The sequence below is a fragment of the Talpa europaea genome, assembly GCF_964194135.1.
Source record: "Talpa europaea genome assembly, chromosome: 6".
NCBI classification, from domain to species: Eukaryota; Metazoa; Chordata; class Mammalia; order Eulipotyphla; family Talpidae; genus Talpa; species Talpa europaea.
This window is the reverse complement of record NC_140072.1, coordinates 75288167-75422360: the sequence shown is the minus strand read 5'-3', so window position 1 is coordinate 75422360 and position 134194 is coordinate 75288167. Positions and strand designations below refer to the sequence as shown.

Below are 134194 nucleotides of genomic sequence, written 5' to 3'. Positions count from 1 at the left end.
TGGATCTTGAGATGATTATACTAAGTGAAAAAGTTAAAGACACCAGATTGTCCTCTCTTGCAGAATATAAATAACCAAAGAGAACTGGCAAAACAACAATAATAATTCTTAGATTCTATGAATAATAGAGAATGGGAGTGAGGGAGAGAAATGGTAAGGTTGTGGCACTGAAGAAATGGTGGAAGGTGAGTGAGGCACATTCACATGTGGATATGTGAAGTTGAAATTCCAAAATTATATACTCAGGTAAACTGGTGGCAAATTAGCATGAATATAGAAAAAGGGCACAAAAAAAAAAATGTTTAAGAAATAGGACTGAAAACATCCCAAATCTAATAAAAAGGCATGAATATACTCATACAAGAAGCTCAATAAACTATAAGCAGGAGCTAAAACTATAAAACTGTTAGAAGAAAATATAGGGGATAGGGTAAGACATTGGATTTGGCAACAACTTCTTTAGATACAACACCAAAACATAGGCAAAAAAGACAAAATTAAGGCCTCCGCCAGTGGCACAGACGGTTGAGCGCTGCGCTGTGAAGCTGTCCGCAGCCTTTGCAGTGTCGGTTCCATCCCAGCCGGCCAGCGTGGATCCCACATGGCGCCGCAGACCTCTCCTGTCGCGCCCACTGCTCCCCTCAGCAGTGTATCGTCAGCCTGCCTGTTCTGTTCCTCGCTCTGTCTCTGGTGAATTCTCTCACCCTCCCGCGCATCTGTACCCTGGTTCATGTATAAATAAATAAGTAAATAAATAAATAAATCTTTTTAAAAAAGACAAAATTAATAAATTGATCTTCATCAAAATAAAAATATTTTGTTTATTAAAATAAACTTAAGAGAGAGAAAAACACAAAGTGGGAGAAAATATTCACAAATCATATATCTGATAAGACTTAATATACAAAATATATAAAGCTCTCCTACAACTTGACAACAAAAAACAAACAACCAGATTAAAAAATAGGCACAGGATTGGAAAAAAAATTTCTCCAAAGAAGGCATACAAATGATAACCAAATAAAAAAGATGCTTAATATTATTAGCCACTAGATGAACATGAATAAAATCAATTTACACCCTCTAGTTGGCTATTTAAAATATATAAAATACAAATTTTGGTGAGGATGTAAAGAGACTTGGATGAAAAACATGGATGAAAAAAAAAATTATTTTCTTACATCATTGTTCATTTTTGTACAATATTTGACTTTCCCCCTAAGGTGTAGTAGTCCCCATAGCTCTCCCACCACCATAGCACCCATTGACCCTTGTGCTCTTCCCTCCCCTGTTTTGACTCCTCTTCTCCCCCCACCCCTGCTACATGTCTCAGATCTATGCCAAGTATCTTCTCTGACCATAAAGACAACAAACTAAAATCAACTACAAAAAGAAAACGAGGAACTTCTCTAATACATGGAGACTGAACAATATACTACTAAAAGACCACTGGGTTAATGAAGTTATCAAAATAAGAAATCAAAAAGTACCTAGAGATAAATGACAATAAGGACACAACCTTCTAGAACATGGGACACAGGAAAAGCGTACTAAGTGGGAAGTATATAGCAATACAAGACCACATCAAGAACCAAGAAAGAGCCCAAATTAACCTTATCTCACATCTCAAGTAACTTGAAAAGAGTACAAAAATGTTCAGTCAGTAGAAATCAGTAGGAGAAAAGTCAGTAGAAGAAAAGAAATGATAAAAAATCAGAGATGAAACAAATTTAAAAAAAGAGTTCGAAAGATTACTAAAACCAAAGCTGGATCTTTCAAAAACTGAACAAAATAGATAAACCTTTAGATAAGCTAATTAAGAAAAAGAGGGAGAAAACTCAAATACATAGAATCAAAAAAGAATGAAATTACAAAAGACTTCAAAAATTCAGAGGATAATCAGAGATGACTGTGAACATTCGTGGGCAAATAAATCTGACAACCTAGATGAAATGGAGATTTTTAGAATCATACAATCATCAAAGCTGAATAGGGAAGAAATAGAAATCCAAACCAACCAAGCACAAGCAAGGAAATTGAAGTATTAATCAAAACTCTCCCAACAAAAGTCTAGGACCAGATGGCTTCACAAGCAAGTTCTACCAAACTTTCAATGATTAACTAGTTCCTATCATATTCATACTTTCAAAAAATTCATAAAGGAGTACTTGCAAATACATTTAATGAGGCCAACATTATAACCCTCTCTCTGTGGTGTATTATTCCCCTGTAGGACACATGTGGCAGTCCTTGCTGCTGTAGGTGTGGCTTCTGCTGGATATGGCTCCACATCCTGACCTGGACTGTGGTCCTCATCAATGGGCATCTGCCACTCCCATGCTGAGCTGGATGTCCAGGCTCCTTACCTGTGGGTCTGCTGGGTCTAGGGGTTTATAGCACCTGGACAGGGCACTGGGGCCTAATCTGCAGGTCTCTGCTGCCTTCCTCACGCTGGGCCAGTGTCTGGGTTCCTTACCTGCTGGATTGGAGTTTGCTGGCACCCCAGTGGGGCTGAAGGCCTGATCTGCCAGCTTGAGTTGCTTCCCACACATTGGGCCAGGAACATGCCCATTTTTCTTACGTTATGTTCACCAATGAACCTTCAGGTAATCTGGTTCCAAATTATCTGCTAACAGGGAGTAATATTCTGGTCAGGCAAAGCTTTTGGCTATGGTGTGAATTTGATGTGGGCCTTTTCATATTTATATATTAAGACTCCTATTACTAAGCAATGGGGTCCTCTATTCATTGTTCAGAGATCAGATTAGAACATTAGGTATTTGAGACAAGAAATCAGGTTTACTTGTGAATCAACTTGCAAGGAGAATAAATTCAAATCTATGTCAACAATTAAATAAAATTTATTTAATTTTTAATTTTTAATGAATTAATTGTTTAATGAAGTACCTTTTGCTAACATCCTTGTTAATTTTCGACAGTATATGATTTCTCCCCTCAGGTATGGTCAGTATAGTTCTCCCGCTACCAAAGCATGCATAGTCCATCATCATAGTCCATTGTGTTTCTCTACCAGCTCCACCCGCTCTGTTGTTTTCACCAGTGCCCCTCACCCCTCCCCTCCCATCCCCCTCCTGAATGCCTCAGATCTATGGTCAGCTTTCAAGGTTTATCTCTGACCCTTTGTTTGGTTTCTCTAAATTCCACATATAAATAAAACCATCTGGTGTTTATCTTTCTCCTTCTGACTTAAAGGAAAATAAAATTATACATGTTTTGGGAATTGGAGTTAAGCACAAAGGAGTTATATTTTATATTCTAAAAAAGCAGGTTAGAGGCAAAGAAATGTGGATTTGGCTGAATTTTATTGACTAGTGTAGGGTAAAGAAAATATCAGGCTTTTCTGCCCTTCCGCCATCAGGATAAATGATGGATCCTTGTCCTGAATGCATGCCTGATGGCGGGCACCTGAAATAGGGTGTGGGCATAGGTAGATGGGATTCAGCTGAGTTAAGACTGTGCTTTTAAGGGCGGCGTCACGGGGACGCCAGCAGCAGTAGCAGCACCAGCAGCAGCAGTAGAAGCCGAAAGCAGAAGCCAAAATAGAAGCCGATAAGCAGCAGAACGAACGCCAGAGAGCCCAGATAGAGTGAAGATTTGCTGGGGGCTGGGAGGCCTGCCAGCCTCCCAGCCAGCACCCCTACCTGCCATATGCCTGGTGAACCCCAATAAAAGACCTGCAAAAAACCACTGAGGACTCTGACTCCTCCTTTACCCCGTCTGCATGGGATCAGGAAAACCTGCCCTGTGGCCAGTCCGGCCCTTACAACTAGCTATTGTGCAGTTCATATGTGAACAGGTTTTTCTTCAGGTAACTGGAGCTTTGAATTTCTACTGATGGGCCCCTTCCTCTGCTTTTCTCAATCTTCAGCCAACCTTGAAGCTTAATTTAAGATTATTTTCTTCAACTTGTTGCAGCTGTGTCAGATTAGCTGTTTGCAAATACAAGCCTTAAACAGAAATTTAAATAAAGGTTTTTTTCCTCTCCTTTATATTCTTGGAACCTAAGACCAACTTAACCATTTAAACTGTGTCACTAAGACCCAAGAAATAAGAAGGATTATTGGAAAGATAGAGAGGTATGTCACATAGTCAAGCCCAGGAAACATCAGTAGAGCAACTAGGACTTACGAACATTCCAAGAAAGAACTTGAAAACCACCAGGACACTTACAATCCTTTTCTATGCTGCTTGCTCTGCATCACTTTCATTCTCTTTCACTAAGACCAACTCTACTCTCTCCGAAATGTGAACATTCCTGGGAAAGGTGATGATTGGTTGACCATCTGGGTCTGGGTCACTCCAGACCAATCAACTGTTTTCAGAATGGCAGGGTTTCTAAGAATATGGTATTTTCTATGCCCCTATATGGTTATAGTGTGGTGGAAAAGGTACATTTTTTAATGGGTTATTAGTCCCAGAAGAATGCTAGGGTGCTGGGTTCTTCCTCCTCAAGTTGAAATTCTGTAAGCTGAGACCAGTTTAGGGGCCTGTAAGGGCCTATTTCTCAATGCCAGAGGATCAGCATCAAAGTGACAAATATGTTTCAGGAAAACTTTCAAGAAGTTGGTTGTGTGGCTGAAAAAGCAAACTTGCCATTGAGCAAGTTGCACTAAGTATTTTATATAATTAACCCTTCTTCACCAATCCATTTGAAAGTATGGACAGCTTTAAATAGCTAAATTAATAGCTATATAAAAGATGTTAATTTGATTTGTATTTTTATTTTGTGGCATTTTTTTAGACTTTAATTTGGGGTTAGGAGGTAAGCGAGTAAGGAGGTTTGGGTAAGCAGAAAGAAACCAGCCTGGTTATCAGCTGCCAGTCCCTTGAGTTTTGGAGCTCCCTTTTCTGAGCCTAAGCATGCCATATTCCCTCCATGTCTCTCCTTGGTCCATGAGATGGTAAGCATGGAAACAAGAAACAGGAAAGACAGTACCTATCCTAAAATATTAGTGACTTTGAATTATTCTCTTAATGATATATCACAACTTTTTCCAGCTCCCAACCTTTCTGCCAATAATATGCCACAGAAAAGTCAAACAAGTGTTAACAAATGCACACGTTGGATTGTAACAGGGTGGTCCCCAGGAAAAGGGGAGGTTCCAGGTTCCCTGACCCACCCAAAGGAGGGTGGAGCTGAGCAGGGAGGAGAAGAAATTGGAGAGGAGACTGGAGAAGGAAGGAAACAGGATGGAGAGCCAGAAGGAGACCTGGAAGAGGCACACGGAGCAGAGAGATATGTGAAGAGGCTGCACTTGCTTCTTGGTCCTGAACTGGTTGGAACAGATATGGGTGAGAGACCCGTGGGGAGGTTACAATGGTAGTGTCTATCTTGGTTTTGATTTTGCTCTTTTCCTCCCAGACTTGTTTTACTGCTTCTGACCCTTTTCAATGGGTCCCCACCTGAAGGTGCTTTAGACTTGTGGCAGCTTTAGGGACTTGATTTGGGCCAACCCTGTTTGGCTGGACATTTACCCATGAGGGGATGGGTGACTTTGGGTGCTTGATTTAAAAACTATATTTTCTGTCTTTTCTGTGTTGCACACTAATTATATTAAAGTTCCTTTCCATTAAAGGTCTTATGTGTTTTATCTTGATGAAGCAGATGCAGCAGAACCTATTTAGAGCAGGCAGGTTTGAGAGTTCTGGGGTGCCCCTCTCCCTGCCCTGTAACAAGATGTCAGAATGAAACCAGGGTCAATTAGTAATAATGGTTTCCATGCTCAGAAGATCTTCCTAATCTTTGAAGTGTTCATTCTACATACTCCCCCATCTCCTCTCAAAAAGCAGATATTTCCTCTAGATTATAATGGTTAAAGATATTTTTTAAATAAAATTTCCTGACATTCCTTGGGGGAAGCACAAGGCACGCCTGAATCAAAGTTTGGAACAAATAAGGAAATGAAATAGACAAAGGCAGCACGGGACATCAGTTGGATTAAATAATAATGGAAATTGCATGTCCTCAAAGCTGGGGTGTAAAATGAGACTAGTACCACCCAATGTCATAGAATAAGTGAGACAAAAAGACAAAATCCAGGAGGAGTGGGGGTTATATTGACCAAAATGAAAAAAAAGCTTCAAATCAACAATAGTTCGTATAAAAAAACAAAAACCAAAAGACATGCCCCACAAATTTTCCACAAGATGGCAGTCTTGCATCTCTAAAATGTTTTACCTTCCTTGTGCATGAAGCATTTTTAATAGATAAACCAGGTAAATATACAGAAAATTACAGAATACTTCAAAAATCGATCTCCTTATTGAAGGAGACACATTGTGGGAGATTTTTGACTGACAGTTTTTAGCTAAACATTTACTCTTAGAGAAATGAGCACAGAGCATTAAATCCGCATTTGCCATTGACATAATTTTGTGCTTGGTTACATTCAAGGAGGAAAGAAATTAATCTTTGGGATCTCTAAGAATATTAGGTAAGACATATTTTGGGTGGGTTATTTCTTCAGAAGCATCAGTATCAAATCTTTACTGAAACCTGCTCTAGTCGATGTACTTGGCTAGGTGCTAGACTTCCTTCTATGAGAGTTTTCTTCCAAGGGATGAAACGGGAGATGATTTTTTTTTTATAGCATTTTTAACACCTAAACTTACATAATATTTAGCCATTCAGTCTTGGGGGAAAAAATACCTTGGGGAAATGCCATACAGGCTTTTCCCGACTATAAAATCTTAGAATCCAGAGAATTAATGGTTTATTTATTGCAACATCATTTCAAATAATAAAAATTTGGAATCAATTTGAATGTTCAGCATCATGAAAATGAATAAGTAAAAGGTGCTATAGTTCTACAGTGGAATTCTAGACAACTGTTAAAATGGTGAATAATTCAAATGAAGTTATAAGATTTGCCAATTTAAGCGATTGTCTCTCCATTCCAATCCCTCCCTTGCATACATACTCTGCTTTGTGGTGCTGTGTCAGGCTCTGCAAGGCTGAAGGAGTGTATTCCTGCTGTCCTGTTGTCCTGCCAATGTCCTCAGAGTGACAATGCCCCTCTCCCCCACCCCGCAACAGTAGGTACCAGTCTCTGGCTTTTGTTGTTGTTGATGTGGCACTCCCAGAACCTGCTTCTTCACGTCAGCCTAGGGAACCAGCACCAACAGGCAGCTGTCTTCTCCCAGAGCAGGGCAGGCTCTCTCCTTGAGCTTCCACATTCAAATACACCTAATCTCTTCTCTGTGCCCCTAACCTTAGGAGTAATAGCTTTCCCCGCAGGTATTTACTCTGTGTTACCTCAGTGTCCCCATTGCTTTTGTAGTTCTGTGACACCTGTTTAACCAATTCTTACATTAGATCTTCTTTGTTGAAATACTTGATGTGGGCAGTGACTGATATAATAATCATATGCCAGGAAATATAGATATGTAGTATAGTTAAATGATAGCCAGATATGTGATAGCAAGATAAATAGGTAGGCAGGTAGCAGGAGAGAGAGATTAGAGAGATTAGAATACATGACTTATATACATTTGATATATAGGTGCATGTATTTGAGTATATATTTTTATCTATATGGCATATATAGACCTACAATGCAAAAGTTGCATATAAAAGTTTGATGTAATCCTACAAATTCTGTAAGATAATGATGATATCTCTGTTATGCAGAGAAAGAAACTAAGTCTCAGGGAGCATAGATAAATTCTACTGTATTAGATTCCTAATAAGCAATGAAGCTGGGATTTGAATTCAAATGTCACTGACTCCACCATCTATCTTTTTTCTCGCATGCTCAAAGTAAATTTATCTTTAATAGTGTTCAATTCAATCCCTAGGTTAGTCCAAAAATTTTTTACCTCATGATATAAATAAACATTAACATTATTCTAATGATACTAGAGAATATTTTGTGACTGAAATTATAGATTTTGAGAAAACTAGGAAAAGCATGGACAGCCCTAATTCCGGTCATTGTCATTCACTTGTTCAATTAATGGGATTTTACATCTTTTATATGTCTGGCAATGTGCTGGCTTCCCAAGTAAAATGCTCTTAGCCCCTGCTTCAAAAAGTTTACTGTCTAGGGAAAGTGACTGCTTTCAATTAAATAATCATGCATAGGGGAGGTACTGTAGTGGGTTACACAGGGACTTAATGTATACAAGCTATATGGCTACACGGCAGTTCCAAATGCTGAAACACACACACACACACACACACACACACATACACTCACACACTCCCATAAGAACTTAACATCTTCCCCACTGCTGTCTGGAATAGCATAGCTGCTGTGCTTTGGTTTACAGGAACTTATTAATTCTCAATACAAAATGATGGTAGAGAGAGATAACAGAAAAAGAGACAGTAGAGCTGTGTAATGTTTCCTAAAAACCTGCTCTTCTCTGGAAAGGAATCAAAAAATTATTTCAATGGGAGCAGTCAAGCCCAGACTTTCCTTGTTGCTTAAATTCAATCAGGAACATGAGACTAGACTGATCAATGAACAAGTGGGCAGGAAGCTTTCTAGGGGACAGGCTTCCAAATATGCAAACACCAATCTCACCAAATCAGAAACTCTTGCAGTAAATCAGTGTTAGGAAATCTATGGATCAGCCCACCAGGACAGCTAAATCTCAGTAACCCCTCTTTTGACTGCATTTATTAGTCAAGAAACCGATCATTAATCAACCAAGCAGTAAAGATAAAGACTGCAGTCAAGGTCTGCTGGTGGATGTCAAAATTAATGGGAAAAGCTTTATAGAAAAACAGGATATTTACATAGCTTTCAAATACAATACCTATTAATTATTTTGATGGCTTGAACAAGTATCTACAGGGCCTCCCCCGTAGGGCAGTGGTTGAGCTCTGGGTTGCGGGGCTGGGTTGCTGGGTACCATCCCAGGCCACCGGCGAGGGTCCCACATGGCTGTCAGACCTCTGCTGCCACCCGCTGCTCCCCTCAGCAGTGTATTTCTTCATCAGTCTGCCTGTTCTGTTCCCCGTTCTGGCTCTGATGAATTCTCTCACCCTCCCGCACTTATGACTGTACCCAGTGCTTACGTAAATAAATAAATAAATATTAAAAAAAAAAAGAACAGGTATCTACAAATTCTTTGACAGTCCTCCATCCAGGAGGTAGAACATCTTTCCTCTCCCTTTGAGCGCAGCTGAACTGAATAACTGTTTTCAAATGAGTAGTGGAGGGGAGGGGGGAAATCGTGACTTCACAGTGAAAACAGCACCTTAACCTGCTGTGATCAAGGCCAAAATCACCAGTAAAAAGGGTTGTTGATGTCTTGTCCCCACTGACATGGTGTGAGGATAATGGCATATCACCTTGTTTTTTCTTGCCCCAAATCCATAACCCCAGTTTATTCATGGGAAAACATTAGACAAATCCACATTGAGGGACATCGTACAAAATATCAATACTTCACCAGGTTTTTTAAAAGTGTAATTCCATGTAAAGCAAAGAAAGACTGAAAGATGGTCAGCAATTAGAGGAGACTAAGAAGACATGATGACTAAATGCAATGTGATCTTGAAACAGAATAGGACATTAGTGGGAAACCTGTTAAATATCAGCCTAGAGTTTATTTTATTTTTTATTTTTATATTCCCCATAAAATTGCACCCCCCCTTATTGTGACCCCAACCTCTCCTTTCCCCGCCCCCCCCCATAGTGTGTCTCTGGTTCATAGTCGTTTGTTGATTTTGATTTTTTTCTTTCTTATAGTTATTCTTCTTCCTGGTCCCTTATTTAGGTTTTCTAGATTCCTGCTATGAGTGAGACCATCCGGTATTTTTCTTTTTCTTTCTGGCTTATTTCGCTGAGCATGATCCCTTCTAGCTCCATCCATATTGCTGCAAATTGCATGTATTTATCTTTTTTGAATGCTGGGTAGTATTCCATTGTGTATATGTACCACATCTTCTTGATCCAGTCATCTATTGTTGGGCATTTGGGTTGTTTCCAAAGCTTGGCTATTGTAAACAGTGCTGCTATAAACATAGGGGTGCAGGTGCTCTTTGGAATTAATGTTTCTATGACATTTGGGTAAATACCTAGGAGTGGAATTGCTGGATCATATGGAAGCTCTTTCTTTAGTAGGTTGAGGAATCTCCACACAGCTCTCCATAGTGGTTGGACCAGTTTGCACTCCCACCAACAGTGCAGGAGAGTTCCTTTTTCTCCACATCCTTGCCAACATTTGTTGTTGCTAGTTTTTTTTAATATGTGCCATTCTCACTGGTGTAAGATGGTATCTCATGGTAGTTTTGATTTGCATTTCCCTGATTACAAGTGATGCTGAACATTTTTTCTTATTTTTTTAGCTCTTCTGCCCATTTTTTGACTGGATCATTTTCTTTGTTTTTGTGAGTCTCATCAGGTCATTGTAGATTTTTGTGATCAGTCCTTTAGCATTAGTGTTGTGTGCAAAAATTTTTTCCCAGTCAGTGGGGTTTCTCTTTGTTTTGGTTATTGTCTCTTTTGCTTTGCAGAAGCTCTTCAATTTGATGTAGTCCCAGCTGTTTATCTTCTGTAGTTTATTTTAAAGCACTGCACTAATGTTAATTTTGTAGTTTTGATGACTAGTCCATGGTTTTATGTAAGATTAATTTTAACATTAGGGTAAGCTAGTGAGGCCTATCTAGAAATTCTTGTGCTGTCTTAATAACTTCTGCAAGTTTAAAATTATTTCAAGATAAAAAGATTAACAAAGAAAAGTTGGGGGGAAAGCCTCCATAAGCTGGAACCCTATCTATTGATACAGGTAGCATTTCTGCAGTTTAAGTGAGAGCTAAGGAGTTTTGCTTTTACATTCTGTAAAATTATGGTCTATAGAGAAGAGGTTAGTACTGTACTTTTTAAATCAAGCCCTTAGGAATCAAGCCAGGAGCAAGGGGATTCAGAGAATGCTTCTGGGGCCAGAAATGAGTCAGATCTGCAGGAAGGACAGGAAGCCCCAGAGGAAGGGAAGGGGATGAACACATACGTGCAGAGGCGCACAGAAGGGGCAGCATTGACACCACATGAGGAACCTATGAAGCAGTGGACAGCACTAGGTAGAAAACTGCTTAGCCTTCAAATCTGAAAGTGTCTTTATTTTGCCTTCATTCTTTGTGAGTATGACTGTGTGTGTGTGTGTGCATGTGTGGCAAAATATACATAACATAAGATTCACAATTTTTAAATGTGTAGTTCAGTGGCATTAAGCACTGTAAAATGGATAAACATGCATCTTGATATGCAACCATCACCATGATCTACAGAACTCCTCATCTTCCTAAATTGAACCAACTTCCCCATTTCTTCTTTCCCCAGACCCTGGCAACTGCCACTCTATTTTCTATCTCTAAGGATATGATCTCTCTAGGAACCTCATATAAATGGAATCATACAATATTTGTCTTTTTGTGACCGGTGTATTTCACTTAACGTTGTCTCTTTAAGATTCATCCATGTTACAACATGTGTCACAGTTTCCTTCCTTCCTTAATGCTGAATAATATTCTATTGTTTCTATACACCAGTTTTGTTTATCCATTCATTTGACAATGGACACTGGGTTGCTTCTACCTTTCAACAATTGTGAATAAGGCTGCTATGAATAGCACTGTACAAATATCTGTGTGAATCCCTGCTTTCATTTCCTTTGAGTATATATACCCAGTAGAAGAATCGCTGAGTCATATGATAAATCTATGGTTAGAATTGAGGAGTTGTCATACATTTTCCAAAGCGGCTGCATAATTTTCTATTTCCACCAGCAATACACGAGGACTCCACTTCTCTTCACAACCTAGACATTTGTTATGTTCTGCTTTTGTTGTTATTTTTTTTAATTGTTAATGAAATGTTTTTTTAAATAATAAATTTTATTTTTATATTCCCCATACAATTGCAACCCCCCCCATTCTGACCCCAATCCCTCCCCTCCCGCCCCCCACCCCCCAAAAAGTGTCGCTGGTTCATAGTTTTTTGTTGATTTTGATTTTCACTTTCTTATAGTTATTCATTTTCCTGGTCGCTTATTTAAGTTTTCTAGATTCCTGCTATGAATGAGACCATCCAGTATTTTTCTTTCTCTCTGGCTTATTTCGCTGAGCATGATCCCTTCCAGCTCCATCCATGTTGCTGCAAATTGCATGTGTTTATCTTTTTTGAATGCTGAGTAATATTCCATGGTATATATATACCACATCTTCTTGATCCAGTCATCTATTTTGGGGCATTTGTTGTTATTTTATTGTAGCCATCCTAGTGGGTGTGAAGCAGTATGTGTTTTGATTTGCATTTCTCTCATTAGTATGTTGAGCATCTATCTGTGTGCGTAGTGGTCATGTGTATGTCTTCTTTGTAGAAATGTATTTATAAGTCCCTTGCCCATTTTTTAGCTGAGTCGTTTGAGATGTAAACATGTGTGTGTGTGTGTGCAAATGTTGTTGTTGTTGAGTTGTAGGGGGTCTATATACATTCTAGATATTAATTCTTACCAGTCATGATTTGCAACTAAATTTCTCCCATTCCTTTGTCTGCCTTTTCACTTTGCCTTCACTCTGAAGTGATTATTTCTCTAGTTATAAAATTTAATGATACTTCCCTCAGCACTTTGAAAATATTACTTCATTGTCTCTGGGAACTTGTTGCTACTGATGAGAAGTCAGCTGTCAGCCTAATCAATATTTCTTTCATAAATTGATGTTCATCTCTGAAATTCTGTAAGATTTTTCTCTTTAGCCTAAATGTTCAAAAATTTTACCACTTTGTGTCTCATTACAGGTTATTATTATTTATCCTATTCACTACCCAAGTGTCCTTTTGACAGAGGACTTAAGACATGCTTTAATGCTGTAATATTCTCATGTATTATTGATTCAAAACTTGTCTCTTTGACATTCTTCTCATTCTCCTTGTCTATAACTCTATAGATGTATGTTGAAACTTGCCAAAACATCTTCCAACTTAAAATACATCTTTCTGTTGTGTTCTAGGTGAATTACTCAGCATACTCTCCCAACTTGGTAAGCTTGTCTTCTCAAATGTCCAGATTAGAATTTTGTCTATTGAGTGTTTGACAATGTTTTGATATTTTGAAGATCTCTAAATGGTTATTTTTCAAACCTGTTCTTTTTCTGGTTTTGTTTATTATTTGCTTGTTTTACGTTTTCTTGTTCCTGTGGTAAAAATTATTCTTTCATTTACCTCTTTGGGAATGGCAATGTACTATTCTTAAAAGTTTGCTTCATAAATTTAATTTCATTTTGAATGAATTCACATTATGATTATTTTTGTTTATGTTCTTTCTTAGATTTTTTTGTGTTTTAGAATTGTAGTTTAATCTGAATTTATTTCCCCCCTCATTCTTTCGGTCTCTATATCTATGTGGTTTCCATTAAGCCCCACCTAATGGTTTCACAGCTGCCTCTAGCTGATTTTCTTTTTCCCAGCCCTCAGTTCATAACTAGAACTTAAAATGGCATTTTGAGGTTTCTGGTTGAATAACAATGGAGAAACCACAGGTCAAGTCACCAGGTCTGCTGGGAGTTTGGTTCACTTCCAGGTCAGGGAGCTACAGTGTGTTCTTTGGTTTCTGTTAGAACCCATGAACTCAGGGATTGATTAGTACAATTTTTCCTGCTCCCACTGTTGGAGCTAGGGAGAATAGAAGTTGGTGATAGAGGTTTGAGCCTAGATTTGTCGCTTTGGTTTTCTGTATTTAGTTTTATCTACTATTGGTAATTTTGAAGCAGCATCAAAGTTGATCAGAAGTCCTAAATAGATCCGTTATCACTTTCTCAACTGGCACACTCTAGTTCTGGCCACCACCACTTCTTGCCTAGCTCCCAGCTGGTTCCTCTGTCTCTTGCCATTCTTCCCTCCAATTCATTCTTTCCACCACAGTAAAAGCAACTGCTATAAAATAGAATTCAGCTCACAATATTATGTGTCTAATGCCATTAAGTGATCTCTGTTGTCACAATCAGTAGCAGAAATAGAGTGAAATCACCAATGAGGAAAAGAAAAGGAGTTTAGCATGTTGGCTTCTATTTTCAGGCAAAGGAACAGTAATTCATGTCTGGTCATTTAAGATAGAAACATTCTCAAGAGAATGAAATGTTATTGCCTTCCTGAAAATGTATGTCCTCACTGGATTACTGTTAAAACAATAATCAGGAACTGTTTTCTAGAAGCCATATTAAATCAACACCTTCTTAGAATCTGAGAAAAAAAAATAGAAATCAAAATTTCATCTTGTTGGTAACTCCAAAAGTTAGGAAAAATAGCTACATCACAACAGAAGTCTTAACAAATATTTAACGAATATTTCCTACTTGCAAACCACTATGGAAAAAGAGGGTATGTAAGAAAGGATCTCCTAATGTAGTATGCCAAATAACATTATCAAAAATATTTATTTGTGTAGTTGTGGAATGAATTGTGTTCCTCCAAAGATACATTGAAATCCTGACCCTCAGTATTCAGAATGTTACGTTTTTTGGAAATAGAGTGGTTGCAGATATAATAATTATTCTGAGGTAAGTTGGATTCTAAATCCAATATGAGAAGAATAAACACAGACACAGGAAGGGAAAAATCATGTGACAAGAGGCAGAGATTGAAGTAATACAGCCCAAGCCAAGAAATGCCAATGACTGATGCCTATGACCAGACCTTAGGAAGAGGTGTGGATTCTTCCTTACAGGTTTCAAAAGCAGTGTGATCCACTATCACCTTCATTTCGGGCTTCCAGCCTCCCAAACCATGAGACAATAAATATCTGCTGTGTTAAGCCATCTAGTTTGTGGTACTTGCCTATGGCAGTCCTTGACAACTAATGTGTTATAAGCAAATGACTTAACAGAAATAATTTCCAGCTGATGTGATCAATAGACTTGGTGGACATGAGCTAATAGGAGGGTGATTTTGATAAGTAGCGATGGCGAGAAGGAAAAGGCTTTATGTTTTGGTCTTTCATGTCAAACATAATATAAAGGGTTAAGCTTAACCCATGCCCAGGGCAGCCTCTTTGGAAAATAAACTGTCATCTACTTTAGTGCCTTAAACCCATTATCAGTTTTGCGTGCTGTCAACCTGTGGTACTACTGCTTGTTAGAAATGTATTCTGAAAAACCGCTGAGCTGGCAGCTGCAGAGGCTGGAAGTCAGCAAAAAGAAACACAAAACAGTTTTGTTGAGAAAATGTCATGCAGCCAAATCACACACCAAGGCCACCCTTCCCCTCCCCGCTCATGCTGCAAGTTGCTGGAGGAAGCAGAGATACGTTGTACAACTTGACCTTCAATTCTGCAGAATCATTTTCTAGGATAGAAATCATTATAAACCTCAAGTCTTGTGCTATTTCTACAAACAATGCCTCACTCTACAGAATAAGAGATCTTTTTTGATATATATGCAACATTTCTCCTTTTTCATTAACCAGAATGTAACCAAATGTTTGTTTTTTCTTTGCTATTGAAGAATTTTGTGTCTCCCTCTGTGCACTTCAGTACACCTGCATATCTGAAGGGCAGGGCCAGAGCTCGAGAGAAATCTGATGCATCCTTTCTGGTTTAAATCCTCTGCTCTCAATAGTCTTCTTATCTTTATGAATTGCTTCACAGCAGTGATTGTTTTCAGCCAACACTAATAAAGACCGGAAAAACTATTTCACACATCCTTTATTACTTTCTAGCACTAGAAATGTGCGGCAGTTACATATTATTTGCTTCCAGTACCTTTAAATCACAACTATAAAAGGGGTAGGAGACCTTCATGGAGACCTTAGTGGTCAGTAGCTAATTAAAATCTCAGTCTACCAAAACGGGCATGATAGTAAGGGGAAATGCGGTTTGGAATTACTGGTAATGCTTCTGACCTTATATTATGATGTTTTCATAGTGATGCTTCTAGGTTCTATTATAATTACTGACACTGCGTAGCAAGATTTCTCCAGTTGTAAATAATTTTTCAAAATTTCAGTGATCATTTGAAGGGTAGTGAGAAGGCAGATGCTCCTTTTCAAACAAATCAATCTCATATTTGGGGTTTAAATCAAAGTGACAGACTGTGATTTTCATCCTAAATCGTTCATTAACGAGTTCCATTTTCGAAATCTGGAGTGGTTTGCCCCAACATGTAGCAAATTATTTGAAATGACAAGAGTTCTTAAGCAGAGAAGCACATCGGGATACTGGGGCAGCCTCCTAACAATATACCCTCGCCTGCACCCTGGGCCAGCCCTATGTGAACCCTCACTACTCCGGGTCCGATAGTCCACAGAAGGGCAAGTTCTGCCCGAGTTCCACGGTACGCGACTCAGCTAAGGAAACATTTTCATGAGTCTCCTCTCTCAGTCCTCGGTCCACAGAAACCGTCCCCTGTTCCTCTCAAGTGCCGAGGCGACGTCTTCCGCCTCGGGGCCCGCCCCAGCCTCACTTCCTGCTTCCCTTCCGCTAGCGCCCCGGCCCTGCAGTTCCCAAGCAGCAGGCACCGCCATTCTCCGGGGGCGGCCCCCGACACAGGCCACGCCCCTCTATGGGCCGCCCCCTCCGGCTACGAAGCCCCGCCCCCTATGGCGCGACGCCGAATGCGGGCGGGGGGGCGGGGCGGTGGAGGGTGGGGGACCGCAGGATGAGGGGCGGGGGCGGGACCTGGCGGGGCGAGGTGAGGGGCGGGGACACAGAGGGGCCTCAGACTTCGGCTCGGGCCGGCCGGGCCTTCGAAGCTGGGTACCGGCGAGAGGAGCCGACCCGACCGCCCGGGTTCCCGCCACCGGGGGCCTGGCGCTCCCCTCGACCGCCGGGCGCCGGGTGCTGCAGTCGCCGGCCGAACATGGCGCCGTGGACGTTCTGGCGCTGCTGCCAGCGCAGCGTGGGCTGGGTGCCGGTGCTCTTCATCACCTTCGTGGTCGCCTGGTCCTACTACGCGTACGTGGTGGAGCTGTGCGTGTGTGAGTACCGGGCGGCGGGAGTGCGCGGGCCCCCACCGGCCTGCCCCGCTGAGGCGCCCGGGCCGCGGCGCCCGAGGCTTGGTCACCGCGGCGAGGCCTCCAGGGTTCCGGGTCCTCGCCCGCTCGCGGCTTCGCGGCCAGTGACTGGTTGGAGAGAGGCAGGAATCGCGGCCTCGGGCGCGCTCCCCTGGCAGGTGCCTGGTTCTTTTGAAAAGGAGTGCTTGCGAGGGAGGGTCTTGAAACAGGGACGGCCGAGCCCCGTGGAAGTTGTCTGTGTGTGTGTCTCCTCTTTTTGCTTGTGCCAGTGTTTTAGAAGAAAGAAATCTGCTCCTCCTCCTCGATTGTTTTTTGTCTAAACAGCAAGAGAAGAAAAACGTGCTGCCCGCAGAGCCGGCTGCAGGGATGGGGGAGGCACGTGGATTTTTCCGTGTATCCTGAAGGCAGCTGAGCCAAAAACAAATGAGCGCCAGCTTCTGATTTTTGGTGGGACTTGGCCCGTTTTGAAGTTCATTTATTTCACTTCTGAACGCAATTAATTCATACAAAACGAGTTAAGACGGAACTAGTGAAACTGTTTACCCATTTTTTTCCTTGACGATTTATTATGGAGATTTATATTTCATCCTCAGATTTTGCGATCTCGTTTTAGATTCATTACTTCCGTTTTCCTCCTTACTTCTTAGAACCCGGTTTCTCACCTGATTCCTTGAAGGTAGGGAGTAACATTGCAGTACTCTTCAGGATTTAAGATACTGGTTTGGGTAGATTGTCTTTAATATGGAAGGAAAGTGGTTATCAGTTAAAACGTTTCGGGACTTATACTATGTTTTCGGTATTGATTGTTCTGACTTAATTGTTCATAGACGTTGAGTATGCAGCAATTTTAGTCTCGAGACTCAGTCCACAGTTATCTAAGGACCGCTTTTTATTCTTTAAGAAAAAAGAGAACTATCAAGATAGACACTAACTGTAAAAAAAAAAAAAAAAAGCTATACCATTCACTTCACTTGAAAGTGGAAGAATCTCGATTAGTTACAGCTCTCAAATAAGTACATAGTTAAAACCACGTTCTTCAATGGAAGATAATGCTTTTTGGCCCAGAAGGTTTGAGGAGGGTAGGATTTTTAATGACTATTGTCAACCTTTAAGGACATTATTTTGTACTTACAGAATACTCAATTTTGAGGAAAATAATGCTTACTAGTAGACACATTTCTAAATAATAATCTGTCTCATCCTTTTAGAGATCAAAATGTTTGCCAAAATGATGTTTGAATCAAAATTGATTAAATTTAGGCATTTCTTGCTGCTGCCTCCAGAAAGTGATAATGATCATAGGAATCTCATTAGCTTATGATGATACTTTATCATATTTAATGTAAAGTGATCCTTTATTTCAAAAGTTATAGCAATCCTTAGTTAATTCTGATCTAATAATGGTTTTGAAGTAAAATTTCTGAAGGAATGCTAAAAATGTGCATATACGGTGAAATTATACAGCTTAACCTATAGATAGTTTTCATCAAAAATATCAAAAAGTGATGTCAAACATGAAGGGAAGTGAGCATGAATTGAGATGTGCGGTGTGCTATTCAGAATGAGGGGATATTTCATTCATTCTCTCCTTTAATTCTCAGTATCTCTGAATGTAGGCTTCTCTGTGAATATAGGAAATGATGCTGAGCAATATTTCCTTTGGTTAAGTCACACAGTTGTTGAATGTCTATTGAAATATGACTCACACCTTTACACTCTGCAGATAACTTTTAGTGAGCTGTGAAGGTCAGTGAAATTGTAATTGTTTAGTCCATAATGGGGAAGGGTGGGAGGAGTAAGTGGTTGCCCTTTTAGAAGATCACTTCAATTAGAGAACCAGGATTTCATTAAGTTAAAGCTATGCAACAATTAAGAGCCATTGTAGAATCTTAAAGTAGTCAATGGTAAAAGATCTTAGAGTCTATATTTAATACTTCTAAATTATCTGAGTTTAGGAAGATCTTTGAAACGTCTGCATTTTCACTGTGCTATGTAGTTGAACATCAGCTCTTACTAACTCTTACTAAAACTATCCTTTAAATTACTTACATATATTTATGTTTTCATGTTTGAAATATATTGATATATAACTATGGACACTTAAAGTGTGACAAAGTGTTGTCTTTATAACATATATAGAATTTCTTAGTTTCTGGTATTCTTTATCAAACAAAATGGGGCAGGAGGATAATAATTACATCTTTACATGTGTTTATTTGATCCTCAAAATAATCTCTATAAAGTTAAATGATTGGACCAGGGGTCATATATCCAGTAAATGTCATAATGAGAATTGGAACTTGAGAGGTTGGCTTCAGAGTAGTTAAAATTAACTACGATGCAAGACTAACCTACCTGGTTTTCCAAATCTAAACTCAAGGTAGTTTTCACTCTTTGTCTATGACCTAATTATAGGAAAGTAATTTTCTCCTAAAAGGTAGCAGCAGAAGATTCCTAAATAAGAATGCCTTGCTCACAGTGAACATTTGAAAAAAAAATTGCTTGAGAACTGTATAACTTCCTAATTTTGTAATCCCATAGTGTTTCTCTCTCTCTCTTCCTCTCTCTCTTACACACACACACACACACACACACACACACTCCTTTTACTGGGAATAGTAATATTGAGAACAAAACTGAGTAAGAAGTGATGCATCCAAATGACCATCTAAGGGCCTCCCCTGGTGGTGCGACAGTTGAGCACTGGGCTGCGAAGCTGCCCGCAGCCTCTGCAGCGCCCGTTGGATCCGGGCCACTGGCGAGGGTCCCACGTGGCGCAACGGACCTCTCCTGCCGCCCACTGCTCCCCTCAGCAGTGTATTTCTTTGTCAGTTGATCTGTCTGTTCTGCTCCCCGCTCTGGCTCTGATGAATTCTCTCACCCTCCTGCGCTTCTGGCTGTACCCAGTGCTTGTATAAATAAATAAAATAAATCCTAAAAAAAATACATATATATGCACAATATCAAATATGTATTTAAAAAACAAACAAAAAAAATGATCAGCTAAGATGTTCCTCTCACAGAGGTGATAAACAGAAAAATAAAGTTAAAATTATTAGTAATAATAGTCCTTGATTTTAAATTAAACTGAAATTCACCTTCAGTTTCTCCCAAGGCTGATAGTTAAACATTTGAATTTCATTAGGGATGGACTAACTTTTCCTTTTTGGTCAATTACTTTTGAGGAAAGTGTTAATTTGAGTTCCCAGGATTATGTCAGAACTTCTTATTCAGGTCATTTAGGGCTATTAGTGATAGAAATGTACCTCTTACTTAACATATAAAGAGCCTTAGAGCTTAGACAGTTTTTTGAAGATGATCTAATTTAGTCCTTTTGTTTTACTTCTGAGAAAACTGTTGCCTGAAAGAGTGGTTTGGTTTGTCCAAAGATGGATAATCTTGTATCTTTCTTCATAGAAAAACTTGTGGAGAACTGTAACCTCAAATATTTATAAACTTCCTTTAGCTTCATAATTTCTTCAAATTTAGAGTGAGATAAAATAGTTTAAACATCAGTCACTGTCACAACACTTTTTTAAAATCTATTTTTTTCTTACAATGTTTGCTTTCTTTTCTCAGGTGTAGTACTCCTAGAATTTCTACCACCAACTCAACTGGGCACTATCACCATAGTCCCTTGTGCTCTTCCCACCCTCATTTTGGTCCCTTTTTCTCCTCCCCTGCAGAATATCTCTAATTTATAGTTGATGGTTTATTTTTGTTTTGTTGTGGGTTTTTTTGGTGGTTGTTATTTTTCCTTGTGCCCCTATATTCCTCCTATAAGTGAAACCATCCAGTATTTTTCTTTTTCCTTCTGACTTATTTCACTGAGCATAATCCCTTCAAACTTCATCCATGTTGCTGCGAATGGCATTAGTTTATTTTTTTTGATTGCTGAATACTGTCACAACACCTTTGAGTCAAGAATGTTTGATTTCCAAGGAACTTGCTTCTGATTTTATTGATTTTTTTTCTTTTTGTTTGTTTGTTTTCTATTTCATTGTTTTCTTCTTTTACTTTGTACTTCATTCTTTTTCTAGTTTCTTAATGTGGTAGCTGAAATCATTGATTTGAACACTTTCTTAGTTTAGTCTACAAATTTTTCTCTAAACACTACTGTATTTACATCCTATCAATTTTAATGTTATATTTTCATTTTCAGTCAATTAAAATTATTCCCTAATTTCATTTTTGACCCATGTTTTACTTTAAAACTATGTCATTTAATTTGCAGCTATTGGGGAGGTTTTCCAGGTATTGTTACTGATTTTATTTCTAATAAAAAGGTCAGAGAACATCCCTTTTTTGAGTCCTTTAAAATGTATTTACATTTGTTTCATGACTCAGAAAGTGATCTGTCTAGGAAGTGTTCATGTGTACTTGAGAAAAATTTATTATGTATCCAGCAGTATATTTTGCTGTTTGTTGCTGGGTAGAGTATTTCATTATGTCATAAAGCTCCATAAATGTCAGTAAGACAAGTTGGTTCATAGTGATAAGTGTTTTATGTTTCTTGACAATTTTCTAATCAATTAGTGAGAGAGTTATGGCTGTAACTGTGGATTTGTCTATCCTTGTAGTTCTGTCAGTTTTTCTGTTTCATGTATTTTGCAGGTCTGTATTCAGGTACATGAAATGTTGAGGATTGTTGTATCTTGATGAATTGACACTTCATCAAAGGTCATGAAATGTTTCTTATTGTTGGTGGTACTTTTTTGCTTTGAAATCTACTTTGTGAGATAGTAATGTCTCTTTTTGGTTAGTGTTAGCATGTTATGTCTTCATTTGACCTTTTACCTAACTTCTTTATGTGTTTTTGATAAGTAACACATAGCTAGGTCTTACTTTTTACTAATTTGAAAATCTCTGTCCTTTTTTTCTAAATTGAATTATAATTAACATATAACTTTAGTTTTAGGTGTATCCATGGTGATTCAATATATGGGTCTGTTGCAAAATGATTACCACAATAAATCTAAGTAACACCTATCACCACACAATTACCATTTTTTCCCCTTATGATGAGAACTTTTAACATTTGCCTGTTAGCAACTCACAAATATACAATACAGTATTATTAATTATAGTCACCATGCTATATACTTTCTGCCTTTTAAATAAGGTGTTTTGACCTCATTTAAAAGTGATAATTGATATTTCTATCATTTTTTAAAATCTGTCTTGCATGTTCTTTGTTCCCTTTTCCTCTTGCTTTTTAATCAATTTTTAAGTGATTTTTAAATTTTGAAATTATTTTATGATTCAGTTTTCTCTTTGTTGGTTTTTTTAGCTGTAATGCTGTTATTTGTCTATTATCTCCCTTAGAATTTATAGTATGCATCGTTAACTTGTTATCTATAAGTGATAAACTAACTTACCTGTAGTACCTTATGAAAGCATTCTTCCATTTCTTCACTTCCAACTTTTATGCTGTTATCATGCATTTTATATGATACGAATCTTATACTATATTGTCATTTTGTTTAAACCAGCTGTTATCTCTTTAAAGGTTTAAATAAGAAAACAAACCATATATATTTACCCATGTAGTTACCATTTCTGGTATTCTTCATTCATTTCATTGGATACCATATTTTCATCTGGTATCATTTTCTTCTGAGGGTTTTCTTTAACATTTATTGTAATACGAGTCATTTGGTTGAATTATTTCAGATTTTGTATGTCTTTAAAGTTTTTCTTTTGAAAATACAACAATTTTATCAAGATATAATTTATAGGTGATAAAATTCATTCATTTAAGTAATGCAATAATTTTTAGTAAACTTAGGCCAAGTTGTGCAATCATGAAAACTTTCTGTCAGCCTACTCTGATCCCTTGTGGCCAATTATGGGTAATTCCTATTTCTACCCCCAACCCATTTTTACTGGGGTTTTAATAGTTTCATTTAAGAATATATTTCTAGGGCCTCCCTGGTGGCGCAGCGGTTGAGAGCTGGGTTGTGAGGCTGCCCACAGCCTCTGCAGCGCCAGTTCGATCCCGCAAAAAAGAATATATTTCTAGTAATTTCAAGTCATTTGTGTGTTGAATTAAAATATAAACACTATGTACTTCATTATATCATTTATTTATGTATTTGAAAATGCCTGCTTAAAAGGTTTATGTTTTGATTGGGTCTGATTCATCTTTGTATCCACTAAAGAGTCTAGTTACTTTCAATTTGTTGAATAAAATCATTATTGTAAATTCATTTGAATCATGCTTTTGTATGTTAGAACAAAGAGAATGATAATTAAATTATAATTATCAAATATATTTCAGGAGTCATTGGGGTTAAAGACTACTTGATGTTACTTATTTCTGCAGTCTTTGTTTGGGATTATGAAAGTAGTTCTTTGAAATTATGCTGGTATTGTTATAAAAAGAAACTGCCTCCCTTAATCTTATCCTCAATGGTTGGCAAATTTATAGGAAAAGATAAGATGCTAACTAGGGCCTCCCTGGTGGTGCAAGGGGTTAAGACGCAACCTTTGAAGCTATCTGCAGCCACTGCAACACGAATTCGATCCCTGGCCAGGGAGCTACCCACATGGTGCAGCAGACCTCTCCTGACTCGCCTGCTTCTCCCCTCAGCAGTGTATTTCAATCAATCTGCCTGTTCTGTTCCCCACTCTGTCTCTGGTGAATCCTCTCACCCCCTGCACCTCTGGCCTGTACCCCAGTTCTTATATACATAAATAAATAAATCTTTAAATAAAAAAGATGCGAACTAGATTTTTTGAAGTCTTTTAATCAATTTTGTCATCAGATGCTGGGCTTTAATAATTTTTTATGTTACTTACCTTTTCAGAGCTATAATGCCCCACTGGACTCTTTATTTGCATTCTACAGTTATTCCGAACCCCACCCACCTTTTTTTTTGTTGGTTTTTTTTTTTTTTTTTTTTTTTCCATATGACTTCTAGTTAGTTAATCTGTCCTGGTTAGGTTTCTGTTGATACCAGAAAGCAAACCCAAATGAACAAAAACAGCTTTATGTTTTCTTCCATGTAAACTCAACCTTTCTGCTTTCTTATAGGCTACAAAATAAGTAAGGAAAATGTGCTGGACAATCTAGAAACCAAGTCAGAGTACTTGAAAGAAGAATGTTATGGCCTGGTCATACAAATGAAACTTTCCTTTTCCTCTAGCCACTTCCACTTTATGGCAAGGAAGACATAACATGTTGAACTTGGGACTAATAACTGTCTACGTGACTTGTCTGCTTAGATATCTATTAGGTATCTCAGACTTAACATGTCTAAAGCAAAACTCTTGAGGTTACTTTTTTTCTTACCTCTCTCCTGAACCTACTCTTCCTATGCTAGTTAGTAAATGACAGCTTCATCCTTAACAGTTCCTTGGATGAAAAATTCCAAATCCAATTAATTACCGAATCCTGTCATTAGTGTACCAAAATCTGGCTGCTGCTTACCACCACTGCAGCTGTTTTTGTTCAAACCGGCATTAGCTCTGCTTTGTACAGCAGATTGAAAACCATGGCCATGATAATTTGTGCCTCCTGTCTTCAAGAGGTGCAGTCTGTTTACCTAGCCTGTGAATCCGGGCTGACCTAGTACTTGCTCTGGCCTGTAGAATGTGGTGGAAGTACTGTGTGAGATTTGGAGCCCTGGCCTCAAGACAGCATGCATCTTTTTCCTTAGCTATTTTGAAACATTCTGGTTACCATGTGAGGGAGTTCAGTATTAGAGCACATGAAAAGAGAGACCCAGCCAAGATCAGCCAAGATGAGCTAGGTGCCCAAATCCTAAATGCGTGAGTGAGGCCATCTTAGACTCTCCTGCCCCAACAGAGCTGCCAGTTAAGTGCAGCTAGTAAAAAAAAAAAAAAAAATAGCTCATCTGATTATAGTCCAAACTGCTGACCATACAACTGCCACACTGGCTTCCTTGCTATATTCAAAACTTACTGAATGATCTTCAAAAATTATTTAACCTCTTTGAACATGTTCCCATGCCATAATATGGGATCATAATGATTATCTTATAAAATAATGTAAAATTCTTAGCAGAGTAGTATGCTTTCAAATTTATTGGGAGTGAAGAAAAGATTTAAATAGCCACACTGTACTTTTTATTGCTTTCCCTTTTTTGTTGGGAGTTGATTATTTTGTTCTTATAGCTAATGTTCTTTCTTTCCCCTACCCCAATACACACTCTTTAGTGAGTGAAGGAACATATTCTCAGTATTAAAAAAAAAAAATCTTAATTGACTGTATTTGAAGATCATGTGGTTTGAAAATCAAAACATGCACCTATTTTGCTGGTAGGTCTGGAACTATGTGTATTAAGAGTTTGTTGCATCATCAATATGGGATTTTGTGAACTTAGTACCTTGCACTATTTCTTTAAACACATAAGCAACATAGATTAAGGTATTACTAAAATATGTTGCATGTATTCTTACACAGATAGGTAGCTACAAAAAGATATAGGCATCCTTTCATTCATTGCAGCATGATCTGTAATAGCCAAGTTGTCAAACAACCTAATAATAATAATAATAAAACTGAAATAGTAGGTGATTATAGAGAATAGATTTCTCTAAGAGGATGATGTAGTGGGCAGGAGTCTAGGTTAGCTCAGAATGGGTTGTGGAGCAATCCACAGAGACTGAGAGGTTAGAAGCAAAGCACAGTTTTATAAAAGTACTTTCCAAGGGAGAAAGGGCATAAGTCAAGCAAGCTGTCTACAGAAGTTAGCAGCTGGAATCTAGCTTATTTATTCCTTTGCTTTGTGGTTTCTTTTTGCTCACTTATGAAGTACTGGTTTAACAAGTGCTGGGTACATGAATTTTTTGTTAAGACTGTGGCACAGGAAATGTTGCAGATAGTTAGGGTGTTGATGGTGCTGATGGGGGCAACTAGCCCTCAGGACCCAGTTTTACTTAATCTCGTCAGTAGAGATCTATAATCTAGATGTTATTTTTTTTAAATAAATTTTGAGGTATTTCTGTTCTCTTTTTTTCTCTGCCAAGTGCTTCATTGTGCTACTAATGAGAATTTTTGCCCACCCAGTTGGAATAACAGGAGGAGTAAATTTTAACATACTAATTGAACAAAATATAAAAACAAAGATGAATTTATTAAATGTGAAGTTTTCAGGAAGTTTTTTAAACTATTTGTATGGAAAGGATACCATCAGCACCTGAAGGCACTAATAGCAATATCTCAAATTGTAAATAGTGTCTGTAACTGGTGTGAAATCATACTGATTTTTTTTTCTTCCTGATATTTATGATTCCCATTTTTTTCTATGGATAACTGGTATACTTTTTATATGTATAAATGAATTCCAGACCCAGTAGTTTTTTCTTTTTCCTTAACCCTTCGTAAGTTGCTCCTAAAGGTCATATGGAAAAGTGAATAAGAAAGAACAATCAGGAAATCCTTGAAAATTAAAATAAGGAAAGAAAAAAGGGATAAGGAAGGCATGTGCCACCAGATTTTTAAATATTTGTTATCAAACTTTTTCATTCTCTTACATTGTTTATTTTTGCACAGTTTTTGATTTCCCCCATCAGGTGTAGTCCCTGTGAATCTTCTACCTCTATATCACCCATGAACCATTACATAGACCTTTTTACGCTTCCCTCCCCTGTTTTGATCCTTCTCCTCCCCCTTATCTGTTATATACCTCAGATCTATAATTTGCTGGCAATTTTTTCTTTTTTTTGACACTTTATTCAGTTCCCCTATATTCCTCCTATAAGTGATACTGTACAATATTTTTCTTTTTCCTTCTGGCTTATTTCACTGAGCATAATCCCTTCCAGCTTCATCCATGCTGTTGTGAATGGCATGAGTTTATTTTTTTTTGATTGCTGAGTAGTATTCCATTGCATATAGAGACCACATCTTCTTGATCCAGTCATCTATTTTGGGGCATTTAGGTTGTTTCCATATCTTAGCTATTATAAATAGTGCTACAATAAAGAGGTTTCCTTTTGAATTAATGTTTTTGTGTCCCTTGGGTGAATTCCTAGGAGTGGACTTGATGGGTCATATGGTAGATCCATTTTTAGTAATTTGAGGATCCTCCACACAGCTTTCTATAGTGGTTGGTCCAGTTTGCATTCCATCAGCATTGTGAGAAGGTTCCTTTTTCTCCACATCCTTGCCAGCATTTGTTGTTGCAAATTTTTTTTTTTTAATATGGGCCCTTCTTACATATGTGAGGTGGTATCTCATTGTGGTTTTGATTTGCATTTTCTTGATTATAAGTGATGAACATTTTTTCATATGCTTGTTGGCTATTTGCATTTCCTCTTTGGAAAAGTGTCTTTTTAGTTCTTCTGCCCATTTTTTGACTGAGTTTGTTTTTATTGAGTTGTGTAAGCTCCTTGTATGTCTTTGATATCAGTACCTTATTAGTTATATAGAGTGCAAATATTTTCTTCCAATCTGTAGGGTGTCTCTTCACTTTGGTTATTGTCTCTTTTGCTGTGCAGAAGCTTTTTAATTTGATGTAGCCCCAGTTGTTTGTTTTCCTTCATTTTCTTTGCTCCTGGGAATAAGTCCTTAAAGATGTTTCTGAAGGGCCTCCCTGGTAGTGCAAGGGTTTAAAGCGCAGCACTGTGAAGCTATCCATAGCCTCTGCAGCACAAGTTCAATCCCTGGCCAGGGAGCTACCCACATGGCACAGCAGACCTCTCCTGTCTCGCCCACTGCTCCCCTCAGCAGTGTATTTCAGTAGATCTACCTGTTCTGCCCCCCATTCTGTCTCTGGTGAATCCTCTCACCCCCTACATCTCTGGCCTGTACCCCAGTTCTTGTATGCATAAATAAGTAAATCTTTAAAAAAAAAAAAAAAGATGTCTCTGAGATGTATGAGATGTATGCCATGAAGTGTTTTGCCTGTGTTTTCTTCTATATATTTTATGATTTCAGGTATTACAATCAAGCCCTTTATCCATTTTGAGTTGATATAGTATGAGGTTGTAGTCTAGTTTCATTCTTTTGCATATAGCAATCCAGTTTTCCCAGCATCATTTATTTATTTATTTTAAAGATTTATTTATACAAGAACCAGGGTACAGGCCAGATGGGTGGGAGAGTGAGAAGATTCACCAGAGACAGAGCAGGGAACAGAACAGGCAGACTGAGGAAATATGCTGCTGAGGAGAGCAGGGGGCGCAACCAGAGAGGTCTGCCACGCCATGTGGGACCCTTTCCGGCTGGCTGGCCAGGATCGAACCTGCACTGCAGAGGCTGTGGACAGCTTTACAGCATGGCGCTCAACCACCTGCACCACCAGGGGAGGCCCGCCAGCACCATTTATTGATGAGACCTCTCCTATTCCAGTGCACATACTTTGCTCCTTTGTCATAGATTAGTTGACCATATACATGTGGCTTTATTTCTGGGTTTTCAGTTCAATTCCTTTGGTCTGTATGTCTGTTTTTGTTTCAGTACTATGCTATTTTAATTATTATGAAGTACCACCAGATTTAAATCTCAAAGCCACTATAATTAAAACTGTGACGGCAGTGGGGGAGGCTATATGAGAATTCTATCTACTCTCAATTTTTTGCTGTGAACCTAAAACTGCTCAAAATAGTCTATTGTAAAAACAATTGTATGGTATGGTACATGGATAGACATATTGGTTAATAGGACAGAACAGAGTGCTCAAATTTTATCAGTAACTGTAGAAATTTAGAATATGATAAAAGTAGCATCTTAAAGAGTAAAAGGTGAAATAACTGGAAAGTTGATTTGGTAAGAGATAAAATTGGGTCCATACCTCACACTATATTCTGTGATAAACTATAAACGAGTAAAAATTTATTTTTTCTTTTTATATTTTAAACTTTATATTTGAAAATCCTTTTTAAGTTTTGTGAAAAATAGTACAAAGATTTTCATATATCCTTCATCAGAGTCTCTGTTATGATTTGCTAGATGTGCTTTGTCATTTATTCAGTCTCTCTGATGTTTGAGCATAAGTTGCAGAGGTAATGTCCTTTTACCTATAGATACCTCAGTTTATTTCCTAAGAACAATAATGCCTTAGTCTGTTCAGGCTTCTATAAGAGAATGCCATAGGTTAGATGTTTATAAACAAAAGTTTATTTTCACAGTTCTAGAATCTGGGAAGTACAAAATCAAGGTGTCAGCAGATTTGGTATCTAGTGAGGGGCCCAATTCCTGCTTTATAAATGGCAGAGTTTTCATAGAATCCTCCCATGGTGGAAGGAGTGAGTTGTCTCTCTGATGTGGGTCTTTTTTATTAAGGACACTAATCCTCTTAATGAGGGCATCACCCTCAAAGGCTTTACCTCCAGATACCATCACCATCACATTTGGTGTTAGGATTTATTTTTAAATATTTATTTATTTATGCATACAGGAACTGGGGTACAGGCCAGAGATGTGAGGGGTAAGAGGATTCACCAGAGACAGAGTGGGGAACAGAACAGGCAGATTGACTGAAACCCACTTTGAGGGGAGCAGCGGGCGAATCAGGAGAGGTCTGCTGCGCCATGTGGGCAGCTCCCTGGCCCGCCGGGGATCGCACTTGTGCTGCAGAGGTTGTGGACAGCTTCCTAGGTTGCATCTTAACCCCCTATGCCACCAGGGAGGCCCCTTGGTGTTAGGATTTAACATGAATATTGAGAGGACATTGAGGCTATGGTGAAGGACATTGGCTTACATATTCAATATTGTTATTAAAATCAGGACATTAACATTGATAAATTATGTCTCTAATCAGTAAGCATTATTCCACTTCACCAGTTGTCCCGCTAATCCCTTGTTGTGCTCCACAACCCAGCATAGCATCACACATAGCAATTAGTTGTCATATCTCTTTACTGTCCTCTTATCGGAAGCATTCTTCAATCTTACTTTGTCTTTAATGGCATTTTTAAAGATTATGGGCTTGTTTTGTACAGCTTAGATTTATGTGATATTTCTTCATGATTAGATTCAGAGTATGTATTTTTAGCAGGGATACCACAAAAGTGATGCTGTGACATTGATTGTACCTTTTGGGGGACTACTACTTTGAACATCATTTAACGTGGTATCTGTCAAGTTTCCGCATTCTGTCAAGATACAGTTTTTCTTTGTAATTAATAGCTATGATTGTAGACTCAGATATATCACACAGATATCCCTTCAAGGAAGGACTTGCTGTTCAACTGTGACAAATGAAGTGAGCAGACATCTTCCAGCGGTGAGCTCTTTTAGTGTCATTGGCCTTACTAGCCTATATCCAGTGCCTGAAAGAGAAGGGGCCAAACTGCTTCTGAGTTCCCTGCTACTGGCCAAGGCTTTGATAGGTCTGCATTGCAGTTCAACTTCTCCTTCTGCCATTATCTGCCCCCTCCCGCTTCCTTTCACATAAGTTGGCCACTAGTAAATATCTTATATTCATATTACTGCATAAGATTCCACAGAATCCAACCTTAGATCATTTCTTTATGGGGAAATACCTTGAGACTATAAATCTGTACCTGATTACATGCACTTATTTTTTCACATCTAGTGAGGATTCTTGCTTGTAACAATTGTTATTGTGTTTATTGTCAAATAGTGATTTTTCCGATTCCATGATTTCTTGTACATTTAATAGAATTCTACTGAAAGATTTTCCCTCCTCTCCATTAGTTCTTTCACAGTAGCATGCACACATTCTATTTCATGTGTTATAGCCTATCATTTATTTTATCTTGCAAATTGTGTGATTTGGTCATAGAAGCACCTTCAGTTTGTTTTCTGTGTCCTTTTGTGTGTCTCCATCATTTTGAATACTTCTTACATTCTGGCACCACAAACTTTTTCAGTCTGATCTGGTAACTTTTCTTGTCTCTGAGATCTGCCATTTCAAAAAGTACTCTATCTATATGTAAAAAATAAAAGTATTAAAGTACTACAAGAAAACAGGTATGGGTAAGCTTATAATCAGTAAGAGAGGAAAGCCCAACAGAAAAAGTGACATAAACAGTTCACAGGAAAAAAAGAGAATAGCTCACAAACATATGGGCCTTCACTTACAAAAAAATGTCAAGTAAAATTACCCTGAAACTCCAAAAGTTTGAAAACACTTCATTGGTTAGACCAGAAGTAGGCAGGTTCTTGCTTCACTGACAGGAGTGTAATATGATATAACCTTACCCTATAACAGGATTTCAGGAAAAGGAGATTTTCTTTTGGTTTAGTAATCCCACTATTAGGAATATACCCTAAAGACAAACTTCCACAAATAAATAACATGCATAAAGTTATCATTACCACAGAAGACTGGAACAGCAGAAGATTGGAGTCAATCCAAACATCTATGTATAAAAGCCTGATTGTATTACTAAAACACACACAATGGAATACTGTGCAGTGCTTAAAAAAACAAATGATTGGCTGTATACTAATGTGTAGTGGCTCCTAGGGTATGCTAAGTCACAAAAAATAAAGTGTAGGCAAGGATATATGAAGGACGAAATTAGAAATACATACTTGCTTATTTTGCTAAATGAAATAGAAGGTTAAAACAAACACTAATAAAAATGATTACCTGACGTGAGTGAATGAAAAATGAGAACCCTGAGTATCTTTTAATATAATTTGTGACTGTTAAACCATTTGTATTTTTTACATATCCAAAAAATAAAGCACAGGGGAGAAACAATAACATTTGAAATCATGAATTAATTTTATATAAAATTGGTATTATAACTACACAGAGAGAGGAAAGAATTATTTCAAGTGCCTTTGACTATAGTAGTTGTAAGTGGGATATAGTCTGAAGCCAAAACAAAAAATAAAAAGACTGCAAAGAAATCTTAAACTAGTATGGAGGGGGTTGGTTTTTTTTTTTTTTTAAGATTTATTTATTTGTACAAGCACTGGGTACAGTGGGAAGCGCGGGAGGGTGAGAGAATTCACCAGAGCCAGAGTGGGGAGCAGAATAGGCAGAAGGACCGAAGTACACTGCTGAGGGGAGCAGCGGGTGGCAGGAGAGGTCTACGCGCCATGTGGGACCCTCGCCCTACAGCTGGGGATCGAACTGGCGCTGCAGAGGCTGCAGGCAGCTTCGCAACCCAGCGCTCAACCACTGCACCACCGTGGAAGCTCAGTATGCAGTTTTTAAAATATCTTACATACCTTTTAGAATAAACTTAAGTGAATAAATTAGAAACTAAAATTTTCTTTGTAAAAACAAAAAGATACAAATATGCCAAGTAAATTAAGAAAAAGCCATAGAATCTTCTGGAATTGGAAATTAACTCTGAAGTAAATCTAAGTGTATAATATTCCTTTGTCAAACCAAAGGACCTAAAAAGCAGTAAAACTCTGTAGTTCTTAGGACTTCTAGTATTCAAAGCTTGGTGGGGTTTTTTTTGTTTTTTAAAGATTTATTTATTTATATAAGAACTGGGGTACAGGCCAGATGCACGGGAGGGTGAGAGGATTCACCAGAGACAGAGCGGGGAGCAGAACAGGCAGACTGAGGAAATACACTGCTGAGGGGAGCAGCGGGTGAGGCAAGAGAGGTCTGCCACACCATGTGGGACCCTTGCTGGCCAGCCGGGATCAAAAAGGCACTGCAGAGGCTACAGACAGCTTCACAGCGCTGCGCTCAACCACCTGCACCACCAGGGAAGGTCCTCAAAGCTTGGTTTCTAAACAGGGTGAATAGGAACACCAGAGACACACTACGGGCGGAAGGCAGGAAGGATTAGGGTCAAAATAAGGGAGGGTGCAATTGTATGGGGAGTATAACCAAAATGAAAATGCGTACATTGTGCAAAAATGAAAAAATGATGTAAGAATTATATAAAATAGCATATTAAAAAAAAAAAAAGGGAACAAATGCCTCTTGGAAGAAAGTCCAGTTTCAGGCCTGGTGATGGAAAAGTGAGCTTGGAATGGCTTATGCTAAAAGGATGTGTTCAAAGACTAATGGGGATGAAAGAGAATATAGTTGAAAGAGGTATTGTTAGCTAAAGATTTAAACTTAAGAAATGAATATAGTTGACAAGACATTGAATAAATAAATCCACAAATTTCCTTCTTGGTATTCAAAAACTAATTCATTTGCTGATGGTGGAGTTGAATTTATATCATTTTACCCTGAAAATGGGTAATTAAAGGGACATAATTAACTTTTTGTGCTATTTTAGAATCATTCTTAGTCAACCTCAGTTGAGGGAAAGCTCTTTACAAAAGAATGCCAGCTTAAAAATGTAGGAATAGATAGTCAAGGCTTTTTAATGGTGATCATCTAATTCTATGAAATTGTTGATTCAGGCAAGAATTATCAGTTGCTGCTAAGACCATGAGGTGAAAAGGTTTGGGGAAAGAAACTATTCACATACTCCTAAGATTTTACACCACAAAAATTTCGTGATTGTCAAAGGGAAAATGTACCTTTACAAAGAAGTAAAATTGATCTGCTGGTCACCACCTTACCTATATGTAGTGCCACTAATAGGGACAAACCTAATAATGTCTTTCTTGAGGTGATAGACTATATTGTTGTTTAACCTATCCTCCCTCCACCCCCCACTCCACGAATTACACTCAAGCCTTTAGACTTTGATTAGAATTATAGGAAGAAGAGGCTGGGGGAGAGGAAATTAATGGCACCAAAAAGAAACAAATACAGAATGTAGCACATGTCATAGGATATCTGACCCGGTCTCTTCAAAAAGTCACTGTCTTATGGAATCTGGGAAGACATTGGTAATAGTGTTACTTTTGAGTCTCACCAAATCCCTGAATAAAGCAGAACAGCTTGATTAATATCTACGATAAAACCAATTTGCTAAAGAATAAGACTGAGCTGTAGAAAACAATATGGTCACAGATATCAACTTAAACACTGATATGACATTAAATATGTATTTTCTTATACCTAGGTAAATGAGGATTACAGCAAGAAAGAATATAGTTTGTCATGGGTACAGATACAGATATATACTCTTACAAAGTACAGTAAAATTATTGAGAATTTGCCGGGGACCAGCCTCCGGCAAAATGTCATGTCAGGGGTTCCTGAAAGGATGAGATGGCCTTGGCAACTTGTAAGGAGCTGAAACTTAAGGGCTGAGGGGAAGGGGATGAGGTAGAATGAGGAGACACCCAACACTTGGTGAGGTGTTAGTATCTTCTGCTGAGAAACTCAGCAGGTCTTTATTTATTCATTATTAGTAATAAAAAAAAATACATTATCATGTGTAAAGCAGAAACAATTAGTGTATTATATTCCCATAGACTACTGGCTCCTACAGGTCCCAGCTAGCCGGTAGCCTTCAAGGTTAATAGATAAAAAAACCAAACCTAACACTAAAACTTATTATTTCAGCTAGACAATTACCTAAGACAGTGGATAGCCGCCAGTACATCCCTATCAGCTAAAGCCTAAGCATCAAAAGACTATTCTATTCATATGACCTTCAGCCAGAGACCAGCTGCTGCTCAGCTATCAGAACTTTTTCTACCTACAAACTTTTTAACACAGTTAACTTCATTTAAAAAACAAAAGAAGGATTTACTATAATTGTTATACTAGATTGCTTGTCAGATATATACAATAAATTGTCTCCCATTGTTAATTGGGCCGAATTGTGTAGTAACTAATTTCTAAACAGGTAATTTTCTGTGCCAATTGCTTGCAATCTGCTGATACATATAATTTATAGCCTAATGTACTTTTTGAGAAATTTTGTCTCTCTTTATGACCAAGAACAAAAAATGAAGGAATATTAGATCTTCAGCCCCACGGTGTGAGTCACAAGGAATCTTCAGCCCCACGCCTTTACCTTCGGCCCCACGGTGTGAGGCCCTTTAGCTTCGCTGCTTGCCAGTGTCTTATCTGGCTGCGGCATCAAGGCCTCCTGCAGCAAGAATTAAATAGCATATGTGAAAAAAGTTAGTTGAACTTTTCAGTAATCATGTTACTGGCAGTAGGATTGCATTCATTATCTTAAAATTATTGTATGGAAATATGGGATAAAGCAAATGAATAGTATGTGATATTGTAATTCCTTCTTATTTGTGTCCTTGAAAACCAGTTTTCTTGGGGAAAAAAGGAGATGCAAATAAAAGAAGATACTCAGTGAAAGTCCTGTAGACTAGAATTTGAGTTAGAATTATTAGTATGAACTCATGGGGTATTTTATCTTAAAAAAAAAAAAAAGTGTGTGGGTAGTTAGTGATACCGGAATTGTCAGGCCTAGTCTCCCAGCCGGGATCGGATTCCAGGCTGCAGGGCAGCGCTGAGCCCCAGCCGCTAGACCCCCACGGGTTGGTGTCTCACGAAGCCGCAGCAGGAACTTCGCAGACGCTCAGGCAAGCAAGCGAGAAGAGGCAGGTTTGTTTAGAAGAAAAAGTTTATTGAGGAGAAAAAGAGCAGAAATAAAGTGGGACTCCCAGGCCAGGGAACCAGGCCTGGGAGGGGCAAGGAAGCCAAAATAGAGTCGTGTCTTAGGGAATATATACCTTTTTTTCCCTCATTATTCTCAAACTTCACCAGTCTCTTTGTGATTGGTTAGTTCTCGCCTGTCTCACTTAATTTGCTACTGAGTGGGGATCTTCACATTCCTTATCTAACAGCTTTCTCTTTCACCATTAGTTGCATCTTTAAATTTATGGCCCAGTCTTCTGGATGGGCATCCCTGCATTGAAGTTAAACAGCTGCCCTTCTAATGTGACCATAAATTAAACCACTCTCCATTTCTCCAATCTCCGCCTCCCTTTACCACCTGAAGGAAACCAGGACCAGCGTTAACAATGTTGTCCTTGGTCCTGGCATGTTTGTTTTTCCTAATGGAATGGGTTACTTTCCCTTGCTTGTCCTTATGTCTGAAGCCTCCCTAAATTTTTCAGAGGTCCCCTCCTGCACTATCCCTAAAACTGCCTAATAACCCTAGCTTGCCCTGTCTCATTAGCAAAGTGGCAACCTCAACATCCAAGCAGCAGCATCACAAAATAGAACTTTGACACTTATATTGGAGATAATGTAGGTGCTATTTTATTGGCATCAAGCAGTTACTGCAACAAGAAAAGCTATACATGATGAAGTCAGTGCCTTGGCATCAGGGAGGTATTTGTGTGTAACAAGAATCCTTCCTTTAGTGACTCCTAAAGATACTCATGCAAACTAGCGTTGAGAGGAAAAGTTAAGTCATTTGGATAAGGAAAGATTCTCTTCTTTCTGCCATCATTTGATCTACCACATTTTTTGCTCATTCTTTATAGTTCCTTTATTATTTAAAATTTAATATACAAAGTTTCTGATTGCAGAATGGGAATGAATTTCTGTCCTTGAGAGTGTAGTAGGAAATGAGCAAGTGTTTTTCTTGACCTTTGAAGATCATTTTATAAACACTAACCTATACCTCCCTGTTATAAGTATGAAGCTAAAGTTGTGCATTAAAGAAAAGCAGCATTGGAGTTGACATTAGGATCAAGGTAGCATAAGCTATTTCCTCCTTTTTCCCCTCTTAAATTCATAATGAATTGATCAGCAATAAATAGGATTAATCTGTTCATTACCTTAGGATGATAGAGAGATACATACATCTGTGTGATGAAAGATAGATGGAGAGCAATTAATGAAGGTTCTATTCTGGGGGCTATAGAGACAGCAGGACTGCCACCTAGGCCAAAGGTCTTGGGGAGGGGAGTGTAGAGGCCCACATTCCTTGGTCTAGGTGAATCCCAAAGTGAATCAAAATAATCTGCAAAGACTGGGTCCCCAACAAGGAATTAAACAGAGAAAATGCTCTAGACTACAACCTCCTTGCCCCCAGCATAGGATTTGTATAGACACCTTAAAGTGTACTAATAGTTTGTAAGCAGTTGAGTCTCACCTGGGAACCCAAAGAAGGATAATATCAGGGCCGTGCACATGAGCCAGTTCTCCCCCCAGCACATCCACTGCAGTGGCTGGCCCCTTCTGTGACCTTCCCTTCACCATTGGCACTATAAGTTTATTCCCACCCCTAGGTTGCTAGAGGTCCTGTAGCAACCAGTAGTAACCAAAAAAACCAAGTTACCTACTTGGGAAATAAACAATAAATGGGTAATTAGAAGATGCTGACAAATTGTTAGATAAACCAAATGTGCAGACAGCAATGCAACTGAGACTTCAAATAATATGACATAACAAGACAATAACAGCTCTCCAGAAACCAAACTTAAACACATGGAATTCTATCACCTAAGATATGGAGAAGTCAAAGTAGCTATTATGAAGTAACTAAAATAAAAGCAATTCAGTGAGATCAGGAATAAAATTTATTAGCAGAAGGAAAAGATTAAAGCTATAAGTAAGAACTAATAAAAGTTGAGGAGGTACAGAGCTCAATATATACAGGTACAGAGCTCAATATATAAGATTCAGAATGCTATAAAAGCTGTGGAAACAGAGGGCCTAATGGAGGGATGAATCGGGGAACCTGAAGAAAGGTTCCTAGAATCATTCAGGTAGAAGAAAAATAAGATGTTTAAAAAAAATTGATGTAGATTTCCAGGATCTAGAAGCTAGGTGAAAACTAAATAGGATAAATGTGATGGGGAAAAAATCCATTCCAGGATGTATCACAGCCAAATTTCTAAAAACTAACAAAGAGACAAAATCTTGAAAACAGTGAGAGAATATGCATTACCTGTGGGAGGAAATATAGAAAAACAGCACACTTGGGCCTCCCCCAGTGGTGCAGCGGTTGAGCGCTGGGTTGCGAAGCTGCCCGCGGCCTCTGCAGTGCTGGTTCGATCCCTGGCTGCTCCCCGGCCACCAGAGGAGGGTCCCACATGGTGCGCAGACCTCTCCTGCCGCCCGCTGCTCCCCTCAGCAGTGTACTTCGGTCCCTCTGCCTGCTCTGCTCCCCGCTCTGGCTCTGGTGAATTCTCTCACCCTCCTGCGCTTCTGACTGTACCCAGTGGTTGTATAAATAAATAAAAATAAATCTTTAAAAAAAAAAGGCATATTAAAAAAAAAAAAAGCACATTTTTCATCAGAAATTATGAAGGCATGAAAGTACTGGCACATTTTTCAAGTTGTGAACAAAAGAACTGGCAATTCAGAATCCTATAGCCCATAAAGATTGATCTTCTCACAATTTCAAATTGGCAACTGTTGATTCAGATTGCACACTCTTAGAAGTATGCAAAGCAAAAGCTGAATAAATGCATTATTATGGTTTTCTCCTCACGTGTTTCTCATTTTTCAAGGGGGAAAATAATTTTCCCAATAACTCACCTTGCCAAAGATGTACCCATAAGCAAGAACTCTATCATGATAAAGTAAGAATCTGGCATTTCAATTGAAATAAGTGGAAGACAGGCAAGAAAAAAGGACCATTAAATTGAGGAAAACAGGTGACTATCTCGTCAAATAGAACCTTAAGTTTAAACTATATGTATATGATATATGATCTTGCCATTTGAAACATCATGGATGGAACCAGAGTGGATTATGCTAAGTGAAATAAGTCAAAAAGAGAAAGACAAATACCGGTGGCTGTAGAACTGTGGCTACCAAATAGGGAAGAGCGCAATGGAATGTGGTGAACTATAGGTTCTTTAGTGGTGGGTGTGGTGTAGTAACAACACCTAAAGGGGGGAGATCCTATACCTTTAAAACACACAGTTGTAAATCAATGTTACCTCAGTAAAAAAGAATAATTAGGGCCTCCCCGGTGGCGCAGCGGTTGAGCGCTGGGTTGCGAAACTGCGCGCGGTCTCTGCGGCGCCGGTTCAATCCCCGGCTGCTCCCCGGCCACCGGAGGAGGGTCCCACATGGCGCGCAGACCTCTCCTGCCGCCCGCTGCTCCCCTCAGCAGTGTACTTCGGTCCTTCTGCCTGCTCTGCTCCCTGCTCTGGCTCTGGTGAATTCTCTCACCCTCCCTCCCTCGCTTCTGACTGTACCCAGTGCATGTATAAACAAAAACAAACAAACAAACCAGCAAACAAATAAATAAAGCATGCCTCCATTAAAAAAAAAAAAACCTTAATAAAAAAAAAAAAAAAAAAAAAAAAAAAAAAAAAGAATAATTAAACAATTTGCAAAAAGTTATGTATAAATGAAATTGTACATGGCCACTGATAGGGTTGGTCACTGATGTTTACCACACCATCAAAAGTCATATGTAACTATTTTGTGTGCTTAATATTTTTTGTAATCCTAAATTTTATCAAAAAATTTTAAATTTATATTTGGAAGCAGAAAATGGAATAACTGTTTCTTTCTGAGAGTTCTGCTGATAGTCTAGTGTTTGTTGTTCTTACCATGCCTTAGCCTGTGTAGTTAGAGAGGTGGGTTGACAGATTTTGAGAGCTTGTTTCATGTCTCCTACTTCCAAGAAAAAAAGCCTTGAAGGAACTACACATCATAATTTCCAATAGTAGGAGTGTTAATGAAAAGGAAAATATAAGGTCCTGTGGGAGTGTATACTAAGGAATTTTATTTAACCCACTCTTGTGGCCAGGAAAGTTCTCTGTGAAGAGTGATTCTGGTCATTTTTCAGTTGTCTACCTTTGATTTGGTAAGAAACAGTGTATTGTTTCCTGCAATTGCAAAAGTATCTTACAGGAAAGTTAGAAGATGCAGTCTTCAGAAACTCAGATGCAGTTTTGAATCAGAAATCTTTACTCTGATTTGATAGCATAGTATGTTACCAACTTTAGATTTTTACCACTATGATTATTAAAAATCATATCCTTGGGCCTCCCTGGTGGCGCAGGGGGTTAAGACGCAGCACTATGAAGCTATCCTCAGCCACTGCAGCATGAGTTTGATCCCTGGCCAGGGAGGTAACCCACCTGGCGCAGCAGACGGCTCCTGACTTGCCCGCTGCTCCCCTCGGCTGTGTATTTCAGTAGATCTGCCTGTTCTGCCCCTCACTCTTGGCACTGTGAGTCCTCTCACCACCCCACACCCCCACCTCTGGCCCAGTTCTTACATGCATAAATAAATAAAGCTTTTTTTTTCTTTTTTTTTTTTTTTTTTTTTGTGGGACCCTCGCCGGTGGCCAGGGATCGAACTGGTGCTGCAGAGGCTGCGGGCAGCCTCGCAACCCAGTGTTCAGCCGCTGCGCCACAAGAGGAGGCCCAATAAATAAATCTTTAAAAAAAAAAATCCTTGTTTAGTTTTACTTTGGATTTCTCTTATGAATGAAGCTCACCATCTTTTTTTTTGTTTGAGATCTTTATATTTCCTTTTCTGTGAAAAGTATTTTTTAATTTTGATTTGTAGGTACTGTTTATTAGAGGAATTAACTCTTAGCTGTACAGTAACCATATGAATATTCTTTTCTAGTTTTTTGTTACTCTTTACTTTTTTGTAGTGTTTTTTTCCCCCAAGCATTTATTTTTATCTATTATGTAATCATATATTTCTTTTTTTTAAAATACTTATGCATACAAGAGCTGGAGTGTAGGCCAGTGGTGCAGTATGTGAAAGGAATCACCAGAGACAGAGTGAGAACAGAGCAGCTGGATCGACTAAATACACTGCTGAGGGGAGCAGTGGGCAAGACAGGAGAGGTCTGCTGTGCGATGTGGGTTAGCTCCCTGGTAAGGGATCTAATTCCTGCTGTAGAAGCTGCCTATAGCTTCGCAGTGCTGAGACTTAACCCCTTGTGCCACCAGGGAGGCCCTGTTTCTGTTTTTTCTTATGGCTTCTAGGTTTATGTTATACTCTGAAAGTACTACTCTAAAATCATATACATTAAAATTTGTTCCTGATTTCCTCTAGTATATACATGGCTTTGCAGGGTTTTTTTTTTGTTTTTGCATTTAATTCTTTAATTCATCTGGTACTTATCCTGGTCTGTGTTGTGAATCTTAGTGGTATTTTTTTTTCTCCTTGGCTACCCATTTGCCCAACTGCATTTTATGTCTCTCTCTACACTACTTTGAAATCCCATATTTATCATATACTGAATTCCTAGATGCATTGGGGTTCATTTGGGGGCTTTCCATTCTGTTTCACTCATCTGTTTATTCATGAACAAGAGCAATTATTTTAATAAATTGGGGGCATTTATAGTACATTTAAAATACTTTGTTTTAATATTTGGCATAGCTAGTCCTACTTTATTATTCTTCTCTTTCAAAAATTTCCTACTTCTTTAAGTTTTATTTTTCCAGAAATGAACTTTAGAATCTACATAGTTAATAAAAGTATTTTGTTGAGATCACACTAGTGATTTTAGTGATGACTCTTCTGTGTAAAAGAATAAGTCTTTCCATTTGTGTAGATTTTATGAGTGTCTCTGAGAAACATTAAAATGTATGTAGATCTTCCTCAATTCTTATATCTATTCCTAAGAATTTTGTCTTTTTAGGTAGCTTTGTAAATAAACTCTGTCTTTACTTATAACTTCTACATGGTGATTGCATATATTGATATAATGGAAAACTATTGATTTGTGTGTACTTTCATTTTGTGTGTTACCACCACTTGTTTTAATAGTTTTTTAGTTGCTTTTCTTTGACTAGCAAGGAATATAACCATATAATCTGCCAATAGTGGTACATTTGCCTTCTTTTCAATTTTTATGCTACCAGTTTACTTCTTTTATAATTGTGTGGCTTCTTACAGTATTTCCCAGTCATTTTCACAGCATGACATGAAATACTGAAACATTGAAAATAATGGTTTTATGTGTAGTAGTGTAAATGGGAAATGCTTTGTGAGGCAAGAGGGGACCACATCAAGATTTACCTATCCCAGGCTATACCCAATTGACCTAAGATGGGTTGAGAAGAAGCGCTATACTTCTCTAAAGTAATAAGTGCTTTTTAAAAAAAAAATAATCATTGTAAATTCACATGTATTGTTCCTGGCTTTAGTAGGAATACTTCCATAGTGTTTTCTCATTAAATTGTGCTGCTTTGGGGATTGAGGTAGTTATAGTGTAGTCTATTAAGGAAGTATTCATGTACTCCTGTTTTATCAGAGATTTTTAGTAAAAAATGAAATTTAAGCATTTCTTAATCATTGGTACTGTATGCTAGACTTGGTTTCTGAAAAAAATAGTAAGATGAGAGACATGGTACAGAAAAGAACACAATTCCAAATAGACTTAAGATATTATCTACACTATATGTACTAACTCTGTAACCTTAGGCAAGTCATTTAATTATTTTGACCCATAGTTTATTTATCTGTTAAATGGAATTGTAACTGGAAGACTGGCCACCTGTTACCACTGAGTACCAATAAGGTAGAGACAAGAATTGAATCTTTAAAGTGCCCTTTAATCAGACAGCCAGCAATCTGAAGACAGTGGTGGAGGCTTTCTTTTCTAAGGAAATGCCTTAACATTTCATTTCCAGCTGCCTTTTTATAGTGAGTTAGACAAAGAGAGTTCAGCAGTAGGCAGGCCTTCACCGCTGCCAGGAGATTGTGATGTCCAGCTCACAGAGTTCCTTATTGCCCTCCTGGAGACCAGGCCTCAGGCTCATCCCACTGTGCTGAGGCTGGTCTTCAAATAGCACTGGCTCCCCACACTCCTCCAGACGTGTCCTTGGGCTGGAAAATTCACTCAGAGCAGACAGGCCATAAACAATGTGTGTGTGCAGATTTCTACTGTACCAGCTTAGTGTCTCACCCAATCTCTTCCCCCTCCCTAACTCCTGTCAGAACTAATGATAACTTGTATGATTGTTACTGTTCTGAGATATGATTTTGAGCTTAGGCAGTCTAGTAGAGGTTGAAGAGCCAGATGTTGTGAAGGTGTGATCTGCTGTGCCTAAAGAAGGAATCAAGGCTTTACAAAGGAAGTAGTTTTTAAACTGGGCCATGAAGAATGAATAGGGAAGACACATAGCACATATGAAACTGCTTGATTCATCTATGAAACTGCAGTTTGTTCAGATAATTAGACCATCCCTATGGGCAAATAACAGAAGAGAGTAGAGAGTTAGCTTATGGATTGCAGAATGCAGACCCTGAAGATTTTGGACTTTGTTCTGAAAGTGACTGGGGGATGTTGAGTCATCATTCATCAGATTTTCTAGTGGCTTAAGAGTGTATTAAATTAATAGTAGGGAGATACTTTACATTTCTGTACTTGAGGAGAACCTGAAATAAGGCAATGAGAGAAATTGGAAATAGTGGACAGATTGGTGACTTAGTAGAATCAGCAAGACCTAGATGCCATTGGACTATCTCGATAGAAGGAATAAATAGCAATTCCCAAGGTTTCAGGCGTGAAGGAAATAGCACTCCAAAATTTATAGGGATAGATTCTTGTATTTTTCTGCAGGTAAAAGAAAGAGCTAAAGAAAAACATCAGGATTGTAACCATATTGATACACTTAAAGTTAACAAAAGTCAGAAAAAAAATATTTTTACTTTTTTAGCCTTCTTTCTTTTGATTTATATATATTTTACATCCCTGTTCATTTTTTTTATTTAAATTTTATTTTTATATTCCCCATACAATTACAACCCCCTTATTTTGACCCCAATCACTGTTCATTTTTAAACAATGTTTGTTTTTTGTTTTTTTTCCCCCCTCAGTTGTATTCCCCATAGAATTTCCCTCACAAATTCATCTGTGCACCGTCACCACAGTCCCCAGTGCTCCTCCCTTTCTCCCTCACATTGCGCTCCCTCCCCCTCCCCTGCAGATGTCTCTGGATTATAATTGTCTCTTTGTTTTTGTTTTGTTGTGTTGTGTTTGTATTTTTTTTTATGTTTTGATATGTTTTTTATGTCTTATTTGGTCCCCTTATATTCCTGCTCTAAGTGAAACCATCCGATATTTTTCTTTTTCCTTCTGACTTATTTCACTGAGCATAATTCCTTCTTGCTCCATCCACATTGCTGTGAATGGCGTGTTTATCTTTTTTGATTGCTGAATAATATTCCATTGTGTATATATACCACATCTTCTTGATCCAGTCATCTATTTTTGGGCATTTGCGTTGTTTCCAGGTTTTACCTAATACAAGTAGTGCTGCAATAAACATAGGGGGTACAGGTGTTCTTTTGAATCAATGTTTTTGTGTCCTTTGGGTAGATCCCTAGAAGTGGAATTTCTCAGTCATATGGTAGGTCCATTTTTAGTAGATTGAGGAACCTCCAGACAGCTTTCCATAGTGGCTAGACCAGTTTGCACTCCCACCAGCAATGTAGGAGAGTGCCTTAAAAAAAAAAAAAATTATAATAGGATTTCAGTGTTAGTGATAAATAATTTGAATTTCAGTGTTTTCAGAGTTTTTTTAATGTTCTGAATTTGCATTACTGTTTACATTTTAACTAAATTTTATTTTTATGAAAGTACTACTAAGATGAATAGTCAACCTTAAATAAAATAACCTTAAAAAAAGTTTATATACAAGATGCTTAATGTATATTTATTCACTATTTTTTCTTCTATTCTAGTTACTCTGTCTGGAAATGGAGAAAACGGTAAGATACTTTTAATCTCAATTTAGTAGAATACAACCAGTACTTTTTGTATAGTGATAATGTTGTGTGTTTTTGTTTTCAAAGAGAAATTTATCTTTAAAGCTTAAGTAATTAGAAGGAGATGTGGTGTTGGGTTTATTCCTATTCATTTTATATATTCTTGTGTTATTTATATAAATTGAAGTAGCTATAATTTTGTAATGAGCTAGTTTCCTAATTTCTTTGATATACTTATATAAATATCTTTGCCATATATTTTTCAGAATGCTTTATAGTAGTTGAAGATTTTTTAGTATAAGTTCTAGGTAGAGTTGAAGAGGGCATTTTACTTTCATGATATATAAATGTTATTGATGGGTCTCAATTATTAAAAAACTGTACTTTACTACATGTAGACATTTAATAAAATAGACTGTAAATTTGTATTACTAGTTGTAAATTTGTATTAATAGTTGTAAATTGTATTACTAATTCATTTTCAAAAGGAATTTAAAGTTTCTGTAATGACTGGTCAAAAAGACAGTGAGTGACTAGAAGGAAAAATCATTGCTCAGAATTTCATCAATAAAAGAACATTTTAAGCCTGTTAAGAGCAAATTTCCAAAATGAATTTTTGATGTATGAAAATCCAGAGGATTCTCGAAACAAGGGACAGAAATTATTAATACATATTCTTAATATTGGAAATAATCAGGCATAATATGGAGTTATTTCCCAAAATTTCACAGCCAAATGGGGAGTGAAACTAATCAACACATTTTGTTGCCCATTAACATGGAGTTCCATAAGTTTTACAGTAACACAACTATTTGTGAACTGTTGCACTGGCATTGAAAATAATGGTAAGGAGTGTACTTTGAAAGAGACTTTAGGGGCCTCCCCTGGTGGCATAGCAGTTGAGCGCTGGGCTGCGAAGCTGCCCGCAGCCTCTGCAGTGTTGGTTCAATCCCCAGCCGCAGGCGAGGGTCCCACATGGCACGCAGACCTCTCCTGCGGCGCCCATTGCTCCCCTCAGCAGTGTACTTCATCAGTCTGCCTGTTCTGCTCCCCACTCTGGCTCTGGTGAATCCTCTCACCCTCCCGCGCTTCTGACTGTACCCAGTGCTTGTGTAAATAAATAAATAAATCTTTAGGGAAACCAAAAAAAAAAAAAAAAAGAAAGAGACTTTAGGAACTAGAATGTGAGATACTTTGAGCTATGATTAACTATACAGTAGGAGAAGTCATTGAGACCAGGTTTCCTGCAACCTTCAAGTGTCTGACTAGTACTTCTTTCCTTTTAGGTTAGACCTAAACTATTGTAATTGTAAAAGAAAATGTTGGGGTTCCAATGAGTTGTTAATTTTTATTATCTTATTTTAAAAGAACATTTTTTAAACCAAAAACATAAGCAAATATAACCTCAGACAAAAAATAGAGTACTTCAAATTGAATACATAATGTTAACTATGTAAAACTTCACTGCATTGTTCTTTATGCAGACCAGTGAAACCTTTATCAGTCCTTAGGCTTGGGAAAAACAAAAATAGGGAAACGCACAAAAAAGAGGCAAATTATAAGAAGAAATGAATGCATATTAGTATTAATAATAGTAAGGAAGAGGAAGAGAAGTAGTAGATTTAATATATGCCACTGTTCTAAGTGTTTTGGATATATGACCTCATTCCCACAGAACAACTAACTTTACTGAACACAATTAAGTGCTTTAATTGATGTCTGAGCAAATTATTTGGGGAATATAGTATGGAGGATAACAAATTCTCAAAGTAATGGAGAAGACTTTTGTAGAAGTAATATTTGATCTCAACTTTAAAAATGAATAGAATTTCAAGCTTTTATGCTTATCTATATTTTGTTTTCTTCAATTGATTTGTGCTGTTGCATTCCAAGCTAAAAAAAAATAAAGCTTAAACACCTGGTAGATAGTTTTTCCTTCTTGAGGAAACCAATCCCATTTTTCCCAACTTGAAAAACTATAGAACATAACAAGCTTTATTAGTGTTTAAAAGATGTTTGAAAGTTTGAAGATGTTTGAATGAATGCTAATCCACTTGCTGTTAAATTAATAATTAACTTTCTGTTAAATCTTCAGCAACTTAATTAAATCAAATTCCATCCCTGACTACAGTCTTACCTTTTAAATCAGGTAATAACTTTTAAATGCTGAAACAGAGTGTTTCTTCATATTTTAATGTTAGTTCATACAGATAAAGGAGTTTATATATTTAATATTTTAAGTGGATTTTAATTAAATTTTTATTGGATTAAGCCTCCTGATCCTAAATCATATCTAATATTATACCTTTTCCTGTTTTCACCTAGACTCAATGAAATGTTATTTGTTTTTATTTACCAGGAAAGGCCGTTGTTTACCTTGTGGCTTTCCATCTGTTCTTTGTTATGTTTGTATGGTCCTATTGGATGACAATTTTCACATCTCCCGCTTCCCCCTCCAAAGAGGTAAATTCAATGTTAGTAAATTTCCAAATGCTACAACTAATTATGGAATTATTTTCCCTGTGTTATCTTTGTTAAAACTTTATTGCGTAATGCATTTGTTTTGTTTCCATTCATGAAATTGCTCAGTTAACTCTACATTGTGAGTGTGAGTCATAAGCATATTCTCAGATACAACCCACTGACATTTCATAGTAAAAGATTGATAATTGTGCTAATGTTTAACCATACTGATATTTTTCTGCCATGTGTATTTTCTTAAAGACACATTTTATATATTACTAGATTAAATAAATTTAAGAGACAGAATAAATTAGGAAAGTAGAGTTTATTTTTAGAAATCCTTTTAACGTTGCTATTTTCTCAGCCCTGAACAAGTATGTTACAGCTAAAGGAAGTGTTTGTGGGAAACAAATTATCTAGGCTATTGTTCATTAACATTAATATAGCTAGTGCTTTTTCTCTTTGGAAGTACCATTTGGAAAATATTATGAGTAAATATTTATGTGGAGTAAGTTTTAAGACCAGTGTGTCTGTGGCCTTGACACAACCAGCTGAATTCACCAAAAGTTCAGTAGAGTTAGATGGTTAAGAATGTATTTTCTAGAGCTAACTCACCGAGTTTTATTTTCTCCTTTCACACATAACTTAATAAACTCAATTTCCTTACTGGAAAATGGAGCTAACAATAGTACCTGTCTCTGTAAAATGTTTGTGAGGATTAGGTAAGGTTGATTCATGTAAAACTTTTAACATAGTAACTGCCATATACTTAGCACTTAAATGTTTGATGATGATAATGATGATAATGATAAATTATATCCCTTCCCTTTAAATTCATTAAAAATTATAGATTATATGTTTAAAAATAATAATTCCCATTTAATTTTTAATAGAATATATATGGAGAATAATACACATATAGTAAATATATACTTTATAAATTTTCACAAATACAAAACTTTTGAATAATTACCATCAGTTTAAATAAGAGAGCTTTATCAGCATTCTGTCAGCCTCCTCATGCACCCTTCCAGTCAACCACTGCATGAGAAATCCTCTGCTGCCTTTTAATATCATTGACTGGTTTGGCCTAGCTTTGTACTTCTCATAATGAATTCACACAGTCTGTATGCTTATATGTCTAGATTCTTTCATTTACATTATATTTGTGAGATTCATCCATGTTGTTGCATATAGTTGTGGATCATCTCTTTTTTTGACATCTAGAAGCATTTATTTTATGCAAAAAACTTAAATATGATTATGTGTACACTACCTATGCTGAACAATGCCAAGAAACAATATATTGATGCAACAGTTGTCTTCTAAACTAAATAAAAACTGAGCCCAGACTGATAGACAAAAGCATAACACTTATTTCCCAATAGCACAGTGCTGAAAATTGATAGCAATCCTAAACACCTCCAACTTTAAAATGGTCTTTTACACCTATAATTATGTTGCAGTATTTGGAATTTTAAAGGAGTAAAGACTGTCCAGCATTTGGTTTTATAATGTTTGTCACCAGATTTTTATTATTGATGTAAAAAAAAAGTCAGTTTTTTTCAGATCATTTCTTATTGTTATTATTTAGTATTCAATTGTTGCATGAACACAATGTATTTATCTGGTCTGCTGGTGATGGGTATGGGCATTTTGGGTGACTTCAGTTTAAAGTTGTTACAAATAGGACTGCTGTAAACACTGTAGTATTCACATACAAGTATATACATACATAAGTAATTCTTCTGGGTGAATGCCCAGGAGTAGAATTGCTGGATCATGTGTTGTGTGTACATTCAGCATTAGTAGATAATGCCACACAGTCTTGCCCATTTTTTTCTATTGGATGTTTTGGTTTTAAGAGTTAATGTAAGCCATTAATCAAACTTAGTGTTTCTTTTCTGCCAACATTTGATAAATCAACTCTTAAAGTTATTTTACAAACTGCCATTCATATCTAAGTTGAAAGAAGGCTAATTGTATTTAATCAATTGGTAATAGTAATGAAAAACATAGTACAAAACATAGTACATAGTACATATTAAAGTAAATAGTTCTCACTACAGGAAATAAAAAAATAAGGAAAACATTTGTTAATACTTTTGAGAAGTAGTGTAGTAAAGACTTTAAAAACTCAGAATCTGGTGCCAGTTTGCCCAGATATTACTCATCCTTTGTCCCTTACTAGCTGTAAAACATTGGAGACTTTCTTTAGCTATGCATACCTCACTTCTCTCCTCTGTAAAATAAGGATAAGAGCAGAATATACCTAGTAGGATTATTGTAGGAATTGAATAAATTAATATATATGATTAGTAGTATTTATTAATAGTATTTATTAATAAATAGTAGTATTTATTAATAGTATGTAGTTTATAATGTAATGGTGTTTAGAAGACTTCACACATAATATGCCATCTAAATAGTATTTTTTTTTCTTTTTTCATTGTTCTGGCGGTTTTTTAATCTATTTAGTATTCAGCCTAGGTCTTAAGCCTTTATACTACTCACTTCATCCTTCATGCTTCTATTTCCTTTGGGTTCAACTTACTGCCTAAGCCTGAACCTGGTGGCCCTGCTATGGCATGTTCTACTTTCCATGTCATAGAATTTATCACTGCTTTTTTTGGTATGCATCACCTTATTGTCAGTTTTTTGAAGGCAGAGATGATTTCTATCATGTTCTCCACTATATCCTTGTGCCTACTATCTAGCACATAGTAGGTGTTCAACTTATTTTGTATGAATTTAATATTAAATCATTGAGGACTGGCTAAACTAAGCTGCACTGATGACCTAGAACAGGTATTTACATGATCTTACTGTGTGCTGACTAAGAAAGGTCTCCATAAGTAATTACAAAGCTGAGAGACAGGTTCACATATAAATGCATTACAAGCACTCTATAAGCTCAGAGGTTACAGCAACACTTGGGAATTAAATATAGAGGAATTGACTGTCTAAAAAGCAAAACTGTACATTTTTAACAAGGTATAAATATGTGTATTTTTTATTTCAGTTAGAATACTTACTGAGCAGCTATTGTTTGTCAGACTGTGCTAGGCTCTGGGAATAAACAGAAGAACAGACAGCCAGCCTTCCATTTTAAAAGGAAAGACAGATGATGAACAAGTAAATAAACAAATAAAATAATTATAAATTGTGATAAAATTAGAAAGCTTTAGAACATGCTGATGTGTGGTAGAACATAACAGAGTAGAAAGCTACTTTACACGGTATGACCAAAGAAATTTCTGAGGAAGTGTCATTTAATTTGAGACTTTTATAATTATCTCTTTTGCCAAAGTATCTGCTTGTTGAAGGAAGAATTCTGTTATTTGTAGCTATGTCCCTATTGCCTAGAATTTGATGTTGTAAATGACTGAATAAATGATGAGGAGAAGGCAGCATTTGAAGGGCAAATAGGCATCTTACATAACTAAGCATTACCTCCCACAAAACAAAATAGTCTCATCCCTTCTCTGCCAGCTTTACAGAGATAGCTACAAGATAAAATTAAGTTCATTTGTTTGACCTTCATGAACTAACATCTTGTAGCTTCATCTCCATTCTTCTTTCTGAAACTCTGTATCAAGTAAGTTATTTCCCTGAATATATTTTAATATTTCCACATTGTTATACTTTCCATGTGCCCTCCATTTGCAAAGATAATCTTTATCTCTGTCTTCCTGGAAGATTCCTGTTTCTCTTCCAAAACCCAGCTTAGGTACCACTAGTTGCAAATAACATTCACTAACAGCTTTTTTCATATTTTGTAATAAACTGTTAATGTTATGTTTATTTGTAACTCAATTCTTTGTTTACATAGTTAACATTCCTACAATCCAATGGGAATGTACTTTTGAAGGAAAGGGCTATATTTTTACTCTTGGATCCCTGGTACCCAGTACATGCCAAGCTTTTGATTGATACTTAATATATGTTTAAATTGAACCATCTGAACACTGAATTTAAGATAATGGCATTTCATAGTTTGAATTCTGTTTGGTAGGGGTTTTTTTGTTCTTTGTATTTTTTTTTTTGTGGGACCCTCGCTGGTGGCCTGGGATTGAGCAGCCTCTCAACCCAGCACTCAACCGCTGCGACACTAGGGGAGGCACTGTTTGATAGTTTTTAATAAAAAATAGTCTAGTAATTTCAAAAATCTCATCCATTTAAAATTTTGTTTTATTTCATTCTTCACATAAAAATTCTGGTATCACTTGATAGTTCCATGTGGTTTATGCTTTTCAAAATTTATAACCTTAGTTCTTAAAGAAATGAAGGAAATTAAGGTCTGGGATACTATGGGACACTAGTCATAGACCAAACCGAGAAATATGTTCAGATTTTACAAAGAAACTGTAAACTTTGATTGGAACATCTCCTATCCAAATATACATTTAACATCATACCATCTGATTTTTAAATTCAACTATGAATAATTCAGAGATGTTTCATGTCAGAAAAGAATTTTCTAACAAGTTACATTTCTTGAAAAATAGAATAGGCCATCTTGCAAAGTATAAAAATATTTTTAATACCTGAAAGTAATCAAGAGGGGTTGGTCTAAGAAACATCTGAAGATTCCTGTTTGATGGAAGTTAAATAAGTGGCCTCTAGAGTGTCAGCTATAAGATTGTGTGAAAATTTTCTGACTTCTTTATGTCCTGTTCATCTGACTGTTACTTCTAGTCCCTTATAAGTAACTTGGGGTTTCTTGTGCCATCAAGATTTAATAGTAGGAGGCAGGCTAGGTAATTAAATAGATATTTCTATTTCCTAAACCATGGTCTTTTGGTCAGGTTAGACTAGCAATCTGTAAAAAGAAAGAAAATTTATTTTACTTTAACAAAATAGAGGGAAATATAATAGAGTAAAACTCAGAATACATGAATTTTAATTTTAGTTCTGCCAATAAATTATACAGTCTTGGCTAATTCCTGAGCCTCCTTAAGGCAGAACTCTTTCTCCTATACCATACTGTTGCCTTGTTTATAACAGAATAGGGTACATTACAAGCTAATATTGTTATTGATAATGAGATATAAAGAGTATGGGCAGTGGTGTTGCAGATAGACCAAAATACTTAAATATAAAAAAGGTAAAATTCCAGTCATGATTCCTTAGACCTTTTCAAGTAAAACCCTGTAAAAGGTAAAAAATGAGAAACAGTATTATTAAAGTATAAAACATGACTAAGTTTCAAATGATTTTTCATTCTAAAAAATGTTCTGTGAATAAAGACCCAAAGAAACTTAAAGTTCCTGGTTATATGGTTATATGAAATAGATGAATAAAACTGAATGTCCTTATAATACTGCGGTAACACAAGAAAAAGAGTAACTTTCCTTTGTAGGGAAAATACTATGTAAAGAAATGAACTAGCATGAATTCTCACATCCTGGAAATAAAAATTTAAAACTGGAATTTAGAAGCAGAAACATAAAGGAATCTCCTTGTGAATAGGTGACCATATTTGCTTTGACAATCCTTAATAATTCTGGAGAAAGTATTCCCACTGGTTAGCTTTTTAAATGTTGAAACAAAGTAATAGAATAATTTGTTGACCTCATTCTGACATTTGGCCAGAAAATAGGAGGGACCCCATGCCTGTGATTTAGGCAAGTGTATCTTTGGATAGCCTTCCAAAAATTAAAAATTTATTGACAGCCGGCGAGGGTCCCACATGGTGCAGCAGACCTCTCCTGTCATCTCTGTTACTCCCCTCAGCAGTGTATTTCGTCATTCTGCCTGTTTTGTTCCTCGCTTTGTCTCTGGCAAATCCTCTCACCCTCTCGCTTATCTGGCCTGTACCCTGGTTCTTGTGTAAAATGAATAAATAAATCTTTAAAAAAAAAATTTCTTGACACTAACTTTCAATCTCCTTTGATATGTCAAAGGTATGTAGTTTTGTTAAAATGTAGTTGATACAGCTTCTTAAATTTGAAGGCAAATTTTGCATTCATAGAATGCAATAATGTTCTGGATAAAACTTTTTTTTCTGATTGTGATAGTAGTCGTAGGATTAAAAAAGAACTAATAGTTATTTCTTTTTTATAGTTCTACTTGTCAAATTCTGAAAAGGAACGTTACGAAAAGGAATTCAGCCAAGAAAGACAACAAGAAATTTTGAGAAGAGCAGCAAGAGACTTACCTATCTACACTACGTCGGCTTCAAGGAGTAAGGAAAACAAATCTTATATTTCCCAAGGAATTTTTAGAATATGATCATTTCTGCCAAGATATGTTTGATTTAGTGGATATTGTAATTTCCATAAATAATGTCTGCAGGAGCAAAATTTTCCTGTTTCCTATATTTTCTGTGATACTGCAAATACAGATATGCATTATGTATTGATATTTTTAAGGCCTTACATTAATATGAGTCTGCATATTTTTTTTCTAATTCAACCTTCATAGCTAAAAATCTCAGTCATTATTCATAGCAAACCATCCTTTGGAAATTCTTTCAATTTGAATATTGACTGTCACCATGAGGTAATTTTTTAAAAATCAGTAATGTACTAATTTGGAATGGGGAGACATAAAGGAGAGGAGACTTGTTGAAGGTTATAAAGCTAATATTCAGAGTCAGCATTTGAACTCAGGTTTGTCTAGTTCAAAAACTATTGGTATTTCCACTGTTCTTTGAGATATGTGACTGCAACAGTCTGTGGATTATGATCTTATGAGAGAGATAAATCTATGAGTGGCCAAACTGTCATTTAAATACAGGAAACTTAAATTATGTATTATACAACTCATTAATTTAAATATGAGATAATAGTAACAGTTACCAGTTATTGTAAGTGCTTCAAACATATGAATCACTTAAACTTTACAATAACCATATTAGACAGATACTGTTGTCTCTAATTTATAGATGAAGAAAAGGAGACATGGAGCAAATACAATAATTTATTCAACATCATACAGGTATTCTCTGAAAAAATAAGGATTTAAGTCTAGGTTTTCTGGCCCCAGAACCCACTATGCTTGTCAGCTCTAATGGCAAATCACAAGCTCTACCTTTGTGTAGTTATACACAGGTTTTGACTTAGAAAAATTTAAAGGTTGTACAAGATTTTAGAAGGAATATTTGACCAGCTTAAGTTTTTTTGCATTTAATCTGTCCTTTTGCATAACTAATCTATTACCATATAGAATAAAAAAGTAAATTCCAGGGCCTCCCCTGGTGGCGCAACGGTTGAGCGCTGGGCTGGGAAGCTACCTGCAGTCTCTGCAGCGCAGGTTCAATCCCCGGCCGCAGGCAAGGGTCCCACATGGCACGACAGACCTCTCCTTCCCTGCCTGCTGCTCCCTTCAGGAGTGTATTTCGTCAGTCTGCCTGTTCCGTTCCCTGCTCTGGCTCTGGTGAATTCTCTCACCCTCCCGTGCTTCTGACTGTACCCAGTGCAAGTATAAATAAATAATTTTTTTTTTTTAAAAAGTAAATTCCAGGTCAAATCGGAGGTTTTACTGATATAGTGAGAGTCATTAACTTTCTCATCCCTACTTTGCTCACTTTACAATGAAGATAATATCTATATCTCTGGGTTAGTGGAAGTATTTAATTAGAATGAGATACATACTTAGTATAGGTCTCAGAATATAATAATAAAATACCAGTAAATGATAGTTAATTTTAAGTAATCTTTTTTATATTCAATTATGAAAAGTCTAGTTTACAATAATGATTAATAGTTCTATTAATTATATAAATTAAATGTTTTAACCCAAAGTCCAAGATTTCAGAGAATTTATGAACTCCTGAGATTATATGCAAAATTTTGGGTACAGGGAATTTTGGAAATAGCCTATTCATAGCAAAATGATCTAATTTTCAGAGTAGTACATGTGTCCGAAAGAGATAAGAGCCACTTATGCAAAGTGGCTGCATGTAAAGCTTTGCCCCTTTCCATTATTATAAAGGCTTTCCTCTTATCTTAATAATAACTTTCATCTGTTGAATTATGCTAAGCACTTACTGGTGCCAGTTTAATCCTTAGAACAGCTCTGAGATAAGTGCTCACCTCATCTCTATTTTAGAGATAATGAGGCACAACCAAGTCCCAAAGCCCCCCAAGTAGCAAGGTCTAGGGTTCTCATACTTTATCTCTGATTACAGCAGAGTACCTACTCTTGAATACCATCCTGTACTGCATTTGTGTTGCTTAGAATTCAAAATTTTGAGTGTTTGGGGAAAGTGGTGATCATTCTTTTTTATTACTATAGAAGTAATACCCATTAATTTTTAAAAAAACAAAATTAAAAAGAAACTTCATTGACCAAGATTAGTACGCACAATGGAGCTGCCTTCATGGAGTTTGGCAACAACTGGGCAACAGTGATGAATTCCTTTTTGTGCTCTTTTGAGCCATACGGACACATGATTATCTATTCAGGAAACACAATGAGCCCTTCTAAACCTTCTCCCCTCCACTATCTAGATCCAGCCAGTGTTTTTCTAGCTTTGTCCCAACTATTTCCTTATGTCAGCTCTGTGCTAAAACATCCTGTCCTCCTCCACATTTGTGTGTATGTGTGTGTGTGTGTGTGTGTTTGTGTCTTTTCCTCTATTTAGAATAATTGCTTCTTCCTTTCTAAATATATGTTAAAGGTTTAACTCAATATTCACCTGTCTTCATCCCCTTTCCATTTATTTTAACAAGAGTAGTCTTTATAAAGTCTGCTCTGAAAACTTCTCAAATTAATATCTTAGAGATATCTGGGGAGAGATATCTCACAGTGATTTCTCACAGAATCACTGCCTTGTAGCTATTTGTATTCATCTCACCTCTTCAACACCCTCTGTTAGAAATTTCTCTCTTGATCCTTAACACCATATCTCACCAAATAGACACTCAAAGATATTTGTTGAATGAATCTGTTCCTAGCTATATTCTCTATAATGGCTGCTTATATACTTTTAATCTTCCTAGTTTCTCCTTCCCCACTATTTTTCCCATCATAGAATCTGATTTTATGTTTCATCAGAGATAACTGTATCGTCATAATGAGAGTAACTGCTTTATTGAGGATCTACTATATTCCAAGAAATACATTTTTAATCTGTATAATAATCTTAACACTTGTTATTATTTGCATTTACAGAAGAAAAAAATGAAACTTATAGAGTGTAGGTTAGGTCACAATTTAGTGAGAATTAAAATGGAACCTAAATGATGATAGTCCCTGCTGCTTCTGGACATGTGTTGCCAGTGCTTCTTTACAAACTCTGACTTTTACTTACTACATTTCTTTTTTCTTCCTATATGCATTCTTGTCCTTTCTTTTGTTTAGAGATTGCTGACCTTTTCTTCAACCCCAGTTTCTCTTAAAAATCTTGCTTCTTCACTCAAATTCCAAACAACTTTTTCCCTCTGTTACCAGGTATATGTCAAAATATATTTCTTCTTAAAAACAAAAATAAAAATTTGATTCTGATGCTGCATTAAGTACCATTGTAATTTCTCTTCCCTTGGATTATAAATAATCTTCTTCCCAGATAATTCCAGACAATAGGCTTCCATTCTCCCTAACCAACTTCAGTGATTTTTTTGTCATTTTGACTTGTAAAAACTTTCCTGCTTGTACTTGTCAATTCTAATTCTTGACTAGGTATTTATTTTTAAAAATTATTCCTTCTTTAAAATTATAAATCTCAATTCCACAAAGGTGCCTTGCCCCCAGTTCTCTCCATACTGTTCCTTTAACTGTTGTTTTAAAATCATGGAATTCTGATACTACAGTATTGTGATCATTACTGATAGTGTTTTAAGCAGTTTGTTTTCAGGAATAAGTTACTTTTTTATTAACATTAATTAGAATAAATGCAAGGATGCTGTCATGCCAGTACTCACTTGTATTCCAAACTTTTTCTTGTGTGTCAGGCTAAAGGATGTAATTGCAGCTACACACACAAAGATTATATGACCTGCAATCTGGCTGCAGCATCATTCCTGTTGTTTCAGGAAAAAGAAGCTCCAAACCTCTCCCCACAAAGCTCAGTAGTTACTACTAAGACTTTGTAACTCATCTTGGCATGGCCTTTCAAGTCAGCATCACTGGCGCTCACTGGAACTCCACACTTGTATTTCCAGCTTCAAGGGATAGCTGTGCTTGAATTACCTACTAATCAAACCTTCAAACTCAAAAAAAAAAAAAAAAAAACCTGGATTTATTCATTTAAAATGTAATTCCATGGAAACAGGAAGCGTGTCTGTCTTAATCACCTTTATATCTTAATATTCTCAGGAACAAGTAGAATTTGTCACATAAAGGAAGCTCTAAATATTTGCTGAATGAATGAATGAAAAACACCCTATCCTAGTCCACGCCCTTCCCCTTCCATTGAGCATTCTGTAAATCACAAAATCATTCTCGCCACCAAAGACTAGAAACTAAAGTTTTCTTTGATTACTACTTTTACTTCAGTTCTATCTACTCAGTCATCAAGGCCCCTTAAAGTCTTATTAAAAGGTCTATTTGGTTTAATCTCATCTCAGGCAATGTCAGAATTTTGTTTGTAGGAAGTATAGAGAGAAAGGAAAACAAGATAATGTAACTTCTGATCCTTCTTGATCTTACCACTCGTTTAGCTTTATATCCTTGAGGAAAATACTTTCTCTGTTTGTTTAATCTATAAAATTAAGAGATTGTCCTAGGAAATTTTGACAGTCCCTTATAGCTCTTTTCCTACATTGTATAATTTTATCTCCCTAGTGGCCAACCCAGGAGAGATAATATAGAAGACGCTCAATAAGTTAGCTTACTCATTTACTAAGTGGATATTTGTATAAGTTCCCCCCAGTTTAGAGAGAATTTTAACAAATTGTAAAAGTAATACATGCCCATGAATTTAAAAAAAAACAACAGAAGAAACAGTTTTGTTTTTTTTTTGAAAGATTTATTTATTTATTTATACAAGCACTGGGTACAGTCAGAAGCATAGGAGGGTGAGAGAATTCACCAGAGCAAGGAACAGAATAGGCAGACTGACGAAATACACTGCTGAGGGGAGCAGTGGGCGCTGTAGGAGAGGTCTGTGCACCATGTGGGACCCTCGCCAGCGGCCGGGGATCCAACCAGCGCTACAAAGGCTGCGGGCAGCTTTGCAGCCCAGCACTTGACCTCTGCACCACCAGGGGAGGCCCAGAAGAAACAGTTTTTAAGGGTGAGCCTGCATAGCTAATCCTGGCACTATTCCCTAGAAGTTCCCGCCCTTCCTTGTATATCCTTGTAAAAAATTTCTTATAAAAGCAAAGTATTACAAAACTTACATAATTAACATAACAATCTTAGATTTTAAACAATACAAATTTGGTTACCTGGATAGTGCCTTTTAGCAGATGTAACGTCTAGTATTGCTTCAAATTAAAACTTTGTGGCTTTCTTATATATGTTAATTCATATCTGGAAATGGATGCATGTTATTGAGCTTTGTAAAGAAAAAACTATATACATTCTCTTTCTCCTTAAAGATATGAAACACACTACATCTTCAAATATTGCTACAATATTTTTTCCTTTTAATGTATTGGCATTCTTCTAATTTAAAAAACATGTATATTTTATTTTATTTTATTTTTTAAAGATTTATTTATTCATTTATACAAGCACTGGGTACAGTCAGGAGCGTGGGAGGGTGAGAGAATTAACCAGAGCCAGAGAGGGGAGCAGAGCAGGCAGAAGGACCCAAGTACACTGCTGAGGGGAGCAGCGGGCAGCAGGAGAGGCCTGCGCGCCGTGTGGGACCCTCCTCTGGTGGCCGGGGAGCAGCCGGGGATCAAACCGGCGCTGCAGGTTTGATCAAAGAGGCTGCAGGCAGCCTGGCAACCCAGTGCTCAACCGCTGCGCCACCGGGGAGGCCCTAAAAAGCATGTATATTTTATTTGGAAAATTCTTGTTTAAAGTCTGCACAGTAAATCCAACATGTGAATAAATCATGAAATGCTTAACCATTTTCATAATTCAATTTATTTTTTATGTTTTGTCATTTAAAACAATGCCATAGTGAACATGTCTACAGAATACATTTTCCAGAAATAGAAATCCTGGGTCAAACAACATAAATTTTAATAGATACTACCAAATTTCCTTCCACAAAGATTGTAATACACAATATGGCCCACTTGTAAGTTCTTATTTAAACCTGTCTTCTGTGCTGTTACTGTGTTTGTTAGGGCTTACAACCTCAAGTAACAGACAATAATTTAAACCTTCTATGCTTCCTCTCTTCCCCCCCTCCAAAAATACCAAAAAATATGGGATGGTATAAGGAATTACTGATGGGTATTTCCTCTAAGCTAAGGCAGGACTATAGAAACAATTGAAACCAAAGTTAGAAAGCCAGAACTCTCTACAACTGTTTCTGCTTATTTCTGTGCATGTTTCATTTTTGATACTGTCTCCTGTCAAAAGATCTTTCATTTCTTATTCAATCCACAAGGCAAAATATAGCTATCCTTTGTTAACTAGTTAATACAGCTCTAGCAACACAGAATATAATCCACTGGATTATATCTTAATAAGGAAGGAAATGAACTAGAAGAGGATATATGGAACCTCCTTGGTGGCCTAGGGGTTAGAAGTCTCAGCACTATCACCTTGATGGCCTGAGTTCTATCCCAGGCCAGGTATGGCACAGTAAACCTGTCCTATCTTACCTGCTGCCCCCCGTTAGCAGTATATTTTAGTAAGTCTGCCTGTTCTGCTCCCCATTCTGTCTCTGGTGAATCCTGAATCACCTCCTGAATCTCTGGCCTACACCCAATTCCTCTATGCAAAAATAAATAAATAAAATCTTTTTAGCAGTATATTTTAGTAAGTCTGCCTGTTCTGCTCCCCATTCTGTCTCTGGTGAATCCTGAATCACCTCCTGAATCTCTGGCCTACACCCAATTCTTCTATGCAAAAATAAATAAATAAAATCTTTTAAAAAAAAAAAGAGGAAGAAGAGACTGGAAATCTCATGGTAAAAAGGGAGGCAGTTTGAAATCATTTCCCAGAGAAAAAACTAACTTACACATCAGGCAGATAGACCCAAAAGAAGTCTACTACACTTATAATAGGTGGACTATTTACCAATCAAATGCTCTAACTCTGTAAAAGTTATCAGCTATTTGTGAAAGACTCAGTAGTTTGTCTTCTTGCTAAGACACTGCTTTTTGTTTGCTTTGGAAGTTCATCATATGAAGAAAGATCAGCATTTCACTTTAATTTTATTGTTCTCTAGTTATCTAAAATACTGATTTTAAAGATTGATTTTATTGGGCCTCCCCTGGTGGCGCAGCGGTTGAGTGCTGGGCTGCGAAGCTGCCTGCAGCCTCTGCAGCACCACTTCCATCCCTGGCTGCCAGGGAGGGTCCCACCTGGTGCACAGACCTCTCCTGCCACCCGCTGCTCCCCTCGGCAGTGTATTTCTTCAGTCTGCCTGTTCTGCTCCCCGCTCGGCTCTGAATTCTCTCACCCTCCTGCGCTTCTGACTGTACCCAGTGCTTGTATGTATAAATAAATAAATAAATAAATAAATAAATAAATAAATAAATAAATAAAACTTTAAAAAAAAGAATTGATTTTAAAGAATTGATTTATTAAATCTTGGGATATTTCTCTTATGAATCTCAATCTGTATTGTCACTTACATAATTTCAAAACTAAAATCTCTGATTCTGATTGTACTCTTATTCCAGTGGACATTTGCTCTTTACTTTTTTTTATTAGAATACTTGGAAAAATAAGTCTTCTTTGAACTGACATCCTGTTTCTCTCTGGCTTTTTACTCTGCTCTATTCACATAGAGCCTTTTGCTATTCCTTGAACAAACTGATTAATACTCCTGCCCCAAGGCCTGTTCTCTCTGCTTAGAATCCTTTTTTTCCTAGATATGTGTGTGACTCATTAACTCTCCTCTTTCAATTTCAGTTTTCTCAAATGTCTCTGAAATTATAATACCCTAATACTTCTTTCATACTTTATTTTTCTTAACTGCCACTAATATACATACTATTTATTTTGTTAACTTGTTTATTACTCCCCATCTGTTTTTGATAGGACTTAAGTTCTGTGAGGTCAGGGACTTATGCCTAGAACAGTATTTGGTACCTAGTAGGTGCTCATTATGTTTTGAAAGAATGAACATATAAATTGGGCAAAAGAAGCATGTATTAATATTTATTAATAATGGGAAGACGTTCTCCATTTTGCTATTTATCCAGACAGGAGTTGTATGGTTTTTGTTTCTTAAAGCTATTTTAGAATTTCAAAAACAAAATCCTATAGCATGCTTTAATGTTTAGATACATTCATTTTAAAATTATAAGTTGTTAATTTTCCAGAGTTGTTTATAAAAGAAATGAAAGCAAATTTTATAGTTAAACTAAATTTGTACATTCTTCAACAACTTTCTTTTAATTCGTAAATACAGCCATCAGATACTGTGAAAGATGTCAGTTGATTAAACCTGACCGTGCGCATCACTGCTCAGCATGTGACATGTAAGTGTTACTCATTTGCTTTCATTTAAGTCCATCACTGGATGTTGGTGAAAGGAGAATGCTAAGGGGAAGGAACATTTTATATGCTTAATACATAGTATAAACATGTCATCCTCTCCAGTTACTTGCTATGTATGCAGGACAAACAAAACTATGTATATAAACTAGAATATACTTTAAAGTAATTTTGGTAGTAATTCCTGATCCAGTTGATAGAAATTTCTTTAAATATACTTTCATGTTTATGCTTAATACAATATTGATAAGCAAATAAGTTCCAACTCTTGGAAAAAATAAAACACTATTTCCATGGTTAAAAAGGCCAGAATTATGTTATCTTTTAAAACCTAAAAAACCACAAAAATACTGTTTTCAGTCTCTTGCTTTTTTATTATATTTTATATGTTTCTTACATCATTTTTCATTTTTGCACAATGTACACATTTTCATCTTGGTTATATTCCCCATACAATTCTCACCCCCCTTATTTGACCCTAATCTTTCCTCCCCCTCCCCCATAGTGTGTCTCTGGTTTATAGTTGCTTGTTGATTTTGATTTTTACTTTATTATAATTAGTCTTTTTCCTGGTCCCTTATTTAGGTTTTCTAAATTCCTATCTGTGACATTGTCTTAGAAAAATTTGAAAGATTTAATTCTTTGTGCACTTGCGAGAAGGTAATGTGTTGAAGAAAAGATCCCTGGTTTGGGAATTTCAACTAGTCCTGAACCTTAGTTAGATAATCTATTGAACCTTCTGGGTACTAGTTTATTCATTTGTTATTATTACTTGAGACAATCTGTCGTTTTACTTTATAGAAGTATAGATTACATATCCACTGGTAGGGAGGCATATTTTGGTGTGTTTTTTCTGATTATAAAAGTACAGTAGTGATTATCAATGGGATAATCTTGTAAAATATGTGAAATCTTATAAAATTTTATAAAATATGTGAAAAATGACCATTAGTGTTAATACTTTAACATATTTGCTGCTAAGATTTTATTTTTATGACTTGACCATGTTTAAAATAATAGAGGAATTGTCTATATTTACTTTTATTGCTAGCTGATTTGTAAACTAGATCTAGCTAATATACCAAATACTGTATGCATCATATCTGAATATTAAAATTTATCTTAATGTGACCTAAGACAACATGATTATCCCTTTCTTATAAAAATACTTGTGGAAATATCAGGAATTTTCTGTAATGTTCACTGGGTTATTTTCCCTAATATGTATTCGTAAAGGGAAAATTTTAACTCCAAAAAAAAAAAAAAACTATTAGAATTAGGTGAATTTTTCACATGGATTTTCTTATGCTTATTTGTTTTTTAGATGTATTCTTAAGATGGATCATCACTGTCCTTGGTATGTATAAAAAATAGAGGAAATCATATTGGGGGGTGGAAAGACAAGAAGAAGAGAATTTACAGTGATTTACCTTGGTCTTCTAAATTTGGAAGTTCAGTTTTACTACTCATCATAAACAAGATTGATCTAGCTTTAAATATATTTATTTATACACAATGTACATGGATCCATACATGTGTAGGGTACATGTTTATATTAATGTTTTATTTTAAAAACATAATGTTATTAACCCAAATAATTATATATTTAGAATTAACATTAAAATTCCAGATTTTGGGCCTCCCTAGTGGCCTAAAGGGGTGAAGTCTCAGCACTATCACTGCTATAGCCTGAGTTTAATCCCCAGCCAAGGAGCTAACCCACATACGGTGCAGCAGACCTCTCCTGTCTCTCCTACTGTCCCCCGTAGCAGTATATTTCAGTCAATATGCCTGTTCTGCTCCTCACTCTTTCTGTGATGAATCCTTTCAACCCCCCCCTCATCTCTGACCTACACCCCAGTTCTTCTATGCAAAAATAAATAAATCTTTAAAATAATTTCCAGATTTTTTTAGAGAACTGCTTAAAAACACATACCCACAACTAAAACACTGCTCTCTACTTCTCAAATGACCAATTTCCAAGTAATGATGATTTTGATCTGTTATATATTATTATTATGGTTTAAAAAATACACGAGCTCTACCATCCTCACCATTTCTGTAGTGTTATGTTCACATTGTTGTGCAACCAATCTCAAGTACTTTTTTTTTTAAAGATTGATTTATTTATGCAAGAACCGGGGTAGAGGCCAAATGTGTGGGAGGGTGAAAGGATTCACCAGAGACAAGCGGGGAACAGAAGAGGCAGACTGACTGAAATACACTGCTGAGGGGAGCAGCGAGCAAGAGAGGAGAGGTCTGCTGCACCATATGGGTAGCTCCCCGGCCAGCAGGGATGGAAGCCGAGCTGCAGAGACTGCGGACAGCTTCACAGCGCTGCGCTCAACTGCCTGTGCCTCCAGGGATGTCCTCAAGAACTTTTTCCTCTTATAAAACTGAAATGCTATGCTATTAAACAATAACCATTTTCATCTCCCTCCCAAGCAAACACTATTCGGTTTTTGGTTTCTGTGAGTTTGTGGTTTATCTTATTTTCACTGTGTGACTTTCTTTGTTCTTCTAGGGTGAATAACTGTGTAGGATTTTCTAATTACAAATTCTTCCTGCTGTTTTTATTATACTCCCTATTATATTGCCTTTTTGTGGCTGCAACAGTTTTACAGTACTTTATAAAATTTTGGACGGTAAGTCTTTTTCTATCTTACACATATGTTAAGACTTTTTAAGATGCTGTATTCATAAAGAATTACTTCATTCTTTATCACACATAGATAAACTTCAGTTTTACTCATCAGAATATATGGATCATCTGAGCATAGGTGGGATTATAATTAACCTTCATATATACATATGTATGTGTAAATAAAAAAAATTAAAACATGGTATAGAGGGCTTTTTTTAATGATCAAACTATTTTCAGCCATACTTTAATAATAAATCAGTTTTAGGGAACTAATTGCTTTTATTTGAGTTGATGAGACTTAATGAATGCAGTTTTATAGTATTACAAGTGAAATTTACTCCCCAGGTGTAAACTATTAATCTATTTTCTCTCTATATAAGTATCCTTTTTTCTGTCATGAGTTGTAAATGTTTTTTCACACATTTATATCTTACAAACCTGTTTTCTTTTTATCAAATTAGAGTTTTATATTTTTAAAGCAATATTTTTATGATTCCTGATTTTTTTATTTAAAAGCATTACTTTTTATTGTGATTCCTGGCTTTAGTATATTCACTGCAGGTTTTTACAGGGTTTTCTTTTGGCATTTTTACTGCTTTTGTTTTCACCTTTGAATCTGCGGTTTTGAAGGAATAGATTATTGTGTTAAAAAGTATTTTTGTAGGTATTATTCCTGTGAAGGTGTTTTCAAATGTAAGTTTTATTATTATTTAAATATGGTAAAACCATAAGTCAGTAGATAATTACCATTGAAAAGATGGTTTATTATTCACAGTTCTCAAGACAGGGGGCATCCCGCACTATGCCACATCATGCAAGGAAGCATGAGGGCCATTCAGGGAGCTGAAGGAGCCAGAATCAGACACTTCATTGTAGTCTCCATGGGAAAGATAAGGCCAAGTAGAGTAAGCTAATTGAAGATTAGGTAGTCTGTTTCAGTGTTCTCTTGGCATAGGGCCTGACCCTGATTGTCTGACACCTATCTCTGGGATGAGTAGAGAAGGAAAATATTGTCTCCTGGAATGTACGAGCCAGATAGAGGAGGTGGTTTCAAGTATGGACTCTGGATTGGTTAGTTTGTATATGAGAGGTACATTCTTGCTATCTCATAAGAATTGGATAACTGTGCAAGAGGCATTCTCTCCCTAGTAATCAAGGCCCCAGATGTCCAAACATAAAGAATACAGAAAAAAAGAAAGTATATACTTGATGCAGAAGCAACTATTATTATCCAGTTTTCACAACTGGAAACTGAGGTAAATTATATAACCACCCAATGTTAAATACTTAATAATACAGAAAACCAAAATTTTACTTAGGTTGTCTACTTTAACATCCAGATACCTCTCACTATGACTTGGCTCTAATAGTCATAATTCAAAAGAGCTTATAATTAAAATCCCAAATCACCAAGCACAATTTTTCCCAAGAAATAGCTAATACATTTAAGACAGATTTTTGTTACAACATCATTCAATTTTTAAAGTTTACTTAAAACTAGAGTCTCCTAGCACTTATAATACCTCTGTGCATGTTAGAAAAGAGACTTCAGTTCTGTATGATCTCAACCAAATACTTTTTGGCAGCTGTTAGTTTCAGTGATTTCTTCTATTTTTCCTTTTATTCTCTCTTTCCATTTTGATCAGTGAAACTAACAACTGGTATTTTTAAAAGATAAACCGACATTAGACTCATCCAAAAAAAAGGAGAGGACTCAAATACATAAAATCAGAAATGAAAGAAAAGGTTTTACAATGGATACCACAGGAAACCAAAGGATCATCAGCTACTAAGGACAATTACACATAAAAAAAACTGAACAGTGTAAAAGTGGTTTAGGAGAATCTTGAAGAAATAGGAAATCTGAACAGATATATTATTAATAAGGAGACTGAATCAGAAGTTAGAAACCCTCCCAACAAACAACAGTACAGGACCTGATGGCTTCATTGATGAATTCTACCTGCCATTTAAAGAACAACTAATACTAACCCTTTTCATACTTTTCCAAAATAAAAACAAGAGGAAACTGTGCAAAACTCATTTCTAGGAGTCCAGCATTACCCTATAGTAGTTTGCAACTATTAGATACCCCCCCCAGGAAATACTAAAAAGAGCTCTAGTATCTAAATGGAAGAGAGGAACAAACACAAAGAACTGAATAAGGAAATAAATAGAAACACAAAATTATAGAAAAAATGGTAGTGACACATTCATATATCAATAATCATTCTAAATGTAAATGGTCTGCATTTACCAATCAAAGGACATAGAATATCTATTTGGAATAGAAAACACAATACACCTAAATTCCAAGGATAAACACAGACTAAAAGTAAAAGGATGAAAAATAATTTTACAAACGAATAGGACCCAAAGGAAGATGGGGACAGCTTTACTTTTAGCACATAAAATAGAGGTCCAGCTAAGAAAAGCTAACGAGAGAGAGACAGGAATGGATAACTACATAATGACTAAGGGAACAATATATCAGGAAGGCCTAATACTCATAAATATATGCTTTCCAAATGAAGGAGCACCAAAATACATTAGGCAACTACTATCAATTTTGAAAACAGACATTGGAAAAAACACATTTCTGGTAGCAGTTTTTAATATCCCACTCTCACCAATGGACAGATCAATGAGACAAAATAAATAGGGACACAGTCATTAACAAAGAATTACTAATAGATAAAATAGATCTAATAGTTGTAAGGCACTGCACCCCCCAAAAGCCAAATACACTCTTTTCTCAAATACACAAGGGTCATTCTCCAGGATTGATCACATATTGGTTCATAATGTAAGTATCAACAAATTCACAAAGATTGAAATCATACTAAGTATCCTTTCTGACCATAAGGTGTCAAAGTAGAAATCAACTATAAAAAGAAAGCAGGGAAGTCCTCTCATATGTGGAGACTGAACAGCACTCTACTAATAGATCACTGAATCAAAGAAATTAAAAAAATACTTTGAGACAATTGATAATGACAATACAACCTTCCAGAACTTACTGCACACAGCAAAAGCACTAATAAAAGGGAAGCATATGACAATACAGGTTGACATAAAGACAAGAAAGAGGCCAAATTAACAACCAAGTTTCTCATTTGAATGAATTAGAAAAAGAAGCACCAAAAAAAAAAAAAGTCAGAAGACAGGAAATAATAAAAATTAGAACATAAATAAATAGAAATAAAAAAGACAAGTCTAAAAGATCAATAAATAAAACCAAAACCTGCTTCTTTGAAAAAATAAACAACATAGACAACAAATCTCTAGCAAGGCTCACTAAGAAAAAAGGGGGAAAACTTAAACAGATTCAAAAATGAAAGAGGAGAAGTTACAAAAGTCACTGCAGACATTCAGAGGTAATAAGAAATTTCTCTAACATATATCCAAACAAGGTCAAAAGTCTGGATGAGATGGACAGATTCTTAGAATTATGCAATCATTCAAGGCTAAATAGAGAAGAAACAGGAAAACTGAACAAACAAATCACAGGCAAGGAAATTGAAACAGTAGTCGAAGCACTCCCAAAAACAGAAGTCCAGGACCAGAATGAGTCACAAGTGAGTTCCACCAAACATTGAATGATGAATTAACAACTATCTTGCTCAAACTCTTTAAAAAAATTGAGAAGGAAAGAATACTTCAAATTATACATTAAGAAACCAACATTACTACCAAAACCAAACAAAGACAACACACAAAAAGAAAACTATAGACCAGTCTCCCTAGTGAAAACAGACTCAAAAATCATCAATAAAATTTTGGGAAACCAAATCTAACAATGCATTATAAGGATTATGTGTCATGACCAAATGAAATTTATACCTAGGGACACCAAGATGGTTAAACCTGTGAAAACCAACATAATTCACCACATCAACAAAATGAAAGATAAAAGCCATATGATTATTTCAGTAGATGCCAAGACAGTATTTGATAAGATTCAACATCCATTTATGATGAAAACCCTGAATAATGGGATAAGTAGGACATAATAAAAGTCATAATGGGACATAATAAAAGACATAATAAAAGTCGTATATGATAAACCCACAATGGCATCTATCTCAGTGGTGAAAAACTAACAACCTTGTGATAAGACAAGGATGTCCATTCTCATCACTACTGTTGAGCATAGTTTTGAACGTTCTATCTAGAGCAATTAAGAAAAAAAGATATATAGGGTCACCCCTGGTGGCGCAGCAGTTGAGTGCTGGGCTGCGAAGCTGCCCTCAGCCTCTGCAGCACCGGTTCAATCCCCGGCCGCCAGCGAGGGTCCCACATGGTGCGACAGACCTCTGCTGCCCGCTGCTCTTCTCAGCAGTGTACTTCGTCATTCTGCCTGTTCTATTCCCCGCTCTGCCTCTGGTGAATTCTCTCACCCTCCCATGCTTCTGACTGTACCCAGTGCTTGTATAAATAAATAAATCTTTAAAAAAAAAAAAAGAAAAAAGATATAAAAGAAGGCCAAATTTGGAAAGAAGTAAAGCTATTATTTGCAGACAACATGATAATATACAGAGAGAATCCTTAAGAGGCCATGAAAAAAACTAATTAAAACAATAAGCCAGCAAAGTGGCAGGTTACAAAAGTAATACAGAAAAATAATTGCCTTCTTGTATGCAAGCAATAAGCTAGAAAAGAAAGAAATTAAGAAAACCACCTCATTTACAGTTACACCAAAAGAAATGAAATGCCTAGGAGTAAACAAAAGCGGTGAAGGACCTATACAAAAAAATAAAAACAAAAAACTGGAAGACAATATTAAAAAAAAAAGTAGAAGACAAAAAGAAATGGAAAGATATTCCCTGTTTATGGATTGAAAAAATTAACATTGTCAAAATGGCCACCCTACCCAAAGCTATTTACATGTTTAGTGCAATGCCAATGAAAATTCCAATGGCATTCTTCAAAGAAATGGAACAAACATTACTGAAATTGATGTGGAACCACAAAAGACCCCAGAGCCAAAGGTAGCCTGACAAAAAAGGGAGAAATGATGGTATTACACTTCTAGACTTCAAACTGTACTATAAAGTCATCATAATTAAAACTAGAATGAAAACACAAACCAATGGAATAAAATTGAGAGCCCAGAAATAAACTCACACATATAGGCAACTAATCTATGACAAAGAAGTGAAGAATATACACCTATGGAAAGCTCCTCAATAAATGGTGTTAGGAAAATTGTACTGCCAAGCACAAAAGTGAAATTATACCACTGTCTCACACCATACACAAAAGAACTCAGAATGGGCCTCCTTAGTGGCACAAGGGGTTAAGTTTCAGCACTCCGAAGCTGTCCGCAGCCACTGCAGCCAGAGTTCCATCCCCCACCAGGGAGCTAAACAAAATGGTGCAGCAGACCTCTCATCTCACCCCACTGCTCCCCTCAGCAGTGTATTTCAGTAGATCCACCTATTCTCCCCATTCTGTCTCTGGTGAATCCTCTCACCCCCGCACCTCTGGCCTATACCCATTCTTATATGCATAAATAAAAATCTTTAAAACTCAAAATGAATAAAAGACATGGATATAAGACTGAAATGATAAAATACATAAAAGAAAATATAACAAAAAAGGTGAAGGACCTATTCAAGAAAACTATAAGACACTGTTAAAAGAAATAGAAGAAAACACAAAGAAATGGAAAGACATCCCTTGCTCATGGATTGGAAGAACTAACATTATCAGAATGGCCATCCTACTGGAAGCAATTTACAGATTCATGCTATTCTGATAAAAAAAAATTTCAATGACATTCTTCAAAGAAATAGAACAAATATTGATGAAATTCATATGGAGCCGCAAAAGAAGTCTCAAATAGCCAAACCTCTCCTGACTAAAAGGAATGGAGGTATCACACTCCCTGATTTCAAACTACAAAGCCATAATAATTAAAGCAGTATGGTACTGGAACAAAAGCAGATACACAGACCAATGGACTCAAATAGAAAACCCAGAAATAAACCCACATATTTATGGACAACTAATCTTTGACAAAGAAGCAAAGAATATGCAGTGGAACAAGCACAGTTTGTTCAATAAATTGTTCTGGGAAAATTCGACTGCTAGTTGCAAAAGAATGAAGCTAGACTACTACCTCACACCATACACAAAAACCAACTCAAAATAGATAAAAGGCCTGAATGTAAGACCTGAAACCATAAAATATATAGAAGAAAATATAGGCAAAACACTACATGATATACATCTCAGTAACATCTTTAAAGATACATCACCCAAAGCAAAGAAAGTGAAGGAAAAGATAAACAACTGGGATTACATCAAACTAAAAAGCTTCTGTACAGCAGAAGAGACAGCAAAACAAAGAGACACTCTACTGATTGGGAGAAAATTTTTGCACACAATAGAACTGATAAGGGGCTGATCACAAATCTCTACAAAGAGCTCACACAACAAAAACAAAGTAAACAATCTAGTGAAAAAATGGGCAGAAGAGCTAAAAGGACACTTCTCCAAAGAGGAAATTCAAGTGGCCAACAGACATGAAAAAATGTTCACATGCCTTATAACCAGGGAAATGCAAATCAAAACCACAATGATATACCACCTTACACCATGAGAATGGCACACACTGAATAAACGGGCAACAACAAAGTTTGGTGAGAATGTGAAGAAAAATAAAATCTTGGGCTTCCCCGGTGGTGCAGCGGGTTGAGCGCAGCACTGTGAAGCTGTCCGCAGCCTTCATGGCGCCTGTTCGATTTCCGTCCAGGGAGAGTCCCACATGGCGCCGCAGACCTCTCCTGTCTCACCTGCTGCTCCCCTTAGCAGTGTATTTTGGTCCTTCTGTCTGTTATGCTTCCCACTCGGTCTCTGGTGGATTCTCTCACCCTCCCGTGCCTCTGGCCTGTACCCCAGTGCTGGTATAAATGAATAAAAATTTAGAAGAAAGAAAAAGGAACTGTCCTACACTGCTGGTGTGAATGCAAACTGGTCCAACCACTATGGAAAGCTGCGTGGAGGTCCCTCTGTTTACCAAAAATGGAGCTACCCAGCAATCCCACTCCTAGGAATCTACCCAAAGGACACTGAAACATTAATTCAAAAAGATACCTGCACCCATATGTTTATTGTAGCACTATTCACAATAGGTAAGATATGGAAACAACCCAAGTGCCCAAAAATAGATGACTGGATCAAGAAGATGTGGTATATATACATAATGGAATACTATTTAGCAATCAAAGAAGATAAACTCATGCTATTTGCAGCAACATGGATGGTGCTTTAAGGGAGCATGCTCAGTGAAATAAGCCAGAAGGAAAAAGAAAAATATCAAAGGGATTCACTTATAGGAGGAATGTAGGAGAACCAAATAATGGCTTTGGAAAAAAGAATAACAATAATAATAATAATAAAAACTAATAGGCAACCATAAATAAGAGGCGTTCTGCAAGGGAGGGGGAAGAAAGGGAACAGGGAGAGATGGGACTGTGGTGATGGTTCATGAGTGAACTGGTGGTAGGATTTTTACAGGAAATACACAATAATGTAAAAGATGTAAATTAAAAGGGCCTCCCAGGTGGTGCAGTGGTTGAGCACTGGGCTGCAAAGCTACCCACAGCCTCTGCATTGCTGGTTCAATCCCCAGCCAGCTGATGAGGGTCCCACATGGCACGCAGACCTCTCCTGCCGCTCCCGCTGCTCCCCTCAGCAGTGTACTTCATCTGTCTGCCTGTTCTTTTCCCCACTCTGGCTCTGGTGAATTCTCTCACCCTCCTGTGCTTCTGACTGTACCCAGTGCTTGTATAAATAAATAAATAAATCTTTTAAAAAGATATAAATTAAAAAATAAATTATAAAAATATAAAATATAGGCAAAATACTCTATGACATAAACTTTAGTGATAAAGAAACTAGAATATAAACAACTGGAACTACATCAAGCTAGAAGGCTCTGCACAGTGAAAGAGACCATAACTAAAAGAGACACTCCACTAACTGGGAGAAAATATAGGCACACTATATCCCACAAAGGACTGATACCAAATATCTACAAAGAACTCAGACAGCTCAACAAAATTAAAACAACCCAATCAAAAACAGGCACATGAAAATATGTTCATCATCATGCACAAGCATGAATCATGCAGCAAGGAAATGCAAGTCAAAATCACAATGAGATAATCAAAGGGCCAGTTGATGAGGGTGTGGGGACAAGGAACCCTCTTACACTGTTAGACTGGTCTAGTCAGTATGGAAAGCAGTATGGAGGTTTCTCAGAAAATAAAATGGAGGGCCTCCCTGGTGGCGCAGGCAGTTGAGCGTAGCACTGTGAAGCTGTCCGCAGCCTTCGGGCGCCTGTTTGATTTCTGTCCAGGGAGATTCCCACATGGTGTGCAGACCTCTCCTGTCTCCCCCGTTGCTCCCCTCAGCAGTGTGTTTCATCAGTCTGCCTGTTCTGTTCCCCATTCTGTCTCTGGTGAATCCTCTCACCCTCCTCACATCTAGCCTGTACCCCAGCTCTTGCATAAATAAAATCTTTAAAAAATATATAAAATAAAATGGATCTGTCATATGACTCAGCAATTCCACTCTTAAGTACCCACAATACTGCATTATTTTTAATAGCTAAGATGTGGAAACAACCTCAATGGCCATCACTAGATGAATGGATATAGAGCATTGTGGAACATTGTTCAGCCATTAAAAGAGAAAGAAATTATGCCATTTGTAATATGAATGGACCTTGAGGGCATTATACTAAGTGAAATAAGTCAAACAGAAAGATAACACAAGGGCTCATGTTTGTGGAATCTAAAAGAAATAGAATAAAAGGTACAGATACAGAGGCAGAGAGCGGGGCATGGGCAAGTAAGTGAAAGTTGTCAAAATAAGTCCTGGGATGTAACATAACAGCATGGTGATTGTGGTTAGTAAGAGTATGTGAAAGTCACTGAGAGTAAATCTTAAAAGATCTCTCAACACAAGAAAAAAGAATTTGTAGCTATATGTATGTGTTTTGATGGATTGTAAGTAGATTTGTGATCATTTTACATTAGAGAAAGAGCATGTGTCATGATGTTGTATACCTGAAATTAATATTGCATGTAAATTGCATCTCATTCTTTTAAAAAGGGTGTTCAAGGTAGACCTCAGTAAGAAGGTAAGATTTGGATAGACATGAAGGGAGTGTGTGGCCATCTGAAAAAGAATATTTCAGGCAAAGTAAACATCTAAACTTCAGTGCAAAGGCTCAAAGTAAGAGTGTCCCTCCCTGCTTTGTTTGAGTAACAATGAGACAGCTTGTGTGACTGAATAGAATGAGTAAGAGTAACAGTAGGTGGACCCAAATGATAAAAGAGCCTTAGAGTGTGCTGTGACAGAGGAGTGGTATGATCTCACTGTAAAGGATCACTTTGACTGCTGAGCTGAATTACCTACAGTCAAGAGTCTCTTGATGATGTTTCAATCAACAATGGACCACACATATGATGGTTGTCAGTTATCTTGATGAGCTGTACCATTTCTACCTACAATACTATTGTGTAGTAGACTATGCCATCAAGTTTTCTGTAAGCCTATATTATGACATTTACACAGATAAAATCCTCTGAAGACACATTTCTCCAGACTTACTCCCATCTATTAATACATGATTGTAGACCAGAGAGGGACAGTGACAACACCTCCTAGAAGGTTGTTGCAGTAGCAAGTCATTTTTATTCTTTTTGTCTATATTTTTATTACAGACCTTGATTTTAGAAACTGCTAAGCAGAACTTTCTTTATTAAAGCTGCTTGCTAAAAAAAAAATTTAATTTTGGTCTTAAATCTCTCTTTGAAAAGCTGGGTGGAAATGTGTGTTTTTGAAGTCTACCTGAAATGTGCTTGTCTGTTTTCCCTGTGGTGTTTTTTGAGAAATGTTGTCAGTAACCTTTAGAGAACAACATCTTAGGTTTCCTTCAAAACATAAAAAGATTTATAAAACTAGTGTTTTATACACGCATATATATATATATACACACTCACAAAATATAAAAATATAATTTTGTATAAAATGGTTTCTTAATGCATTGTCTCTATTTGTACAAGCTTTGCCGCAGGAAATCTACAGAGATTTGTCCAAAGGTAAAATACATTATTGCCATGACATTCTCATCATTCTTTTATGACATTTATTGTGAATATAATACTCATTGGCATTATGAGTTGAAGATATAGAAGAACCACTTGTATTTAAGGGTATTGTCATTATTCTGGAGAGAAGAGAAAAAGTTACATGTTAGAATAATCTAATGCTAAAAACCTTCCTTTTAGCTTATAAACAAATCAAGCTGGACAACCTCATGTTCTGTTGGAGTAGTGATTTGCCTCCTACAGTTTATTTTAAGAGCTAACATTTAAAAGTTTCTTCCTCCTCCTAATAAAATATACTAATTTCTCCTAGGTTGACTTCTATTAAAGTGAATAGCCATAAGAATGGGTAACAAAAAAAGCTCTTTCAGTCACTAATTCCTTTTGGTAAATTTGAAAAAAAATTGCTAATTACCTAAAAAGGCTCTGTAGAAATGGACCAACGATTAAAAAAAAAAAAAGGTGAGAATTGAAGCAGCTGAAGGCATGGGCATGTTTGTAATGGTATTTTCAAAAACAGATTAGAGAATTACATAAATTTAAGTTTATTGCAGTTAACAGCGTATATAGTTAAATGTTTTAGCATAGGTGGGGAGAACCTCATGTAGCCTAGATTTTGAGAACACAAATATATGCATAAAGTGCAAAAGAAAAATTCTGAATCAAAGAGCTCATCTTATTTTATTACTGAAAGTATTACTAAAAAAAAATTTTTAAATGTTTAAAAGTCATTTTTGAAATGGTTTTCTGACCTTTTATGTAAGCAAGCTCCCTTGATATTACCAATTCTCTGCTTTTGGAGATGTTGCTTTTGGATATATAATCCATTTTCTTCTTCATATCTGCCAGTTTTTTTTTTTTGTTTGTTTGTTTGTTTGTTTGTTTGTTTGTTTTATGGATTCAACAGTCTTTAGGAAGACCCAAATAATAAGAGTATATTTCAGAGGTTGACTGTCCTCAAAATTAACTCTTCTTTTTTTCTTTCCTCAGAATGAACTCGCAGATACACGTGCAAAATTCCACGTACTTTTTCTTTTCTTTGTGTCTACCATGTTCTTCATCAGCGTCCTGTCACTTTTCAGCTACCACTGCTGGCTAGTTGGGAAAAATAGAACAACAATAGGTAAGAAGGTTAAAAGAAATCACAATTATTTAGGACAATTACCATGAATAACAAATCTAGAGAAGGACAGTAGTCATGATAGAGAAATGTAAATAAAATAAGTCTATACTAAAATTAGCTATGACTGGATAGGCACAAGGGTATAAAATGTAGGGGTTCATTATTTTGAAGGTTGAGAAAATGAGATTGACTTTCATAGGTTTCTAATAGTGCATTCTATAAAAAAGAGCTCTGACTAAATTCTTTAAATAAAAAAACTTGCATTTGTACAGTGTTTTTTGAAAACAATCTATAAAAATTGTTAAATTGTTACAGTAAATTGTCAAGTTATAAGGTTCATTCACAGATCACAAAAATACGTTTTAATCCTTAATTATAGTTTATCATTTAGTTAATACAGGTTCTTTACTTTTTCCCCCTCAATTGATTACACAGCTGATTGGTATAAGTTCCATGATTGAGGCTAAGGAGTCAGGCCTTGACATAGTTAATCATTTCCATCTTTGTATCATTTGACAGTAAACAGATATTGTAGCACTAATATAAGAATTTACTTCCTTTTCTTGCTCATTTTTAATTTAAAATATTAGAACTTTGGTGTTTTGTTTTTGACATTTGCCTAGGCAATTTTTAAATTTTTTTTATTTTGTCACATTATTACACAATTTTGGAAGTACGGCTTCACACTTGTGTATGTGACATGCTTCACTCACCTTCCACCAAAACTTCAGTGCTGGTATTCTGTCCTCTTATCTCTTCTGTCTCTCCTCCCTTCCCCTCTGTTCCCTCTTGTAACCAGTGTGTTTTTCATAGAATCTAAGAATTATATTGACTGCTTTGCCAGTTTATTTCCTTTGGTTACTTGTATTCCACAAATGAGTGAAACTGTCTTTCACTTTCTGATTTATTTCACTTGGCATAATTACTTCAGGATTTACTTATTTTGTCCCAAAGACACTATTTCATCTTTTTCAATAGCTGAGTAGTATTCCGTTTAGGATATATTCTACAATTTCTTTATGCAGCTGGCTGTTGTTAGGCACTTAGGTTGGTTTCATGACTTGGCTATTGTGAATATAGGAGTGCATAGATCTTTTCATGTTAGGTAAATACTTAGCATCATATTGCTGGATTATATAGTATTTCCATTTTTATTTTTAAGGAATATCCATACCATTTTCCATGGAGGCTATGCCAAATTACATTTCCATCAGCAGTGGATAAGTGCTTTTTCTCCATATCCTTGCCAGTATTTGTTGTGTGCTTGTGTGTGTGTGTATAAGCCATTCTGGTATGGGTGGGGTAATATCTCATTATAGCTTTTTATAGTTTTGATTTGTGTTTCTTTTATAATAAATGATGTAGAGTATTTTTTCCATGTGCCTCTGGGCCATCTATTGATAGCTATCCTATTTGGAGAAGTGTCTATTTTGGTCTTTTGCTCATTTTTTAATGTTTTTTGTTGTCGTTGTTCTTTATAAAGTTTGGAAATTAACCCCTTCTCAGATGTGTGATGTACAGGTATCTTCTCCCAGTCTATTGGTTGCCTTTCAGGTTTAGAAGTGTTTGTTTGTTTTGCAGTGGAAAACCTTTTCAGTTAATGTAGTCCCATTTGCTTATTTTTGTTTCCCTTGCTATTGGAGTTGCATTCCCAAATACATCTCTGTGGTTGATGTCCTGGAGAGTATCACCTATGTTTTCTTTAAGTATTTTGTAGTTTCAAGTCTTATAATCCATTTTTAATTTATTTTCATGTATGGAGTTAGGGATCTAGTTTCAATTTTTTGCATATGGCTGCTCAAGTTTCCTAGCATCATTTGTTAAAGGAAATTTCCTCTCTTCATTATATGGTCATGGTAGTTTGTCAAAGATATACTTTCTATAGTTATGTGGGTTTACTTCTGGGCTCTTTATTTTGGTTTTTGTTCTGTATTTTTGTTTTGGTTCCAATCTCATACTCATCGTTATTTAACTATACAGACTGTGTCCTTTTCTGCCTCCCATTTAGTGCTTTGTTGTTTCACATTATTTTTGTTTCTACTTCTGATTCTGTATTACTGTTATTACCTTGCACACGGTTTTGTTTTCTCTTATAGAAGAACTCATTTCAACATTTCTTGTAGGGCAGGCCTGGTGGTGGTAAACTCCATTAACTTTTATTTGTCTGGCAAAGCCTTTATTTCACCTCATAGTTGAGTGATAATTTTGCAGAAAAGAGTATTCTTGGTTCACAGATTTTGTCTTTTAAAAGGATTCTAAGTTCTACTATCTTATAGCTTAAAAGAGTATCTGAGGAGAGCCTGATCAAGGTGCCCTTATTTGTTAATTCTTTTTTCTCCAGCAGCCTTTAATATTTTTTTTCATTGACCTTTGATAATTTAACAATGATTTGTCTTGGTAAAGGTCATTTTGCATTTCAAATGTGTGTGGTCTTTTTGCTTCCTGGACATGTTTATTCCATGCTTATTTCTTTCCTTAGGTTTAGGAAGTTCTTAGCGGTAATTTCTTCAACTGCCCCCTCTTTACCTTCTTGAATATCCATTAGTTCTTGTTTCCTATTCTATGTGTGGCATTCTTGTAAAGTTTCTTCATTTTTCCTGTCTTATTTCTTTCTCTCTTTTCACTTGGATTAGTTATACATTTGTGTCTTCGATTTCCATTATTCTTTCTTCTGCTCGTTTATTTGATGAGCTTTCTGTATTCACATTCATTTAGCATCTCTTTTTGTGTTCTTTTAATATCTTCAATTACTTCAGTGAAGAATTCTTTTTGTTCCTAAATCCCTTTTCTAAGGTTATGCATGTACCTTTCTGTGTTTGTCCTCCCAGTATCTCATTTAGCAATTTTTAAATCAATCTTCTGAAATCTTCATCTGTTAGGGCCTCAATTTTGTACATTTTATTTATGTCTCTGGACTAATATTCTTCTTTAGCTTTTCTATCTTGGGTTCAGATGTTCCTTGCTCCCTAAGCATGTGTGTTGCCTTGTTTGCTTTTTCCTTGGTTGGGCGCTGTGGTTTTAGCCATGTTTGGTTTTTTTCTCTTGTTGAACTTGGCAACAGAAGGAGAAGCTGAGGTCCAAAGACTCTTGTCTCACTCCTGGTAGGGAGTGAGGGATGCTCCAGGCAGAATAATCAAGTCTGCCTCTTTTTCTTTCTCTGCCACCTTTTCTTTCTCTCCAGAGCAATCTCCAGTGACTGCTTTGGGGATCCTAAATTCCCTTGCCATCTCCTAGCTATTATGCATTGGAGGCTTGTAGGGAGATCAGAGATAGAGACCCACTACCTATCCTTGAACACTGGCCACCGCCTGGCTGCTCCTGCCCAACAATTCACACCAGGTGCCCCTTACCAATAAGGTTAGAGCCCCCAGTGCACCTGGTAAGTGTGCAGCACCCTCCATGGCATGTCCCTAGCCTGTTCTGTAAACTTGAATAGTTCCTGCTCTGGCCAAAACATCTCTTACCTATCCCTGATTTTTCTCTATAGCAAACCACTGGCCTCAGCATAAAATTTGCTTGGAAAAAAGTCCCATCTTGATGAATTTTTAGAATTTCCTGTAAGCAAATTTTAATTTTTTTATAGTTGTACCTAAGAGAGAGGATTCATTCAAACCTCCACACTCTACCGTGTTGTCTATTTTGTTCTTTTTTTTATAGTCTATTTTATATAATTCTTTCATCATTTTTCATTTTTGCACAATGTATGCATTTTCATTTTAGTTATATTCCCCATACAATTGCACTCCCCCTTATTATGACCCTAATCCTTCCTCTCCATCCCCCTCCCTCCCCATAATGTGTCTCTGGTTTATAGTTGCTTGTTGGTTTTGATTTTTACTTTGTATTAATTAGTCTTTTTCCTGGTCCCTTATTTAGGTTTTCTAAATTCCTGCTTTGAGTGAGACCATCTTGTATTTTTCTTTTTCTTTCTGACTTATTTCGCTAAGCATGATCCCGCCTAGCTCCATACATGTTGCTGCAAACTGCATGTGTTTATCTTTTTAATTGCTGAGTAATATTCCATTGTGTATATATACCACATCTTCTTGATCCAGTCATCTATTGTTGGGCATTTGGGTTGTTTCCATAGCTTAGCTATTATAAATAGTGCTGCTATAAACATAGTGATGCAGATGCCCTTTGGAATTACTGTTTCTGTGTCATTTGGGTAAATACCTAAGAGTGGAAGTGCTGGATCATATGGAAGCTCTATCTTTAGTAGGTTGAGGAATCACCACAGAGCTCTCCATAGTGGTTGGACCAGTTTGCACTCCCACCAACAGTGCAGGAGAGTTCCTTTTTCTCCACATCCTTGCCAACATTTGTTGTTGCTAGTTTTTTTAATATGTGCCATTCTCACTGTTGTAAGATGGTATCTCATTGTAGTTTTGATGTGCGTTTCCCTGATTACAAGTAATGTTGAACATTTTTTCATATGCCTGTTGGCCATTTGCATTTCCTCTTTGGAGAAGTTTCTTTTCAGCTCTTCTGCCCATTTTTTGACTGGATTATTTTCTTTGTTTTTGTTGTCTCATCAGCTCTTTGTAGATTTTTGTGAGCAGTCCTTTATCATTAGTATTGTGTGCAAAAATTTTCTCCCAGTCAGTGGGGTTTCTCTTTGTTTTTTTACTGTCTCTTTTGCTGTGCAGAAGCTCTTTAATTTGATGTAGTCCCAGCTGTTTATCTTTGCCTTCACTATCCCTGCTTTGGGTGATGTGTCTGTAAAGATGTCTTTGAGGTGCATATCATGTAGTATTTCACCTATATTTCCTTCTATATATTTTATGGTTTCAGGTCTTATGTCTAGTTCTTTAATCCATTTTGAGTTGGTTTTTGTGCATGGTGTGAGGTAGTAGTCAAGCTTGATTCTTTTGCATGTAGCAACCCATTTTTCCCAGCACCATTTATTGAACAAACTTTCTTTGCTCCAGTGCATATTCTTTGCTCCTTTGTCAAAGATTATTTGACCATAAATCAGTGGGTTTATTTCTGGATTTTCTGTTCAGTGGCATTGGTCGGTGTGTCTGCTCTTGTTCCAATACCATGCATTTTGATGATTATAGCTTTGTAGTATAGTTTGAAGTCTGGGAGTGTGATACCCCATTCCCTTCTTTTTTTTCAGGAGAGCTTTGGCTCTTTGGGGTTTTTGGTGATTCCATATGAATTTCATCAGTAATTGTTCTATTTCTTTGAAGAATGTCATTGAAGTTTTTATTGGAATAGCATTGAATCTGTAAATTGCTTTTGGTAGGATGGACATTTTGATAATGTTAATTCTTCCAATCCATGAGAAGGGGATGTCTTTCCGTTTCTTTGTGTCATCTTCTATTTCTTTTAACAGTGTTTTATAGTTTTCTTTATTTAGGTCCTTTACCTCTTTTGCTAGGTTTATTCCCAAGTATTTGATTATTTTTGTTTTATTTTTGTTTTATTTGCCATAATTCTCACCAAGCTGCTTCATGAGTAATCCCTGGGTAACTCAGTGTTGTCTTTAAACAATCTTTTTCACACTTTGTTGCCAAGAACTACAATAAGAAATTCATCAGTTTATATCACATGTTTATATACATGCATATATATATATATGAAATTCATCAGTTTATATGCATGTTTATATGAGTGCATGCACACATATTTATAAAATTGTATAAATAAAATAGGTAAATATTTCTCAAAATATATCTTTGCTGTCTGCAGTGTACTTGTATATTTTTTCGTCCAGTTAATTGAAAAGAGTTGCATTGCAACCCAATGAATTAATTTTACAACTTATTAGAGTGTTTTAACTCATACTTTGAGAAAACATTACCCTAGCACACCACTTCCTTTAAAGCCTCTCAGCTTCCACATACACTCTGGTTCTTGGCTAATATTCCACTGCGGCTTCCACATTTTTGCTCTTCTATCCTTGGAAGGAGTATCAGCTCTACCCTTCTTGATAACTGTTACCTAGTTACCTCATTATCCCACATTTAAATCATTTCTGTGTTAAGACTAATGCTATTATTCTGATATCATTCTCAAGGCAGCTAAGTCTCTTAGATTCCAGTGGTCAGTTATTTCTATAACCAAACATTGAGCCTTTAATCACTTGGAATTGAATAGACTCTGAAATTTTCTACTTGGGTTTTCCATTCTCTGACTACAGTCTTTATCCTTTCAGTGCTCCTTTCTTTATACGCCATGTTCTTCCTTTTTCAGGTCAGTGAATCAGTCTTCCCTTTCCTCAGCAAAATTCTCCCAAGTGTTTCCTTCCCTTGTGGTTCCGTATGTCCTCTTTTTTCATTCTAGACCTGCAACCAGACCTTAACTAGGTTTTCTTTCATAATTCATTTACTAACCCATGACCTGGGTTATTACAGCTCTCCATTTTATCTAATGTACATTGGGGCTTTAGGAAGCTGCTAAAGGTGATCTCACTCCCACAGAGATTGTTACAACTTGAGATTCAAAGTCTTAACCTCAGTTAAGCCTTCAATTCTATGTGGCAGCTTTGTCATGTGTTTCTGATCAGGTTTGTAAGCTTATTGCCCATAACAGCTTTTCCAGATTTGTACTATTCTCCTTAATTTTCTAACCCATTTTGTGAATACTTCATAGAAAAATTAGAACTCATCACAAGTAAGTTCTTACCATCTCTGTAACCTCATACAAACAGGTCTACTTTTGAGTCTATCATTGTCACACCCCCCCCTCTAACTTCTGAGAACAAGCTTTCCTTTATTATAGAAGGTTAATCTTTAGAATTAATCTAGAGAAGTCCCATTTCTTCTAGAATTCTTTTTAATCCACTTTTATTTTATCTGTATCGTTGACCTTTTCTAATCAATCTCCCCTGCTTCTTCTTGCTCTTAATTTATGAAATATGCTGAAATCATTCCATTTTTAAATAACTTTTTAAAACTTTTCTTTTGAAACTTGTATCTTTCCTTAGCCTTCACTTTACAAGCGACCTTGAAATAATGTTCTTTCACCCCATTTCCTTCATATCTGTACTCAAGATTAAGTATCTCTTCCTCCATATTTCATCTTCCTCTATACCATCTCCAACATACACATTTTTCTATCACATAATTTTGTTAGACTTTTTTAGACTGTGAGTTCTTTGGTAGGAATTTCATCTATCTTTAGATCACAGCAATTGGTTCTGTGATAGCAAACACACAGTATGAAGTAAATAAATAATGAGTGAAGTGGCAATAGTTAGAATAGCTTTATTTTAAAAATAAAGCAAGGTACATTGTATCTACTGCAGTGGATTTTCCTTAATATTAACTATTTTGACATTTTCATTTCATGAGGCCAATGAAATATTCAGGTGGGTTTTTTTCCAAATAAGTTTCAGAAATTTATCTTTTGATTGTTAAATATATTATTGTGAATTATAACTTTTGATGTCAAAGATAAAAGCAAAAAAAAAAATGGTTCTTTTCTTCCCTTCTATAATTTTCAGTAGATTAACATTTAAAAAAAAATATCTATTTGACAGAATCATTCCGTGCACCCACATTTTCATATGGACCTGATGGAAATGGTTTCTCTCTTGGATACAGTAAAAATTGGAGACAAGTTTTTGGTGATGAAAAGAAATATTGGCTACTTCCAACATATTCAAGGTAATTTAAAGTGTAGGTCTCAGAAATTATGAAATCTGCAATAGTCTGGTTAAATGTCTTAAGATTCAAAGAATATAATATATAATAACCTTATTAATGGACCTTGAGAATAAAAACAGAGTATCTTGAATCTATAAATAGATTTTACTTTTCATGAATTTTATTAGAGTAAGGGAGAGTATGGGCTTATATCTGAATGAAAAGTATAAAAAAGATGATTTAGCAAAAATTAAGAGTCTTTTTTTTCCCTTCAAGGTGAAAATAAATTGTTTGAAGTAGAAAGCCGTAAGAATTTATATACATTAGCCATAATTACAAAGATTCCATCACAGATTTTTTTGTTTAGGTATGTCAAACTGTTAGAGGGCAGAATGAGGGTCACCCCAGGACCCTCAAACTTGCACACTCAAAATGGGTTCTCCTATCGGCCGCATGAACACAAAACATTCTCTTAGTGCGAAAGAACTTTAATAGGAGAGTGTGCATAGAAAGAGAGAAGAGAAGGTTTTTCAATAAAACACCCAAGTTACCCATCCTCTTGTGGGTAAATGCCCCGCCAAACAGGCCCAAAATCTTGCCGGAAGTCAAGGCACCTCCTGGCAGGGAACCATAGGAAAGGGGCAGAAGGGGCGAGGCAAGTTTGGAATGAAAGGAGTGGAATAAGAGCACAAATCAAGGTGCCACTTCACCTTACCCGTGGTCTCTCACCCAGGTCTCTTCCAACATATGTGTTCTTGTACATCCCCCCAGTCCCTGGTGTAACTCCAAAACTGAGAAGCAAGTGTGATTTCTCACATCTGTGCTCTACATGCCTCCTCCAACTCTCCTTCCAGGTCTCTTTCTCCCTGTTCAGTTCCACCCCTCATTAGGTGGGGCAGGGAACATGGACCCTCCCCTTTTTATTAAAATTACACTCTACCAAAATCAGAGAAGACCCAACACATAATACAATTTTCACTTTAAATGAGAATGTATGTCCAAGATGATTCATAGTTTTTTCCTCCCAATTTCTCGGTGATCCTAGGCCATAAACTCTAAAGTCAGTATAGAGAAGGAAAAAAAATTTGAAATTCAAATGACGTATTTGTGAATGTTCTGGGTTTGTTTCTTAATTTGCTGTATTGTCTTTTTTTTTTTGGTCTGAAAATGACTTATTTTGCCTTCACTTTTGAAAGACATTTTTGCTTGCTGTAGAGTTTCAGGTTTTCTTTCACTGTCATTTTTCTGGTAAGTTTCTAGTCATTATTATCTTTTTCACTCGTAATCTCTTTTTTCCTCTGGCTGCTTTTAAGTCTTTGTTTATCATTAGTTTATGCAATTTGATGATGATATGCCTTGTTATAGTTTTCATCATCTTTCTTATGCTTAGGGTTGGTTGAGCTTCTTGGATCTGTGACTGTATAGCTTACATCAAATTTGGAAAATATTTCAACCATTATTTCTTTTATCATCCCTCTCCCCTCTTTACTACTGGGACTCCACACGTGTTCTATCACAGCATCCGAATGCAGTATCCTTTTTTGTTCAGTCCTTTTTCTGTGTTTCATCTGGATAGATCCTGATATCTTCAGTTACCAATCTCGTCTTTGGTACTTTTTTTCTCTCTTATGTGTTACAAGGTTTTTCTATTCTGACTGGTTGGAACATAGGCTATTTTCTCTAAACAGAATTCAGTGTGTTGAGATTTTAAAGATGTTGTTCCATTATCTTCTGGTTTGGACTATTTGTGACAAGAAATCAGCCTCACTCTTACCTTTATTCCACTACTTATAAATTACTGTCTTTTTTTTCCATCTGGCTACTTTTCAGATTGTATCTTTATCACTGCTTTTAAACAGTTTGATGATGAGAGTCCTTAGTATGGTTTTATTTATTCTCTCTCAGATTCAGTAAGCTTCTTGGATCTGTGAATTCATAGTTTTCATTAAATTTGAAAAGTTTTCATCAGTTGCTTTTCCTGCTTACTCCTGCTTGTCCCATGCCTCCCCCCAGTCCACCTCCCCACCCCCAGTAGCTTTCCTGGTTCTCTAAAATATACATGTATGCTAAAATGTTTGATAATAACCCACAGGTCATCACTGTTCTGTGCCTTACTGTTTCCTCCCTCCCCCAATCTTTCTCTCTTTGCTTCAGTTTGGATAATTTCTATTGTTGTATCAGCAAATTCACTGATCTCTTTTTCTTTAATTTCTAGTCCACTAAAACTTACCCAGTAAATTTTGTATTTCAGGTATTACATTTTTCAGCTCTAAAAGATAAATTGGTTTTTTTAATCTTACGTTTCACTTTTCATTTTATCTGTTTTACTTTTTAAATTCCATATTAAGATCACTTTTAAAGTCCTTGTTTTAAATTTTCACAGTCATTCTAAGTCTTTGTTGTTTCCCTTTAAAGAATGCTGGATTTTGTTTTAGCAGACAGTTTTTGTTTCAGCTTGGTCCTTTGAGGCTTGTTTTAAGCTGTGTTAGTAAAAAATAGTATTTTCTTTAGGGAAAGCTTAGCTTTACAACAAAGGCTGGAGCTTGCTGGTGTCTCCAGTGTGTTCAGCAAAATCATCTCACCCTGACTGGTGAAATTTGAATGCTTTTCTGGTGCTCTATGAGCTCTGTGAATTGTTCAGCTTGTACTTTCCAGTTGTTCTTGTCCCAGATTCACATGTGTAATTCACCATCAAAAAACTCAAGTAAAACCCTGTATAGATTTCTATAGCACTTTCTCTGCATTTCTCTCCTCTTCAACTCCCTCTGATAGAGCAGGCTATTTCAGCTTCTCCAAACTCCTATCTCCATCATCTCAGTTCAGTGAGACTACCTTGCTCTGTTTCTCCTCGCACTTCTCAGGCCCTGGCAGAAAATTGGTACTCATTTGGTTTATTTCTCTTTTTTCAGAGACAACAGTTTTGTGCTGCCTGCTTTGAAAGTTTGTTTGTTTGTTTGTTTTTTACATACTGCTCATTTTTCTGGTTGTTTACTATACGTCCAATTTATCAGTTAATCCATCTTGCCTGGAAGTGAAAGATTCTATTATACGTAACTTTGATGTTTTTAGAATATGAAAGTGTAACTATGCTTTTTTTTTTAGAAATTTTCTTCCCTTTTGTTCCTTAGCACTTAAAATAGAACCCCAAACATCATAGCCATTCAGTAAATACTTTGTTTATTGAATATTGTTGGATGAATACATATGTGGGCTTTACATATTAAATTTCTATATGATGTCTAAAATGATCATAAATAGATCAGTTGCCCACATAATTTGAATACCTATGTTTTAGGTTATATCTTAATTGGGATCATGATCTTAAGAGTCATGGAAGATATAGTTTTAAATATTAATATATATAAATTATTAAAGAAAGGCTTACTTCCTTAGAATTATCTTCTGAAATAACAAGTTATGATAATTTCCTTATGCTATATCTTTGAATAATGGGTTTTAAATTTGCCCTCTTTCACTTAACTTGACATGATTTAAATTGCTACTGATATTTTTCATCATGTAGCTTGGGTGATGGTTGCAGTTTTCCAACTCGCCTTGTGGGGATGGATCCAGAACAAGCTTCTGTTACAAACCAGAATGAATATGCCAGAAGGTATGCTTCTTGTCATTAGATTTTCAATATCATTATAAAGCAAACTGTGTGTGTGTGTGTGTGTGTGTGTGTTATATGTGCATAGCTTATAGATAAATACAGTAGTAATTTAGTAAGACAGCACAAATAGAAAAGAGAACTTCTATTTAAATTTTTTCACTTGAGGGTTAATGTGTTTTATACCCAGTGTGCTTAAAAGAACCTTATTTTTTATCATCTAAGCCAGAACACTTGAGAGTAAGAAAGAGAAAGCTTGCTACTAATAGTTGAGTCAGGACAATCACATTTAACTAGAAATGTCTGGACAAATTCGGAAGCATGACTACCCTAAATATGCTGTATCCTCCTAGAAACTAAACAGCCTTTTAATATTTGATTATTTTGACTTTTATCAATTACATTTTTTTCAAAGAAATTAGTCATAGTAACACTAACCATTTTATGTTGATAAACAGATTTTAACTACACTGTAAAAATATTAGTGAAAGATATAAATATAAATTTTTTTCTCATTTATCACAGAAAACATTTTCTCAGCATTTGCAGGCATGCCAAGCAAATTGATTCATAAATTCAGAGGAATAATTCATATTAAATGAAATTTCGAGAAAGATAGGGATGTTTCTGTTAAAGTGGAACAGTTGAAACTTACTACAGAAATAAATTGTGGCAGAGGACGGATTATAAATTCCAAGGTAGCATATTAACATCTGAAGAATATAGGCCTTCCTTAGAATTTAAAGCTTAAATAAAGCCTTAAGCTTAAATAAAGCTTAAATAAAGCCTTAAAAAATGACATTCTAGCACTAATATTTTTGTGGGTCTGAACAAGTCATTTAACCTGAACATCAGTTTCCAGCTCTGTAAAATGAGAATTGTCATGCCTACCTCTAAGAGTAATTTGTGCAGATTGAGATAATGTGTATTAAGTGCCTAGCACAGTGACTGGCCCATTATCTAGGTACACAACAAGAGTTAGTTCCCTTTTCTTCCTTTCCTTCCTCTATTCCCTCCTTCCCTGGATCTCTTAGCTAGAAAAATAAGTCTACGCTAAATCACTAAATCATTTTTTCCCCTTAGATCTAAACTGCAGAGGTAGAAAGCAGAAAACTTGGGAAATGACAGGTAATTTTTTTGTCCTGGCCACAGACATAGATCCTCACCTGTCTTTGTGCTACATATGGCTCTCAATTAACATGTTAAAAGCATTTCAGACTGGCCTCTGAAGCATTTTCCTTTTGTCTAATTGTTTTAATTGACAGTGTTGGAGTACAGATTATTGGGTCTAGAGAACTTTAAAATTTTTAATGGGGAGGGTGGGGTGGGGCATATTTTTCTTTTGAAGATAGTGGTTTTTTTTTTTCATAGTGCTGCGATCTCATGAGTTGCCCTCACATATTTAGGAGAAGGAATACTAATTTGCCGCTTATTAATTAAGTATTCTTAATTAAGCATTAATCTGTATACTAAATTATTTGCTCCTTTTTTCAGTATTGGCCCAAATCAACCCTTTCCTATCAAACCACTTAGTGAATCAAAAAACCGTCTATTGGACAATGAATCTCAATGGATAGAGAATGGATCTGAAGAAGGCATTGTCAGATCAGGTAATTCTTATAATATGAAACATTGCTTCATCTGTTTAAAATTTCAATCACCACATTTAATAAATGTGAAAAAGATAATGTGATATTTTTAAATCCTAAGACATAAAATATTTCACAAGGTATCTTATATATGAGGTATTAGTGTTATTGGTAGTTTTTATGGAGAAGGGGTTTCAGGAAAAAAGTGTAGTAACTGCTAAGGTTTTGTTCTGTTCACAGCTGGATTTGTTTTATTTTAGTTTTTTGTTTCCTAGTCACTTACTTCTTTGCCTCAAATGTGGAAAGTTCTTTGGCCATTGGCTAGTGTGTATAACTTTTAAATAAAGTTATTCATTAGGATCCTGGCTTTTGCTTATTTGTAAGTAATTTTTGAAATACATTGTACTCTTTGCTGCTTTAGTATAGAAAGAGTGCATTGTAGATATATTTTAACCCTTTCTTGTTGATGCTTAATCATTCAATGAATTATGGCTGCATTATAGAACAGTTGATAAGATAGAAATGGGTTTTTAATCAGACCTGGGGTTATAGTATAGGTGGCCCCTTCCAAGCATTATAAATATATATCTGTTCTAGTTCTTAGTAATAATAGTAACAACTTTGTCTTTGTCTTCTTGCACTGTAAAAAATTGGCTTGGACATTCAAATTAATGTGTACTAACCCTCGGAAAAACCCTAAAACTTAGAAACTTCCTGTCAGAATTTCTGACTTTTTTCTTCTAGCAGCTTTAAAATTATTCTTTTGGCAGCTTTAAAATTATTTTTTCGTAAGAGTTGCTTTTACTGCTTTTACTGCTGTCATTGATTTTACTTTTAGTCAGAAATTTAATACTTCCTTTTTTATCATATATGTAATTGTGTGCTTACAGGGACAAATAACCATGTTACAGTGGCAATAGAAAATTGAGTACCACTTGTTCATAAGTAACCATTTGAATAAGAGCAAGGTAAGACAGTGTGAAGGTAATTTCCTTGAACAAATGCAGTTTATTTGCATATTTCTTAATCTCAAAACAGGTTTGTTTTTTTTTTTACTTTTTTCAATTACATCAACAAAACTAGGTAGTTCTTGAGAGATTGGAAAATAGCATGTGCCTCAGTCCCATTTTTCTTAGCACTCCAGACATAATTTTAGTAAATATTTATAGGTAGATGAATGAAGAAATCAGTAAGTTGCTTAGAATTGGCATATGGAAAACTAACCTCTACAGTGAAGAGTTCTTTATTAATTAAAACTGCCCACTATTAAAAAAAATGATCAAAAGTGGCTAATTTTAAAGACTGAAAATAAAGAAAAGAATTATTGATGTTAGTTTGTAAAAGAGCAATATACCCTGGCAAAGTACATTGATAAACTATTCTTTTTCTGTGTGCCCAGACACAAAAGCCAGAGGAAATTTATTTAGCAATAGAAAACATTCCAGACAGATAAGTATAAACAGTAGTATAAAGCAGTGAAGGTACTGTTTTGCTGAAGTTGAACAAAACAGATGTCAACTAACTTTCTCACAATGCTTAAAAAACAGACGTCCACTGTCTAAATGTAAGTCAAGTGCTAAGTTCAGTGGTTCAGTAGCATCTTACAAGCTATTAGACTTTTTGATAGCCTGCTTATAGTGCATATTGGTTGCTTATTGCTGTGTAACACACTACCACAAATTTAGCAGCTTAAACACAATACACATTTTTTAGCTTAGTTTCTCTGTGTCTGGAGTTCATTTTTTCCAAAGGATTCTTATCTGAGTGTCAGTTTGGGAACTGGGGAGCATCTGCTTCTTTATCCAGTGTTTGTCCTTAGTATTCAATCTATGTAGTTGATGTCCAGAGTTAAAACCAGAACCTAAAACAAGACAGAATCAAAACAGAGGCATCTTGGGTAGGGCTCAGCCATCAAAGCAAACAGGCTGGGGTCTGAAGACAAGAAGTAGAAACTGCATGATATAATCATGTGTCACAATCAGTGCTGCTGAAAACTGGGATAGCAACTGGTCTTCAGGTAGCAGTCCTCGGTCCTGAGTCTACATTTCTTCTTAATATGAGCAGATAATAGCTGATGCTCTGATTATTGAGAACTTAAGTTCCTGTGACTATTGCTGTGGGTACTTGTCCACATTGGATAGCAGGCTTAGAAAGGTATGGGCGAGATGTCTCCTCACATTACGTCAAAGTTGACATTAAGTGAGAACTATTGGAATCTGCCTCTCTTGAGTTACAGTGTTCTATGGATTGCTTCAGGAGGAGTCGGTGAAACCCTGTATTTACTACTTATAAAAATCCTTATTGTTACAATTTTAGTTGTATGATTTATTTTCTGTCTTGTTATATTAGCAGCTCTATACCTTAACCCACAGGACTAATTAATTAATAAGTCTTATTTTCAGAAATACAAAATCAAGTTTTAACCAATAATTCAATTTTTTCTGTTTTTATAGGTATATGAAAGCATTACTGACTGATATTTTCAGTTTTATTTGCAAGAAAATAACCAATGGAATTAAATTGAAGTATAAGAGAAGATAAATAGAGAGAGAGAGATATTTTTTTTAAATGGAAGCCTTTGTGCAGATCGCTGGAGCCACAGAGTACTACTGCAGGAGCAGGGAGATGCCTTAATCTTAATGCCCATTCGTGCAACATTGGCTTACAGCTACAAAAATGACTTCATTTTACTTTGGAAATAACATGATATAAGATGCTGTAATATGAGCTACCAAATCACATGTTAACATGGCATACTTATTTTTTGATACCTGAGTTACATTATTAGAGTTGTTTCTTAGTATCCACATAAATTTTCTCTGTAGAAACACAAGCTACAAACTTGTTTTAAGTACATCGAGAGTAGTATGGCGGTTGAAAGTGAATAATAATAGCAAAATGACTGTTGCTAGTACTGTGTAAAAAGAAAAAGAAAATAATTGCTTTTTTTAAAAATTGGATGTTATTCATTTATAATTACTGTTTTATACTTTATAACATTTTTAATAATAAAGATTTTTTATTGGCTATAAAATAACACTCAGAAGGATTCAGATATTTAAATATAACAATTTAAAACAAGGAGCACATTTGTATAATTCATTGAAGGCTTAGTTATAAGCATTAATACAACCATGCAATGTAGTGTTGTGCCCATCTTAGCTAGTATAAAAAATATTTTTCATTCTCTGCTTTATTAAATTACTTTTTTATTCAACTTTCATGGGTATTTACATGAGCAGGAAAACACAAGGTACATGTGCTCTTGGACACAGTAGGAGTAGGTGGAAGTGTCTAGAGAAGTGAAAAACCAGAAAGATAAGCAGGCTATACAAGATATTTTCAGTCCTAAGGTATTTAGAATGCAACTTAAGTTAACTTTCAAATTTCAATTTACATAATGACTAAAAATCATCTTGAAACTTTTTACAGTAATTCTGTATAGCTTAAACAGTGACTTAAAATGAAATTTGAACTAGGGTAAAACTACTTAGCATAATACTGCTCTTAGGAAGGAAATTCTGAGTAGTCATTTAAAATTTCCCATTGCTGAGAGGTGGATTGTACTCTTAATGCTGAGCTTAAAATCTAACTTCCTAACAGCAACCCCTTTCTACCTTAGACACATATCTCCTTTTACTTTTTGAAATCCAGTCTAGGTAAGGGGGAATTGTTGCATTAGTTATAAAGAAAAATATTCTATAAAGGAGAAATGTAGAAATATTACTCCTTATTTGTACTGTTTAGTCAAATGCACACACTAATCAAAATGATTGCTTCCATTAATTGATAGAGATCAATCTTAACCAGTTATCTATAAATATCAATAGTTATAGTTTCCCTGTCTATAAAATGGGATTAGGAAGAAGGGGATATTAAGAATGAGTTGGACTGAATGACTTCTGTCATTCTCCAATTCCAAATTTTGAAAAATATTGATTGATCCAAACAGATATTTTTGGAGTACATTCCATACACCAAATCCCTAGTATTAGTATCCCTAATACTAGGGATAGCTCCATAATTTTCTAATGTAACAAATTTTATAGTCAGCTATTCCAAGTTTATAATTTCTAGGATTTGTCCAATCCCATTGGCTAATACTAAATTTTAAAAGGAAGTAACATTTTTCCCCCTCTGAACCAAAGGAATGAGTTAAATATAGTTTAAATATAGTTTGAAATACTATGTAATAGTATTGAAAATATAGTTTGGAATACTATATTATGGATTCATCTACTTTTATGTCTACTGTGTAGTCTTAATAATCTTGATTCTAGAAAATTTTTCAGTAACAGAATTAAGGGGTATCAATTTCCAACCAAAAGTAACACTTCAGTTTGGCAGTCTGCATATTATAAAGAAATAGTAATTGTCTAAACTTACTTGACTACTTTCAGAAATGCTCTCAATCCTTTTTGTGATACTTGTACATTTAGATCAAAGAATTTGCATGCACCTAATTAACAACTGAGGAAACATAATTTCCCCCCCTTAACCTAGTCAAGTACTTTTGTGGTAATCTTTCTCAGATATGTTAATTTCTATATTTAACATTATCTTTATTAACATAGTAAATACATTTTCAGATACATTCAGTTTATAGTCTTTTACTTAAGCCACTTCAGTGGACCCCCACAGGCCCACAATGGCCTTTGTAGGAATTGGAAAAACTTCCTCCTCTGAGTGGGCAGAGCCCAATTCAGTTTCATTTATGGCCAACATTTTGCCACATTCTAAATAATACTGGACTGATTTTCTTTAATCATAGTAGTGACCATTCAGCAGAGGCCTATACATGGTATGGGAATCAGAAAAAGGCTGCTGCCTCTTTGGTATTTCAAGGGTATTAGTGCTGTCAACTCTTTGGGGAAAAAAGATCAAAATGAAGCTCTGTCAATATTTATAAGAAGTACTTATCTTCGGTCCTTCAAAACATGTATGGTGATATTTAAGGAAAATGTAGTTGAATTTCAGGCCTTACCATTGCCGTTAAAAACAAATTATACCAGAAATTTGTTTTAACGGGGTACAAATTTACTTGAACATTCAGAATCTGAGGCCTGTTACCCGTATCATTATGCCAAACCAAATAGCAGTTGCAGTATGTAGCTAGTAAACATGAACACATTTACAAGATTTAGTTTCACCATTTCTTGCAGATGATTTTTTAAAAATATTTTTACATATTATGTGGTTATGATCAAATGTTTCATAACTTGTAAAGTTTAAATCAAATATGCAATGTTTACTTGAATTTTTTTTAGGAAGCAGATTTTTGACTATGTTTACAGCATTGTTTAAATTAAACATTATCAAACATGTAAGATTTCCATTCAGTAATCTTCAAAGCAAATGTATTTTTGGGCTTAGTGTTAGGATATGCATATTTGGGGCACTGAGTAGACAGTGACCACAAATAGGTTTCACTTATATTTTGTCCTAGGACTAGCACTTATCAATGGAAAGTATTTTTAACTAATCTATTATTAAGAAATTACTCATATTTTTGCATTTCAGCCAAAAAAAAACATATCTAATAGTCTGTAATACACAGATAATATATGAACCTGATCCACATGTTTCATATGAACTGAACTATATTTTCCAATCTGAATTCAAAATGCAATATAGATTCAGAAAGGTTCATATTTTTCTAATGACTTCGCTTTATATTATTTTGTTGGGTTGCATAAAGAAGCAAGGAGTTGTATTTCTATTTAAAGATTAAGAAAGCTATTAAGTTTATTATATTTGTACATGCTGCAGATGAGGCTATGCCCATTTAAAAGAAAAGATTGATGCTATTTTAAAGTGATCTTTAATATGTTTTTATATAAACAAATTTGAAATACAGTTTACTTTGATTGTCTTTACTTATCAAGTTCCATAATCTTGTATTTGTTTCTCATAAGTATAATCCTGGACCATGACTTAATGTTAATTCTGCTTTGTCTTTTGGGTGGCTTAATCTATATTAACATGAAGGCTGAATATTTTTAAACTTTAATCATAATGATTTACTTTATTAATAAATAAAAATAAAGTTCTATATTTGCACCAGTTTTGTTGTTGTTAAAAAGTGGTATTGGGCCTCCCCAGTGGCTCAGCGGTTGAGCACTGGGCTGCAAAGCAGCGCTGGTTCAATCCCCAGCCGTCGGGCAAGGTTCCCACATGGCGCACAGACCTCTCCTGCCGCCCACTGCTCCCCTCAGCAGAGTACTTCGTCAGTCTGCCTGCTCTGCTCTCCCCTCTGGCTCTGGTGAATTCTCTCACCCTCCCGCGCTTCTGACTGTACCCAGTGCTTGTATAAATAAATAAATCTTTTTTTTTTTTTGCCAAATGAGAGAATATTATTGTCGTCACCTTGAAAATCTGGTAAAATAGTTAAAGAAATTTGACTTATAATTTTGGTAGTCACATCTAAGATAGGTATTACTGTGACAGGGCAACCCCAATGTGAAATGGGTTGGCCTGAGTGTGGGTCCTCACCCTTGTGCGTAAAAAGGACTTAAGAAAAAAAAGCACTTAAAGTGAGGCTCAACTGCAGGCACATACAAACAAGGTTAATAAAGGGTTTATTTACAAAAGGGGAAACAAAGAGAGGAATAACTCAGGGAGAAAGAGAGAGAAATTGGTGAATGTGTCCTACTGGTTTCGCTAAGCTGGTGTCACAGGGCAGAAAGAGGGGCACACCAGAACTTTCAAACCTGCTTGCTCTAAATAGGTCTGCCATCCACTGCATCAAGACAAAACATATAAGACCTTTAATGGAAAGGAACTTTTTTTTTTTTTTTTTTGGTGGGACCCTCGCCGACGGCTGGGAATGAACTGGTGCTGCAGAGGCTGTGGGCAGCCTCTCAGCCCAGCGCTCAACCGCTGCGCCACCAGGGGAGGCCCTGGAAAGGAACTTTAATACAGTTAGGGTACAAGACAGAAAAGACAAGAATATAGTTTTCAAATCAAGCACCTAAAGTTACCCATCCCCCAAGCCCTCGTTGGTAAATGACTAGCCAAACAGGGTTGGTTGGCCCAAAGCAAGACCCGAAAGCCTGCCACACTGTCTAAAGCACCTTCCAACGGGACCCATAGAAAAGGGTCAGAAATAGACAAGTCTGGGAAGAAAAGAGCAAAATCAAAATCAAGATTAAAGCTGCCATTGTTAACCTCCCCACAGGTCTCTCACCCACATCTGGTTCAACCAGTCCAGGACCAAGTAGCAAGTGCAGCTTCTTCACATGTCTCTGTTTCATGTGCTTTCTCAGGTCTTCTTGCTTCTCACCCTGCATCCTTCCTTCTCCAGTCTCCTCCCCAGCTTCTTTTCCCTTCTCAGCTCCACCCTCCCTTGGGTGGGGCATGGAACCTGGAACCTGCCCAAAATTTTCCTGGGGACCACTCTGTTACACTAGAACCCCAATAGCACCTGGAAACCAACCAAGGAGCTAACCCACATGGCTCAGCAGACCTGTCCTGTCTCACGCGCTGCTCCCTTCAACAGTGCATTTCAGTAGATCAGCCTGTTCTGCTCCCCATTCCATCTCTGGTGAATCCTCTCAGCCCCCGCATCTATGGTCCACACCCCAGTTCTATGCAAAAATAAATAAAATATTTTAAAAAATAAATTCCTGATGACTCATAGTCTTAGATATTATAAAAATAAAAACAAGCCCCCATACAGGAGCCTATCCCAGCTCACCTGCCCTGTCAACCCAGTCCCACTGCCTTGTCTTCCAGTACCAGCGTGAGCATCCAGTGCCAAGTGGTGCAGCTCAAGCTGGAGTCTGGCATAAAAGCCATAAGTGTCTTTGAGGTGACTGCAGAGCTTCCACTGTACTGTATGCAGAACACCTGCAAGAATGCCCACCACAAAGTAACTCATTCAGCAAGCCCAGATTTATGCTGGGCTTATGCTGAAGACAAGGCTAGAAGATGGCTGAGGAATGCTGTCAAGCACAAAGTAAAAAATGAATGTCTGCAAGTCTCAAGTTTTTCTAACCAGATGACATATATTTCAGACCTTTCCTGTGATCTGGCTCAAAGTTCTACACAAATTGATAAGTTTGTACTCTGAAAGTGGGTGAAGCTGTAGACTTAAGTAATGGTCTGGATAAAGTACTTTATACTTAAAAAAACACCTTACCATCAAATAACCAAAATGCACCTCTTTCATAAGTGAATTTCTGGTGTTGAATACCTGGAATATTATGTATGTTTTTTTTAATGGGTATTTACATTTTGGAAAGGAAACATTTTAATCACTTATTCTTCCTTGGATTTTTATAGCAAAATTCATTTTTTTCTCATGAATTCACAATTTCTAAATGAAGATCTGAAAATATAAAGTCGCAGGGGACAATAAGCTTTATTCATTAAGTGATACCTTGATTTTTCTAAGTGAGATTGTTTTACTTTTAACATTAAACATAGGAACTGTTCCTTAGCAAACTTGTTGAAAACATTAATGTTGTGTAACAAATTGCCCCATCCTGTGTATGAAGCAGATTTTTTAATTTTTTAAGTGACTTAATTTTACAGTTGTGGTTGTACTTTAAAAATATTGGGGCCTCTCTCGTGGTGCAAGATTAAGTCTCAGTACTATGAAGTTATGAGCAGCCACTGCAGCATGAGTTCAATCCCCAGTCAGGGAGGAGACCCACATGGCGAGAAGACCTCTCCTGTCTTGCCCACTGCTCACCTCAGCAGTGCATTTCAGTCAATCCACCTGTTCTGCTCCCCACTCTGTCTCTGGTGAATCCTCTCATCCCCTACCCCACACCTCTGGCCTATATCCCAGTTCTTGTATGCATAAATAAATTTTCAAATAAAACTTTTAAAAAACCAGTTGTGACCGATAGAACATTGCCAATGGTTAACAACAAAGTAACTTTAAAATATTACTACCTAAATATACCTTAATGTTGAAAGTTTTACTTTGATTACGTGCCTTTGACTTAATTTGGTGAAACTATATTTGTGTTTGTAATAGTCTTTGAAGAGCTTGGAGATAAAATATCTACTTAATTCACCATTTTATATAACAGCAAAATGAAAATAAAAACAGGCATTTCAAGAAAACATGGATACAGTAGATTTCATAATGAGATATGAAAGGTATTCCTAGGCAGACATAATGCTATTGATTAAGAAAAATTAATTTGAGTACATGGAAATTTAAGAAAAAAACCCACACAAATAAAAGTAGAAGAAGAAATGAAATAATCACAGCATGCGGAAACAGCAGGGGCTGTTTTTTTTCTAAGATGATAGCCAATGTTGCTGAGGATTCAGACAACACTTTTGTCGAGGATGAGAAATGGCTTAACTCTACTTTAAAAGAGAAAGTAATTAAATAATTTGGCCATATGTGTCATTTCACTATGTATAATCTCCAGACTGGCAACCCCCTTCAGAGAAATGCACATAAAGTTAGTTGTTTGAGAGATTTAAGAAAGCAGTAAGTAAGGAAAACCAATGGCTGTCAATTAGAAAATTGACCAAATTAGGTTACTGTATTCTAGAAACAAGCCACTTAAAGAAGGGTTTATATATATATATATATATATATATATATATATGACATATGATATATATCATATATCTATATTTTATATATAATAGTCTGAGGACTCTCCATGTAAAATATATCTAATCATAAAAATTGAAGTATCGCTATGGGTAAGGTCTTGAAAACATTATGTGAGAAAATCAAATTGCAGAAATCTACCTATATAGTATGATCCCATGGAGGATTAAAAGTTTATGTTGAATACCTGTGTATGCCAACTTAGCCTACTCACTGAGTCCCTACTCCAGAGGATGGACAGGAGCTGAAAAATTCTGAGCTCAGAGCCAAAATCAACCAATTCTGCACCATCCCCTAGACACTTGACCCCTATAGGCACATGAAAACCCTGTGATTTCCATGCTGAAATGTCAAGAAAATCACCCAGTTCCTGCTCTCCAGAACATCAGGTGCCCAGGCTGCAGGTGGGAGCCGAGGTGCCCAGGCTGCAGGGTTGCATCCTCAGGATGTTCTTGGTACAAGGGGTGAGAATTTTAAGACTGTGATGTGCCTTAGTGGACCACCCAGAAGTGACAGATATCCACATAGACGCTTCACCCACGATAAATTTTTGCATATAATACGGACACGCGGCTATAAGCTTTCACCTCAGCCTTTTAAAAAAAAAAATATTATTTATTTATATATATTTTACTTCGTTCATTTTTTTTCACATTTTATTTAAATTTTATTTTTTATATTCCCCATACAATTACAACCCCCTTATTTTGACCCCAAGTCCTCCTTTCCCTGCCCCCCATCCCCCATAGAGTGTCTCTGGCTCATAGTTGTTTGTTGATTTTAATATTTTCTTTTGTATATTCTTTTTCCTGGTCCCTTATTTAAGTTTTCTAGATTCCTGCTATGAGTGAGACCATCTGGTATTTTTCTTTTTCTTTCTGGCTTATTTCGCTGAGCATGATCCCTTCCAGCTCCATCCATGTTGCTGCAAATTGCATGTGTTTATCTTTTTTGAATGCTGAGTAATATTCATGGTGTATATGTACCACATCTTCTTGATCCAGTCATCTATTTTTGGGCATTTGGGTTGTTTCCAAAGCTTAGCTATTGTAAATAGTGCTGCTATAAATACAGGGGTGCAGGTGCTCTCTGGAATTGATGTTTCTGTGTCCTTTGGGTAAATACCTAGGAGTGGAATTGCTGGATCATATGGAAGCTCTATGTTTAGTAGGTCAAGAAATCTCCACACAGCTCTCCATAGTGGTTGGACCAGTTTGCACTCCCACCAACAGTGCAGGAGAGTTCCTTTTTCTCCAAAACCTCGCCAACATTTGTTGTTGCTAGTTTTTTTAATATGTGCCATTCTCACTCGTGTAAGATGGTATCTCATGGTAGTTTTGATTTGCATTTCCCTGATTACAAGTGATGTTGAACATTTTTTCATATGCCTGTTGGCCATTTGCATTTCCTCTTCAGAGAAGTTACCTTTTAGCTCTTCTGCCCATTTTTTGACTGGATTATTTTCTTTGTTTGTGTTGCGTCTAATCAGCTCTTTGTAGATTTTTGTGATCAGTCATTTATCATTAGTGTTGTGTGAAAAAATATTCTCCCAGTCGGTGGGGTTTATCTTTGTTTTTGTTATTGTCTCTTTTGCTGTGCAGAAGCTCTTGAATTTGATGTTGTCCCAGCTGTTTATCTTTGCCTTCACTATCCCTGCTTTGGGTGATGTGTCTGTAAAGATGTCTTTGAAGTGCATATCATGTAGTATTTCACCTATATTTCCTTCTATATATTTTATGGTTTCAGGTCTTAAGTCTAGTTCTTTAATCCATTTTGAGTTGGTTTTTGTGCATGGTGTGAGATAGTAGCCAAGCTTCATTCTTTTGCATGTAGCGACCCAGTTTTCCCAGCACCATTTATTGAACAAACTTTCTTTGCTCCAATGCATATTCTTTGCTCCTTTGTCAAAGATTAGTTGACCATAAATCTGTGGGTTTATTTCTGGATTTTCTACTCGATTCCATTGGTCTGTGTGTCTGTTCTTGTTCCAATACCATGTAGTTTTGATGATTATGGCTTTGTAGTATAGTTTGAAGTCTGGGAGTGTGATGCCTCCATTCCCTTCTTTTTTTTTTCAGGAGAGCTTTGGCTATTTGGGGTTTTTGGTGATTCCATATGAATTTCATCAATAATTTTTCTATTTCTTTGAAGAATATCATTGAAATTTTTATTGGAATAGCATTGAATCTTTATATTGCTTTTGGTAGGATAGCCATTTTAATAATGTTTATTCTTCTAATCCATGAGCAGGGGATGTCTTTCCATTTCTTTGTGTCTTCTTCTATTTCTTTTAATAGTGTTTTATAGTTTTCTTTGTATAGGTCCTTTACCTCTTTTGTTAGATTTGTTCCCAAGTATTTGATTTTTTTTTGTTTTGATAATAAAAGGGATGGTTTTTTTTATTTCTCCTTCTTCAGATTTATTGTTTGTGTATAGGAAGGCTACTGACTTTTGCGTGTTGATTTTCTATCCTGCCACATTACTGAACTGATTGATTAGTTGAATTAGTTTTTCTGTGGAGTTTTTTGGGTTCTCTTTGTATATATCATATCATCTGCAAATAGTGATAGTTTGACTTCTTCTTTTTCTATTTGGATTCCTTGTATGTCTTTCTCTTGTCTTATTGCTCTGGCTAGGACTTCCAGTATTATATTGAAAAGCAGTGGTGAGAGTGGACATCCTCGTCTAGTTCCAGATCTTAATGGAAATGCTTTCAGCTTTTCACCATTGAGAATGATACTGGCTGTTGGCTTGTCATATATGGCTTTTATGATGTTGAGGTATGCTCCTTGTATCCCAAGAATTTCAAGTGTGTTGTACTTTGTCGAAAGCTTTCTCGGCATCTATTGATATTATCATATGGTTTTTATATTTCTTTTTGTTGATGTCTTGGATAACATTGATTGATTTTCGGATGTTGAACTATCCTTGTGTTCCTGGAATGAATCCTACTTGGTCATGGTGAGTTATCTTATGGATACATTGTTGGATTCTGATAGCTAAAATTTTATTAAGGATTTTTGCATCAGTGTTCATTAGAGAGATTGGCCTGTAGTTTTCTTTTTTTGTGTTGTCCTTGTTCAGTTTTGGTATTAGTGTAATGTTGTTTGGCTTCATAGAACGTGTTTGGTATTATCCCTTCCGTCTCAATTTTTTGGAAGAGTTTGTGAAGGATAGGCACTAATTCATTTCTGAACACTTGGTAGAATTCATTTGTAAATCCATCAGGTCCTGGGCTTTTGTTTTTGGGGAGGTTTTTGATTACCATTTCAATTTCGCTGCTTGTAATTGGTCTGTTTAGGTGTTCCATTTCTTCTTTATCCAGCTTTGGGTGATTGTAGAGTTGTAGGAATTTGTCCATCTCCTCTAGATTGTTGAACTTGTTTCCATATAACTGTTCATAGTAGTTTCTGATTATTCTTTTGATTTCTGCTGTGTCCGTTGTGATTTCTCCTCTTTCATTTGTAAGCCTGTTTATTTGTGCTTTCTCCCTTTTTTCCTTTGTGACCCTGGCTAGGGGTTTGTCTTTTATTTATTTTTTCAAAGAACCAGCTCTTGGTTTCAGTGATCTTTTGGATTGTTTTTTTAGTTTCTATTTCTTTTATTTCTGCTTTGGTTTTTATTATTTCTTCTACTGGTTTGGGGTTTTTTGTTGTTCTTTTTCTTGTTCTTTGAGCTTCGAGATTAGTTGTTTCTTTGAGTTCTTTATTGTTTCTTGATGTGAGCCTCTATTGCTATATATTTTCCTCTTATTACTGCTTTTGCTGCATCCCATACATTTAGGAAATTGGTGTCCTCCATGTCATTCAATTCAAAGAATTTTTTAATTTCTTCTTTAATCTCCTCATTAGTACAGTGGTCTTCCAGTAGTGTGGGTTTTAATCTCCATGAGGTAGAAGAGTTCCTTGCCTTCTTTTTATAGTTTATTTCTGGTTTGATGCCTTCGTGGTCAGAAAAGATGCTTGGTATGCTTTCAATCTTGGTTTATCTGTTGATGTTTGTCTTGGTTTCCAGTATGTGATCGATCCTGGAGAATGATCCATGTGTGCTTTAGAAAAATGTGTACTCAGATTTTTTTGGGTTTAGTGTTCTATAGATGTCTGTTAAGCCCAAGCGCTCTAGATCCTTATTTAGAGCTTTAGTGTCTTTACTTATTTTTTGTCTCGTTGATCTATCCATTGTTGATAGTGGTGTGTTGAAGTCTCCCACTACGTATGTGTTTTCTCTGATGTCTGTTTTCAATGATGACAATAGTTGTCTGGTATATTTAGGTGCTCCTTCGTTTGGTGAATATATGTTAATGAGTGTTATTTCTTGAAGAATTGTCCCCTTGATCATAATGTAGTGACTGTTGGGGTCTCTTTTTACCTTTTTGAGTTTGAAATCTGTTTTATCTGATATAAGTATAGCTGTTCCTGCTTTCTTTTTTGGTCCATTTGCTTGCAGGATTGTTTTCCATCCTTTAACTTTAGGTCTATTTTTATCTTTTGTAGCTAAATGTGTTTCCTGGAGACAGCAAAAGTTTGGGTTTTGTTTCTTAATCGAGCCTGTGACTCTGTGTCTTTTTATTGAAGAGTTTAGTCCATTTACATTTAGAGTTAATATTGATATGTTAGCATCTGTATTTGCCATTGTATTTGTCTTTCATTTGATTTTACTTATTTATTCTTTTAATAACTTTTTTCTTTTAGGCCTTCTTTCATTGTTATTCGTCCCTCCGAGGTTCTGGCTTTAGGACTCCTTGTAGTATTTTTTGGAGTGGGGGTTTAGTTTTAATGAAATTCCGGAGTTTCCATTTGTCTGGGAAGGTCCTTATTCTTTCTTCATAGAGGAAGGAGAGCTTTGCAGGATAGAGTATTCTTGGTTGGCATCTGTTTTCTTGCAGTCTGTTGACTATGTCCCTCTTCTCTCTCCTTGCCTGTAGTGTTTCTTCAGAGAAGTCTGATGTCAGTCTGATAGGTGTTCTTTTGAATGTTATCTGTTTTCTTCCCTCTTCTCAGCTTCATTTTTTCCTTTTCTTGGATTCTTGGGAGCTTTACTATTATATGTCTTGCTGTATTTTTCCTTTCGTCATGGAAGTTTGGTGTTCTTCTTGCTTCTTGTATATCAATTTTCAGTCCTTCTTCACATTTGAGAAGTTCTCTTCAATTATTTCCTTGAATATTTTCTCTGTTCCTACATCTCTCTCCTCTCCTTCTGGGATTCCTATAACTCTTATATTTCCTTTCCTCATGGAGTCAGATAGTTCCCAAAGTCTTTCTTTGGTCTTTTTCCTTCGTCTTCTCCTTCCTTTTCTGTTTGGTTCTTTTTATTCCAGTGTCTTCAAAAGTACTTATTTGTTCTTCCATTTCATCTATTCTGCTTTCATTGCTTTTCCCAGAGTTCTTTAGTGCCTCTATTAATTCTTTGATCTCCTGCATTTCTTTTGCTTCCCTCTTTAGGGACTCAATTTCCTTCTTCTGAGCTTTTTCCTTAATGACTTCCATCAGTTTTTTCATCACGGCAATTTTAAATTCTTTTTCTGGAAGGCTCGGAAGTTCTTCCAAGTCACCGTAGTTGCAAGCTGGTGGTTGGTTTTTTTTGTTTTGTTTTGTTTTGTTTTTTTGGTGGTGTGTCTTTTTTCTGAGGCGATGCTACTTTGTTTGTAGTTTTTTTTCCCCTGCTGCCTGTCCTCTAATTTGCCTTATGCATTGGGTCACTGTGCTGTTGGTACTGGCTGGCATCTTTTTGGTGTGTTCTTTCGGGAGTTTCAGAAACTGGCAATTCAAAGGAGTCAAAACTGTTTTATCAGAAGTCTAGTGAGGCAGTGGTACTTTGAGTATGTTAATGGTCACTGTCACAGAATCTCTCCTCCTTCTGTGTTTAGTTACAAAGGTGCATCTTGAAGTCCCACAGACTTCCCTGGAGGTGGGACAGCTGAGTTGCACTTTGGGTTCCAAATCTCTGGATCCTCCTCTGGGCTCCAACTTCCTGCCAGGTGGGACTGGGCTTGTGGGGGCCTTCAGCTCACCTCTGACTGCACAGGGAACATTCTCCCTCTGGCTCCACGGGGAGCCTTCTGCCAAATTCAAGCAGTCTTTATTGAAGAAATGTCCCTGTTCTCAATGGTGCTTTGGAGACAGGCATACTCTTCCACGTGCCCGGTCTGCCCCAGCCGTGGGTGCCCGCTCCCCCTCTGGGTTCAGACTGATGGCCAGAAGGGGCCTGGCATGGGCAAACTTCCCAGCTCACCTCTGGCTCCTCTGGGAGCCTTCTAAAGGTTTCAAGTAGTCTTTATTGAAGGAAGTTCCCTATTCTAAAATGGCAATTCGGAGACGGACGCACTTTCCCACGCGCCCGATTGGCCCTGGCTGTGGGTTCAGACTTCTGGCCAAAGGGGCCTGGCGTGGGTGAACTTCCCAGCTTACCTCTGGCTCCTCTGGGAGCCTTCTGCTGGTTTCAAGCAGTCTTTATTGAATAAAGGTCCCTGTTCTAAAAAGGCGATTCGGGTACGCCCTCCCCTGCACGCCCGGTCTGCCCCAGCCTTGGGTGCCGGCTCCTCCTCTGGGTTTGGACTGCTGGCCAGAGGGGCCTGGCCTGGGCGAACTTCCCAGCTCACCTTTGGCTCCTCCGGGAGCCTTCTGCCATTTTCAAGCAGTCTTTAGTGAAGAAAGGTCCCTATCCTAAAATTGCGATTTGAATACAGGCACACTCTTCTGTGCACCTGGTCTGCCCCTGCCCTGGGTGTCCACTCCCCCTCTGGGTTCAGACTGCTGGCCAGAAGGGGCCTGGCTTGGGCAAACTTCCCAGCTCACCTCTGGCTCCTCCGGGAGCCTTCTGCCGTTTTCAAGCACTCTTTATTGAAGAAAGGTCCCTATCCTAAAATGGTGATTTGGAGACAGGCACATTCTCCAGCATGCTGGATCTGCCCTGGAGTGGGTGCCCGCTCCCCATCTGGGCTCGAACTGCTGGCCAGAAGAGGCCTGGCCTGGGCGAACTTCCTAGCTCACCTCTGGCTCCTCAGGGATCCTTCTGCCAGTTTCAAGCAGTCTTTATTGAAGAATGGTCCCTATTCTAAAATGGCGATTTGGAGACAGGCACACTCTTCCGAGCACCCGGTCTGCCCCGGCCATGGGTGCCCACTCCCCCTTTGGGCTCGGACTGCTGGCCAGAAGGGGCCTGGCGCAGGTGAACTTCCCAGCTCACCTCTGACTCCCCTGGGAGCCTTCTGCCTGTTTCAAGCAGTCTTTACTGAAGAAAGGCCCCTGTTCTATGGGGTGTTGGTGATTTTTTTTCTGGTCGCTAGGTGGCGCCAGAGATCTCTCCTAGAGTCCTTGGGGAGCTGTCTTTTTTACCCCTTGGGACAGGGGAACAGAGTGGGAGTGGTGGAAAAAGCCTCAATGGCTTTGAGGTGCTGTGTCTGCCTTGTGCCCCACCGTCGTGGGGATCCCATGCCCCGAATTTCATGCCCCTGGTCTCAGTTCCAAAGCCCTCAGGTCCAGGATGTGTGCTGTAGCCCAGTTCAGTGTCCGCAGAGATGGATTCTTTTGCACCCCGCTCCCATGTCCAGGCGCCTGGTTTCTGATTACTCAGTGAGGGACATTCACCTCAGTGAGGGCTCCCGCGCATCTCCCCACAAGCCTAGGTCGCAGGCACAGGGACCTGGGCAGCTGCGATCCGTGTATCCTTCTCAAGTGTGCCACTTATCCGCACAAGCTTACCGGCTGGCCTGGGGCTGTGTGTAGGTATCTGGGAGTCTTTGTTTTTCTCTAGTGGCGCTTGGAGCCATTCACTCACCTCTGCTGCGAATACTGCAGGGTTCTCCACAGCTCTAGTTCACGGGGTGTGGTGGCTGAAATAGTTCCTTTCCACTCACAGTCCTGCTTGATGTGTAATTTGTTCTTGTTGGTTGTTTTAGTTTTTTTGTTTTTTCCTCCTTCCTGTTGGTCAGAGAGCGCCGACTTTGTGGGTGGGGGAGGGTAGCAGGGTTCTGAGCTTTCCTCCCTTCTGGTCCTCTTTTATGGCAACTTTCTTCTTCGGGTAGTTTGCTGGAGTCGTCCGTTTATCTTCCGTGTCCCAGTTCTCACTGGGACCTGCCACTTTTCCTCCCTATTAACTTTTTTTTAATGGGAGATCTTACTCACAGCGTCCCCTCGCCGCCATGCTGATCCTCCCCTCCCCTTTTTCCATCATTCATTTTTTTTTGCTTTTGCTTTCTTTTGTGTAGCCCCCATAGAATTCCCACCACCAGTTCACCCGTGCACCATCACAATAGTACATTGTGCTCTTCCTGCCCTCATTTTGATCCCTTTCCCCTCTCCCGCTGTAGAAAGTCTCTGATTCATAGTTGTCTGTCTGTTTTTGTTTTGTTGTGCTGTGTTTTTTATTGTTATTCTTTTTTTGACCTCTAGTATGATTCCCCTATATTCCTCCTATAAATGAAACCATCTGATATATTTCTTCTTTTTTCTGACTTATTTCACTGAGCATAATCCCTTTTAGCTCCACCTATGTTGCTGCAAATGGCATTAGTTTATCTTTTTTGATTGCTGAATAGTAATTCCATTGTGTCTATATAACACTTTTTTTAATATTTTATTTTATATAATTCTTACATCATTTTTCATTTTTGCACAATGCATGCATTTTCATTTTAGCTATATTCCGCATAAAATCGCACCCCCCCTTATTTTGACCCTAGTCCTTCCACTCCCTGCCCCTCCTGCCCCCGTAGTGTGTCTCTGGTTTATAGTTGCTTGTTGGTTTTGATTTTTACTTTGTATTAATTAGTCTTTTTCCTGGTCTCTTATTTAGGTTTTCTAAATTCCTGCTATGAGTGAGACCATCCGGTATTTTTCTTTTTCTTTCTGACTTATTTCGCTGAGCATGATCCCATCTAGCTCCATCCATGTTGCAGCAAATTGCATGTGTTTATCTTTTTTGATTGTTGAGTAATATTCCATTGTGTATATGCACCATATCTTCTTGATCCAGTCATCTATTGTTGGGCATTTGGGTTGTTTCCATAGCTTAGCTATTGTAAACAATGCTGCTATAAACGTAGGGGTGCAGGTGCCCTTTGGAATTACTGTTTCTGTGTCCTTTGGGTAAATACCTAGGAGAGGAATTGCTGGATCATATGGAAGCTCTATCTTTAGTAGGTCAAGAAGTCTCCACACAGCTCTCCATAGTGGTTGGACCAGTTTGCACTCCCACCAGCAATGCAGGAGAGTTCCTTTTTCTCCACATCCTTGCCAACATTTATTGTTGCTAGTTTTTTTAATATGTGCTAGTCTCACTGGTGTAAGATAATATCTCATGGTAGTTTTGATTTGCATTTCCCTGATTATAAGTGATGTAGAACATTGTTTTCATATGCCTGTTGGCCATTTGCATTTCCTCTTTGGAGAAGTTTCTTTTCAGCTCTTCTGCCCATTTTTTGACTGGATTATTTTCTTTGTTTTTGTTGAGTCTCATCAGCTCTTTATAGATTTTTGTGATCAGTCCTTTATCATTAGTAGGTATGCAAAAATTTTCTCCCAGTCGGTGGGGTTTCTCTTTGTTTTGGTTATTGTCTCTTTTGCTGTGCAGAAGCTCTTGAATTTGATGTTGTCCCAGCTGTTTATCTTTGCCTTCACTATCCCTGCTTTGGGTGATGTGTCTGTAAAGATGTCTTTGAGGTGCATATTGTAGTGTTTCACCCATATTTCCGTCTATGTATTTTATGGTTTCAGGTCTTATGTCTAGTTCTTTAATCCATTTTGAGTTGTTGTTTGTGCATGGTGTGAGGTAGTAGTCAAGCTTCATTCTTTTGCATGTAGCGACCCAGTTTTCCCAGCACCATTTATTGAACAAACTTTCTTTGCTCCAGTGTATATTCTTTGCTCCTTTGTCAAAGATTAGTTGACCATAAATCTGTGGGTTTATTTCTGGATTTCCTATTCGATTCCATTGGTCCATGTGTCTGTTCATGTTACAATACCATGCAGTTTTGACGATTATGGCTTTGTAGTATAGTTTGAAGTCTGGGAGTGTGATGCCTCCATTCCCTTCTATTTTTTTCAGGAGAGCTTGGCTATTTGGGGTTTTTGGTGATTCCATATGAATTTCATCAATAATTGTTCTATTTCTTTAAAGAATGACATTGAAATTTTCATTGGAATGGCATTGAATCTTTATATTGCTTTTGGTAGGATGGCCATTTTAATAATGTTTATTCTTCCAATACATGATGAGGGGATGTCGTTCCATTTCTTTGTGTCTTCTTCTATTTCTTTTAACAGTGTTTTATAGTTTTCTTTGTATAGGTCCTTTATCTCTTTTGTTAGATTTATTCCCAAGTATTTGATTTTTTTTGTTTCAATAATAAAAGGGATGGTTTTTTGATTTCTTCTTCTTCAGATTTATTGTTTGTGTATAGGAAGGCTACTGACTTTTGTGTGTTGATTTTGTATCCTGCCACTTTACTGAACTGATTGATGAGTTTAATTAGTTTTTCTGTGGAGTTTTTGGGTTCTCTACGTATATTATTATATCATCTCCAAATAGTGATAGTTTAACTTCTTCCTTCCCTATTTGGATTCCTTGTATGTCTTTCTCTTGTCTTATTGCTCTGGCTAGGACTTCCAGTATTACATTGCTCTGGCTAGGACTTCCAGTATTACATTGAAAAGCACTGCATACCTCTTCTTCTTGATCCAGTCATCTTTTTTTGGGCATTTGGGTTGATTCTAAGTCTAACCTGTAGGAGACCCCTAAGGCATGAGGTGCTGAGACAAGGAGATTGTCAAGGTTGTGACTGGAAGACTGGTCAACATGGGCTGGAAGACTGGAACATGTTCAGACCAAGATGTCCTTTCTTGTGACAGTGAAGCTAAGCCTGAGAAACAGGCAAGATTAGAAAGAAGTAGAATATACCTGATAACGCAGAACCTTGGTCATGAATGTGTGCCTAGAGAAGGCTAAATACTAAGAAAATGATTCATTTTCTAATAATTAACAAGGAGGGGAGGAGAGCCGTTTGTATCAATAAAAATGAGTTGCACCTGGCGCTTAGGACACTTGCACACAGAATGAGAGGCCTTGCATCCCCTGGGTCCCACAGCTCTTGAACTCTATTTTGTGTCTTTCTGATCTTTATTCTTCGGTTCTTGCAGATTCCTCTCTCAACCCTGTTCACTGGAGTTGGACTCCAGCAGTTACCAATTATAAGTAGTTCTGTAATAAACATAGGGGTGCATGTCTCCTTTTGAATTAATGTTTTTGTGTCCTTTGAGTAGATTCCTAGGAGTGGAATTGCTGGGTCATATTGTAACTCCCTTTTCAGTAGTCTGAGGAATCTCCACACAGCTTTCCATAGTGCTTGGGCCAGTTGTGAGTTCACACCAGCAATGTAGGAGAGTTCCTTTTTCACCACATCCTAACCAACATTTGTCATTGCTGGTTTTTTTTTTAATGTGTACCATTCTTACTGGTGTCAGGTGATATCTCATTGTGGTTTAATTTGCATTTCCCTGATTATAAGGGATGTTGAGCATTTTTTCATATGCCTGTTGGTCATTTACATTTCCTCTTTGGACAAATGTCTTTTAAGTTCTTCTGCCCATTTCTTGACTGGATTGTTTATTTTGTGTTTGTTGAGTCCTCTGAGTTCTTTGTATGTCTTTGTGATCAGTCCCTTATCAGTTGACTAGAATGCAAAGATTTTTCACAATCAGTGGAATGTCTCTCTGTTTTAGATAATGTCTCTTTTGCTGTGCAGTAGCTTTTCATTTTGATGTAATCCCAGGTGTTTATCTTTTCCTTGACTTTCTTTGCTTTGGGTGATGAGTCTTTAAAGATGTTATTGCAATGTATGTCTTGTAGTGTTTTACCTATATTTTCTTCTATATATTTTATGGTTTCAGGTCTTATGTCCAGTTCTTTTATCCATTTTGAGTTGATCTTTATGCATGGTGCAAGGTAGTGGTCTAGTTTAATTTTGTTGCATGTGGTGGTCCAGTTTTCCCAGCACCATTTATGGAACAAACTGTCCGTGTTCCATTGCATGTTCTTTGCTCCTTTGTGAAAGATCAGTTGTCCATATAAGTGTGGTTTTATTTCTGGGCCCTGTATTTGGTTCCATTGGTCTGTGTGTCTGTTTTTGTTCCAATAGCAAACTGTTTTAATTAATTGGCTTTGTTTGGGAGTGTGATACCTCCTTTCTCCTTTGTTTTCATCAGTAGGGCTTTGGCTACTCATGTTTTTTTGTGGCTCCATATGAATTTCCCAGTATTTGTTCTATTTCTTTGAAGAATGTCATTGAGATTTTTTTTAATTTTTAATTTTATTTTTATATTCCCCATACAATTGCAACCCCCTTATTTTGACCCCAATCCCTCCTTTCCCCTCCCCCCTCCCCCCTTAGAGTATTTCTGGTTCATAGTTGTTTGTTGATTTTTATTTTTACTTTCTTATAGTTATTCTTTTTCCTGGTCTCTTATTTAAGTTTTCTAGATTCCTGCTATGAGTGAGACCATCTGGTATTTTGTTTTTCTTTCTGGCTTATTTCGTGGAGCATGATCCCTTCTAGCGCCATCCATGTTGCAGTAAATTGCATGTGTTTATCTTTTTTGAATGTTGAGTAATATTCCATGGTGTATATGTACCACATCTTCTTGATCCAGTCATCTATTTTGGGGCATTTGGGTTGTTTCCAAAGCTTAGCTATTGTAAATAGTGCTGCTATAAACATAGGGGTGCAGGTGCTCTTTGGAATTGATGTTTCTGTGTCCTTTGGGTAAATACCTAGGAGTGGTATTTAGTAGGTCAAGAAGTCTCCACACAGCTCTCCATAGTGGTTGGACCAGTTTGCACTCCCACCAGCAATACAGGAGAGTTCCTTTTTCTCCACAACCTCTCCAACATTTGTTGTTGCTAGTTTTTTAAATTTGTGCCATTCTCACTGGTGTAAGATGGTATCTCATGGTAATTTTGATTTGCATTTTGCTGATTACAAGTGATGTTGAACATTTTTTCATATGCCTGTTAGCCATTTTCATTTCCTCTTCAGAGAAGTTTCTTTTTAGCTCTTCTGCCCTTTTTTTGACTGGATTATTTTCTTTGTTTTTGTTGAGTTTCATTAGCTCTTTGTAGATTTTGTGATCAGTCCTTTATCATTAGTATGTGTGCAAAAATGTTCTCCCAGTCGGTGGGGTTTCTCTTTGTTTTGGTTATTGTCTCTTTTGCTGTGCAGAAGTTCTTGAATTTGATGTCGTCCCAGCTGTTTTTCTTTGCCTTCACTATCCCTGCTTTGGGTGATGTGTCTGTAAAGATGTCTGATGTGCATATTATGTAGTGTTTCGCCTATATTTCCTTCTATGTATTTTATGGTTTCAGGTCTTATGTCTAGTTCTTTAATCCATTTTGAGTTGGTTTTTGTGCATGGTGTGAGGTAGTAGTCAAGTTTCATTCTTTTGCATGTAGTGACCCAGTTTTCCCAGCTGGGTGCTGAGTTATTAAAGATGTTAATGAGATGTATGTCTTGTAGAGTTTTAACTATATTTTCTTCTATATATTTTATGGTTTCAGGTGTTATGTTCAGTTGTTTTATCCATTTTGAGTTGACTTTTGTGCATGGCATTGCAACTAGCAATCCAGTTTTCCCAGCACCATTTATTGAACAAACTGTGCTTGTTCCATTGCCTATTCCTTGCTCCTTTGTCAAAGATTGGTTGTCCATAAATATGTGGGTTTATTTCCAGTTTTTTTATTTGATTCTGTTAGTCTGTTTTTGTTCTAGTACCATACTGTTTTCATTATCATGGCTTTGTAGTATAGTTTGAGGTTTGGGAGTGTGATGCCACCATTCTCCTTTGTTTTAGGAGAGCTTTTGCTAATCAAGGATTTTTTTTTGTATTTCTATTCAATATTCTATTTCTTTGAAGAATGGCATTAAGTTTTTTTTTTATAGAGGCATGTTTTTATTTATTTGTTTGTTTGTTTGTTTGTTGTTTTGTTCATACATGCACCGGGTACAGTCAGAAGCTCGGGAGGATGAGAGAATTCACCAGAGCCAGAGTGGGGAGCAGAGCAGGCAGAAGGACCAAAGTACACTGCTGAGGGGAGCAGTGGGTGGCAGGAGAGGTCTGCACGCCATGTTGGACCCTCCTCTGGTGGCCAGGGAGCAGCCGGGGATTGAACCGGCGCCTCAGAGGCTGCGGGCAGCTTCGCAACCCAGCGCTCAACAGCTGCGCCACTGGGGAGGCCCTGTCATTAAGATTTTTATCGGGATTGCATTGAATCTATAAATTGCTTTTGGTAGGATGGCCATTTTAATAATGTTAATTCTTCCAATTCATGACCAAGGGACACCTTTCCATTTCTTTGTGTCTTCTATTTCTTTAATAATTTTTCATAATTTTCTTTGTCAACGTCCTTCACCTCTTTTGTTAGGTTTCTCCCAAGTATTTTATTTTTTTTGTTTCACTTATAAAAGAGATGTTTTTCTGGATTTCTTCTTCATATTGATTGTTTGTATATAGGAAGGCTACTGATTTTTGTGCGTTGATTTTGTATTCTGCTACTTTACTAAGCTGTTTTGTTGCTTTAATTTGTTTTTCTGTGGAGTTTTAGGGTTCTCTAGGTATATTATCATATCGTCTGCAAATAGTGATAGTTTTACGTCTTCTTTCCCTTTTTGTATTCTTTGCATGTCCCTCTCTTGTCTTATTGCTCTGGCTAGGGCTTCCAGTATTATATTGAAAAGCAGTTGCAAGAGTAGTTATCCTTGTCTTCTTCCTGATCTTAAAGGAAAGGCTTTTAGCTTTTCACCATTGAGAATAATATTGGCTGTGGGTTTGTTGTGTATGGCTTTTATCATGTTTAGGTATGTTCTTTCCATCCTGGGAATTTCGAGGGCCTTCATCATAAATAGATGCTAAACTTTGTCAAGTGCTTTCTCAGATCTATTGATGTGATGATATGGTTTTTATTTTTCTTTTTGTTGATGTGTTGGATTACATTAATTGATTTTTGGATGTTGAACCATCCTTATGCCCCTTGATCAGGGTTTATGATCCTTTTGATGCATTGTTGGATTCTGTTGGTGAGGATTTTGTTGGGTAATTTTGCATCAGTGTTCATTAGGGAGATTGGCCTGTAGTTTTCCTTTTTTGTGTTGTCTTTGTTTGGCTTTGGTATTAATGTAATGTTGGCTTCATAGAATGTATTTGGTAGTATTCCTTCCTTTTCAATTTTTTGAAAGAGTTTGTGTAAGATAGACTAATTCATTTCTGAATATTTGGTAGAATTCATTTATAAAGCCATCTGGACCTGGGCTTTTGTTTTGAGGGAGTGTTTTGATTACTGCTTCAATTTTACTGCTTGAAATTGGTCTGTTTATGTGTTCTATTTCTTCTTTATCTATCTTTGGATGATTATATCATTCTAGGAATTTGTCCATCTCTTCTAGATTGTTGAATTTGTTTGTATATAATGTTCATAGTAGTCTCTGATTATCTTGATTTCAACAGAGTCTGTTGTGATTTCTCCTCTTTCTTAATGATCCTATTTATTTGTATTTTCATTCATTTTTTTCTTTGTGAAAAAAGAGGTTTGTCTATTTTGTTTAATTTTTCGAAGAACTAGCTTTTGGTTCCCTTGATTTTTTAAAAATTTCTATTTTGTTTATTTCTGCTTTGATTTTTATCATTTCCTTTCTTCTACTTGTTTTAGGGTTTTTTTTTTTTTGTTGTTCTTTTTCTAGTTCTTTGAGATGGGAGATTAGGTTGTTCCTTTGAATTCATTCTTCTTTCTTGATGTGCTCATATAGCGCTATATATTATCCTCTTATTAGTGCTTTTGCTGTGTCCCATACATTCTGGAAATTGGTGTCCTCATTGTCGTTCAACTCAAAGAATTTAATTTCTTCTTTGATCTCTTATTTGGTCCAGTGGTCTTCCAGTAGTGTGGATTTTAATCTGCATGAAGTGGGAGGGCTCCTTGTTTTCTTTTCATGATTTATTTCTCGTTTGATGTCTTTATGAATAGAGAGGAGAGTTTGAATGATTTTGATCTTAACATATCTGTTGATGTTTGTCTCGTAGCCCAATATATGGTCGATTCTGGGAATGATCTGTGTGCACTTTAGAAAAATGTGTATTCAGATTTTTTTGTGTGCAGTTTCTTTTAGATGTCTGTTAAGCCCATGAGGTCTAGGCCTTTATTGAGGGCTCTAGTGTCTTTGTTTATTTTTTGTCTCATGGATGTGTCCATTGGTGAGAGTGGAGTGTTGAAGTCTCCCACTATTTATGTATTTTCTTTAATGTCTGTTTTCAGAGCTGATCATAATTGTCATATATTTTGGTGCACCTTCATTTGGTGAGTATATGTTAATGAGTATTATATCTTCTTGATGCATTGTCCCCTTAATCATAATATAGTGTCCATCTGTATCGCTTTTCATGTTTTTTGGTTTGAAGTCTATTTCATCTGATATAAGTATAGCAGTTCCTGCCTCCTCTTTTGGTCTATTTGCTTGTAAGATTGTTTTCCAGCCTTTTACTTTCAGTCTGTGTTTATCTTTTTAGTTAAATTTGTTTCCTGGAGACAGAGGAAGGTTGGATCTGGTTTTCAATCCAGCCTGCTACTTTTGTCCTTTTATTGATGATTTTAGTCCATTTACATTTAGAGTTAATATCAATACGTTGGCATCTGTATTTGCCATATTGTTTGTCTTTTTGTGATTTTATTCCTTGCCTTATTCTGTTCTTATCCATCCCTCTGTTGGTTTTGGCTTTAGGACTTCTTGTAGAATTTTTTGGAGTGGGGGTTAATCATAATGAATTTCTGGAGTTACTTTTGCCTGAGAAGATCCTTATTTTTCCTTTATAAAGGAAGGAGAGCTTTGCAGGTACAGTATTCTTTGCTGGCTTGTTGTCCTGGATTTTTTTGAATATGTCACTCCATTCTCTTCTTGCTTGTAGTGCTTCTTTGGAGAAGTATGATGTCAGCCTGATTGGTTTTCCTTTATATGTTATCTGTTTCTTTCCCCTTGTCAGCTTCATTATTTTTTCCTTGTATTGGACTTTTGAAAGCTTTACTATTATGTGTCTTGCTGTAGTTTTCCTTTCACTGTGGTAATTCAGTGTTCTCGCTTCTTGTTTGTCTACTTTTATCTCCTCCTCATGCTTGAGAAGTTCTTTGCGATTATCTCCTTGAATAATTTCTCAGTTCCTTGGTCTCTCTCCCTCACCTTCTGGGATTCCTGTAACTCTTATATTTCTTTTCCTCCTGGTGTCAGCGTGATTCTTGAAATGTTTCTTCATTCTTTTTCCTTTGTATTTCTCTTTCCTTTTCCTTCTTGGTTGTTATTATTTCTGTATCTTCGAGAGTACTGATTTGTTCTTGCATTTCATCAATTCTGTTTTCTTTGCTTTTCCCAGAGTTTTTTTAGTTCCTCCATTAATCTTTTAATCTCTGGTGTTTCTTTCATTTCCTTCTTTGGGGACTCAATTTCATTCCTAAGTTTATTTCTTATTTTTCTCATCTCATTTTTCTCCTTTTCATCTTTTGTGTTTTTTAAATCATGATTATTTTATTTTATTTTTAAAGATTTATTTATTTATTTCTATAAGAACTGGGGTACAGGCCACATGCACGGGAGGGTGAGAGGATTCACCTGAGATAGAGCGGGGAACCCTCTGTGGGACCCTCTCTGGCCAGCCAGGATTGAACCAGCACTGCAGAGGTTGTGGACAGCTTCACAGTGCAGCGCTTAACCACCTGTGCCACCAGGGGAGGCCCAAGATTTATTTATTTTTATATAAGAATTGGGGTACAGGCCAGAGATGCAGGGGGTGAGAAGATTCACCAGAGACAGAGCGGGGAACGGAACAGGCAGATGGACCAAGTACACTGCTGAGGGGAGCAGCAGGCGAGACAGGAGAGGTCTGTCCAAACATGTGGGTTTCTCCCTGACCGGCCAGGAATCCAACTCCAGCTGCAGTGACTGCAGATTGCTTCATAGGTTGTGTCTTAACCCCTGCACTGCCAGGGAGGCCCAATCATGATTACTTTAAATTCTCTATCTGGCAGACAAAGAAGTTCTGCCATTTCATTGTTGTTGAGTTTGGTGGCTGATTTTCTTTTTCTTCTCCTGAGGGTTTGCTTGGTTATTTGTATTTTTCCTTCTCCCTGATGTTTGTTTTCTAATTTGTTCTATGCATTGGGACACTGTTCTGCTAGTATTTGACGGTGTCACTTTGGGGTGCTCCTTCTGGGATGTTGGGAACTGGTGGCCCTACTGAGTCCAACACTGTTACACCAAAACTCCACAAGGGCAGTGATGCTGTGGATATGTTGATGGGTGCTGTCCCTGAAATCCCCTCCCTCTGTATTGCTCAGTTCCATATGGGGATTGTGGGTTCATTGTCTTTGTTTGTGGAGTTCACCCCTCTCTCAGTTCCACAGGAGGATCGTGAGGTCCCCCCCTTTGCAACTCCCTGTCTTGCAACAATGGCACAAGAGCTGCACCCACTCCTGGTGCCCACTGCTCCCCTTGTTGCTGGATCCTTCAGCTCTACTCAGTTCCCAACTGGAGGTGGGGGTACAAACCTCCCTTCAAATTAGTATTTTTTAATTTTTCAGGTAGTTGCCCAGGAGTAGAATTACATGGGTGTATGACAGATTTATTTGTTATCTTTTGAGGCACCTCCACACTGCTTTCAATAAAGGCTGGACCAGTCTGCATTCCCACCAATAGTCTAGGAGAGTTCCCTTTACTCCACATTGTTTTCAGCACTTTTTTTCTCAGGTGTGAGGTGGTATCTCATTGTGGTCTTGATTTGCATTTCTCTAATAATGAGTGATTGTCAACACTTTTTCATGTGCCTGCTGACTGTTTTAATGTCTTCTTTGGAGAATTTTCTTTTTTTATTTTTTTTTAAGATTTTTAAAATTTATTTATTTTATGCAAGAACCAGGGTACAGGCCAGATGCGTGGGAGGGTGAGAGGATTCACCAGAGACAGAGCGGGAAACAGAACAGGCAGACTGACAAAATACACTGCTGAGGGGAATAGTGGGCGTGACAGGAGAGGTCTGCTGCACCATGTGGGACCCTTGCTGGCTAGCTGGGATAGAACCAGTGCTGCAGCTGCTGTGGACAGCTTCACAGCGCGGTGCTCAACCACATGTGCCACCAGGGGAGGCTCATTCTTTGGAGAATTTTCTATTTAGCTCTTCTGCCCATCTTTTGCCCCTTATTCTTAATTGGGTTGTTTTCTTTTTTTTTTTTTTTTAAGATTTATTTAGTTATTTATACAGGCACTGGGTACAGTCAGAAGCGCGGGAGGGTAAGAGAATTCACCAGAGTCAGAGCAGGGAACAGGACAGACTGACAAAGTACACTGCTGAGGGGAGCAGCGGGCAGCAGGAGAAGTCTGCGTGCCATGTGGGACCCTCGCCTGGTGGCCAGGGATCGAGCAGGTGCTACAGAGGCTGCGGGCAGCTTCACAGCGCTGCGCTCAACCACTGAGCTACAAGGGGAGGCCCTGGGTTGTTTTCTTTTGTTGAGTTTTGTCAGTTTTGTATATATGTTGGATGTCAGCCTTTTTAAGATGTATGATGGGAAAATATTTTCTTCAATTCAGGAGGGTGTCTTTATTTTAGTGAGTTTCATTCACTATGCAGAAGCATTTTAGTTTGATGTAGTCCCATTTGTTTATATTCACTTTTGTTTCTCTTGCTGTTAGAGACAAAATCTACAAAGATATCACTGAAGCCAATGCCCTGGAGTGTTTTCCTATGTTTTCTTCCATATATTTTATCATTTCAGGTCTTTTTTGCTGTTTATTTTTTTGTGTAGAAGAACTGGGATGTAGGCCAGAGGTGTGGGTGGGTGAGATGATTCACCAGAGACAGAGTGGGGAGCAGAACAGGCAGACTGACTGAAATACACTGCTGAGGGGAGCAGCGGGCGAGACAGGAGAGGTCTGCTGTGCCATGAGGGTTTGCTCCCTGGGGGGGAATCAAAGGCAGGCCTCAGGGGTGATAGCACTGAGACTTACCCTCTAGCCGCTAGGGAGACCCTCTTTTTTTTTTTTTTTTTTTTTTTTGTGCAAGGTATAAATTAGATAGATCTAGTTGCATTAGTTTGTCATAGAGTAACTATCCATAAATGTACACGTTTTAATTCAGGGCTCTCAAGTCTATTCCACTGATCTGTGTATCTGTCCCTGTTCCCTACCATACTGTTTTGATTACTATTATAGTATATTGAAGTTTGGATATGTGATACACAAAGAGTGTAAAAAAGACACTGTATTTTTATTAGGATTGCTTTGGCTCTTTGGGGTCTTTAGTGATTCCATATGAATTTCAGTTAATTTATTTTTTTCATTTCTTTGAAGAATGCCATAGGAGCCTTGATAGGTATTGTATTGAATCTGTGTATTGTTTTGGGTAGATGACCATTTTAACAATATTAATTCTTCCAAACCATGAGCAAGGACATCTTTTCATTTCTTTGTGACTTCTATTTCTTTTAACAATGTGTTCTCCTTTGTTAAGTTTACTCATAGGTATTTTAGTTGTTTTGGAGGTAGTTGTGAATGGGATTATTTTCTTGATTTCTTTCTCTTCTGATTTGTTATTTGCATATAGAAATACAACTGAATTTTGCAAATTGATTTTGTAACCTGCCACTGTATTATTATTTCAATTAGTTTTTTAGTGGAGTCTTTAGAGCTTTTTATGTATATTATGTCATCTGCAAATAGTGATTGTTTTATATCTTTTATAACTTGGATTTCATTTATTTCTTTCTCTTGCCTAATTTCTTTCACTGGAACTTCCAACATATGTTGAATAGTGGTGGTGAAAGTGAATATCCTTATCTGGTACCAAATCTTAGTGGAAAAACTGATCATAAAATGTATTGGAGAGAATTCAAAGCAACTGGAACTTTCATATATTGCTGATGGGAATGTAAAGGAATAAAAACTTTCTGGGGAAACAGTCTAGCAATTTCTTTAAAAAACAATAAAGGTACACTCTTCCCACTTGTGACCATATATAATAGATGTAACTGGAGGGGATAGTGCTAAGTGAAATAAATTAAAAGGGAAAGACAAATACAGAGTGGCTTTGCTTATATTTGGAACATAGGGAAAACAAAGGGTCAGACAAAACCAAACCAGATTGTATAATTGAGGCTACCAGAGAGTTAGGGGAGATGGTGGAGAGCAAAGTAGAGCAGGTGCCAAATGGACTATGGTGGAGGGATATGGGTTGCCTGGTGGTGGGCATGGTAATAACACCCTCTGAGGGAGTGTGATTCTATACCTCTAAATGACATATAGTGTTGTAAACTAATGTCATCCCAATTTAAAAACATATAAAAGAAAATGTTGAATTAGTTACTGTACTTACTGTACAACCCATAAATTTAGCTCCTAGGTTTTTATCATGAAAAAGCGAACACAGAAGGCCATACAAGTACATTCTTGTACAGACATGTTCACAATACCTTTATTCATAATAAGAAAAAACTGAAATCCATTGAAATGTCCTTCAACAGGACATTGCTAAATAAATTGTAGTGTATACATACATTGAACTTTTTTTAATTTAATATAATTTATTTATTTATATATCTTTTACATCATTGTTCATTTTTGTATAATGTTTACTTTCTCCTATCAGCTGTAGTCCCCATAGAATTCTCACCACGGATTCACTCTGAACTAGATCTTGAGGAAAAAGAAAAATAATAACTACTAACTACTATTACATAGCAATATGGATGAATCTCAAAAACATTATACTGAGAGAAGCCAGATACAAAATGAATCTTTTATTATACAATTTATATGAAAATTCAAAGAAGACATATAATGTATAATGCCAGACAAAGTACATCAAGGGTTGTTTTGGTACCACGGAGTCTTTTGTTTTTTGCAGGAATGTTAATAATTGCTTTTCATTTTCACTAGGCGTGATTTTCCATGTATCTTAGAATTGTCCCCCCAAAATTTTAACACTTCTGCCACATGATTATCAATGAAATTCTGCATAAATACAAACACATCATTTCTATTTTCCTGGAAACATTTCATCTTGATTCCTCCATCCTCCTGCTCCAAATTGGACCTACTAGACATCTAGTATGTTGGTACTTCCCTTCCTTTCTCTCCTATATTCTTTAATTTCACATCTTTCTTATTGTTTTATACTCTGGTTTTGCTGGAGTTCATCAAGTTACCTCCAATTTAATTGTTTTGGGGAGCTGTTTCTCTTTTCCAAAGATATTTAGATTAAAACTTTCTTCCTTATGTTTTCTCAAACCTCTGTATCTCATCTTTTTTCTTCTTAAATATTCATTGCACTGTCTTGTCTATTGTATTCTCTTCCTTTCTTCTCAAGGGTTAATTTTTTACTGTCATCTCGTCAAGGTTAGGAGAAAAAAGGATATATCAGTATTCAATCCATCAGTGTAAACTGGAATGCAGTTAGGATATTTGAAATGATGGGCACATCCTTGATTGTAATAAGGGACAAAAAATGAGTATATGTACAGATTTGTTGCTGTAAAGATAAAGAGAGTCACATGGATGGCCTTAAGATCTTTTTGTTTGTTTTTGCTTTATTAAGGTTGACATTGGTTATCCACCACCAAAGTACTAATAACCCTCCACTATAGTCAATAGGCTTCAGTTTTAGCAATAAAATGTAAGACTAGGTCACTAGCTGAAAGTAATGACTAAGAAGGGCCTCTAGATGGAAACTTTTATGGAGAGAAGAAAAGGTAAGATTTATCTCACAAGTGGGAACTGACACCAATCAGACAAACATGTTACAGGGTAAATTATGCCCCACCAAATTCATATGTTGAAGTCTTAATCCCCAATGTATTGGAATATAACCATATTTGGAAATAAAGTATTTAACGAGGTAACTAAAATGAGTCTGAGAGGATGGGCCCTAATCCAGCATGGCTGATATTCTTGTAAGAAGAAATTTAGACACACAGATTGATACCACACATGTGCACACATAGCAGGACAACCATGTGAAGACAGTGTGAAGGCAGCATCTACAAGCAGAGGAAAGAGTCCTGAACATGGCCTTCCTACAGCCCTCAGAGAAGATCATGCTGCGAACACAGTAATCTTGGACATCTAGTCTCCAGAACCAGAAGAAAAGGGGCCTCCCTGGTGCCCTGGAGTTAAGCGCAAAGGCCTGAGTTCAATCTGTGGCCAGGAAGGTAACCCACATTTGGTGTAGCAGACCTCCCTGTCTCCCCTGCTGCTCCCCTCAGCAGTGTATATCAGTCAATCTGCCTGTTCTGCTCCCCACTCTGCCTCTAGTGAATCCTCTCACCCCTGCACCTCTGGCCTATACCCCAATTCTTCTATGCAAAAATAAATAGTTTTTTAAAAAGGAAAAAAAAAAAAAAAACCAACCAGGAGAAAAGAAATGTCTATTGTGTAAGCCACCCAGACTATAGTATTTTGTTATGGCAATCTTAGCAAACTAATATACATGGTGTAGGGTAAATGATTTTCAGGCTTTTCTGTGCCATTAGGATTGCCCTGCCTGATGAGGCACCTGCATTTGTTACATTGTTATAAGTTGTGTTGTTTACTTCTGTGGGCCCTGGCAGCAGTATTGAGATATTCACCAAGAGAAGCAGAAGCAGAAGAGAGAAGCTGAAGAGGCAGGAGAGAGAGGAGGAGAAAGAAGCCTGGGGTGAAGGCTTGCTGGGGGCTTGGAGGCCTAGTGGTCTCCTGGCCCCCGCAGAACCCCCACCCACTGTGTACCTGGTTGCTGCTCTACATGTAAAAGCTCAGTAAAAGCCTGAGAAAACCACCAAGGGCTCCAGGACTCTCCTTTAGCCTGTCTGCTCAGATCATACAGATCCTGCACTGTGCTCATCCTGCCCTACCCATGGTAAGGTGGTTGTGCAATTTTGAGCTCTGATTTTGGGGTTATTATGAATTAAAAAAAAAAAACTACTAATGATGTTAGCGATCATGAGATTTTCTTCAGAATAGTCACCAGTTAGGTGAGTTCAAATTAGAAAAGGCAAATCCTAGATTTAACCTAGGGGAATTCCCAGTGAATACGTTGGAGAGAGGCAAAGACACTGAAGGTGAATGCATTGTCCTAATTAACACATACACCTTCCACCTAATTAGTTTTTATGGCTTACATGATAAAAGTCAAATATTTTAAGAAAGCACCATACAAGAGCTTTCATGTTTCTGCCTACCTGTACAGTCTCTTCTTCTATTACTCCCTGTTCCCAAGTACCCTGTACTTCAACTACACTAAACTGGCAATTCCATGGAAATCACTAGACTGTTACCGTTGCCTGTAATTCCTGCCACTTAACTTGTCAGACAAACTAGGAATGTGCTCAAGGATCTCCTCTTTTGAAGCTTATCCTACCTAGCTCCTTAGGCAAGGTCAATAAATGACCTCTTCTCCCACATTTAGAACAGCTTATTTACAAAGCCAAAAATGAGGAGGGGGAATAAATTCCACTTACACAATAGTGGAAAAACAAATTTTGGTAAAATGTAACACTACTCAGCACCAAAACAGAACCACTAATATACCACAACTTTTGAGATAAATCTCAAAAGCATTATGTTGAGGAAGAGGCAGTTATAAAATGACACATAATCTATGATTCTATCAACACAAAGTTTAAGAAAAAAAAATTTATGGAAATAAAAATCTTTTTGCTTCTTAAATCTTTAAATTTTTTTATTTATATATTTTTTACATCATTGTTCATTTTTAAACAATGTTTGCTTCTCCCCCCCTCCAGGTGTAGTCCCCATAGTTTCCTTCACCAATGCACCTGTGGGCTATCACCTCAGTCCCCTGTGCTCCTCCCTCCCTCCCTCTGGTCCCGCTCCCTCCTCCTCCCATACAGGATGTCTCTGGCTTATAATTGCTTTTGGTTTTTCTGTGTTGTGTTTTGTATTGTTATTATTTTTTCCCCCTGATGTCTTACTTGGTTTCCCTATATTCCTCCTATGGAAATAATAAAAATCTTAACACTTGTTGCCAATGGTCAATGGGAAGGGAGGGAAGGGGTGATTGAAGAGAGGCATAAGGGAAATTTTGGGAGTGAAAAAATGTAATTTTTTAATGAGGGGTAGTTACATGGGTATATGCACATGTTGACTGAAGGTTTTCTTTAAAGATTTATTTATTTATGCATACAGGAACTGGGGTAGAGGCCAGAGGTGCAGGGGTGGGTGTATGTGTGAGAGGGTTCACTAGAGTCAAAGTGGGGAACAAAACAGGCAGACGGACTGAAATACACTGCTGAGGAGAACAGCAGGCGAGACAGGAGAGGTCTGCTGTGCCATATGGGTAGCTCCCTGGCTGGAAATCGAACCTGTGCTGCAGAGGCTGCAGTTTGCTTCACAGTGCTGTGCTTAATGCCTTGTGCCACCAGGGAGGCCCCCAAAGTTTTAACTGTATACTTGGTGAATGATTTTGGGTTTTTTTTTTAAAGATTTATTTATTTATGCATACAAGAACTGGGGTATAGGCCAGAGGTGCGGGGGGTGAGAGGATTCACCAGAGACAGAGTGGGGAACAGAACAGGCAGACTGAAATACACTGCTGAGGGGAGCAGTGGGAGAGTCAGGGCTGCACCATGTGGGTAGATCCCTGACCAGCCCGGGACGAACTCATGTTGTAGTGGCTGCTACTAGCTTCATAGATTGTGTTTTAACCCTTTGTGCCACCAGGGAGGCCCCCTTGGTGAATCATTTTGTATGTAAGTTAGATCTAACAAAGCCAGCTGGCTCTCCTTGACATTACCCAGAAGTAAGATATCAGATGTGATCTAAATCAATTTTATTAGATGTAATTTACTTCAATCACATATATTTTACTTCTGGATAATACAAGGGATCACCAACTAATGTAAGTGTAATTTCTTGCAATCAAAGTAATCATAACTTAAGCATAAATCAAATTCTAAAACACAAATTCAAGTCTAAGTGTTTACCCACTATCAAAAGATATAAGTATGTTAGTCTATAGAAATAGCCATAAAGGTTTGCAGAATGAATGGGAGTAATAAGCATTTTTCTTGGGAAATCCAGACCTAAAATAGATGGTTTGTGATTACCATAGGTTATGAATACTTCAGGCAGCTCTCCTCCCAATGCTGCCCGCCTGTGTCTATGCAGGCATCTCTTTTAACAAATCTGTCCCTTCCAGAGGCAGCTCTCCTGCTGGTCTGTGACTATGCAGGTTGTTTCTTTTCACAAACCTTTTCCCTTTGCAACTTTCTGCCTGCATGTATCCGTGCAAGTGTCCCTTCTTTTCCTTTCCTTTTTAAATGTAATAAACCTGCCCTTTTGGAAATATATGTGATAGGAATATTTCATGTTAAAGGAAACTTTCCCCCAATTATCCAGTATTTTCTCTACTAGCTATCTTTGAGTAGCTTACTACCCTTATTTCAGTATCACCTTCTTCTAAATGACTTCTTCTGATTTTCCCCCAAGTTTTCTTTTTTTGAGTAAAAACTCTATGAAACAACTATTTCACTCTTAAAATAGCACTTCTTCCTTTCCTTTGTCCCACTGCCTTATTTGATTGCCTGTTTACTTTCTTTTTCTGTATAGTGAAATAATTTTAAAAAGTACTTTTTTCTATTCTAATGTTTTGAACTCAGTAATTTTTTCCTGTCTTCATTAACTCTTTACACATGAATTTTGTATTGTAGCATTACATACATCTGAAACTACAGCTATGCAATACTATACTAATATAAAAGTCAACCCACTAGATATTTGGAAGAGTTCTGAAGTCTACATATGGTAATTGCAACTATATCATCTCACTGCCTCCCAAGGAGGAACCAACTTCTTTCAACATCAACGTGAAGTCATTTGTGTTAAAAGTCATTGATCTTCCCATAATGTACGCCAGCCTGTCAGATTACTTTTAATTTTTTTTATTTATCAATTACTGGAGAGAACAGTTCTCTGCACAAAATGTGCCACGAGCTGTATGAGTCTCTATCTTCGCTTCTTAAGCCAAGATGTTGGATACACCAGTTAGCTTCTAGTTTCCTCATCAGGTAACTGGAATAACTGCACTTGTTTTCAAGGTTGTAGAAAGAACTAAAAGTAACAAGTAAAATTTCATATTCAGTGCCATGTAAATAAGAGTACATAGTTTTTCAATAAATAATAATAACCTACTCTATTACACCAATATCCTTATTGAGCACTTTTGTCAATCAAGAGAGTGCTTGCAAAGTTTCCTGTATATTAATCAGACAAACCCAAATACAATCTGCAGGACAATTCAATTATGACACAATAAACAAATGACAGCATCTAATTTCAAAATCTCTTGAGTTCTAGGATCTAAACGTATGTAAGAACTTCCCTTTTCTCCAATTCAAGAGTACAAAACATTCAAATGCTACAATACACCTGTCTTTCATTTAGAGGCACTGTTTCAATGAAAAAGAAGTTTAAAAAACATGAAATAAAATCAGCTACACCAAAAGCTCTATGATACTAACTTCTAACCCGAATCAAATCTCTAATATAATTAGATGTTTGTAACTTCTATTTGGCAACCAGCAAATATTTTTCCTGGCAGGATGGTGGTGATCTTTGCATTGTACTTTGACCAAAAACGTGCAGCACATTCACAAACTGAATAGTGTATATCTTGAATAACGATTTCAAGGTAAGTCATGAAGAAATCTTTTCTGTTTTTAAATGAACTGTATGAACTATATAAAATGTAGTCTGTTTTATAAACTGGACTGTCAGAGTTTCTGTTGAATGGTAAAATGAAAAAAGTATTGATGCTTCATTGAGGAAAAAAAAGGTATTCAACTTTCAGAGAATCCACACATCTCATTTCCCGCGCTGCTTTCAATTAGTATAGTTTACCAAAACCAGGAATTGTAACCAAATAAAATACTGATGTGGTTCAGAGAATACCAGTTCCTGTTTTCTTGTGATTTGATAGTTCCAAAAAATGCACAGGTTAATTTCCACCTCATACCTGTTCACTAAAAAATTTTAATTTCGTTAATAGGTGTAGGGTAAATGCTTCTCAGGCTTTCCTGCCCTCCTGCCATTAGGATTGCCCTGCCTGATGGGGCACCTGTATTTTGTTACATTGTTATAAATTGCATTGTTCACTTTTGTGGGTCATGATTGCAGTATTGAGATATTCACCAAGAGAAGCAGAGGCAGGAGAGAGGCAGGAGAGAGAAGGGGAGAAAGAAGGCCAGAGAAGCCCTGAATGAAGACTTGCCGGGGGCTTGGAGGCCTGCCGGCCCCCCTGACACCCCTGCCTGCCGTGTGCTTGTTTGCCACACTGCATGTAAAGCTCAATAAAACCTGAGAAAGCCACTGAGGGCTCCAGGCCTCTCCTTTACCTGTCTGGACTGCCCAATCATAGATAACCTGCTCTGTGCGCATCCTGTCACTACAAATGGTGTACGTTGGCAGGATGATTCAATGCAGACAGGTGTGGAGCCCTCCAAAGACCTCAGGAGGGATTGAGGAGCAGACTGCATGTGACAACGCTGGACATGCCACGGCAGCACAGGTAGTGACCAAAGTCCAGGAACTGTGGAAATTGCTAAAGATGCTGCAGGAGCACAGGAAGTGAACAAGGTCCGGGAGCTGCGGGGTGAGACCTCGAGTGGAGGAGACAGTCAGCGAGGACCAGCCCGAGACAAATGAGGCAGCAGAATCATCGGGGAAGAAAGGACCTCAATCAGCCCGCCAGTGCTGATGTAGGGAAAAAAACGGATGGATGGACTTGGACTAACAATCCCACCAGAAGGGAGGAACTTTGGCAGGTAATGTTGTAGGGTAAATGGTTTTCAGGCTTTACTGCCCTCCCACCATTAGGATTGCCCTAATGGGGCACCTGCAGTTGTTACATTGTTGTAAGCTGTGTTGTTTTCTTCTGTGGGCCATGACTCAGCATTGAGATACCTGCCAAGAGAAACAGAAGCAGCAGAGAGGCAGGAGAGAAAAGGGGAGAAAGAACGCCAGGGAAGCCCAGAGTGGCCCCCCAGCACCCCTGCCTGCTGTGTACCTGGTTGCTGCAATACATGTAAAAGCTCAATAAAAACCTGAGAAAGCCACCAAGGGCTCCAGGACTCTCCTTTACCAGGTCTCCTCGGATTATAGAAATCCTGCATTGTACCCTTCCTGCCCCTACAATAGGTCTGAAGATAATAATTCAAGTGTTCCAAGCACATACAGTATGTTTTCTATTTACTGTTCAATTTGAAAGACTATACACAAGAATGCTTTCCTAGAAAATTCTGGGTAGTGTTTTTTTGCATATAGAAACATTTTAAATACTCTTAGAGAACAAAATTTCAAGAATTCCTCAAGCAAAATCTTCCATGTCAAAATCATAATCCTTAAATTAACCTCTTTAGATTAATAAGATGCTTTTCTTTACTGTGTATCCCTTAGAGTAAGAGAACTCAATACTAAAAGGTAGTAACTTAGACTACGGTAAGTTTCTTAAATAAATATCCTTATAATTTTCAAAGCAATTACCATGTATCATTTCATAATAATATATTACACATTCACCCAAGTATGAACCAAACATTTCAAACATCCCCATACCCACCCTGACCAAAATAAATAAAATCATTTTCATTTAGTCACGAAGTCCTTGGAATTTTAGGTCTTGATGCCATATTGGTATCACACTCTGCCGTCATCCAAACGTCAGTCTTCCTTTTTAACTCTGTCCACTAGCGCATCACTGTACCCAGCAGGCAACTCACCCAATTTCAGTAACAAATTTGGGTTCTCTGTGCACAGATGAAAATCTTTACAAGGTACCCCGTTTTTCTCAGCTGGGAGATGTCAGATCTAAATTCTTGGAACTATTTTTATCAGCAGTGTAACTCTTTTTGAATGTTATCTGATTAATACTTGCTTACCACCTACTACGTACCAAGCTCTAAAGAGGGCCTAAGACAGAGCAAGCAAACAGATTTCATCCCAACACTCAGGGAACTCAGTCTCCTATTCCTTGTCTCTTATCCTGCCATAAGTGGCCCCTACAATGGATTCTTATTACACTGTATACACTTATATCCATGAAGTGAATCATCACACTATCTTACTTACTGAGGATTTTATTCAATGAGACAGTCAACTGCTTGACGTTAACAACCAATAGCACCATGTCTGGCTCATGGCAGAACCTCCACTAACTTTGGAGAAGTGAACAACTGTGTCAGGTATTATAATACAGAGGTTGCATTTATTAAAGTTGCACATGTAACTTCATTACATGTGACTAAGAACAATTCTGATTGGCAATGAGTTCTGCCTGTTGGTAAAAAAGGCTGGCTCTATAATGGCTAATAATTTTAGTTTCAATAAGAAAAGTCATGTTTCAGCAGCATTGCCTTGTCCATGGTGTAGAACAAAGCTACCATTTTTACTTATAGCAGCTAGTTTGCCATATGGTCTTTAAGAGAAACCTAATCCTGAATTCTTCCTTTAATTCCTGTTAGTTGTGGAAATGAAGGAATATTGAAATTGACATTTCAAGTTTCACTTTCTTACACACATATCAGTTATTACCATTTCTGGCAAATTGCCCATATGCCCAGACATATCTGTGAGCAATAAAAAGCATTCCAGGGCCTCCTCGGTGGCGCAGCGGTTGAGCGCTGGGTTGCTAAGCTGCCCGCAGCCCTCTGCAGCGCTGGTTTGATCCCCGGCTGCTCCCCGGCCACCAGAGGGTCCCACATGGCGCACAGACCTCTCCTGCTGCCCACTGCTCCCCTCAGCAGTGTACTTCGGTCCTTCTGCCTGCTCTGCTCCCCGCTCTGGCTCTGGTGAATTCTCTCACCCTTCCTCGCTTCTAACTGTACCCAGTGCTTGTACAAATAAATAAGTAAATCTTACAAAAAAAAAAAAAAAGTTAGAACAAGGAAAGTACTATTTAAAAAAAAAAAAGGCATTCCAGTATTTCTATACCAACAAAAACCAAGACATATTAAGATAGTTGTTTGGTTAAATATTCACTATCATGTGTCAGGCATTCTGTTAAATGCAAAAAAAAAAAAAAAATCACTGCACCACAGACTAACTACTAGTAGTAGATATTATAACACGAATCCTATAAATAATGTGGTATTTTTAGTAAGACTCAATGCTGGCAAATAAGACTGGCACACTCATTCATTAATCTTGCTGTTTTAATACCTTTCTGGAAAGTCATTTGGCAAATATGCACCAGGATCTTTAATTAGCTGTTGGTTCTAAATTCTATTCATTCATGTAATTTCAGCAAGTATGTGCATGCAAAAAGCTGATAGAAAAAAATGCAAGGACTGTATTATCACTGGGTAACGATATTTAATTTTTCTTTTATATATTGTGAATATTTTCTGATTAACAGGCAATTGCTGTCGTGCCTTCCTGTTGGCACATGGCTGTGAAGCTGTTTGCAGCCTCATACAGTTTGCAGTATAGGTTTGATTTCCCATAGGCCAGGGAGATATTCACATGGTGCAGTAGACCTCTCCTGTCTCTTTCCCTCTGCTCCCCTCAGCAGTGCCTTCGGTCCGTCTGCCTGTTCTGCTCCCCACTGTCTCTGGTGAATCCTCTCACCTCTGGCTTGTACCCCAGCTATTGTATAAATAAAAAATAAATCTTTAAAAAAAAGTTTCTGATAGGATTATTGTATTTAACATGTAAAGTGCTTGACTTATATTCAGAAAAAAAGGTTTGTATGAAAAACATCTTCAACTGGTGTGTTGTACATGTGAATGATATCCAATAAATAAGTTTTAAAAAATACATCTTCGCATAGCAATTCTGAATGGACTTAAAACTCTTCATTTAAACACCTACTGGTAACAGCAAATTACAAATGAAAATTCTATTTTTAGGAGTATGCTTAACTAAAAAAGCTGTTTCTCATTTGCTTAGACGGTAAGCAAAGTAATATAGCTCATAAAGACGCCCAAGTTTTCTCACATTCAAGCACAGATACCAAAGCAGTATGTAGCTTTATTGCCGCTTTCAGCCAAAATATTAATCATCTGTGACCCAGGAAATTCGTTATCTTTCTAGGAGGAGAGGGGGAAGAAAACAGAACAAAGCAGTTTAGAATTTGAAATGTTAGAGCCTGGAGCCCAAGAGTCTCTATATGCAGACACTCCGCTCATGTTTGCTGTTCAGTAAGACTCTGGTCCAAAGGCTGTTTTCTACATTAGATTTTCCGTTTCAGGATCAGGTAGAGACGGCAGTCCTGCGACTGAAGCTCGGGGGCTCCGGATTAGGACCACTTCTTGGTGACATTGAGATGACTGAGCTGGTCTCCCACGAATCTGTGTGGGGGAAACTTGGAGGTGCTGGCCGCTTTGATGGCCTGGAAGGCCGCTGCTCTGCGGGCCGCGGCGTGGCCGTGCTCCTGCTCGGCGGTGAGGTACGGCATGCTCAGCCAGTAGTGATTCTCCGCCTCGATCTCCAGGCGCCGGATCATGTTCTGTTTGGCGATGAAAGACACGGCGCGCGGCCGCCGGTGCTTCCCGATCCACTGGCGGCCCGGAATGCGATTGCGGCAGAGGAGGGCGGTGAGGAGCATGGCGCCTGCGGGCGGACAGAGCCCGTGGACACCAGCTGCGCCCCGGGGAGGCGCGGCGAGCGCGCCAAGCCCACCCCTGCCACGCACCTCCCGCGCCCGGGGCCACCCGAGAACGCGCCCGCCGCCGCGAAGGAAGTCGGAGCCCAAGGAGTCGACTCCCCGAGCGTCACAAGAAGCCGCGCACTCACCAGCCGCGAGCCCCAGCGGCCCCAAGTCTCCGCGCTCGCGCCAACACCGCGTCCAGAATGCGCCCGCCCCGTCCCTTCTCGCGAGACTCCCGCTCTCGCGAGAAGACATGGTACTCCGCGGAATCACGCTACTTCCGGCGCGAAGAGATTCAAAGTAACGGCGGGCGGTGACCCCGAGCGGCGGGTCTCCTTCAACCTGCCGTCCTGCTCTCGGATCTTCCCTATGGATCTGATTCGGAACTTCCACGGGAAACTGCGGTCTCTGGCCGTCACCCTAGACAGCGAGACCGTCCGGCTGCAGCGAGCGCTGAACCGAGAGGAAAACGGTGAGAGAGGCTGGCGGGCGAAGGGGTTCGCGGCGGCTGGGACCCCGCCCGCATCCTCGGGTGCGGTGTATTAGAAGGGCATTAACAAATAAAAATACATAACAAATAGAAAAAGAAAAAGGGCATTAACAAAAAAAATTAAACATCAGTAATCGTTTGCAGAAAATATTTTTTACTCTGGCGGGGAGAGCTTCGAGAGAGATATGGGGTGGGGGTGTTACACCTGTCAAAAAGCTGGGGGCTGCGGATACTACCTTTTCGTTCATTCGTAAGTGTGTTGCCCCTGCTATTAGTTCTACTTAAACACAACGCTCTGTTCAAGTAATGAAAGTAGTAATGTTATGTTATGAAGAAGGACTGTCATTTAGGAATAAGAGCCTAAATTGACAAACTCAGTGATTAAAAAATGTACACAAATTGCTTTTATTTATTTTATTTTATATATTTTTTACATCAATTTTCATTTTTTAACAGTGTATGTATTTTCATCTGGGTTATATTCCCCATACAATTTCCAACCCCCTTATTTTGACCCTAATTTCCCCCGCCCCTTTCCCCCATAGTGTGTTTCTGGTTTATAGTTGTTTGTTGATTTTGATTTTTACTTTATTATAATTAGTCTTTTTCCTGATCCTTTATTTAGGTTTTTTAAATTCCTGCTATGAGTGAGACCATGCGGTATTTTTCTTTTTCTCTCTGGCTTATTTCGCTGAGCATGACCCCTTCCAGCTCCATCCGTGTTGCTGCAAATTGCATAAGTTTATCTTTCTCGATTGTGTATATGTACCACATCTCCTTGATTCAGTCATCTATTTTTGGGCATTTGGGTTGTTTCCAAAGCTTAGCTATTGTAAATAGTGCTGCTATAAACATAGGCGTGTAGGTGCCCTTTTGAATTAATGATTCTGTGTCCTTTGGGTAAATACCTAGGAGTGGAATTGCTGGATCCTATGGAAGCTCTATCTTTAGTAGGTTGAGGAATCTCCACACAACTCTCCATAGTGGTTGGACCAGTTTGCACTCCCACCAGCAGTGCAGGAGAGTTGCTTTCTCTCCACATCCTCGCCAACATTTGTTGTAGCTAGTTCTTTTTAATATGTGCCATTCTCACTGGTGTAAGATGGTATCTCATTGTAGTTTTGATTTGCATTTCCCTGATTACAAGTGATGCTGAACATTTTTTCTTATGTCTGTTGGCCATTTGCATTTCCTCTTTGGAGAACTTCCTTTTTAGCTCTGCTGCCCATTTTTTGACTGGATTGTTTACTTTGTTTTTTATTGTTTTTTAACAATAACCCGGGTACAGGCCAGATGCGCAGGAGGGTGAGAGGATTCACCAGATACAGAGCGGGGAACAGAACAGGCAGACAGACGAAATACACTGCTGACGGGAGCAGCCAGCAAGACAGGAGAGGTCTGCCTTGCCATGTGGGACCCTCGCCAGCCGGCAGGATCTAACCGGCGCTGCAGAGGCTGTGGATAGCTTCAGGGCACTGACCTCAACGCCTGCGCCACCAGGGGAGGCCCTTACTTTGTTTTTGTTGAGTCTGGTCAGCTCCTTGTAGATTTTTGCCATCAGTCCTTTATCATTAGTGTTGTGTGCAAAAATTTTCTTCCAGTCAGTGGGGTGTCTCTTTGTTTTGGTTATTGTCTCTTTTGTTGTACAGAACCTCTTTAATTTGATGTAGTCCCCATTGTTTATCTTTGCCTTTGCTATCACTGCTTTGGGTGATGAGTCTTTAGAGATGTTGTTGAGGTGTATGTCATGTAGAGTTTCGTCTATATTTCCTTCTATATGTTTTATGGTTTCAGGTCTTATGTCTAGTTCTTTAATCCATTTTGAGTTGTTTTTTGTGCATGGTGTGAGGTAGTAGTCAAGCTTCATTGTTTTGCATGTAGCAACCCAGTTTTCCCAGCACCATTTATTGAACAAACTTTTCTCGCTCCATTGCATATTCTTTGCACCTTTATCAAAGATTAGTTGACTGTAAATCTGTGGGTTTGTTTCTGGATTTTCTATTCAGGTCCATTGGTCCATGTGTCTGTGTTCCAATACCATGCAGTTTTGATTATTATGGCTTTGTAGTATAGTTTGAAATCTGGGCATGTGATGCCTCCATTCCCTTCTCTTTTTTTCAGGAGAACTTTGGCTATTTGGGGTTTTTGGTGGTTCCATATGTATTTCATCAATATTTGTTCTGTTTCTTTGAAGAATGTCATTGAAATTTTTATTGGAATAGCATTGAATCTGTAAATTGCTTTTGGTAGGATGGCCAATTTGATAATGTTAATTCTTCCAATCCATGAGCAGGGGATGTCTTTCTATTTCTTTGTGTCTTTTTCTATGTCTTTTAACAGTGTTTTATAGTTTTCTTTGTCTAGGTCCTTTACCTCTTTTGTTAGGTTTAATCCCAATATTTAATTTTTTTTTTTTGTTTCAATCATAAAAGGGATGGTTTTCTTGATTTCTTCTTTAGATTTATTGTTTGTGTATAGGAAGGCTACTGATTTTTGTGTGTTTATTTTGTATCCTGCTACTTTACTAAACTGATTGATTAATTTTTCTGTAAAGTGTTTTGGGGTTCTCTATGTATATTATCATATCATTTGCGAATAGTGATAGTTTGACTTCTTCCTTGCCTGTTTGGTTTCCTTATATGTCTTTTTCTTGTCTTACTTATTGCTCTGGCTAGGACCTCCAGTATCATATTGAAAAGCAGTGGTGAGAGTGGACAACCTTGTCTTGTTCCAGATCGTAATGGAAATGCTTTCAGCTTTTCGCCATTGAGAATAATATTGGCTATAGGCTTGTCATATATATGGCCTTTATGATGTTGAGGTATGTTCTTTGTATCCCGAGAATTTCAAGAGCCTTTATCATAAATGAGTGTTATATTTTGTCAAAAGCTTTCTCAGCATCTATTGATATTATCATATGATTTTTATATTTCTTTTTGTATGTGTTGGATTTCATTGATTGATTTTCGGATGTTGAACCATCCTTGTGTCCCTGGAATAAATCCTACTGGGTGGTGGTTAATTACCTTATGGATATGTTGTTGGATTCTCATAGCTAACATTTTATTGAGGATTTTTGCATCTGTGTTCATTAGAGAGATTGGCCTGTAGTTTTCTTTCTTTGTGCTGTCCTTGTTTGGTTTTCGTATTAGTATAATGTTGGCTTCATAGAATGTGTTTGGTGTTATCCCTTCCTTCTTAAGTTTTTGAAAGAGTTTATGAAGGTTAGGCACTAATTTGTTTCTGAATGGTAGAATTCATTTGTAAATCCATCTGGTCTAGGGCTTTTGTTTTTGGGGAGGGTTTTAATTACCATTTCAACACAGATTGCTTTTAAATTACACATAATGTGTCCTTATCAGTAAAAGCATAGTATAAACAAAGTGAAACAATTTCTTGTAAAATACTGCCATTTAGCACAGTTCTTTACTTGTGCA

At 37.2% G+C, this 134194-nt stretch overlaps 3 protein-coding genes across 5 annotated transcripts in view; 2 read left to right on the top strand and 1 right to left on the bottom strand.

Annotated features, from left to right (window-relative positions):
- Positions 1-16807: 16807 nt before the first annotated feature.
- ZDHHC20 (zDHHC palmitoyltransferase 20) lies at positions 16808-89251 on the top strand (the record flags this gene model as incomplete). 2 transcript variants are annotated; one of them, XM_084234346.1, is made up of 13 exons in its annotated part: positions 16808-16940; positions 44339-44365; positions 46722-46825; positions 52892-53012; positions 61260-61329; positions 62670-62702; positions 63870-63990; positions 74072-74107; positions 75104-75236; positions 82726-82852; positions 86355-86444; positions 87936-88051; positions 88921-89251. In XM_084234346.1, 13 exons carry the CDS (start codon positions 16823-16825, stop codon positions 88956-88958), a joined length of 1134 nt encoding a protein of 377 aa, XP_084090472.1. In that variant the 3' UTR covers positions 88959-89251. The 2 variants fall into 2 exon arrangements, with proteins under 2 accessions (XP_084090472.1, XP_084090471.1); XM_084234345.1 differs by lacking the exon at positions 74072-74107 and having other exon boundaries at positions 16823-16940.
- A 40553-nt stretch (positions 89252-129804) lies between these two features.
- On the bottom strand, positions 129805-130522 carry MRPL57 (mitochondrial ribosomal protein L57; the record flags this gene model as incomplete). 2 transcript variants are annotated; one of them, XM_084235362.1, is made up of 2 exons in its annotated part: positions 129805-130230; positions 130414-130433. In XM_084235362.1, the coding sequence occupies one exon, from the start codon at positions 130223-130225 to the stop codon at positions 129917-129919; it is 309 nt and encodes a 102-aa protein (XP_084091488.1). In that variant the 3' UTR covers positions 129805-129916. The 2 variants fall into 2 exon arrangements, with proteins under 2 accessions (XP_084091488.1, XP_084091487.1); XM_084235361.1 differs by having other exon boundaries at positions 129805-130522.
- Positions 130523-130607: 85 nt separating this feature from the next.
- Positions 130608-134194, top strand: part of SKA3 (spindle and kinetochore associated complex subunit 3) — a gene marked incomplete at its 3' end in the record, with an annotated part of 16902 nt that continues 13315 nt past the window's right edge. The window contains exon 1 of the mRNA XM_084235360.1: positions 130608-130739. Within this exon, the coding sequence (XP_084091486.1) occupies positions 130637-130739 (103 nt within the window). The 5' untranslated portion in view covers positions 130608-130636. The remainder of the gene's footprint in view (positions 130740-134194) is intronic.